The following is a 137,393-nucleotide window of genomic DNA, read 5'->3' as shown; positions in this document are numbered from 1 at the left end:
CTCCCTGACAGCAGATGGCAACAGTGCTATTAGAGGCAAAGAACAACTGATGGAGCTGAGTACACTAGCTTAGACAGAGTAAAAATATTGGAGATTTTTCTAGTTCAATACGTTCTGATTCTGGTCAATCTCTCTTTCAATTTTCTCCTCAGAGAAAATTGGATCTAAACATCATAGTGGGGAGATTACTATCAGGAACTTATAATATCTGTTCCGAATATATATACTTCATGGAAATGTAGACTTACAGATTAGCTTAGCACTTAATCACAGCCGATTTTAGACTTACAGATTAGAACAATAGTCTAGAACAGGGGCGTCCAAAGTCGGTCCTCGAGGGCCGGCATCCTACATGTTTTAGTTCTCTCCCTGGTGGTAGTAACAACCTTCTCAGCAAGTCAATGTTCTTCTTAGGCTTCTAACAAGCCATCATTTGATCCAGGTGCGTTAAACCAGGGAGAGAACTAAAACACGCAGGATGCCGGCCCTCCAGGACTGACTTTGGACACCCCTGGTCTAGAACTATCGCTTTAATAGTCAAGACTATTAAAGTGATGAAGAGAAAAAACTAAACTACACACTATGTCTACAGAGAATAAAAAAAGTTAAAGGCTCAAAATAAAAACTTTTTTTTTTAAATTACATGTGTTATTCTAGCAGCTCAGTTAGTTTACCTGAGTAAATAAAATGAAGTTTGGCATTGAGCGGTTTTGATTCTTACAGCTTAACAAAAGGCACTGTTGTCATTCATGTCATCATTTCAAACCACCCATGTGTCTCGTCGTCACAGTGTTCAGCAGCAGCTTTTCAACCACAGGGTTCCTAGTCTGGATGAAGCGCTGACAGGAGCTTCGCTGACAGGAGCTTCCTGAGCCCTTACAAGGTTTGTATTAACTTTCAACATAGTTCCTGGTTGTGACAGACAGATCCACAAGTCCCAGCACTTACAGTTTGATTTTGACATCATGCTGCAGCGCTTCCAACACTTTAAACACAGTATGGTGGAAAGAAAACATAAATAAATACAATAAGCTCTTAAATACGTTGCCTGAAAGAAAAAAAAATACTCAAAAGGAACTGAAAGCTATTTTCCTTCTGACAAGCAGCCTCCTTCACCTGAATATACATACAGGACAATCACAATCTAATAAAGTAAAGGTTTGGTTCAGCTTGGGCATCTTTAGCCCTCCTACTCACCAAACCTCACAGCTCACAGAAGTACAAAAAAAACAATAACAAAACATCTGCACCGCATTGGATCAGTTTGTGTTTTTCTACATCATTTGGTCGTAATCGGAGGAACAAACCCGACTTCTTAGCTGAACCTGCAGCTGATCAAAGGTAGGAGGAAGTAAGAGGGCTCAAGAGACACTTTTTGGGGAACAAAGCGAGTCATGTAACCGCTTGTTATCGTCCTTGCTCCCTTTAAATTTTCATATTTGTCAAAGGACAGCTAAACTGTTACTAAACGCAATAGTCACACATCCGCAAAACATCGTGGCGTACGGGGCGTAAAGTGCACCGAAGTAAAGTGGTAGAATGTGCGTGAGGGGAATGTGGGTTTCATCTCATCTTATGGTTCGCTCCCGGGCATGTTTGCAGAGAAAACGCTAAAGTTCCATTTTAAACAACATGAGCAGCAGGAGGCTGTTATGAGCTGCAAACGATGCAGAAAAATCCCAGGGTAATACTTCTTTTTTTTTTTACTACTGCGCAACAAACAATAGGCCATCGAGAAAAAACAACCAAGCAAAGGATAATTTGCTTAAAACAAAAAAGACCCTACGTCCCATCGTTGATGACCAAGACACACGCAGATGTACTCTTAACATCTCCCAGCTCGACACACACACGCACACACACTACAAATACAGCAGACTAGGCTCTATGGGCTTGGCGGTGATAAGCAGTGAGCTTCTTATGGGTGCAGTAAATAGGCACCGGCAGTCACACTGACCTTATTTTGTACGACTTCTTGTGTGCTTGTTTCTCATTGGTTAACAAAAAAAAAAAAAAAACGTCCTACTGGCGTTTCTTTCCAATTAAAGTCAGCTCAACTTTGATCCTTTATTATATTTGGTCTATGCATCCATTAACCCGAGTGTCACCGCTGTTTGTATGGAGAGTGTCAAAAGGTTCCAGCTCTGAAGTGAAGGCAGTTTGTTTCTTTTTTTTTTTTTCTGTGGCTGTTCTTGTTGTTCGCACCATATGAGGTGATGGTGGTTTCAAATGGGAGTAAAAAGGCGTGTGTGTGTGTGTCTGGAAGTGGTGAGTAGCACCAGAGGAGAAGGCAGAGACAAAGAGCAGTTTAAAGTGTCTCCTCAGTGCGTGTTGGAACCGTGGTGCTGCAAAGTGTAGGATGTTTAAATGAAGAATGAGAGAGAGGGAGAGAGAGACACACACAGAGGTTTAGGCTTTTGCCTCTGCGCAGGAGCTCCCGGTGAGGTGGCTGGCTTGGCAGGGCGTTTTCTGTTTCTCCCACTGGCACATGGCGTTGGCATAGCCCACGATCACTTTGTCCATCCAGGTGAGGGGCTGAGGGAAAAGCACGTCGCCCTCGAAGAAGCCCAGGTGGCCTCCGTGAAGCGTCAGGGCGAAGATCACGTTCGGCTTCTTTGCTAAAGGACGACACAGAGCAGACGTTAAGACCTCTACGTGTTTCATCACCGCCATCGGGGATGATTCTGTATCTGTGACTGAAAGCGCGGCCATGTTTTGCCCTGTGTTCAGCTTGAGTTGTATTCCAGAACAGCCAGCGCACGTTTTGTCTTGAAGCAATTTTTAAAATAAGCCAGCTAAGAAGGTTTGCCTTTGACTAACAGGTCTCGCAGGCTGTCAATTTCAGATGTTCGTTTGGTTTTCACAATACACCACTGGACACACCTCTACCTGTCCTCCATCTTCAACAAACAAATGGATCAAGTGTTGTGTTGTTGTGCAGACTTCTGTAGAAAAGTTTTTTGTTTTTTTTTAAACAAGAGCAGGGTGTTGTTTTTTGACATTACTAAATCAAGTTTATTGAAGTCATTTGATAGTAAATTAAAAAAAAATTACTAAGCAAATGAATACAAGTACACAGAAAGGTTAGGCTACTCTACAACTAAAAATTTAAAATAGAATAAATGATGTTTTACAGCCTTTTCTTTTTAACCATCTTAAAGTAATGAAGTTAAATCTGGAATTATGAACTCGGACTAGACTCTTTTCTCTAAACAACTGTGACGCCTTTCACAATGTCCATGGATATTAGTGCTTCACTGGTTTGAGCTGTTGGGAAATCTCTGCAGCTGAAATTAAGTACGTCTCGTTTTTTTATTCATTTTATTTAGTATTTTCGGCAAATTATTATAATTAGCTTATTATTTTTGCCAAATGTTATTTTCTTTTTTGTTTTATCATTTATCTGACTGCGATGTTGTGATTGCTGTAAAGCACTCTGGTCAGCTGAGGTTGCTGTAAAATGTGCTACATAAATAAACTTTGACTTGACTTGACAATTTCCACTGCATAATCGTAGAGAGTCGTGGAGTGGGTGTGCAAATCTTTTCTCCACATTTTACTCACGATTTTAAGGTCACTACAGTAATGAAGCAACCAAATATGAGGAAACATTTCAAGCCTCATTTAGGCTTTACAGTCTATGTCTTCTCACAACATGTTCTAAAAAAACACATCAACCTCACACTACAAAAAAAAAGCAGTAGGAAGAGAGGTTAAAATAACCTAATGGCATCCGCAGGAAAATGTCCTCTTCTGCATAAGGCTTAGACAGAAACTCTGTCATGAATAATCCCATTGTAAGACTAGTATTTTAAATGGAAGACATCTTAAAAGTACATGCTTCTTACATAGAAGTTTGTGTGTTTGTCTTCAGTGACTAAGACTGAATCCATCAGGGTTATTCTCGCTGTGTTCACAATTTGGGGTAAATGATGCAAATGTTAGTAGCAGGTTGCTCTACATAACGAGAGAGTTTCTCCTGAGGTGGTTATTTTGATTTTGTTACATTCTAGCCAAACAGTGTATTGATGCTGGCCTTATATGTTCAGACATAAGTATCCCTTATGCACACTCTGAAAGAAGCATTTATCTCCTCCTGCTAGTTGCAGAGTGATGCAGCTGTTGACAACCGGCCAGAGTGGTCTCATGAAAAGACCTGGCCCGGTTTTCTTTCACTCTCCTGTCCTTATCTGGGTTAGTGGGGTAGCGTGCTGTGGATGAATAGTGATTAAGATCCCACTGGGCTTTCACCACTCAACATGACAGCTGCTGAGCGACTCGTGGACAAACGCACGCTCTCGCCCAGACCTTCGACACACCAGGCGCCGCGTGACAGGTGGGAACAACATGCTGTGGAGGACAGCTCACAGTTTTAAAAAAAGAAGAACTGAACATGTGGGCATGTCGTTCCCGGCACAGCAGTCTGGTTTAGTTATTATTTCAGCAACACTTTGGAGGCATTCGGTACAAGCCTAAAATACGAACAGAACCTGACAAATGAAGGATTGAATTCAGCGAGTATTGCTTGACAGGCTGTAATCCTGTTTACTGCGACATGGACTAAACTGTTATTAAAGATTTCTAATCCAAGCTGGCTGTGGCGCCAGCAGAGCAGGAGTATTTCTGGCCAACCTCTTCCCGCTAGCTATGAGTCAGTGACACTTTCACATCTATGGGCAAACACCAGATATTCCACTCGCCTCGGAGTTTAAAGAGCAACTCCTCTCAGTATATGCAGGAGTCTACGTCAGGACTCCTGCATAGAGAATTTTCCATTTCTAACATTATCAAGAATTTGGTAATGGTAAATATAGAACAGACTAAACAAAAAGAAAGTTGATGGAAAGTACAGCCAGACAGAGACTGATGTGTAGTGAAGAATGACTACACATCAGAAACCATTACTTAGACTGGATGCTCCACCCCGGCCCTCCCAACAAATGTGGAGCTGCAAAGATGTTTCTCTAAAAACCTATTTAAGGAATCAACAGCAGCCATCAGTCAGACAGGTCCAACACGTCTTTGAATTTAAAATGGCTTGAGGACAAAATTATGTCACGCTTTGCGACTTCTCTGTTGTTCACCTTCATACTGCTGCGATTTGTTCGTCTGGAGCTACCAAATAAACCTCAGCACGCCGCTGCAAAACTAGAGGAGGGTCTAATTTATACTTGGAAATGAAAATAATTTGCAGATAATTAGTTATCTGCAAATTACATTGGCAATTTTCCACATTATCAATGTAATTGAGACCAATTATAGAAGATATATTTACTTGACTGGATGGTTTGAAGCAGTTTCAAACAATCAGTTTCATAATCTAAAGTACAAGTAAAACCAACAAGTTCTGAGCAGGTTTGAGTTCTCAGTCGACGCTTTACTGACGGAGAAACATTTTGAACGATTATTTAAAAAAAATGTTTTAAGCATCCATTATGTTTGTTGGTTTTAAAATACTTAAGAAAGCCTTTAACTGCACTATTTAGCCAAAAGTATTCACTTATCTGCATTTACACACACATGAACTTGAGTGATGTCCCATTTCTAATTCATATTGTGGAACATGATGTTGGCCAAACAACTCTTCTAAGGCGGCTTTTCACAAAGTTTAGTACCGAATTTAAGTGACAGTGATGTTGGATGAGAACGATTGTCTCAGTCTCTACTTTAATTCATCATAAAGGTGTTTTTAAAATCAGTTTAAGGTGTGGACTCAACCCAATAGATTCAGAACATCTGTGGTCGTTCATCCATGTCTTCATGGACTTTAGCATAAGTTATAGTAGACAATAGTTAGCTGAAAGTCACCTGCTAATGTGCGAGGGATGGCAAGCAGTGAGTCATGAACCAGGGGATCGTCTGCAGCGTTTACCAGCAGCAGTGGCACATCCACCTGTAGGTCATAGCACAAATTTCCACACATAAAACACAAATACAAAAACAGAAAGAAGGGGAAAAAAAACAGGGAATTACTGGAGCGGTTCTTACATTGTGGATATAATGTACACAGCTCTCCTTTTCATAGTACTCTTTGAGAGAGCTGTAGCCGTGGAACTTTCTGTTGAAACACGAAAAGAGACGAGCGTCACAACAAGACACCCAGTAACGTCCCTGAACAGGAAGTAAGCAAACGCTAAGCTGTTAGACGTACCTCATGATGTTGTCGTCAATCTGCGTGAGGGATGTTGCTATGTACAGTCGATTGAGATCTGCGTCAAACTTTTTCAGTAAGCTTTCCCCAAACAGACTGTGCCTGTAGTTTAAAAGGTGAAAAAAAATTTAATTGCGAGTCAAGACGGATATATTTTGTACTTCTACTTACTATCAAGTTTATAAATCACATCCACTAGGAATTGGCATTATTATAACAAGTTGTATCCAAAAGGTTTAACCAGAGTTTTAAAAAGGCACAAACCTTAAATAGTTAATGTCAAATCAACAACACATTTTGCCTAGATTACCAGCAAATAACTTTTCAGTACAGAGGAAAGTCAATATACTGCAGCTATCGCACCTGTGTGACAGGATAATTTTCTTCATGTTGTCTGCCATGAGGAAATTGTAGAACCGTCTGAACTGATCCCACTGTAGGAATGTTTCCTGAGCCCTAAGAGAAAAATGAGATATATGCAGCAATTAGGTCTGAAGAGGCATTGAAAAATAATAAACATAAACGTCCTAAGACATGAGCACACAAAGAACAAATACCCAGCGTCCTCAGTGCAAATTCACAGTGCATGTTTGATAACACTAAACTCATCCACACTAAAAGCAGCTGAAACTGCAGAGCATGAACCGTTCCGGTTCTCTGGTGAGCATGGTCGACCACAGAAACAGTTCTTCAAGTGAAGAAACGTGTCAGAGATGAACTTCAGAATGAAACAATGCACCAATTATGATGATGGTAGATCATCATCGTCATGATGATCTACCATCATCATGACGATGATGGTAGATCTGACAGATTAAACAGCTGACCACATGCCTGCACATGTGATTATATTATGCAAGCTTCTGTGTTATTCTTGAAATCATCCTGAACCCGGGAATGTGGAAGTTCTGGTGTTGCAAAATGGCTTTGATGAAACAACTCATTTAAATCAGCAGACAAGAGGACCGAAACCCACCTGAGAGCGCTGTAGCCCTGACAGACGCTCACGCAGCACAGCACTCGCTCCTGGTTCACCCTGTTCTCACCCAGGAACTTGCAAACGATGTTCCCACCCAGGCTGAAGCCCACGACGATCAGCTGGGTCTGAGGATATGCCCTCTTAATGTAGCCAACCATTGCTGCAAACTCCCAAGTGCACCCTGGAAGAGAGCGACTATAGAGTTACTGATCAATAAATGCAGCCGCGCTTCAGCGGCAAACCACATTATTTCCTGCTCAGCACTTCTAGCTCAAGGTGCCCTTAGCTCAAGGTACCACACTTGTATTCTTATAGGTTCTCTGAACAGATATATTTAATTTATATTCCTGCACTTGCAGGAAACCATTTATTTCTCCACATGCTGCTGTCGAGTTACACGTTTTAGCTTCAAATAATGATCCACTGATGGTATGAAGTGCAGCACATCTCTAAATCAGAACAATTATTTGATATTAAAAAGGACCAACAATAACAAAGCACTGTTATTGTTCTTCTGAATTTAATTTCTAGCCCAAAATAAGAGGAGTGATTCTGATTCCTCTCAGGGTTTAACGTCACAAATAAGCAGAACGCAAGAAGCTCTTCGTTCTCACCGTAAGTGAACATGCGTGGAGACGTGAGCTCGATGTTGGGAAGAGCACCCAGGTGGTTCAGCACGGCACACCTGTATCCGTCTTTCTGGGCGTAATCCACGAAGGTCCGGATGTAGTGCTTCTCGCTATGGTTACCGATACCAGGACATATCACCATGGTGATGTCATCTGGTGAAACGGGGTAGACGGGTCGAAGAAAGATATGTGCAAGTGAGAGAAATGCAAGCAATGGAAAGAAAGGAGAGCGTGCCGCTCTCCAAGCAAAAGGTCATCACTGTAAATCAGCAGAGCAAAACTCTGCAGCCAGTCCAAATGTATGGTTGGACTGTTGGTCTGTCAAATACAGCTTTTGTTTCAAATGACTACAACATTTAGACCAAATGAAGAAGAAGAAACTTTCACAAATACCAAGCAGTATCTGAGAAATCTCAGAAAATTGACGTGGTTCACGTGAATCCCTCAAAGAAACAAAGCCACCATCAACACGGCCTTCATCAAGGTGAGATTACGTTGGATCTAAAGATCAATAACACTCAAAACCCTGACGGAAAATCCAATCTGGATGAGTGGGTTCTGATAAGATAAGTTTATCTCGTTGTTCGTGGTATCACACGTCAAGATCGTTTTGTTTTCTTCTTCTTAAATGGAGTCTACAAGTTATCCACAACACAATACTTTATAACATTTCCTCAACCCAAGTCTTTGTCCCAGTTGGGCTGACCACTCTATTTGTAATTAAGGAGTAACTTTGAAAGGAACAACAAAACGGGGTAAACCTCAGGAAGATCAGTGCAGGAGCGCTCCTTCGTCCAGGATAGACAAACACTCAATAGGTGTGGCATGAAAAAACTAGACAGAAGTAGCAGCAGTAGAATTACAGTTTAAACAGATGTGATTACAGTTCATTGACATGAGGTAAAATTTCTGAGCTTTTCTCGCATCATTGTCATGTGCCATTATCAAATGAGCTTAAAATTAGGGGTGCACCGATAAATCTACCATGATTACATTAATGTTGGGTAATTGGTCGATATTTACAAGAGAAATCAATCTTATTTATCTTTGCACCCCACTGTTATCAACTTTGTGACTTTGTTGTTATGTTTAGTGACTTTTCAGACAAAAAAAAAAAAAAAAAGAGGATTGGCCAAAAGCAAAATTGGCAGTTCTGCCTTTTTAAAGACTGATTGGCCAGAAAACTGCAATCGGTGCACCCCAAATTATAATCAAGAGAAAGTAGATGATTCTGGCACTGTTTAATTTGAAATAAATCATTCATTCATGGAGCATGCAAGAAAATATGTTGGTAATATGTTGGAATCTGAGTCAGGAGATTTCTAAATCGCAATTTTCTAAATAATAAACAAAAAAGAGAAAGTAAAAGCTGCTGAAGTTTGACCTGAGGAGAGCTGTTCACGCTTTCCGTGACTGAACTAAGGCAATTTATATCAGGATTAGGGCTGTCGCAATGAACAATAAATCAATTAAATGCATGATGAATTAAAACAAGCTCAATAATTTCCATTGCTTTGGTCTCAACCAGCCCTTTTGTGAAGGACAGTCTTTGTAAATCTTTACAAAGATTTCAAGTATTGATTTGAACTGTTGTAGTTTTTGGATATTTAAAAGGTCTCCAGTGTCAAATGTTAATTAGAATTTAAAGTTTATTGATCTTTGAGAATCTGGTGTTCTTGCATTATTATGCCATTACCATTATATTACTTGAAAATGGTCTCAAAACAAACTTTTTTTAATCACAAAAAATAATCGTTTTCACAATAACTTCTTGCACAATTCATCGTCCAGAAAAAATGCGTTACCGTGACAGGCCTAATCAGGAACACCTCTGATCTGCAGCTGCAACGAGTGTTTGCTTGTGATAATCTTTGCTAAGGGAGGATAAACTATTTATTATATCCAAAGGTTGACTTGGTAGCATCAACCCTTTGGTTGTGTTCAGCACTTGAACGTCATAATCAGTATTTTTTATTAACACTGTATTTGTCTGTAATTGAGAAAAAAAATTAGGAAAAAAAATCATATTATATCTTGAATTATTATAGAAAATCCCACCCAAACTAATTCAAGAGTTCACCTAACTTTTCTTGCCAAATATCCAAAAATAATAATAATAATAATAAAAAAATAAATAAATAACAAAAATCCTATTTCCTAAAATCAGATCTTGATAATAATGCATCACCTCCTGTTTGATGGTCCCCCAGGGGCTCAAAGAGGTCAAAGGTTGCCGTGGCTCCATCCTGCATGGGCAAATACTTCCTGATTCCACAAGGGTGAGGCGAGCTCACCCGACCCAGTTTACCATACAGCGCCGTTTGGAGGTGACCGCTCTTACCCCACAGCAATGGCGGGATGTACCTGAAAAAAAAAACAACAGTGGAGAATTTAATCTGATACGGAAACATGAGCTCCCCTTAATGTGCTGCAAATGAAGCAAGAAGACAGCATGCTGGGTAATGACAGACATGAACCTCAAAAAAGATCCCAAGTCATTTTCCTATTGCAGAGTCTTACAGGCAGCTGTTGATGCCGATCATCCATGTTTCATGTTAGTTTGTTGCCATGTTATGCTATGTTGCGTTTGGCATGCTAAAGGGGAACTTTCATAGGCGTTACTGTGGCAGTGAAACACTTACATAATACTCCTTTTAGCATTTTGCGTATATTCATAAATCACCATTTTACTCAAACTTCAAAAATTATTTCAGTTTTCACATTCAGTCCTTAAAGATGCTTCTTTTAGCTACAAAATCCCTGTTCACTTTAGCATACAACTCAATAAATTTAAGTAAAATTTTAGGATTTATATCAGTATTTAAAGTTAAGATTTTAAAAAAATGGAACTCAGAGTATATATATTTATTATACACTTTATTTAGTGATATATTTCAAATGAATTTACCCCAAATTGTTGAATAGAACTTGCTTCAGTTTAATTTTCTACCACATTTTTGTTCTTCCACTCGACTTTCAGTCACTGACCACATGATGTATGTTTGTCGTCAGCCTTTTCCATGGTGGAGCAGACCGTTGCATAACCTAAGGTTTCCTCTAATGTTATTTTAAAGGACACACAATCCTGGTGTAATTAATTGGTTTTATGTGATGCTGTAGTTGAGAAATTGTATTTGGAGTTTCCATTAGCTATAAGCCAAAATTCATCAAATTAAGTAGGAAAAAAAACACTTGAACTATATCCCTGTGATGTTAGTGTAGCTATACATGTCACGTATTAATTATCTGATGTAAAACCATTCATCTAACAGTTCCTTAATGTCTCAAAAAGTTTAATCAAAGACAGATTAATTTCCGTTTGGAAACAATTACTTGCAGACAATCCGCTACAAGAGTCAAAAGCGCTCTGTTCTCATTTAATCTGTGAGAAAATGTCCATAACACATGCTCTGAATGTCACAGAGGCCAGTTAGCCACCTGAGAGGCGATGAGACGAGGCATAGAGTTACAGTACTGTGAAGGTAAAGCGGCGCTGCACTTTAGTCAAAATGCACACAGCATATCCACCATAACTCAGGTGGCTGCATGGCGTGAAGGGTTCGGTAAGATCAGCAGTTACACAAGCCCTTCCACCTTGTGCTTGTTCATCTCTGACTGTCACAATAACTCAGCCCAGAAAAGATGTTGCATAAGAGTGTTGTCAAAGACAGGACCACTCCCAGTCTGGTGATAACGTAATTACTGCCACTGATTCTCTCCAACTGCAGTTAAATATTATCTTCACTTTCCGGGAGATTCTGAGCTAGACTGTGGACGGATGGACGGATGACCTCGTTTGTCCTCCCGTAGACGGAGAGATGTGCAGTCAGATTAGCAGAGATTATCCGTAGAATACAATCTGTGTGGAATGTGGAAATAACACAGAATATGAACCCGTTGTGACTCGAGCTGCCCAGATTAAAATGTTATTTTTCAGTTCAGAGGCCATGGGAAGGACTGACTGAATCAGTCCGTTTCGATGTATGTGCCTCCTAGAACTGAACGAGTCACCTTCACATACAGCGAATGAGCCAGCGTCCTTCACAGCTGTTAGGTAACATATATGTCACTGCGGTTTTAGGAGACAAACATCTGAAGCTCTGAAGTAAGAGGCAAACTTCTCCAATTTAGTAAAAACAAAAGAAAAAGAGAAACATCAAAGAGGAAAGACTTGAATTACAGAAAAAAAAAAGGAAATTTACCTTCAATAACATTCAGGTAATATTAGGAAAAAAAGCAACTGCGATATTGTAGTATAAATCTACTACCATGATGTGTTTTGTGATTACGTGTGTTTTAATACCGCCTCTCTTACGTTTCCACTATGATTTCACAAACACTTTCCATGAGCTTAAGGAAATTCAATTCAGCTGTATATCAGGTATGGGCATCAAGGTCAGTGAGAGTCTATCCAGTTGGCCAAATATATTATTTATTTGCAAGGAGAGCGTTAATTAATGTTACTTGAAATATTATATCCCACTAAATATTGCATTTGTGCTCCTGTACACACTGATGTTGCAATGATGACTATATTGTGAAACTAGTAAACATGATTCCTCTATAAGGAACTGAGAAGTTTATTTCTTTTTTTTTTTTAATTCAACAACTTGTAGGTGCACTTTTAGCTGCATTAGAGTACATTTTTGCTTTAATGTCAAAGACAAAACCATCTGCAAAATTGCTGATATCCCCTAATTCAAATAAAGTATTCCTCACTGTGAGGCATAAGACAAAACAAATATTCCTTAAAGTTCTCAGGATAAGCTCATAGCAGTTAATAAGATAAATATTTATGTTGCGTGTCTGGATAAATACATTCTCAAACAGAGGCAAACAAAAATCCCGATGACTCTGTTAACCTTACATCACCCCTTCATTCCTTTCTCTCTGGGGAATCGATATGTTACACAACAACGCGGACAGGCATTATGAGACAGAAACGGGACTTTGTAAAATAAACCAGAAGGACAAGTTGCAGGATTTTCGCAAACTCTCTGTACACACGACCCACAGACTGCGTTTCAGGCAAAATATGGCCATTCAGGAGGCAATGATAACAGACTGGACTCAAGTGTAAACAATGCTGATGCCTTATGACTCACTGACCCTGCAGCAGAACAGCAAAGAGCTGAGCAACAGCCGGTTATATAAGCAGGTACTCCTCTGTGCTTAAAGAGGATCCCCTTGTTGATGCCAAAGTTCCCACCGAGCTTTACAAAAGCAGGGCAAATGCAGATGGAATAAGATAGGCGGAGAAATTTTGTTTTATTTCAACAATGGAAAGTTGAGCTTTTAATAAATTCCAGGTCTGCTGGAAGAGCAGAAACATTTCCTCCGACCAACATGTGGCATCAGATAAGCTTAGTTTGTCATAAAATGTAAATGTCTACACAGTGCGCTGAGCTGGTCTATTCATAAATCCAATATACTACCAGGATAAACCCAAAAACATGGCCTAATGTTTAAATAACCCTGGAGCAACATCTCTGGTGCAGTCGGGCAGCACAGACGGTCGGAACAGGCGCCACGCAAAGTGCTACCTACACCACACCGCCAGATGGCCGAAAAGCAGCACCGTTTCCCTGGAAACGCCCACATTGACCGACTCAAAACACTCACTCTTTGGACAGCTGAGAGCAGGACTTGAGCAGGAAGCGGTTGAGTGCCGTGTCCTGGTAGGTGAGGTCTGGCGCCGCGGTGGGACTCTTCAGATTCAAGCAGCGGACGATGATGTAGAGCACCGTGGCAACAGCCGCCATCTTCATGCCGTCAAACATGGCCGGCATCTCCGGGGAGATGGTGTGCAGGTCCGACTCGTGGGCGCTCATGATTACGCTGAAAAACCAAAACGGAGGCATGTATGACGTTTATCATTCTCTGTAGCATAAAATCCAGCAAGAAGATAATTTACGTAGATGGTAAATGATCTTCTAGTGAGGCTGGAGATTCTAGTGAATCAATTAGAGATAAGCAAAGAAATCAATGAAACATGTGTTAATTATCTCCGACTAACCTTGATTGAAGTGCTTGTGCCGGTCAGGAAAAGATCTACAAGAAAACACAGTGAGGGTATCTCAATAAAATAAGATTTATTAATCAACTATGATTACGTTAATCTCCAGCAAAATGTCAACTAGTCACCTAGAAGACAAAGGAGCTGGCTCTACTTGGGAAAAAAAAAACAAAACATGCAGCACAAAGACGGAAGACTGACACCAATGTCATGTGTGGTTTACCTTAATATATGTTCAAAGTACAAACAGTCATCTGGGCTATTTATACTAAAGAAAACAACAGGAACTGCAAAAGGTACAAAAGTACCACAGAAGAGAAGGAAGTTGTGGTACAGCACGCAAACCAGCGACAGGAACTGACAGTCACTATCATTGTTGCTCAAAATAATTTAGTAAGAGGACAAAAAAATTCAGTGCTGAAAAAAAATACGGTACTTTACTTACAGTTTACACTAAAATTTCTCTCTGGTGAAATTTGACTTGCAGGTTGAAAAAGTCTGAAGAGTCAACGTCCCTTCAACTCACAGTGATGCAGTCAAACCTAGGAAGCAAACTCATTTCAATTATGCTTTAATTACAAAAAAGAAATAAATAACTCCTATACAAAAGCAAGAAACGCCAATGCTCATTCTGATTTTTGATCCATTTAATGGTATTTAATTTGTGCCTTTTTGGGCAGCAACATCAGCTTAAACCTAATTTCTTACATACAAGACCTCACATAACCTTAGTCAGCCTCAGTCTCGTAGAGGTAATGGGTTTACACTCAGCTCTAAACACTGCTGGGGCCAGAATTATCCACAGGGATACAAAATTAGTTTCATTAAATAACCAAATGAAAACCTAAACTAAGAAACTGCTTTACAGTTTATTTCCATTTTTTTCTTTCAGTTGCAATAATTCAGGTACATTCAAATTCATTACCACAGTGATTTCCTTACTTGATACCTTTTTTTTATTTAAGGATAATATTATCTATAATATGATTTATCTGTAATATAGTGGCAACAGTAAGCACCTGAATGTTTTATTTTTAAATCTCGATTTTTGAAAGTATGTCTGTTCTGAATCAATTTCAATTACATTTAACGCAGCTACAATGCGTCAAAATGCAACAATCACTCAGACGCACTCTGATCGGTAATCAGCAGATTAAATACTGAAAAGATGTATAGATTTTTTATTCCTTAAAAGGGAATCTCAACTAGACCTCCCACTATTTCTGATCATTAAAGGCATTAACCCACTGAACTTTTTATTATTTATTTGAATTTGTTGAAACAGAAATGGGAAGGAGTTTGCGATTCCCTCACTGATTCCTTAATTTTCTGTTATACTGAAAACTACAACCTTTCTCTAAGGACCTGCAGAAAATATTTTTCACCCATTATAGATTATATTCCTTAAAATTTTAAGAACAAAAGTTAGACCTCAGGGAACACCAGAAACCAGTGCTGGCCAGTAAAGGTCAAACTGGAGCAAGCATTATCAGCTTGTTGTAATATTGCCGTAATTCTATATTGATAATAAATCAATCTTGATTTTCATGGCTTATTTGTTATTATGCTTTCTATTTGTATTATGCCATACACCATTTATGATTAGTTTGACATTCCAATTAATCAATAAATATTTAAGAATAGAGGAACAGCTAGATAAAAATTGAAGAAGTATTTGAATGGGTGAAGAGGGGGAGCAGCTTTCCAGGATAATAAAACACAAATAAATTAATAAAAAACAAGAACAAGTGGTGTGGGTTATAAAGTTTAATGAGTCGTAAATTGCAATTTGTATCAGCTTCAGAGAAGCTGCTCTTTGCTCAGCTCTTCCTCTTTTGTCACGACTCTGACAGGGGGATCACCCAGTAAGTTTCCCATTAATCATACACACACAACGGCAGATGTGTTAGAAACCTAACAAAACTGCAAACCAGTAATTTGTTGAAAACGAGTAAGTCTAGATGCACCTTCAAGCCATGCTGCTGGGGGAGAAAAAAATGGAAAGAACCGTGTTAGCTTCCCACCCACCCACACCAAGTATTTTTCCCGTAGCAACTTCACACCCTTAGTGACCGCGGCCCAATCCACTCTACATTTCCTTAAACCGTATTTTTAACGTGTGCACTGCCAGCAAGTAAGTAACGGTACGAGTCCCAACTATTATTAAGTTTTATAATGAAAGGTTAAACACAGCAGCCTCACTTAGCAGTCCACCAGGAGCAAAAGCATCCTCAGTTTCACTCACCTCCGCTGGGGAAAAATGGGTTAAATCCTCGCTGCTTATGGCGGCACGCTGTTAAACCGTTCTTGGCCTTCTTATATGCTTGTGGTGTCTGAAGCATAGGAGTCTGATGCGTACCATGCCCACTGGTGAAAGGAGGAAAAAAAAGGTAAAAGAAAAACGGGTCTAGACACACCAACTGAAGAAGTGTAACACCACAGCTCTGACAGCCCACTTCCTAGAACAATCCGGTCATTTGCATATCCGAGTTCTCATTGGTTCACACGTAGAGATGACGTAACACAACTGATTTTACGGGTTTTTAAATATACCTTATAAACACTGGAGATACCTTTGTCAGTTTGTCAGAGACTGGCAAGGAGTTCTTCTGTAAAAAATGTTGCTGCGAATGGTAAAATATCTAAATTTGTGTTTCGAGTATTTTTTCTTTGCGTTTGATAAACGTGCAATACAATTTGTAGCACGTGTGGGGAACGTGAGCTCTGACGCAGTTACATAAGTTTGCACCTCCTCCTAATTTGCATACGTAGCGTTTATCATCAGTTACTCTTGCTCATATAACATTAGGAGCGAGTCCTCAGTGAGTGTTTTGAGTAGGTTTCACTGCACATCTTACATGGCAACGTCAAATGTTACTTGGTTATTATTTTTCACTCACGGCTTTGCAATTGTGTAAGGTTTAACGCTGCTTTTTGTATTATTTAATTTAATTGTGGGGGTATTTTTTTTAGATCATATAACATCTTAATATTTATTTTGGGGAATAAGTCAATTTATTTGACAGAAGTCAGTGTTGCAACTTCGATATAACATCCACATGATGGCGACAGAGTTATACAAGTGGCTTACACTGAAGCTTAAGTTGCAGATTTAATTTTATTTTCATTTATTGAATCAACAACTTTTTTTCCTAAAAAAACATAACACACAAATTTCCCAACAAGGAGTATAGATTCTGAAAAATATGTTCTCACTGACATTATATATATATATATATATATAAAAACAACAACATCAACAATCAGTTGGAAAATCTTAATTGGCATTACAGCATGCCAAATTAATTGACATTCATATATATATATATATATAAAAACAACAACATCAACAATCAGTTGGAAAATCTTAATTGGCATTACAGCATGCCAAATTAATTGACATTCTAATGGACAATTTATTATTGATGGTCTGCTCCGAATCAGTTGGAATGCCGCATTGTCTATGATTCATATGACAGACCAAGCAGTAAATGACCTCATGTAGCTTAATGCTATACAGGCAGGCTAGAGGGGCCTCATGAGCACATAACATCCAAAATACAAACCTCAAAATGCATACAAACAGATGCAATTTGGGGGAAACATTTGATAGTTATTTAATTTAATGTAGATAATTTAGTGATTTCTTCTTATGTCATTGTTCCAGTCTCAGTCAATCCTCTCTTATCCTGCAAATAAACATAAATAAATGAGTTTGAGCTGGTGGGTGTGGTCTCAACTAAAATTGGGCCTCTAAATCAAATTCTGCTAAGGGCTCTGTTCATCTAGAATGTCAATCAGTAGTACTTGCACAGATTTGCTTAATTTTAAAATTATATTTACGTATTTTGTTTCCAGCTCATTTAAATACAAGTGCATTTTTGGGATGGATTTTAGCAGTCATTTAATTAGTGCTCCTCCTGACTAAAGAAAGAAGAGGCCTTAGAAATAATACAGGCTGGGTTCTGTTCTATTCCAGCTCTGTTGGCAGCACTCAGAGCTGAGTTTTCCCACAGGGATTAGGTGGAAGTACTTCACTGTTTCCCTTTTTCAAAAATTTCCACAAGTGTGGAGGTTGGTGGTGGGGATGGTGAACAATAATTTATTAGTACGCTTTCTGACGATTCGTCTGACTTTTTAATGCCTATGTGTGACGCGCTATGTGTTATGCAGGTCTATTCATGCACAGTTTTCAGAGGATTAGTCTTTGGGTCCTTCACCCCTCAGGGATACACACTAAAACCAAAACCTTACTGCTGTCATGACACAGAGGTACAGAGTGTACAGGTAGAGTGTGAGTGATATTGAAAAGTCATGAAACCATTTAGAAAAAAGTGATTTAGTTTCCCAATTCCTCCATGTCATATCCACTGTTTCCATAGACATAAACAAACAAGTCCTTACACATTTAACTATGGCATATGTTATTTTTTTAAAGTCTTTGTAGTTAAGTAATTTCACAAACCAAGAAGATATAGAGTCTTACATTTTTTAAAGTACAAGCAGTTTTATAGACCTCCATTTTAATTGAGATCCCTATTTGGGCAAGTCATTTTTTATAAATGTAAAAAAAAAAAAGAGAAAAAACTATGAGCCCTCAAAATTATTATGGGTCTATTTTTGGTTGCAAATTATATTTATCAAAGCATGTAACAGATCATGAGTGAATCGAGAAAACTTACTCTCCAGAGTGTCCCTAGGAAAAAAACTCACTCATATGACCCTTAGGATGCTCAAACAGATTTGTTTTATATTTACTTTGAAAGCTAAAATATATATTTTTAAATTAACAAATTAAATATGCATCATTTTAGAAGTACCACATTTTTTTCATTTTGATTTTTTTTTCGTTCTTACATTTCTTATGCCATTTTTGTAATAATTATACCAAGTACTCTGTGACGAGAACACAAAAAATAATTAATTTTCTAAATATGTGTAGATTAAACATTTTATGTTATGGCAGCAAATTTTATATCTAAGCAATAATGCAGTAAAAAAAATTGGCTCAGTTTTTAACTCTGTACTGATCTGTTGCTGAGTAGTGATTAATTTCATTTCAATGAAAGTTTTATCAAAATTCAAATTTTGAATTTGAAATTTGAATTGAAATTCAAACTTAACCTGATGCCACTTAACATCAGGTTAAGTAACCTTAACCTGATGTTAAGGTCACTTCGCCTCTGATGGTCACTTAACCTGATAAGGTTAACTGACCTTAACATCAGGTTAAGTGACCATCAGAGGCGATTGCTCTCTGCTGAGGATAAAGGATGAGAACAGAAGTGTCAGTTTTAATCCAGACGCTGCTCATATTGCCCTTTGATAGATCTAAATGAAAACCTGAAAGAAACAGTGGAAGGACCACCATTTTCATAAATAAATATATAAATAAATGTTACAATGCACTGAAGCCATATTCATCTTTAAATTCACATTCATTAAAAAAACATTAATATGTACCTGTAAAGGGGTCGGTAGAATAATGGTGGACCCTCCTGGTCCCTCCATGGTGGCGCCACTGGACTTGTAGTAGAAATGATATCCGTGATTGTAATTTATGATCACATGTTGCAGAGAAACGATTCTGGAGGATTCCCTTTTTTAAGAATGTCTTAAAGAGAAATAATGTTAGAAATAATAGGCAAAAAATCTGAGAAAATATTGAACTCTTTCCTCTTCCAAGCTCCCAGTACTATGTCGCATTGACGTAAACTCTACCGGGAATTAGCCAATCAGAAAAAAGATCCCAGCTCTCTCGCCGGAGTAGCTAGTCCGCCTGAATGCTGATATTTCCGACAGCACTTTAAAGCAGCGCTTGTTGAATTCAGGGTGACGCGCAGAGCTGCAACCCAACAAAACTCATCGGAACAAACTTAGTAAGGGGGGAAAAAACAATTATGAAACCTACAGGTAATATCACTACAGCGGCTTTAGGATCCTTCCTTCTGCTGCTTTGCGCGTGTTCAGCCAGAGGTAAGTCTTCTCTATAAATCTGAAACGACACGTCTCAAATCAGATTTACTGTCTTCAAAACTTCTCGTAAGATTTTATAGCTTTTGGGTGTTGGCTCATAGGAACCTTTCTGCAACTGAATCTAGACTCCATCAGAGCTCTTTTTCCCCCATCGTAACATGTTCTCCTTTTTCCGTCGAGATGTAATTTTTGTCAATAGAGTAAAAAATAATAATTAAAAAAAGCAGCTGATGAGTCTGTTTGCTTCCTGTTTTTGTAGCCTATAAGCCCAGGTATTAGTATATGAAATTAATGAATGAGAAACAATAGTTTTTTTCAGATGTTTTGCTGAATGAGGCTAAATTATAATTGATACGCAAGTTAAATCCTTCCTTTAGCTACCAGGTTATTATTGTCATGAACGAATGATCATTAAATGTGACTTAACTCTGTTATTACACGCACCACTGTTATTACTCAGGTCTATTTTGTGCAGAGGTTTTTGTTGTTTTTCTGCAAGAAACCGGTTGGTTAAATAAAGGCTTGCACTGGAGTTGTGTGGTTTGTATTATGCGCCATTGGCATTACACTGCAGGCTACACAATGCTGTGCAAACATTACGAGTCATCCCCCTATGTCTGTACAGTCTGCTTCTAAACTTGTGATCTTTCAAGAAAAGCCCACAATAAGTATTTCCTCTGTTTTTTTTTGTTGTTATTTTGACATTGACAGTTTTGTAAACTCTTTTTTTCCCGTCCCTACCTCTGAACATGACGATATATTGATCAGTGTAGTTTCAATAAATCATGAAAGAGAACAAGTAGAGAACAAATAGAGAAGACCAAACAAAAACAAAACTATCTGACAGTAAGGCAGATCTGAAAGTCATGTTGACAGCATAAAAATGGCACAAACACGTTAAAGGTTTCTGCTAATCAGCTTTATCTTGTCAAACTGTGTTGTTTTTGGTGTTAGGATGGGAACACGTTTCCCTTATGTGATAATAACAAAGCATTTAAAGGTCTAATTTAAATTGACCCATTGATAAGGTGTTGTGTAGGTTCAACACTGGTGTTGCTTGTATTCAGCAGCAAAAGAAGTTCAAGAAAAACCACAAAGAGCATTGCAGCATTAGAAAGAACATCTGACCGTTTGTATGCTAAATAGAAACAAATACAGAGTGACCCAGGACACTTTCCGTTGGCAAAGATATGCGCAAAGAGAAAATATATTTCCTGTTTTGCTGTTTTATTTTGTAGTGTTTACGTTTCCGTGACTGCTTTCTGGTGTTGGAGGTTGTGCAGATGGTGCAGGAAATAACACCATATGTGCTCCTGTCTGGAACAAGCAGGAGCCAGCTGTCCTCTCACCTAACTTCTGGCCAGCCTGCGGATGTGCCGCTGACCCGAAGGAATTACAATGTGCTGGTCAGCTTTGTGGCCACCAGGTGCTCTGGGTTACTCGAAGAATCGACCTCTTTCGCCGTCATGTTCTCATATGCGCCCTTGCTCATCTGCCACATGTTGGTCAGGTGTATCCTCAGCTTCTCCTCAGCCGCTGCACTGAAATGTTGTGTAACTGCTCAGAGTCCTGAAAGGACTGCATGCTTCTGTCCAACCCAGCTAATCCCACTCGATCCTAATCCTGAGGATAAACAGCGTCGGTTGTCTCTGACGGGTTCGCAGAGGCGAACTAAACTATTTTCAGATATTTAAATATCTAAAAGTTATGATTATTTATTCTTACCTGTCTACACATTTTTGTCTATTGTAATTTTTATGTTTCATTTCCAGTATTAAATTTTTTTTTTATATCAGTTGAAACTACTGGGTCTTTGTGGTGTCTTGTAGACTCAAAGTGTCGAGCTTTGAAATGTTTTTCTCGCCTTTTTAGTGCATATGTGCAATTTTTCCATAATTTTTGGCTTCATTTACAAAATAGATAACATATTTAAAAAATAAAGCACATCAGGCGTTTATCAGGATCAGGACAACCTTGTTTCTGTATCAGTTTTGTCTTTTCAAGGAAATATAAATGAAGTGACCAATCACTACAAGTCAAAAATTCCTTGTGTGTGTGTGTGTGTGTGTGTGTGTGTGTGTGTGTGTGTGTGTGTGTGTGTGTGCAAACTCTGTGACTAAATCTGTTTCTGACTGTTTGTATATTACTTAATCTGAACTTCAGATAAAAACAGGTAAAGTTCCTGATCACACAGGAACTTCACTTAACCTGTAATCTAAACACTTGCAGGTTAAAAAAGTGTAGAGATAACTTGAGAAAGTGCCTGCAGAAATCAGCTAAAGGTTTCATCTCTGTAATCTTTTGCTTTTAGTTGTGGAACAGCATAACCCTGTTTTGCAGTTACTGCTCTGTTGCACGTGGCATTGTGTTTCCTCTGCTTATAGCATTTAATTAAATACTCCCCACGACAGAAAGGTTGAAAATTATGCTATCAGTGATTTTTTTATTGTCTTCTTTTATTATGAGTTTCACAGAAATGAAGCACAATGGGCTGTGATCAGTAATGGCACATCAAAACTTTTACTAAATCCATCGTCATGGTAAAATCTTTTGGCCAATTTGAAATCAGGCGAGGTTGCTTAAAAAGTATTTCTAAGAATAGAAACACTTGTGGCTTATTTGAGATGTTTCCGTATTATTAAGCGAGTCAGACATCATTTCTTAACATTCGTAGTTCTGGTCCTGAGACTTTGTTGTTGTTGTTGTTATGCAGGCAAGTTACAAACCTAGAAGATAGCAACTTCAAAGCAAGAACATCATGCAAGCAGTAGGATTATAGTATTAAGTCGTAAAATGTCACATTTGTTTCTCTTTAATAAATGCACCAAAACTAGAGCAACCAGTAGCAGCAGCACATGTTGTAATTTTTTACTTTATGATCATCGTTTGCGAATTGTTTTCTCTGCCAGCGCTAATCCTCACATTGTCCAATCTCCTTCTCGTGTTTAAGGCGACTACTGCGAGGTGAACGCCTGCCACAATGGAGCGACGTGCGTGACGGGAGTGGGAGAGGATCCTTTTATCTGCATCTGTGCAGACGGCTTTGGTGGAGACACCTGTAACCTGACGGAGACAGGTAGAGTAGAGAAGGCGAGTTCTGCTCGTGAACACGTGTGGCAAAAGACTTAAGACATTTTACCTGTTCTTCTTCCTCCAGGACCGTGCAGTCCTAACCCGTGTAGGAATGACGGCACCTGCGAGGTCATCGCTCCGACCAGACGAGGGGATGTTTTCAATGAATACGTCTGCAAGTGCCAGCCCGGCTTTGAAGGAGCGCACTGCCAGATTAGTGAGTTGCAGCTGCCCTTCCTTTGCTTGCTACTTTAGATCGGCATTACAACTCCAGAGTTGGTTTTTGCTTTCCCTTGAGATATATGAAGGGCTTTTAAACTACCTAGTACTGGCATGGAACCTCTTTTTGTAGGAAGACACTGAAAAGCATTTGTAATAAAAAAAGAAAAGAAAAACTTGTTGTGCAAGTGAAGTGAATATTAACTTTTTTTGCAAAAAAAAAAAAAAGAAAAGAAAAATTGTGCAGTATGAAACGAAGGCGGCGTTCATTGAGATCTTCTCGGAGTGCTAGCACAACATCAGCAGTGAAAGAGATGTGCCTGCTCAGGAGATGCATGAAAGGGTCTCATTCAGTGGAATCTGTGGTGTTTTTGTTTGGCTAATCAGTGAAAGCCCACTCCAAGTCTCTTAGCATTCAGATTTCCTCCTCTCAGGGTCAACACTTCATCTATTTGTGCTGAAGCTTGACCCAAACTCATGAAGAATTTCAATTACCATCTTGGCATGCAATTACAGTAGAAACAGATGTTTTATTTGTGCAAAAAAAAAAAAGGGATACTTTGAAAACACACATGAAAGAAAAACTCAAGAAAATACTCAAAACTGTAGAACTATTTATACTTAATTTTTTCCAGAGGTTCTATTGCTTTACAGATGAGACACTTTAGTCAATGAGCCTCCCACAAAGTCCACTATATGACCAAAGAGATTGCAAAGCAACTTTGTTGTTTGAACTGGTCAAACCTGTCCCATCTAACCTGAATAGATAAAACCATAGCGTGGACTTGAAACTGAAGCATTTCTGGTCATTTTTAGTGTAATCTGCTTTATTCCAATATCCAGAAAAAGGTTGAATAATGATGAAAGCAGCTGCAAGGATCCACAGCTCAGTTGGTAGAGTCTGCAGAGGACAAGGGTTAGTCATGTTTTCCATGAATCTGGACTTTATGGCAGAGTGGGGCAAGACTGTCGAACTCCTAAAAGAAAATAAAAATAATAACCTTTTTCCCCTCATCCTTCAAAGCAGCACTCATTTTAAAGTTTTAAAGTAAACAAACAATCCAAACACATCATGCAACATGGCAAAGGCTTCAGCATGGTGTGTTTATTGGTTTTTGAGCAGCGTCAGGGAGGAAGGATGAAGCTAAATACAGAACAGTAATTTGTTAAAGGCTGCAAATGAGAGGAGGGGAGATTCAGTTTTGAGCACGAAAACAACCCTGGACATTCAGTCAGAGCTGCAATAGTATGGCTTATTGGAATAGCTTCCCATTCAGCCTAATTGAGCTAGGGATATTTTGGAAAGAACAACAGGCAGAAATGTCAGACATTAGATGTGCAAACCTGTTGGAAATACACCCTAAAAGACCTGCCAGTGTGCGTAGTCGTAATGAAACGTGAATAGGTTTAAAGGATAGAAATAGTTTTACAAGGCACCATACGCTAACCTATTTTGGTGTCTGTTTCTCACCCAGATCATTTGTAATGCATGTAAGCTGCTCTGAGCCAGTGATGTCGCAGCTAGTCACGCATTTGTTTCTAAATTTTGACCAATCCTCTTAGCATTTACAGGAATAAGACCAAAACAGTCACCTGGCATTACATCAACAATGTTGTCTGCTTTAGTTCAAAATCCTCTGGGTGTTAGGGCGAATGGGGGCAGTTACAGTTAATGTTAGGTTTTAATATTGGCAGCAACATGAATAAAATATGTTATTAGACGCTTATTTTATTGCATAACTAAGAGCATAGAAGAAACAGTTGTCATTTTCTGGTGTTGCTGTAACATTTGCCTTGCAGTGGTTCAGAAAGTCTGCAGACGGGGTGAGAGGAATGTCTGATGAGGTTTCTTTGAAATAGATCTAGATAGAGGGCAGGTACACTGTGATGACCTCAGCTCCCCTCACTATCCTCTGCAGGGCTCTCCCAGAATACCACACTGAGCTACAAAACACACAGACCAGGACTTTGCAGTTTTACATCCTGGTTAACATCCAACCCATTGGATCAAACGAACTGCCCCATGGTGATAAAAAGAAATGTCAAATGTCAGCATGCAGAAAGTATCACTGCCACATACTTTTCACTTTTTTAGCAAATGAATTTTATTTTAAAGATAACATCTGTCTTCTTACTGTTTAATTTGCCACATTAGCCCAATCTTGTGAGTTCCAGTCTTGATTCGTCTAGAAATTAAGACTCCTACAGAATGTAGGGTTTATTAATAACCAGTCAACTTTAAAGTAAGGGTTGGACGTTGTTGTAGAGAACAGACTGGTGTTGGCATTACAGCTTGAATTTTCCAGTTCCGGCTCTTTGTACTTCACGCATTGTTTATTGTTCCGTTGCCATCACTACTGTTACTAGGACATGATCAAAACAAAAACAATAGTTACCGTTATGTGCTTTTGGAAGATTCAAGTTCAATGATCCAATAACAACCATAGGTACTCACGTCTCTTTTTGTGAGAATTACTTGCCTGCCTTGGACATAGTCCCACATGCAAGGCATAAACAACCAATAGAAGAAGAGTTCAAGAAATGAAGCATAAGCAGAAGGTAATTTTACCTTCATAAAATATGCCTGCATGCATCAGTAGACTGTGATTCAGTGGGTCGTTTTAGTTTGGAGCAGATCCATTTGTGATCAACGAGAGGTACAACAACCTGGTTCGGTTGGAATGGGTTCTCAGTCCAGACGTTCAGGCTTCCAGGTCAGCATAATCTGTCTGTCACTCATGTGCCACTGACCCATCTGTCTCTAGCAAGGGTTATTTGGGTAGTTCTGACCTGTGAGCTGCTTTCCTGAAACATGTGACCAGAACACCTGTTTGTTTACTCACCGGGTAAGCAGCAAGAAGATGTAAACAACAGCCTCTAGCGCTACCATAATGAAGTGTCTACAGAGAGTTTCATGGCGTCATCGCGCCTCTAGTTGCCGTGTAACAGTGCCATCTTGTGGAGATTAGGGTGCACTGTGTCGAAATTTGGGCACAGGATGTCACTGCAGACATGTTGTGTTTCTACTAGGGATGAAGTGAACTCCTGTGTGATGATACAAAAACCCTAAACATCTCATGTACTAATTTACTTTCATGTTAGATTTGGAAATAACTCCCAACATCACTTATTCCAGTTGTAATTATGAGGGAGAATGATAATGAGTTGTCCTAACCACTCACTGCATCAGATGTCAGACAATTATAGTTTTTCTGTGCTGAATATTTTCTTGCTGTGTTTTTTTTTTTTTTTTTGGTTTCCAGATGTGAATGACTGTGCCAAAGATCCTTGTAGAAATGGAGGAACCTGCCGGGATCTCGACGGGGACTACACCTGCCAATGCCCGTCTCCGTATGTCGGGAAGCAGTGCCAGCTACGTAAGCTCACCAGTTACACTTTCTGCGTTAAAAAAAAAACTAAAAAACAATTAATCAAGCATAAGCTCTGAGGAAGAGAAATATAATTTGTGAAGCTAAGTTGATGTTTTCATCCTAGGTTGCATTACCCTGCTGGGTATGGAAGGAGGAGCCATTGCGGAGTCCCAGATCTCTGCGTCCTCTGTGCACTATGGTGTTCTGGGTTTGCAGCGTTGGGGCCCCGAGTTGGCCCGACTCAACAACCAAGGCATTGTCAACGCCTGGACGTCAGCCAGCCACGACAGGAATCCCTGGATTGAGGTGAGACAAGTGAAGATGAAGGCTTTCAGGCCTGGGACAATGAGCCTTCGATGTAATCACAGTTTGTCTTCAGATTAACATGCAGAAGAAGATGCGTCTGACGGGCATCATCACCCAGGGAGCCAGCCGCATGGGCGCGGCAGAATACATCAAGGCCTTCAAAGTGGCCAGCAGCCTGGATGGAATCAGCTACGTCACCTACAAAGGAGACGGCATACGAAGAGACAAGGTAGTTTTGTTTAGCAAAATCTTACCTTTCATTTCTCATTTCCTTCAGTGAACTCAATTCTTTCCATTCCTCCTTGTGTTTGTGGGCTGCAGGTTTTTGTGGGGAATGTTGACAACGACAGCACTAAGACCAACCTTTTTGACCCTCCCATCGTGGCGCAGTACATACGCATCATCCCCGTCGTTTGTCGCAAGGCCTGCACCCTGCGCATGGAGCTGGTGGGCTGTGAGCTAAATGGTAAACAAGCAGGAAACGGCTACATATTTCAAGCCGTTATCGATAATTTGATCCGCTTTCCTGTGACTGAAAATCTTTTCGGGAAAACAGAGTAAATGTTTCTTACTAAAACAGGTTTTAGTAATTTTGTTCTCTTTTTGATCTGCGTTTTGCTACTCTCTCTTTACCTCTTTCGATTCCTGCTTTCTTTTTTATAAGGACATGGTGTCAAATTGGTTGAAATCATCTGCGGCGGGTCCTTTAAAAGCTGGATAAAGTTGATTCTTCTTTTCTTCTGGGTGTATTCACTTTCTTTTCCCTCTCTTTTCTGCTCTTTCACTTTATTTCCCCAACCCCTCCCCTTGTCCATCCCCTATTTTTTTCTTTTTTTCGTTTTGCTTCGGATTCACAGTGTATTCAAACACGGCAGGTTGCTCCGAGCCCCTGGGAATGAAATCTCGACTCATCTCAGATGATCAGCTTTCAGCCTCTAGCACTTACCGCACATGGGGGATCGATACCTTCACCTGGCACCCTCAGTTCGCCCGGCTGGACAAGGCGGGGAAGACGAACGCCTGGTCTCCCACTCAAAACAATCGCTCCGAGTGGATCCAGGTTAATAAAAATAAATAAATCAGCGATCGATGTTGGTTTGATGATCGGTGCCTTTGAATCCAGTTTAATCGGAAAAAAATCGTACTGTGTTTCTTTCTTCTTCTGCTCGCGCCTTAGGTGGATCTCGGTAAAACAAAACAGCTCACAGGCATCATCACTCAGGGAGCGAAGGACTTCGGGGTGGTGCAGTTTGTTTCAGAGTTTAAAGTCGCGTACAGCAATAATGGAGAGTCTTGGAACGTCGTTAAAGATGGAAACACTGGCCGTGATCAGGTCAGACGTGCATAAATGTTTGAAATGTTTTTCCATAACGCATTTTTGTTCTGTAAATCTATCACTAATCGTGGCACCTTTGGCAAAGATGTGTAAAAATACAGAAAAGAAGCACCCTGTTTCAGCTGCTTTAAGCTTTTTAATTATTGCTGTAAACATAGTTACATTTATATAAATATTATAGGTGTTCTTTTCTGATTTCTGAATTTCAATCTTCTCTTCCGAAACACCTCTCTGGTCGTGCGCTTTTAGGCAGACGTTGCTGCTCAGTCTGATAAGTGTTTAACTTTTATGAAACTTATGTTTCAGCTTGATCATAATACTTCGGCTTCCTCAAGTGTTTACCTTAAAAACCTAAGCAGTTATTTTTGCTTGATGCTTAAAAGTTTGGTTTGAACTCTTATCTGCAGATTTTCCAGGGAAACACCGACAACAACTCCCACAAGAAGAACGTGTTCGAACCGCCGTTCTACGCTCAGTACGTCCGAGTCATTCCCTGGGAATGGCACGAGCGCATCACTCTACGCATGGAGCTGCTGGGCTGCGATGACTAAACCGCTGATCTTCCCTCGTCCGTTTCTTCCACGGAACGTGGATTTCATCTTGCTGACGCTCTGCGGAGACGACGTCTCCCGAGTAGTTTGGACATTAACACTCATAGCACTTTCTCGTTAGTGACTTTTTTTATGTTTACATGGCTACATTAATTGACATTCCAGCCTTTTGGTGAATTACAAAGCACTTATTTGATTAGTTCTAATTTTAATAGCTTTGGACCGTGTATATATATGTGTGTATATATATATATATATATAAATGTCTTTCATTTGGGTAATTTACAGCCTGAAAGGATTTGACATGGTTTTTAACAGTATGCAGAGAACAAATGCTAGGCTCCATTTTGGCGATCTCTGACTTATGCAAAACTTGCAAAAATATTTGAGGAGTTGTGAAACACAGTGCGAGTATTTTTTTTAGTATTTTTGCCCCAGATAAAGAGGATATCCAACATTAGATAGCTGAATTGGTTTCTCGATTGATGGTTTTTATGTCATTTACATAATTTTCTGTGTGTAACTGCTTTAATTTGATATGTACAACAAACACGAAATATATTGAAAATATTCAGAAACAAAAAAAGATTGTTCAGTTTTTTTTAACTCCTTGTTGATCTGGAACTAAGATTGTTAATAAATGTTAAACAAAATCTCTTCAGTGTGCTCTGTGCATGTGTTTTGAAATGTGTCACCCAACTGTCATTGCCTGGCGATTTGAATCCTATTCCTTCCTGGGGATAATGAATTGCGATGCGTCAAGAAGGACATCCAGGGTCAAACACCGTGGAGCGGTGGAGGCTGCTTCCTCAGGACCTCAGCAGTGTAAGGGGCTCATCACCAAAAAGCAACTCTGAAACCAAGGTAGTAGTCAAGTGAAACTTAGCAATTTATTTCAGGAGTCTCACTTTTATCTTCTTTCACCTCAAAAACTAACCTCAAACCTCAAAGTGAACTAATCTTAGCAGAAATTAAATCAGTCCTGTATGTGTTTAATGCATGTTTTCATTCTGCAGGAAATTAATCTCCCCTCTTGTATGTGTATAAGGTGTTAGACTTGATGTTCTGCAGATTTTTTCTAATTTTGTAAGGCAATTTAAAAAAAATCCATATATACAAATATAAAAAAAAAACATTAACATATTCACACATTTGGTGATCTGTATGAAATGAGTTTTAGAATTATGAATAAATCCATTGTTTAACCCTTTTTAAGTCAATACAATCTTTGACAAGCAGCAGCGCCGCAGAGAAACACCTAAGGTTACCGTTCAACATAAAAACACTGAACATGGTCTGAGTTGAGTCATGATAGAAAGTTACTTTGAATGAAAAACATTCAGGTTGGACGAACAGCTGCTTGACAATAACTGGTGCAGCAGTGTCAGATTTGTCCTGCAACTGAGTATGTGAGGGTCAGTCTTCATTATGGTGCACAAATATTCAATTAAGGACCATCTCTCTGCAGTGAACAGTACAGGTCTTATATCTCCTGTTATGACAGTTTTCACCTCTCACAAGTGTGACATTTTATGTTTGGGGGGGGGAACCACTTTGCTATGCAAAAAGGTGCTTAGTGTAAGAAAATTTCCCTCCACCCTTGATGCTGCCAGGTTTCAAAGCCCTTGTGTATTTTGAAGTTATTCGCATTCAAAGCATAACAATCTTGATGTTTTCATAAGTCTAAAGTGGCATGAAATTTGAAAAGGGTTGTGAAATTCAAATCTCACTTTGGCAGCATATGTAGTGCTGTAAAATGCTTGCATATGGAAGCAGTTAAGGTTTTTGCCTTGACTGCTGAGATTTTGCAGGTTTTGCTACCAAAATTAGCCTCAGCAAGTACTACAGTTATTACTGGATTTTTGACAGCAAAAAGTTTAGGAGGAAGCAGCCTGGCAATAAAAAAAAAAAAAAAAAAAACGCTGTTAGAAGTAAAATATTCCCGCACTAACCGATCCAATTACTCCAATCATGTGCAGCGATGAAGCTAACTCGCGTCTTCTTCTCGAAATCAACAAGAAATGTCAAACTTCTACACGAACTCTGCTTCAAACAGAACCCTCTCGATTTTCATCCTGACCTCGGTCTTCTTTGCGGGACTCAACTTTTTGAACATTTTCACCAGGTTCATGAAGTAGAACTCGTCACAGTCCTGAGGTTTCTCCAAGTTCACTTGCAACATTTTGTCCCGTTTGGTCACAGCCAGCTGACCAAACGTTCCCTCTTTCTCCGCAGTATCTTCACCGATCGCCATGCCCAACACGTTGCTGCGCCCTTCCTGCTCCGCTCTGCTCAGGGAATCCAGAGCCATGTCTTCACTCTCGCTATCATGGGTCTCCTGCAGAGACATTTACACCAAAATGAAAAGACTGTAACAATTTGAGTGATACTGACAAACATTGATTGCAACATCTTAGGAGTCCAACAGATCAATCAGAAGTTGCCAGAGCATTTGCTGACATCAGTTTTCTTACCATGAAAAATGAGGAAACCGCTTTCTCTCCATCAATCAGTATTTTGCCTCTTTTAACTAGTGAAGCTCCATCCTGTGGGTCGTCGTGGTTCTTTTGCATCTCTTGGCAGAACTCGATGTGTTTGTTGAAATCGTGCTTGCTTCCCAGCATGGCTATGCAGTACAGACAATGGTAGTGTGGTCGTTTGGCGCAGTCCAGTCCACATTTATGGATTGTGTACTCTGAAAAACAGACCAACAAAAGAGAGCGTTGATAAAGTACTGTAAAATCTGTTCATCTACTCCCTTGAAAAGAGAAAAGAAGATTACCTCCAACATGACAGGCTCTTTTCAGGTGATACTCTAAATGGAGCATGACTTTGGAGCGCTTCGCAGGCTTGAAGAAGGCCGGTGTGCAAAAGGGACAGTGATACAGACCTGGAAAGCAGCAGGTCATGCATTTCTCCACAATCGGGAAGGTCATTCCTCTTTGGATGGTTACATGAAGCTTTAAAAAAAAAAAAAAAGAAAAAGAAAAACGGAATCTTAATTCAAGATGGCACATTAGCTACATTACTACATTAGCAATTAGCAAAACTTGGTGACCACAAGCGCTTTGAATGAAATGCGAAATGCCTGGACGCCAAAAACAGAACCCCATACTCCACGCATGGAGGCATGTTATTTAGGATGCAGAAGTCTGCGCAAATTAATAGTGCGCCGCAGTAAAGCTTCAGAATGATACAAACAATCCACATTTACAGTAGTTAGGTAACACGTTGAGGAGCTAGCAGTACAATAAGCAACCACAACTTGGTGCAAATGCATCTTTATTGGAGTAATATTTATCTAGCTACTGATTGAAGCTAACTCGGGAGTGAAGCATGCTACTCTTGAAGTACAAATCTATATTAACTGCAAGTATATTTCATTACTTGTCGGGGTTGAGTGTCTTCCATCTTTTCCAAAAGTTGTTGTCCTCGCCTGCTTCTGTTCTTCTTCTTCCTCGTCCTTGTTTTATTCTATATTGGTCGGCGAGTAGCTGAGCGGCGCAGTAGCTCCACCTTCTGGCCAGGAGTGCAGGTTAGAAAACAAACAAATTACAAATGAAGTAAAGGCTTGACAAATTTAATTTTTATAACTAACTGGTCTTATGAACGGAATACAGTGTGTGCGCATGTTTGTTTGAATGTATTTAAGCTGTAAGTGTATATGTTAGGTTACTGTCAATAAAAAGTGTTATTGCCCGCAGGTGGTGCGTTCACGATCCAGTCCAACACGAAGCAGCAATTTACCATATAAGCGGAATGAACATTGTTTTAGAAGAAGAACCCCCTATGTTGTCTTTATCAGTAAATCTCCATGGAGTCCTGCTGCTTGTGCTTATTTTCTTAGTTGTTACAAAACCACAATTAATGTTACATGATCAATTTGTTCTCTGTATATATTAAGTCCGGTATGTTATTTCTACTGGATAGGTTTTGTTATTGTCCCTTCATGTGCACTGCAGGGGATTTCAGCATTTCTGAGTTCACTAGCTCTCCTTTGAATTCTGTCAATTGAACCTTTTGCTGACTGTGTTGCCAAATTGTTAATATTCCCTACCTAACTGATCTGTAAAATTGTGTTTGTATTTGCCAACATTTGATTAGTTTTATTGTCATTGTACAAAAGCTTTTGCTTAATACCTTTTGATTAAATATTCAATCAATACAGCTGTTTTCCAAGGTCCGTCCATTCTCTTATTTTGGTGAAAAATCCTTCCAAAACTCTCTCATTCTCCCTTTCAGTGAGTTACAAGATATTGACTGATTGCTGCTTAAAATTTGGGTTCCTTTGCTGTTTTACTGTTGCTCTCATGATGTTCTAACTATTCAATTTCCTTCCTACTTATGTGTAAAATAGACTTTAAGAGCAATTTTTTCCTTCAATTTTTATTTAGAAGACATCCAAACTTTTTATAACAATGTGTTCTCCGTTAGATTGGCATTGAGACTGATCATAAAAAGGAAAACCTCACACAGCAGCCAGCAGATGGCGGTCAGATGTTGGAGAAGAATTAGACACAAACAGAAGCTGAAAAACGTCTGAAGCAGGTAGAAAGCTTCAAGATGGCTTGCTCATTTTAAAACTCTACAGTCTTTGTAAGTGAAAGGTTACATTCATGTTTAATTAGTCAATGTCTCAGTGCAGTCGGCTGGATTTCCCTACATAGAAAACTTTTTACCACCAGGCATAATTAGTAAATTTGACTGCCAGGTTCCACCTGGAATAAATAGATTTTAATCTAACTACTGTATGTTATTAGATTGGATATTTCTATGTAGTGGATTTTTTTTCTTTCTTTTTTTTTTTTGTAAAAATGATTGCATTTATGTTTGTTGTGAATTAGCACCACTGAAATAAACTGAACTGAATTAAATTGACCTAAACAACAAATTAACTTTTTTTTTTCCTGCTAAATTTGGGGTATAACATGAAGTCATTTTACATAACAACCCTCAAGTTTATGAGACATTTATATCAGGGAGAGTAATTGAAGTAAAAAAAACAAAAAAAAAACAGTGTCCTTTCAAAACAAATCAAGGCTGATTACTCACAGAGTTGTACCACTCTCAAAAACAGCACTTACATCTTATATAACAGCGGCTGGAAAACACGGAGCTCTGTTGGCATAAAACAAGAAAGATTTGTTAAAGTTTCACATAAAGCCTTAACAAACCATTGAGAGAGGACTGAGGAAACGTCTTTGGAGAAATGTCTTGTGGCTTCACAGCGCCTGGAGTTCAAGTAAAAGATAGTGAAACTCTGAAACTATATAAGTGTGTCATCTCATTTATATGGACATTTGTCCATAACTCACACTTTAGTTGTATTCCATAAACTTGCACTGAGGCAATTGAAAATCCCCCCATTCCTCCATGTTTGAAACCGTCATTGGAAATCAGATGTGCTTAGATTTCTTATTGTTTTATATAATCAATGCAAAGCAAATTATGACCATTTTTTTAGGCAGAAATGGGAAACATATACACAATGTATGATTTCACTCTTACAAATCAATTAATAAAAGTGTCCGAAACAGATCAAAGGTGAAATAGCCTGTAATTACTTAATGAGTCCATATAAAAAAAATTTGTCTTACATGGTTATTGATGTTTATCCCGCATAATCATTTCCTTATCAAACACAAGCACAGCATTATTCATTTTGCTGAGATGCATTAGAGCCTGCAGCAGGATGCTTCACGTGTTTCAAGACAATTTGACATGGAGCTGGGGATTTTTGCACTGCAGTTTAGTTCGTGTCTGTCATTTAAAGTGAGCATGAATGTTTCTGCAAAGCTACATTTAACACTCCCTGCAGGGTAGGGCATATTGGAGATGGAGGCTGTTGCCTACCTTCTTGGGGGATGGTGTCCGTCCTGGACTGGTCACCAGTCCATCACAGTGACACAGAGACATGCCAATCTGAATGCAGAGAAGCAAATGTGTATCATCACGCTAATGTGAACAGGAATTATGTGACAAAACCAGCTGAAACAAGCCCCTGAATGCAGTATAACAATGCTCTCAAACATGCACTCTCATATTTCTACTTTTTCTTTCAGATTTAGTTCGAACAACGGCTAAGCGTTGCTTTGTTTGATAAAATTCAATTGTATCTCAGAAACTTTACATTCAAAAGGCTACCATATATCAACACAACACATCTTTTAGATACTGTACATATTTTTTTTTGGCAGTCTACCTCTAAAAAGAAAAACTTGATTTGTGCAAATTATTGCAGAGGAGTTGGTTGTCCAACTTTGTAGTCAGAGATGCAACACATTTTTAAACCTTTCTGGACAATTAAACCAATATATAAGCTCCAGACTCAGTCTGCTTCACATTGTCAGAATGAAAGTGTGCAAAAACTGTAAAAAGAAATCCTACAGGCTGAGCTGAATCCCACATTTGGCCCCTTTGTCTTCATAGTTGAGGGCTGCTGAGGGTGTAAACCCCAGCATATAGGTAGCATTTTGGTGTAACCTCAGGGAACTGTGTCATGAGTCTGGAAGTTTCCTTACAAACGAGAGAGCAGCAAGCTGCATGCTGGTGAAGCAAACGCGACAGCAACAGGAATGTGTTCAGAGACGCTTGTTTGTTTTGTGTCTGGGATCTTGTACGTGATGCTCATGAAGAGTTGCTGTGGTTTATTACACGTTATTTCCAAACCTTTGCCTGTTTGATCCAGACTACGATTTCAGCAATAAAATGATTGGTATTTTGTGTCATAAGCTCAAGGTTTTCTAGGAATGAAAACATTTGCGGTCCCAACTTACAGATGTTTTCTAGGGCAGGGCTATTATCATTGCTGCACACAACAACATTGACAGAAAATCAATAATGGTGAAAAACTCATGTAAAAGTGCGTCACCGTTTAGCCAGTTAGAGATCATGTCCTCACCGATTAGATTAGAGCAGCAACAACCGTGACGCTCAAAAGAAACGCGCTTTATGTTCCCAAACCGGTTTCTAAAACGTAGTTTCCGTCTTTTGAAGTTTCTAAAAGGTCTCCTTCCAGGATTTCCCTGCATTTAGTTTTATCCGTCTTCTTGTCGAGTGTGATTAGTCCACAGCGTGATGCTGCCACCTGCTTGAAGGACTTCTTGTTGGCTCTCCTTGCCATGTCTTGGTAGGTTTGCAGTTCTGCCAGCAGATGATTGATTGAACAGTACACAGCTACTGGACTGATACTGAGGTTATGTCACATACATGTGGAATCTGTTCCCTAATTAAGCAGCTTCTGAGAAGGTAATTGTTCGCACTGGGTTTTATTTAGGTGTGTCAGTGTAAATACAAGTGCACTGCCACACTTTTCAGATATTTGTGAGAATATTGCAACTATTTGAGTAGTTTTCTTCCTGCTTCACAAATGTTTACTACTTTGTGTGGATCTATTGCATAAAATCCCGAACAAAAACATGGAAGCTTGTGGCTACAATAAGACAAAGTAGGAAAAAGCTTGAAGCCTGAATGCTTTCGTGAGGCACTGTCGGCAAAATCTGGTTGGATACAGAAGTAGAATGTATGATGCACTGACTTTTTAATTTATTGTATTTACAAATTATATGATGTGATAAAAAAAAAAAAAACATCACAGTTTTCAAGCCTTGCAGTGGATTTCAATAATGATGCCCAGATAAATTTGGAATATGTAATATACACAGTTAACGTGTATTAAAAAGTGTTGGTAATGCTTAAAGGACAAAACTAACGTAAAGCATGTGAGACTTCCAGGAAGATAGTTGGATAAACTGTCAAATCAAGGTCAGCGTACAGTATGGTAAATTGCTTGCTGCAAGGAGTTGCGACTGGGAGCATGAGTGGCAAAGGCTCTATGCAAATTCATAGAAAGAGAAATACACAACCTTGCAAATATGTATCAGTTTTAACACATCGGTGCAAATCTGAATTAACCCCACTTGTTAACCTCTAACTACCAAGAATCACTCAGTCACGTTGGCAAATGTGACAATATTCATCCTGTCATGGTGGTTTGGAAAGGAGACGTGATTTGGAAGAAAAGGCTTCTTATGACTTACTGATGATGGCAACGTTTATGGCAGACTGATTCACTTATCTTTGGTCAGCTCATGTGATGCACCAGGTTTAGTTTGAGATTTGTCAGTCAGAACCGAATCCAACCATTCAGGAGCATGATAAGCACCATATAACAAGTCGTCTTGCTTAAACTCATTTTTGGGTAATCAAAACAATTTTCAGTCTGGGTTCTTGGTGAACTTTGTCTTTGTTTTGATAGCAAATTGTTAAGTGCAACCATTAAAATAAAAATAAAAATAAACTACTGTCTTCTGATAGGTGTTATTTAACCTGAATAAGAAATTAAGGAAAATATCATCACTTCTACTCTCCTTCTTACAAGTCATGCTCATTACAAGGATGTGATAAGAAAGCAATTAATAATAAATTTCACATGTTATTTCAATTCTAGGTTATGCCAGGATGAAATAAAAAGGATCTGGTCTTTCGCAGATTCTAAACTTATTTCAGTCGGTCCTCAATAGTATGAACTCACTAAACAGACACACCGTCATTACAAGATGAAGCTAAAATGGAGAATGGCGCTTTACATTAGATTAAGACGATGTACGATCTATAGTGGACTTATCTTGTCCTCTATAGGTTTAACTAAACCAGGTAAAATTTCCATTTGGGATTTCTATAGTATTTTTGAATTGAATTGAATCACATTTATTATGACTTGATGCAAGAACACTAGAAAATGAAAAAAGTAAAATTAAAATGTACTTCTTCCAATGACTGTATATGTTGATTTACTCTGTGACCACTCAATCACTTCTATTTAATTTATTTTAAGTAGCTAGACATATTAGGTTTCACCACTTTGAAGATGTCCGCTGACTTTTATCTATTCAAGTGTAACAAGAATTTGTCAACTTTGGGTAGCTGTTATTTGGCCTTCTTTCTAAAAACAGTGCAGATATTGTCTTTATAAATGTTTTTGCCTTATTGGAAAGACATTGCAGAAGCATTTAGTGAGTCAGGCTGGGTTCCTCTCTTTCAAAAACACTTAACTTATTTCCCAGCTCCTCAAGCCTCTTCTGCACCTACTAAACATAAATGAAAACTTCAGAAATAATTAAGATGTCAAAAAACACGAGCTTATTGTTTTTCCTTTTATTTTTTTTTAAGTATTCATCTATATTTGTGTTATTCCGTTTTTTTTCCTCCCTCAACCGAGCTGTGGTTTTTGGTGGGCGGAGCCAGTATGACCTACGAGAGCACTCGCTCGTGATTGGTTACTCGGCAAACCTCAAAGTGTTTAAATATCCAATCGCGAGACCTTTTTCAGTATGTGTGGAAGCAACGGAACAACGAGGTTCTCTCTCGGTGGAAGACCGCGGTCCGAGTGACAGCTCGTCTAAGCTCTTACCCTACTCTCTAAACTCAAGTACCATGGAGGAATCGAGTAGTTGACGTTTCCTGCTGCAGCCTTTCTCTTTTAAGCTTTCTTCCCGTCAAATCATTGTGCCTCTGACCCGGTTTTTATTGACTCTGAACGACTGACTCAAGCTTTTACCATCCCACATCATGAAGTACATCATCGGCATTGGCGGGTGAGTCGAGATGCTAAGCTAGGCTAGGCTAGGAAGGCCTTAAAAGGACGGTGCACGTGGGACTGCGGAGTCATTGCATCCGAAGAAATACTTAACTTATGTTTTATGTTGGATGTATTTTTTATGGAATATATTGCTAACCCAACAATTAAGCGTGATTGTTTTTTTTGTTCGCTTTTTATTTGTAAACAGAAGCTAGCTGTTATAACAAAGTAACAGATGGCTCATCCGCTTCATTGAGTCATCCATTTCCTGGGATGCTTTTGCTTACGAAGTTCTATGACACGGACACTTTATTTTACAACATACCGCAAATGATTCTCTTTTAAATAATTTTAAAAAAAATGCACTTTCGCTATATTTTATATAAATGTCTTATTTTCACCTCTTTATCGCACGCAGCGTGACCAACGGAGGGAAGACCACCCTCACCAAGCGGCTGATCCAGGCCCTTCCCAACTGCTGCGTGGTACACCAGGATGACTTCTTCAAGGTGAGCACCGTTCCCACAAATGCCTCTTGGATTTTTGTAGCGTCTAGTCAACGTAAGGGATCAGTCTGAGTAACGCAAGTCAATGGTTTGTCTTTCCTTGCCCACTTGCATTCGTAGATGCAGTATAAACTATTCAACTTCCATATAGCATAGCGTAGGCCTAGCAGAATGTACCTGGGTACATCTTATCAATGTATGTTTCAGCCCCAAGATCAGATTGAAGTTGGTGAAGATGGCTTTAAGCAGTATGATGGTAAGCTTGGGTTTTTATGAAAGGGTGTTTTTTTTTGTGGGCGCTTTCTGTGTGTTTTGCTTAAAACTGTAACGCTGTCTCATTTGTAACCTGCATGCAATTTAAAAAAGAACAAAAACTCAAATATCAGCTTTACTCACTCTGCTATTTTTCCCATACACCTCTCTTTTCCTTCCCACTTGCCTCTCTGTTTAGTCATCACTGCCCTGGACATGGACGCCATGATGAGCACCATCTACGCATGGCTGGACAATCCAGTGAAGTTTGAAAAGTCTCATGGCGTTAATAACACCCTGGACACTGAGATTATGCCGAAGTCTGATCACAGCAAGGACGAGGAGACTCACATCCTTATTGTGGAGGGCTTTCTGCTTTACACCTATCAGTAAGTCCTCAACTAAACTAAATGCGCCTAAAATAATAAGCTTGAACTTTGCTTAGAAATACTGATTGGCTTCTGTGTCTGCAGGCCTTTGATTGACGTGTTTAACCAGCGTTACTTTATGTCCATCCCCTATGAAGAATGCAAAAAGAGGAGGTGGTAAGTGCTCCACTATAGTGCTGAACTTGTGGTTTTGAAGTATGTCCTTTATCATTTTGAGCTTGTTTTGAAATGTATTTTTATTATTATCTATGCAGCTCAAGGAACTACAAGGTGCCTGACCCACCTGGCCTGTTCGACGGCCACGTCTGGCCCATGTATGAGAAACACACACAAATGATGGAAGAATCAGGTGTTGATGTCTGTAAGTATGGTTTTATTGAAAAGATTGGACGGCCTGTGGATGTGCCGGTATATAAAACTGTTGTGTTTTTTTTTACAGTGCAGCTAGATGGAACCCTGACTAAGGAGCAGCTGTTCAACTTCGTCTATGGTGACATCCTGAATAAAATCCAGAAATCTCTCTAAACAAAGGTACTAAAATCATTTGACTGTCTGACGTGAAGTCGCACAATCAACATGAGTTGCTGATTTGTTGTTCTGTTTCAGGTCAACTGATCGGCTAAGGAAATCATGTACTCAGCGCAACCAGAGGACCGTCTTGCCTTAATTATTTTATTCTTTTGCCTGGCAGTTTTTAATTGACTGTCAAGATTTTTTTTTTATTATTATTTTTTTTTATACACAAAGTTTTACATCATACAATGTTGGCATGACTTTTCATCTTTTCGTATTTATTGCTTTGTTACCGCCTACACTCCTAAGAGAGATAATGGAAATATTCAAGAGATGGTTGCACTATGCTGCATGTATCAATAAATGATTCTTCTGCCAAAACTCTGTAGTGTTTCTTCTTCTTTTACCTGAAACGGTTCATTCTCAAAGATCTGAAATTATGAAACCTCTCATCCTCAAAGTTGCCAACTCAGAGGTCAACAGGGTCACCGTGAGAACATGATGTATTTCTCTCTGTGCCGCAGCTGGTGCGAGTGATAAGTGACGTTATGAGTCAGCCTCGTGACTAGCAGTGGAGTACAGTACACTCAAATTCAGACGTGGGGGAAGATGGTGGGTGGGGCATATTTCCCTGGCTGCACTTATAGCAGATTACAAATGATGTAATTCTGTACAGAAATGAGTAAAGTGCTGCTGATATTGACTAGTCACATTCTCTACTGGGGATAAAGAACCGTAGTTATTTGGTTTTGAACTGATGCCCATCATGAGGCTTCACTTGCCAAAAGCACAACAATCCTATCGCAGATAATATTGACCAGTTTGAGGCTTTAGACTTCTTTTTTCTTTCTTTTTGCAAACTCATTTACTTGGACTTGAAATGCCACAGAATACGATTTCATTTATTTCAAAAGGGACAGTGCTGCACTTTACAAAACATGCCAGAGTTGTCCATAAAGGCTTGTTTTGTTCTGTAGTCCCTGAGGGTACCATCAAATAAATGACTCCTTTTAGTTCTGCAAAAGTTTCTCTCAATAAATTTGACTAGGTTGAAATTACTTTAATGGCCAGTGTAAGAATTTTTATTTTGGTTTTTGCTACAAAATGCTGTTTGAAGATTTTAGTTAAAACTTTAAGGATATTGCATTATCTTTGCCAGCTGCATCAGTTTTCTTGACTTGTGCGTATCGGTTTTTGCAGTTGTAGTAATCTAAGTGCAAATCTGAGTTGAACTTCCACAGAAATCTAGAAACTATGTGGACAGTGGGCGTGTCCCTCAGGGTCAAATTAACTTCACTTTTTCCTTCCCTGGTGCTGCCATGAAAACACATTATGTCATGCAGCCAGGCAGGCATGTATGGAAGTGGGTCAGAGGTCTGCATACTGTTTGTTGGAAAGCGTCCGCTGGCCTATGTTTGAGGTCATTTCCTCAGTGCATTGAAGGTTCTATTTATCCAAGCGCCATGCTGTTTAAGGCAAGCTGGTATTTTTAGAGCTTTCCGTCCGACACGTCTTTTGAGTCTTCAGATTTTTGCATGCATGTGTGGAAGTCTGACGAACAAGCACACATGCGCGTGTTGTGTTATTCACACACCACAGCGCAGTAGAAATGGTTTCTCATGACTTGAGACAGTAACAGCAAAAAAAAAAAAAACACACACACACTGGAAAAAAAAACAAAAAAAAAACACACACTGGACTTTTGTATTTAAACTAGTAGCTCCAACTCTTCAAACGGAAATGTAAAGGCATCAACAACCCTTCAACTATTTTTTATTAATTTATAACTTCTGGATAATACCACACAAAAAATTATGGGAACAGTAGGCTGATAAGTAAACATTCGAAATTTGTATTTGGCAACCCAGGGCCTTTTCTGAAAAACTTTTGTATTTGTGTTTTGTGTTTGTGTTTACCATATATTTCTGTCTGGTGTATTAATGTACGTATTCACTTCATACGTATGTTTTCCTAAGTTTATCCTGGCTGTTTTTTTTTTTTTTTTTTTTTTTTCTTCTGGTGTCCCACAGTTTTGGCAGTGACTCAAACGTTAGGTTTTGCAAACTTTGAGGCTTTAATTTTTACGGTTACAGTTCACATTGTTCTTTTTTTTTTATTGTCCACAAGCATCAGATTTATAGTACATTGTTGGAAAGAACTTGTTTATTTTTTTTAAAAAAGTGCTCTGGAATAAAAAAACACTTCTCATCGTAAAAAAAAATATAAAAAATAAAATAAAATACAAAGCCTTCTTGCAGCTTGTAAAATGAACTTAACTCTTGGAGTCAAAGTACCAAAGACTGGAATTTGCTTCCAGTATTTTCCAGCACATTTTGTATGTGCTGATTATGCATCTTCCGTGTTCTTACATGTTTTTTTATTAGATTTTATATGCTTTAATTTTATTCTGTTTTTGAGTGAGTCTTTTGTTCATTTCTGTTTTCTTTTCGCTGCGAAGCACACTTTGGGTACGGTGAACGCTTTATAAATAAATGTTGATTAAAGAGTGCCCTCAATGTCATCAGAAGATTAGAGGGTTACTGTATATACCCCAAAGAAAAAGCGTGTAGCCAAGTTTGCTTTGCATCAAAATGGCCTCACACGTAATGAATAGGTGAATCTTTCTCGGAAAGCTTACTTTGGTTTCAAGCTCAAAATATCTGTTTAAATTGCACTTTTGGAGCTCGAGCCAAAAAAAAAAAGTTTAAAGCGGCAAGTTTTAATTTGTGCTTCGAGCTAATATCTTGTTGTTTTCTTTGTTGCTCTGTTTTAGATTTCATTTGTACCCTCATACGAGTCAAAGATTAATAGCTACTTGTAAAGTGCCAACTCCTGAATTAACAGCAGCTCTGAACATTTATACGGAGGGGGTGTTAATTTTCCTCAAGCAGCAGCTAAGTCATTATGTCAACTTGAAGTGTGGAAGCTTAACAGTCTAGACTTGGGCACATGAGATTAGTAGTTATATAACAGCGACTGCTGCAGGGGAAAAGGAAATCTGATGATTCACTTTTGCTTTGTCTTACCTTTCTGATGACATTGCACAAGAATTATCGCCTGAAAATGTTTCTTTTTTTAAATTATGAAGTGGCTTGTTTACGGAAAGAATGAAACTCATTGGGCTCAGATTCAAATCTTAATAAGGAAACTTTTTTTTTTGCATGAGTGGACAGTGACAATCCCTGCATTTTTCTGGACCACACCAACCACCACACTGCGGGTGATGAATACTGGCCCTGACTGGATTTTGTTTGCTGCCTTTCCTCCTGCCTGTGTGTATGTGTGTCTGATTTGAGCCCATCTGCAATGCACTTCCCCTCGGTCTGTCCAAAAAGCAGAGGAAGCAACCGTCTGCGCTGCGGCTGACTCAAATAGAGCATCTAAACAACCCTATAAATCCTGGCCTCAGACCTCTAACTCCATACAGTTACGGTTTGGATTATCACATCTCCACCTCACGCAGGTCAGACAGGACACAGCCCTGCAACCGCTAACCATCCTGGCAGCAGAGGTGACTGCAACTCTGCGGCCGTCTGTCTCAAAACAATATCTCTGTCCTGCTAACAGAATCCCAGTGTACCCTTTAACATAATTCCAACCAGAGAAAACAACAGGGACAGAGCTCATTTATTCGGTCAAACCACCCTCACAGCCACAACTTCTCATTTGCAGCCTACCAGTTTTTCCTATATTTATCCCTTTTACAGCAGTCTTACAGGAGCCTTTTTTTTTTCCCGCCCATAAAAATGTTTCGTGACAAATAAACATTTCTGCAGGGACTTGTTTTGAAAGTGTGAGCCTCTGCGAACCTCCGTGGCAGTGAGCTGAGCAGGTCTCAACGCTTCACCTGTGCGAGGCCGGAGTAAAAACATCTGCTGCGGTTCACCCACTCCGTCTGTGTTTATTCTGAGCGGACACAGTCTGGGGAGATTTTGACCGCCGCGCAGACACAACAGCACGCTGCGTAGCCCCAATATGGCGGTAGATATTAAACTGGACACACTTGCAGTATGCAGTTGTTGCAGCCGTAGCGTTCTGAAAGAGGCATTCAGATTCAAAATAGCAATAATGGTATGAAGAACTGGCAGCAGAGGAACTGCGGCGCGACTTACAGTCACAGGGTTCACCTTTGCACTTTATGCTTTTCGGCTGCACGATATTTGCTGTTGCATCTCACAGAGCAACGACTGGTCAAAGTTGAAAGCAGATGTTTACATCTACTGCCTAAAAGGTCACACAACATTTTTGTTCTTGCACTGTCTGACATGACATCAGGCCAAACCGAGACGAAGATGCGATGGCTTTGAAAACCTGTCAATTCACAACACTTGAGATAATCGAAGACAACAACGGGGTGCAAGGGGAATCCCGTGCACGCCTCTCTAACACAGTATTCTGTGGCATTATAAAAAAATGTTTCAAAGAAATCAGGTAAGATTTAAAAAAAGGGGAAACGTGGGACTTCCACAGTCTGGGTTCACTTTGTTTCATGGGAACCGACCTAAAAAACATATTTAAAACAAACAAACAAAAAAAAAAAGAGGTAGAGACCTTGGCAGGATGCTGCCTGAACGCCGCCCATGGTGGTGGCAGCATGATGCTATGCGGATATCTTGCTGCACTTCTCAAAATCTGTTGCATCACGAGAAGATAGATTTTTATGAAAACATCGAAACAACGGCTCAACACTTCAGCCAGGAAGTTAAACCTTAGGACCTCCAAATGGGCAGTGGCCCATTCCTATGGCCAGTGGCATAAGAATGGGCCACTGTCCATTTGGAATATAAGACATTTTTTGGTGAATATGGCATAAATTCACCAAAACAAATTGTATTTAGAGTATGGCAAGTTCTGGACTTTAATGCCCCATTGCAATATTATTATTTTTTTTTTCCATTTAAATGTGTTGCATGTTAAAAACATGAAAAATGTGTCCTATGGTCTTACCTTTTTATTTTGGTCTAAATAAAAAACAAAAACACAGTTTTAATGTCTTGTGGTTAATTCACAACTAGTTTTCCAGAGCCTGGCATTGTTTTTACTGCAGAGTTTTTATTCTGGCACCTACCAGAAAAAGCCACGCTTGTTCTCAATTACACAATTGACTTTGGAGCCCAAAATGCGTGTCTTTGTTGTTCTTGTTCTTGTTTTCTTTTTGTTTTGTTTTGTTTTTTGCACGGTGCGGCATGATACTACTTGATCTAACTTTGGGATGATTATGCCAGGAAATCCACCCCTGGGAAGATGTGCAGCCATATCAAATGTTTTGTTTTGTTTTTTTCTTTTTGAGAATAATAATTTTTAAAATGATGGATTTCAAGTTGTTTGGAAATGCTCCTACAACCCTCCCAAGAATGTCAGAAAAAAGTTGCATGTCTGAGTTCATGGCGGCCTTTTCTCAATACCGTTATGTAATCAGCACTGGCGTGCTCTGAATCACCAAGTTTCCAAAACGTCTTGTTTTACAGACGTTTTGGTCTCATTTGCTGATTGGTCAGTACAGCAAATTGCTGCTACTTCCTTTATCAATATGGAAGTAGCAAGGTTTAGTTTTTCCCGATCACAGAAGGTTATTCGGTTATTCTGTAAGTGAGGGAGAAAATATTTTCCTGAATTCAAATGCAAAATCACTGCTTTGGAAAGTTGCTTTGGTTACGTGGTGAACTGTTTAAATAGCTGTTCTGCACCATCTGCTGCGTCACAGAAGCCTAATTACAAACGTCTTCATTGCCACACTACCCACTCATCCTGATCTGAATCTGAACCGTTACATAAGGCACGGCGCAGAAGGGAAAAATCATCTAATTCACCGTCGCTTTGGACAAAAAAACAACACCACAGCGATGTGTTTTCCAGCGCTGCAGGCCAAACCTTTCACTCTGTGACAGACCGTGCTCGACATCCACCATGCAAACCAAATGGTAAAACCTGGAGAGAATAATAATACCACGCATCTGTGCTTAGTGTGGGCCCTGGGGACCATATCCTGTTGTGGAGGGTCTGGGAGAGGCCTGGAGCTGCCAGTCTCCAGTAGACCACAGCCTCCCACTCCTCACCCATCTGAATCACTGTTTACTCAGACTGGAAGGCTACAGCATCATCTGTTTCTTCTGCTCCGTGTCTCTGTGACTCGCCTGCGGCTTTGCTGAGGGGAGGCTGTGTTTTCCGTGACGGGTAACTTTCTAAAAGTAGAGACAACTCTCCAACCAAACGGTCAGGGACAACACTGGCCTTGCCTCTGAAAACAATGTGTCTGTGAGCTGTCTCTCACCCCCCAAGAAGCTTTAATGCCTCCATCTGCTGGACCAACAGAGTCCATTTTTAATAGAATCTGATTAGCTTAACAGAACAGATTCTGTTTGACCATTATTGAGGTATTATTGGGTTGCAACTTGCATCATTAAGTGCAGAGATGACAGATGCATGAACATCCTGCTTTTGAAACAGCAGTTGCAGGCAAAGGCTTTGCCCATTTCATCTGGGTCATACAGCATTGTGTAAGTACAAGGGAAAGGTTGTGAAGTTGTTGTTCAGGTGGTTCAGTTATCTAAGTGTGGTGCCTACATGGCACATACTGAGAAAACATTTGGCACAAACTGAAACAAACTGCTTAGGAGTTGAAAGGCGTCTACCAAACAAGGTAAGTAAAACATCCTTCTGTTGCAAAACTACCACTATGAATCTCCTAAGCCTCCAAACATTTACAAAACCAGAGGAGGAGGAAGGTACACACGAGTCAAACAAGGTCACTGAAACATCTTGCTGGCTTTAAATCCAAACTGAGTAAATCTTTTGTCCAGCTGATTGTTTTTATTGTTCTTTTTTTATACAAATGTTGCATTATAACAATTCCAAATCACTGTTCTTTTAGTTTATTTTATTTTTTCATTGACTTTTATTTGAAAACTGTAAAGAGTAAAGAAAGTTTGAGGGAGACTCAAAATGTTTCTTTTGGTCTGATTATGAACCTTCTAATTTCGACTGAACCAAAAGTTATCAGAGCAACTCTACTGGTTCTGTATGGACTGATCATTCATTCCTATCTAGAGTAAAAGCTCCAGGAGGAAAAATCCGACCTCCATATCTAGCTCATCCTAGACGACCCCGAGGCATTCCCAGGCCAGAAGTGACCTGACCAAAGACCACAGTGACTTGTTCATGTTAGGGACCACAAGGCACTCTTCTAAAGCCATATCTAGGGTAATGCTGGTGGTCCCGGTGTTTGAACCTCCAGGGACTTCACCGGGTTTAGTGTAAAATATCAATAGGAACCTTCCTTCATAATAATCAAGGACCAGCAGTAAGGGTCAGGGAGGAAATGCCAGAATTTGGTGCAATGCAAGCTGGATGACTGGTGAGGGCTCATCTGGCTTCTGTCATGTTGAAATTGTATCATTTTTGTTATTTAGACAAAATGTTAAGAGTCCAGATTTAATTAACTAAATTAACTAATTAGTCTAAAAACACATCAGTCCTACTTGTAACATACTCTAGCTAAAGCTAACTTCCACTGATTGTTTTTGTCTCAAAATCTGACTTTTCCTAAAACACTGTAATGCTTTAGTTTCATCAACATAAACAAAAGGTTCGTAAAGTTACCCTCAAAACTGTGCTTTGTACTCATTCCTTTTGTCAGTGAGATGCCAAATTGCCCCGACCTCAGAATTCCCCATTAATGTCCACCCTGTGTTACAGTCCAAGACAAACCAAGCGGGGGCAGTTAGAGTCTTGTGGGCTTTGACTCAACTTCCTGCTGTAGTAGCTGAGGTTAAAATTGGAGGTTTATGTGAAATGGAAGTGGGTGTGGCAGACACGGGGTTGGTGTTTAGGACCGAGACTGAGAGGAATGTAACCTACTTTCTCTGTCAACAAACTCCAGTTTTGTGGCTGGTCAGTTTTTACATGTTAAAAAACCATCCAATAACAAAAAAATAAAGTTAGTTTGATAAAGCGCTACATGTTAAGGGAATACGGTCAGAGGTACGTTTGTGCGTTGCCTGGTCGTGCAAAATTGACTTCCGCTTAACGAGCACGCTTGCTCAATGAGAGGAGCGGTTCTCTGCTGCCATCTAGCGGGCCAAAATCATCATTACAGCTCCTTGTTTATATTTTTTTTTAAAAAATCAACTTCTCAGACACTTCAATATTCCCTGAGACCGGCAAAATTGATATTACCTAAATATTAGGTTCTGGTTGTGTTATGGCAAACACAACCATGGGGGAAACTGCCAAGTTGAACATGTGAATGGAAAATTGACTGCGGATGTTTGCTAGAAAAAATGCAAACATGTAATAAGGAACACCACAGTCGAAAAGGATGATGAAATAAATTCAGTTCAATGGACAGCAGCTGGAGTCAGAGATTCAAGAATCATCACAAATGCACATCCAGGAGGACACAGTAAAAAGTGTCTTACCTGGGTGGAGGAGAAAAAAGACCAGACTGTATTTAACACATGTTCTTTTCATATGAAGCATAATTTTCATTCTGCTTACAAGTAAAAGTCTCATTCTGAAGGAGCTGCTTGAGGTCCAGTGTTGACTTTCCATACAATGTGGTTATTCGGGGTCATCCGCTGGCGTTGGTCCACTAGGTCTATAAACTGCAGAGTTAGTGCAGCCAACTACTTTTCAGTTCTTTGGTCTAAAGTATGCAATATTGTCATTTTCTGCAAACTGAATTTTGGGTTTTCATTACATGCGGGCTTAAAATATATCAATATGTGCTTAATGAAACTATAACATACATTTCTTCTCTCAGAACGAATAACTGAAAAAAGATTTTTGATAATTTAATTTCTATTATTGACAAACACCGTAAATTATTCAACAAGCAGAGAAAAATCTCACCAAACCAGTGATTATGTTGCTTTTATTATTAACTCTACAAACCCTAGAATTTCAAATAAAACTAGTGCATAGAAGGGTTTTACAAAAAAGAAAAAAATATTTATATCAAGGAGATTTGCAAGTGACGTTTACAGTTTGGTACATTTTACCATCTGTTATCATAGTACACAAGCCTCAGTCAGATTTAGTGCAGAAGAAAAAAAAGATTTACACAACATATCTCTTTTGTAACATTCAACACTAATGGGGCTGACGGCCCACATTACAACGCGTATTAAACGACACATTGTCAAAGCACAGCAGATGCAGAAGTTCTCCCAGATTATTATCTGTCAAAGAGTCAGAGGATGATTCGTTCTGCTTTGCAAACATGCGCATCGTCAGAAGTCAAACAGCATTGGATGACGTAGTCCAGGTCTTTGGTTTATGGCGTCCTTGGCTAAATCAGACAGGAACAACCAAACTCAAGGTTCTGCAAGCTTTCTACTATTCCTATTTACTAAGCACCACATTAAGTGTTTTTATTAAGGAAACCATTTTCCAAAGTGCGCCGCAGATTTGAGGAGGTCTGAACTGAACGGAGGACAACTTTTCCAATCGCCTCGGTGAATACCGTTTTATATTTAAACTTTCTGGTCTGTTCAAAACTGCTTCTCCTGCTGGAGAAGAGGTAAAGTCAGAAGGGAGTGTAAATGTTTTTCACAAAATACCATAGAGACTAGGCTTTTTGGTAAATGCAAAAAGGCCAAAACATGAATTCATACTGATAAACGGCTGTAAAAAGTATTAACATAAACCTACCTTTCATTGCAGCGCAATGATGTAGTCTTTTATTTATTTTTTGGCAAATCCAACCTTTCAGTAATGCACAGATATATTAAGAAATAAAAAACACCATTCTCCTAAATGTTGGCACCCCAAACAAATTTTATAACAGAAATCTCCCTGAGGAATTTCCCTTCTATTTCTTTTTAGGTTTTTCAGAATATGAAGGGACTTTCGCTCAAAAATCCATAAATTTCTCTAAAGAAAAAAAAAGGGGAACATTTAGAGAACAGGCCATTCAAGCAAGGCATACGAGTGTTTATATCGATATGTCATACAACTAAAGCAAATAGATACACGGCTAAATCTGCCCGAACACTCAGAGTGAGTCTAAACGAACTGGAACTGTGACAAACGAGACCGAACAAGGAGGAAGTCGGCGGCAACGCGCTAAAAATTTAAATGACGAGGGAAGTAAAACCAAAAATCTCAAGAGCGCACTTTTAGAGAAGTGCAGCTTAAAGTGGCATGATGTTGTCACCAGGTTACCATGACAACTAGTTAATTTATGTACAGATATAGTGTGCAGATAGTGGAGATACGTTTGGAAATAAAAGCCCCTCCATTGCAAAACTGACTGTAAGCCGGAGATGGAGAGGAGATTTTCTAAGTTCCCCAACAGTTTCTCGCAAGATCTGTATTGAAACGTATTGAAGCCACGCGCCGCCTGTCCGATTACCCAATGAGCACTTTGGAAAATGGTTAAGGGTTTGTGTGATTGGTCGGAGATATGTAGTAAACAGAGTAAGACATGCAAACCCCTTAGAGCGGTTCTTTAAACACCGTCGGGATCTCTACGTTCTTTTAGCCGGCTTGGCGATAAGCTGCCTCTCCCTCTCCAGCTCCCGCTCCCGCTGCTGCTCCTTCTCCAGCAGCTCCTTCTGCTTCTGCTGCTGCAGCTTCAGAGCTCTTTTCTGAAATCCAACAACACCAGTCAGTTACCCAACATCATGCCATTAACGCACTTTTAGATCTCTTTTCGCCGCGACAGGTACCTTCAGTTTAGTTGTCTTCTCATGAAGCATGATCATCTCTTTTCTTATGTTCACCAGCTTGTTCTGGTAAATTTTGGCTTCTGTAAACTGAAGATAGACAGACCGGGTTAGTCCTCCGTTCTGAGAGCGACGCAGACTAGAATATGTTTTTTTGAAGTCTGAACACACCAGCGAGTTGAGGTCCAGCAAGGTGTTGCACTCTCTGAACTTGGTGATTTCTTGATCCAGTGTGTCCAACAGTATCAGCTGATTTTGTCTGGTCGGAAACAGAAAACAAACACAGGTTCGTTTAGAAACGTAGCCTTCAAGGGAGAAGCAAGAGAAGTTTGTCACTAAAGTTGTGTCGGAGGCATAAAAACGTGACCAGATGTGCCACATTTTGATGACTGGATGAGAGCTGGTGAGAGTGTTCAGTAGGGTGAGATTAAAATAGATGTATGCGACGATCAGAAAGTAGTTTGCTGCAACTTCTGTGTCTGCTAAGCAACTTAAAGAGGCCACAAAAAAAAAAAAAATTGAAATCAGCCGCACTGTGCGGAAATTAGGCTACGACAAAACAAGGACAAGTTCATTGAACCCAAACCATGAGGTTCTTTTAGAGGAAAATGTACCGGTCCGTCGTGGTGAAGAGAGAGCTGAGTCAAAAAGCGAAGCTCTCGATTTACCGGTTGATCTACATTCCCACCCTCATCTATGGTCATGAGCTTTGGGTCATGACCGAAAGAACGAGATCCCGGATACAAGCGGCCGAAATGGGTTTCCTCCGCAGGGTGGCTGGGCTCTCCCTTAGAGATAGGGTGAGAAGCTCGGCCATCCGGGAGGGACTCAGAGTAGAGCTGCTGCTCCTCTATGTCGAGAGGAGCCCGTTGAGGTGGCTCGGGCATCTGGTCAGGATGCCTCCTAGACGCCTCCCTGGTGAGGTGTTCCGGGCACGTCCCACCGGGACGAGGCCCCGGGGAAGACCCAGGACATACTGGAGGGACTATGTCTCTCGGCTGGCCTGGGAACGCCTTGGGGTTCCCCCGGAAGAGCTGGAGGAAGTGGCTGGGGAGAGGGAAGTCTGGGCCTCCCTTCAGAAGCTGCTGCCCCCGCGACCCGACCCCAGATAAGCGGAAGAAAATGGATGGATGGACGGACGGACGGACATCTATGCAAATTGTCAATCAGGACAACTGAATGCTGTGCACATCAAAACATGTTTTGCTTGTTAATTCTGCAGCATTAATATATATTTTTTTAGCTGTTCTTTCACATCTATTCCCCTTTTGACTCATCAGACTAGCTTCTGTTTGGCTTCAATGTCCAAACAGAAGGTCGTTCAACACATTACTGCAGCGCTTCGTTGCTTTAATTATCACTTTGGGTTTTTAATGGTAGTTTTCTCTTTTTTTTTTTACTAGTAACAATGCCATTTTTGCATGTAATCTGATCCATCCTTTCTCATTTCATCTGCGTGGACAGACCAGGCGAAATGAGACCGTCAGTCCATCTGACACCTGTTCAATTCGATTTCCTTCCAGGAATAAAAGCAGCAGAATCTTGCTGAGTCATGAAAATGGATTGTTTTTGCTCCTGATTTTGCTCACTTGCTTGCAATTTCTATTTAAAACAGACTGGATGAGCTCAAATGTATTGATGTATGAAGAAGCGACTACTGTGTCATGTGACAGGAAAAAGTTACAAAGCCAAAGACACAGCCATTTCTTTTTTGTTGTTGTTTTGGACAGCTTCAATCCCTGAATAAATGAAGTCAGAATTTGAAAAGCGTTGTTTTTAATTTACTCGGTTTATCTTTGCCCGTTAGCTAAAAATGTTGGATGAGTCAAACAAAACAAAACTAAAACTGTGAGGCGGCAAATACTTTTTCTCAGCACTACGAACAGGAGCGCATGCATCAAAACACAGAAAACGCAGAGACGTACGTGAGCTCCTGCAGGGCTCGTTTAGAGTTCTGTAGGTCTGGCAGGTAGTGGGAGAGGAAACCCTCGGTGAGTTTGTCCACTGCTCTCTGATTCACGCAGACGTTCTCTGCAGGCGTGGAGCTCTGCAGATCCGCTGGCAGCTGCTGCGTTGCCTGGAGATCTGACAAGCAAGTTCAAAGAGCTCAAACAACATAAAGACGTATACTCACACGTTATTATTGTGTTTTAGGCGGTAATAAAAGCACTGGCATTCTTACAACCTGAAAGGCAACCTTTTACTAATATTTTATTTTAACATGAGAATTTAACACATTTTTCATGAAATTAAATATTAGGCTATGCAGTTGATGCTAAAGCAATTTTAAGTCATTTATTTAGAGTTCTTCTTTTGGAGAAAAAAAAGTTCCAATAAGATTCTTTCTCCAATATCCACCACAATTAAAAAGTGTTCTACATGAGCGGCACATCTGTGACACAACAAGAGAGATGAATGCTACCAATTCACAAGTATTCTGAACGTGTGATCTGTTAAAGTTGTATTTGTCTGTTCTTTATCAGAAAGTGGAGAGGTGTTTTATTATCTGCAGCATCATGCATAAAATATTCCTGCATCACTTCCATATTTATAACCACGAACTCTATGACTTTGTTGTGACAGACCAACACAAAGTGGTGTATAACTAAAACGGAAGGAAAGGATACACAGCTTTCTATATTTTTTGACAAATGCACAACTGAAAAGCATTGTTATTATTGTTATTATTATTGAGAATTCTTTACTCTGAACACATTAAGTTATTTTCACCTGTGTGTGATTCAATTTCAGTATAAATCCAGTTGCCCCATGGTAACTCTGGGGGACTTTCGGAGATGTTGTTGACAGGACAACTATTGGTGGTGAACTCAATTGGTCTGCTTTTAATGGAAGGAAGGCAGAAAGATAGGTTTTTTGGTGACAGAAAGTCACAACAATCCTTGTTCACAGTTTGTCACAAGCTGCGAGGGCAGAGCAGTGAACATGTGAAAGGATGTGAACAAAACTGAGTACTTTAAAGAATACTTTTACAAAGCACTGCAAATATGTAGCCTCAATCAGATCAGTGCAACTCTATTAACTTCGAACTGCATCAGGGTTAACTTAATGTTTATTTGCAAATGTCTGACGGTGAAATACAGAGAACTCAAATCTGAGGAGGGATTTGGGCAACAGAGGCATTAGTTTGCTCCTAAGCAGTTCTCTTGTAGTTCTAATCTTCCTGGGAATGTAGCTCAGTGCTTGCTTTAAACAAACTAAACACATGGCAACCTGAAAAAAGAATACCTGCCGTCTTCCTGAAGCTTTCCTCTCTACTCGTGCAAGCAAACTGCTTTGTGCTTTTAAATGAAGCTGCGATTGTGTATCACTGTGTAGAGGCACGCAGGCTTGGACAATGAACAGCGACAGATTGTGCAGAGACATGTTTTCACCTGGAAGTTCACTCTGGGACGAAGGTCCTTCATCTTCCATCCCCTCTACCTCCATCTGGAGCTACTCGGTTGACCCAGTCTGTTTGGCGTCGAGCGGTCGGATCTAACACCTTTATCTGATGGAAATAACAAGTTAAACGCCTGCATTGCATATGAGTCACAAAGAAATGCAGTGTCTCCTGACTGTGCAGAGGAAGAGCAGCTAGCTCATTGAGCTTCTTTACATGGTAGGAACACGACAATTCTTGGTTATCACCTAACCAGAGGCTTCACTGAAAACTATCTTAGCTAGCGAGTTACCTGTTTAGTTTAGGCTGAACAGCAGCTGTCGGTTCGGTTGGACTGTGTGTTAGGCACTCAGAAAAAAGATAAACCCGGATATTTTCGATTTGTTGTTAGCATGAGACAACATCATGTGACATTTGCGTCATCACGTGATCACGTTCCGAAGGTGCCAATGCGACGGATCCGGCTCTCTTTGCCGACTCGTTTTCAGGAACGATTGGAACCGACTCAGGTGATGGGTCTTTCCTTTCTAACTCCTTTTTTTCTACTGAAAAGGTATAGCTAGTTTTGTATTTATTGCCTAAAATCAATGACACACAAAAAAATCCCTGCACTACAAAACATGTTCAAAATACCTAAGGAATCTTATTTGTGAATAATAATAATAATAATAATAATAATAATAATAATAATAATAATAGATGTAGTTTATCTATGCAATATGCAAGCAAGTTTGGCCTATATTGTTGCGGAAGTTGGAGAACTCTGAGCATCATACTTGAAGTTTAAAAACAGTTTCAGTGGTTGAAAAGACTATAAACGCCCTATGTTATAATTTTAAAAAAAGCACAATCGTGAGGAAACTAACCTTAAGAGGGGAATTCCTCTCAGCACGATTCTTTTCGGTGAACTTAGCCAATTGATATGGATCCCAGAAAAGAGCCGGAAATCCCATGACTATGATCAACCGAACAGAAGCAAAGTTCCCTGTGTTTCATTGCGGAGCTAAGGTGGTGCCAGGGCTGTGGCGTTGTTTACTCAATTACTATCATGACAGTGGAATGAGTTGGTCCCGCTGAAAACTCTTTTATCAGTAAGTCTTTCTCGAGTGTTTGTTAACAAACTGTCACATTACAAGAGCTGCCCTTCAGTCTGAAAGTGACAGGAAAGCTAACATCTGCTTGCTAGCTTGTTACTGTTTGCCTAGTGCTGCTTTTATGAGGGCAGGTGAACTTTCTCTGCTCACGTGAAGGCGTTAAAGGTACAAAGAAGGTTTTTTTTTAAAGTTTTTTATTGAAGTTTAGTAAACAGCGACTGCATTTTTTGTTGGTTGGTTGGTTTGTTTGTTTGTTGGAACTACTCAGTTGTACAAACGTGAAACGCCTATCTGTCTGTGTTTGACATCACTTTCCTTTTTGACAGGTCAGAATCGAAATGCAGCTTTACCATCGCGCTCCATTATAAAGATGTTAATGATTGCCCAAGAGGTCGGGGACTTAAAAACAGAGATATCGACACACTGAGCTCCGGTAATCACTTAACATGTCAGGAGGTAAGCTCTTCGGTAAGGTGCGGTCCGCCTTCAGGAGGGACCGCACCGACTGGAACCTGAGCGACTCGGCTCCCTTTGACTTCTCCGACGAGCTGGGGGAGGATGACGAGGCCCCCAAGTTCAACAAGCTGAAGGTGGTCGTCTCCGGAGAGATGTCCGACTACTCGGCCGGGGCTTCGTCCAACGGGGTGGCGGTGAGCACCGTGGTGGTCCCGCCTGGAGCTGGAGGAGATGAAGATGATGATGATGACTCCCTGCTGGACTCCTCGTCCACTCCGGGCAGCCCTGGTTTGAACATGGACCCATGTGACAACTGCAACAAGAAGAGGGAGAGGATCAGGCACAGGAGGGTGATGAAGAGGCTCATCATTGCAGCTATACTGTACTTCCTGTTCATGACGGGGGAAGTTATAGGTAAGAACCACAATGGAAACGAGGCTTTCAGTGTAAATGACAAAAATATTCAAACATTATAATTGTCTTTTTTTTTTCTTTTTATACTTTAACAGATTTCTATTTGCATGTTTAGCCACCTCCTTTTTGTATGCAAATCCTTCGAGTTTATCTCTGTAACTAAACAAACTCTAGATATGAAAATGCACCCAGTTGAAAGTGAACTGCCTTAAGAGTAGCAGCTGGCCCCACTGTGGGGATGAATCACATTCACCAGTGCTGCCCCAAGCCCTCCCCCTCCCACTCATCCCTTAGTAGTTAAAATATCCCACTGTGAAATGAGACACTCCCTCATGAAGCAGATGCATCATCTATTCTCACTGTTTCCATTTATATAGAAATAATATGACTTAATATGCCTGGACGTGTCATGTAAGCAGTCATCAACCCCTCAGCCGGCATCAAAAATATTATACCAAAAGGAAGGTAGTGGAAATACATGGACGTTTATGCACTTGTATCATTGACAGTACGCCAAAGGTTCATTTATGTGTGAGCTGTACATCATGATATGATGTTATCCCCTCATCAAAACACGCCTGGAATGTTGCCTTGATTCTTTCAGGCATGTTTGGTCGCCATGGAGATTAAAGGATTTCTCATTCAACTTTGCAATACGCCTGGGTGGGCCTAGCACCCCCTTCTTTGAGGTGTAGCTCCTCCTCTGAGCTGCAGTTTTCAAGCTTCTGAGCTTCTGCCTCGCAGAGCAGCCCTCCCCCGTGCCTCCACCACTCAGCTCCTTCAGACTAGCCAGTAGCAATTAGCAAACACCTGGTGATGAAGCTGAGCTCATTAGATGAGCTCATCTAAAGAGCTGAGCTCATCTAAAGAGCTGAGCTCAGCTCATCTTTAGATGAGCTCAGCTCATCTAATGAGCTCTTTAGATGAGCTGAGCTCTTCTAATGCACTGAGCTCATCTAATAAGCACTGGTAGAAAAGTTTTTAAAAGGACTAATAGAGGAGCCATGCTGTGATGGCTTCCTGAAGGCAGAGTTTCAGAAAGAGCAGGAGTTAAAAAGTACAAAATTTTTTAAAGTCTGAAATTCACATCGTTATTTGCTTGTGCTATAAAATGGCACTATGTGCCTGGAAAACACCTTTAAATAATTGTGCCAAAGTAGAAGAGTTTTTCATACATGCTGGAAATATTGTGACTTCAAAGTCCGTCAAGTTCATTTAATTTTTAACACTCAGTACTTCATTTTATTTTTGCCTAATGCTCCAGTATACAAGAAGAAGCTAGATATTTCAGTAGGTTTGCTCTTGCAATGATACTTTTTAAAGAGAGAAATAACGCTGTTATTCTTCCTATTTATTTATTTATTTAGTTATTTATTTATTTATTTTTGACTTCCTGGGAACTGGGTACGATTGCACAAGCTTTTAGTTGTAGCAGGAAAATGTTTGAAATGGAAAACGTTTGACTCTAGTGCATTTTCTAACACCTGAATAATAACCAATCCAAAAGAATTATACTGGAACCCTTCAATATTCACATCATGCTGGTTTCTGCGCTAAAAGAAATTAGAAATTATTACTTTGTGTCCAAGTGTGCCCTTAAAAAGTTTTAAATATCTAAAGAGTCCCTCATATTTTCCCCCCTACTTATAACCCACAGGGCTAAGGGCAGAGATGAGATGCAGCAATAAGAGAACAACATGGAAGGATTAATCTCTGTAACATTTATCCTTTTCTTCTTGCTCTCTGCTGAAATAATTTGTATCAATCTGTTATGCAGTATTTATGACGGGGCTGCCTGGAGTTACTGGAGTTTTTTATTTTTTTTTATTTTTATTTTTTTATTGCTGTCGGTCAAACAGTGATTTATTCCTGGATAACAAAACCCAGTGAACCACTTACTGGATAAATCTCCCGTAAGCAACCTTTGAAATTAATCCAGTGTGTGTTTACTTTTTCAACAACTAATAAACTAGCTGGCAAAGCCGCCTTCAGTATCTTCATCAAACATTAACCTTTATGAAAGACGAGCATACAGCTGTCCCATGCTGGAGTTTGAACTTTAATTTGTTGTTTAAATCAGATGTGAAATTGTCTCACCATGCAGTAGCGACAGTCTCGTTTTAGTGTGTATTTGACGGGTTCCCGGCTTCCCATGCAGGAACTCCCTCCCTGTCCTTCCTCCATTTCCATGCTTCCTTCAATTTTCCTTTTGTCCTGTTAGCTGTCCTTTGTTACTTTCCTTTCTGTCCTCAACACCTCAGTCCTAACCCCTTAGGACCTTGTTTCCTTTCTTCCTCATCTCCTTTTTTCTGTCCTTCTTTGCTCTTTCTTCCTTCTTCTTGACCTTACTTCTTTTGTCCATTCTCCCTCTCGTTCTTTATTTTTTCTCTCCTTTTTATTGTGTCTTGCCTCTGTGTCCGTTCTCTCTTCTGTCTGTCCTCAATTTTCTTCCTTCCTGTCTTTTTTTTTCTGTCTTTCTCTGTGTAAATCCTTTCTTTTATCCCCTACTGGCCATCACTTTCTTATTATCCTCCGGTGCTTCTTGCTGAATTCAACCCAACTAGCATTTAACAGTATCTCAAATGTTTCTCATTTGTTAGATTGAATCTTTTCAGCATTATTTTATTAATTTTTGCCCTATTTTCACTGTGAAAACCTTTAAAATAATTCCCATTATATTGAACAGGAACAAATCTCAGTTAGTTAGGATTTCCAAGTTTCAAGTTAGCATTTGCAAAAGATTTTTATACAGCCAGTCGTAAACATTTTTCACTGTAATTGCTCTCATTTTCCTCCATCTTTTTCCAGGTGGTTATGTGTCGAACAGTTTAGCAATAATGACTGATGCCGTGCACATGCTAGCAGATGTGGTTGGTATCTTGTTTTCTCTGCTGGCCCTGTGGCTCTCCAACAGGCCACCCACCAAGAGATTCACCTTTGGACTACATCGCCTTGGTGAGTTGCAGAGGCAGCTAAGCTGCTCTACTTTTTTTTTTTTTTTTTTTTCTCTGTCACTTTCCTTTTGTAGCTGCTCCCACTGTGGCATTTCATGTTGCTTTTCCTGCTGATTAATCATTTGGAGAAGTGTATTTTCAGCTGTGCTGAAAGCAAATAAGAATCCTATCTCTTTTATTGGATCTATAACAATGGAGGCCGACATGCTGGCTGAATGACTGGGGCTGTATAAACACTATAAAGACTTGTGTTAATGTCGGGAAAATAGTAATGAAAATTAATTTCTCACATGAACTCATAGTCACATCCTCCTAATTTCAGCAGTAAAATAAATTCTTAAAGGCACAAAAGCATTTTAAAATAATAGAAAACGCTTCAAAAACTTCTTTGAAAGAGTTGACTTCATCCTTTATGCCTTTGTCGACACAGTCAGTACGATTTAAACAAAACAGGAAAATAAAACCACAGCTTTGACACCGCAGCTACAAATGAAGAAGCTGCTGAAGACGAAAGAGTTCAACTTGATTTTCTGTCTGCTTCTCATTAAACTGGATCTTAATTTATTACATCACTTCCTCATTTTAAACTCGGTTCTCACTGAAGAAAAAATGTTAAAAAGTCATAAGACGCTTATTGTTTTTGCATCAGATATATCTTTTTAATGTTTCAGTAATTTCAAACGAGATTTTTTCTTTAGAAGTATTGTAAAGGTGATTTTTTTTAGAGATGTTTTTCGCGTTACTCCGTTATAATTAAGTTCTTCTTTTTTTGTGGTACAACAGCAGTTTTCTGTTTAATTTCCTTGAAGTAAAAAAATAAAATGATGAGAAATGTGAGAAATATGGAAAAATTAATTAAAAATGTATATATATATTTTTTTATAAAATTATTATTAAACACACAAGTTAAGCTGGATGGTACAGTTGCAGATCAAAAGCCATTGTGTGAGATTGAGTTTCAAGAGAAAGTTGAAAAGTTGCAACTGGATTTCTGCTTTTTCTTTTTTTTTTTTTTTTACCTGTTACTGTAACATTGTTCAAAGAGAAGTGTACTATGGTTAAGTCAGACTTTTTTTTCCCCATTCATCTTTTTTCCCCTTCAGCTGATGTCTGATTGTGTGTGTTTGTTGTAGAGGTGGTGTCGGCGGTCCTCAGTGTGCTGCTCATCTACATCCTGACGGGCGTCCTGCTGTACGAGGCCGTCTTGAGGACCGTGCATCAGGACTTTGACATAGACGGGGATATCATGCTCATCACTGCAGCTGTAGGGGTGGCGGTTAATCTTATGTAAGCATGGCCATTTTTACATTTTTAGAAAAAATGTGTAAGTTCAGTCCAAAGTGCTGCTGCCTTTACTGCCACGGACCCCAGGTGTTGATCTCTGAGTTAATGTTTACCTGAAGTCTACAGGATTGACTGCGGCGCTTTAGTGATTTAATGTCTCTTTGTCTTTCCAGAATGGGTTTTCTGTTAAACCAAGGCGGCCACCTCCACTCTCACGGTCATGGTCACAGTCACGGTCACGGTCATTCCCACGGCCCGGCTGCTGCCCCATCTGGTTCACACTCAGCCGGGTCGGGTCAGCAGAGGCCCACCGGCAGCCTCGCCGTTAGAGCGGCCTTCATCCACGCTTTGGGAGATCTCCTCCAGAGCGTCGGCGTGCTCATAGCTGCTTACGTCGTCCGCTTCAAGGTGAAATCACCGGTTCCGATATTCCTCCCAAAGTTCGGATAACGTCAAATCTTTTGCAGATTATTTTCACTTCTTTTCTTATAGCAAAGTTAACAGCTTTTCCAACAGCAGTGAGCACACAGAAATTAGCCTGTTTCCAACATTATGGTGCAATCCATCATTCATGAAGTAACGGCGTGTTGCCCTAATTTGTAGCCTCTCTGTTAATCCATCTGTCCTTGTTTACATATTGCTCAAACAGCATTCAAGCAGCGATGTGGCTGATAAACCCAAACAAGTCATAACATGCCTGCATGCATCTTCCTGCTTTTATTGTCAGCTAAAACTGGTTTTAGTGCATTAGTTTATTTAAGGATGATTCATGCACAGAGCTAAAAAAAAATGTTTTGAAAAACAAAAGCACATTCTTTCTTATTATTTCTCATGTGCAAACTCATCTTTTACCAATGCAAAATTTAGTTTCCCACAAAACAGGAATGCTATACAAGACCAATAGAAAATTTTAACACAGGAATGCGATGTTGGAGGCTGCAGAATCAGCAGACGGTCACTGATGCTCTCCTCCAGGAGAAGACCGTGCAAGAACTAGCAGAGATTGTGGCTTTATAGTGGTGGGATGTCATTTAAAAAAAGTATCAAGTATTTGAAGGCTTTGTTAGGGATTAGGATAGTTAGGAAGGATTGTGATTCATCTGGAGGTTTGACCCAACATGTCAACAATTTGTTCCTTGATTCAGTTGAAACTTTACTTAGAATTAGAAACCAAAAATAATTCTTCAAAACATTTTTGTATCTGATTATTAACTCCAATACTGACCATTTTAATCAATATTTGTGCACCTGTGTTTTTTTTTTTTTAATTTTTATTATTTCTCTCAGATAAAGGATCAATGACGACAATTTGCTCGTTTTTCCTAAAAAAAAAAAAAAAATAACATCTTTTATGCCCATTGAAAAAACCTACACAATTATGTCCTTATAGAAATAGAATTTTTTTTTTAACATATTCAATTTTGAATATTTTTCAAGGAGTGATCTATATAATTGAACTGGAGACACCTATTCTGTTCTGGGTCAGATTGACCCGCTGATTAAAAATCGAGACCAACGAGTCATGAAGATTTGTATTGAAAGTAAACTTTATTCAACCACTGTTTTTGAACCAGAAATGAACTAAACAACAAAATAAGATGTCAGGAACATAAACAACAACAGCGCACGTCTGTTTGTGAATATCCACAGCCCACAAATAATGTCACCGTGTTGTGATAGTAAACACCATGCAATGAATAAAATCAGAAATGAATAGATGAAAACGACCTAGATGCTTTAGTTGTGTCATCTCCATGGCACACGAGGGACATGTCATCACCGAGCGCTTTGTGCAAATTAACGTTACACATTTCAAACAACTCACGCTTGTTCTAACATCATCAGATGGCAAACCTAAAGAAGAATAAAATGGTTATGATTACTTGATGCTAATGTGTAAAACATTTTATATGTAGATTAAAAAGAAGTTTCATGCAGAAAAAATACTTTCAGCTATTTAAAAAAAATGTTTGTACTTTAAAATGGGTCAATTTGACCCGTAACTTAACATGAGGGTTGAAAAACAAAACAGAGATCTGTGGTGTTTTATACAATCATATTAAATTGTTTTATAGTCATATTTAATTATGACTCTATAAAACACAGTCCAATAAAACTGCTGTCATTACAAATGACTAAGGCTGAGTAACAAATGTTTCTCGGAACATTAATGATAAAACACACATTCAAGTCACAGGAGGCCTTTGCTCTTTTCCTGCTCAGATCTACATAATAGATAAAATAATTTAATATTTCTATTTGATAGAAATAATAATTTGATTATTGATGTCATGTTTTAAACTCAAGCAGTAAAAACTTTGTTCTGAATTAAAACATCTTTAAAACGTGTCTCTGTTTCTGAAAAACAAAATATTCTGTTTGACCGTCAGCCTAGGGATTTCTTTGTGTTGAACCCTTAATACATTTGAATTTGACATTCCTAGTAAATAAATAAATATAAAGTTTCTATAATGTCTTCTACCAGGTGTTTTTTTTTATTACAGAAAAGTTTACATCTGTTTACCATGAAAACAGATTTTCACACCGAGTAAAAGTTTCTTCAATAATCAGTATGAAGCCTGTTGTATTACTGGCAAGCTAAGTCCAAGAGTTTTATGGCACTTGTCAAAAAACATGTAACACATTTAGCTTTGAAGTTTTTAGACAACTTTATGGTAATTTTTGTAGGTCTTGAAGTTAAACCATAGCAGTCCTAAAAACCCTCTTAAAGTCCTAAATGCCAGTCATTCAAACTTGCAGAAATGTCTCAGAAAATTGAGTGAATTTCATTTGCTATTTGCCATAATCATCAAAATGAAGAGGGATATATCCCCAACCCCCTAATAAAGATATCAGCACTACAACTGTATCACTGTATGTTAAGGAAGTTTTTCTTAAATTAATAAATTACTTAAATTCAGTTTTTGATGACATTCTTGCTGAGCTTTACCTGCATGTAAACATTGCTAACAGTGAGTTGCAAAACGACTGATTTTACTCAATGCAAATGTCTGACTTCACAGCCGGAGCTGAAGCTGGCCGACCCCATCTGCACCTACATTTTCTCAGTTCTGGTCCTCTTCACCACAGTCCGCATCATTCGAGACACGATAGTCATAGTCCTGGAAGGTGAGTCCAGGTTCATTTTCCCCGAGCTTACTTTGGTTAGCTTTTATGAATCTGTTACAGCGGGCAGCTCTGGTGATCTTTTTCCCACCCTGCAGGTGTTCCCAGACATTTGGACACCCAGCGAATCAAAGAGGACCTCCTGAAGCTGGAGGACGTCCAGTCTGTCGACGAGCTGAATGTCTGGGCTCTGACGGCTGACAAGACCGCAGCGATGGTGCACTTGCAGCTCAGTGAGTACCTACAATAAAGACGGGATGAAATGGACAGATTTCAGGCAATTTAGCTCCAGTTTAACTTTTCAACATGAAAGATAAAGTCCTTTTGTTTAAATTGAAACTGTAATGGAAAGATCTTCTCAGATATCTGAATATAATCAGAATCTGATGCAAGTTTATCTACATTGTTCCTTGATGTAGATTGGTTGCTGATTTGGCAGTAGATGAAGTGTCAGTGTCCTGAAAGGACAAAAGGCTTTGTGTAAAGTTGCCATGTGTCAGTGTGGCCTCTGGAGTTTGTTCTTATCTTTGACCTTTGGTTTAACAATTATGTCAATTTTGATTTTTACAGCAGGAATGGTGCTTAGTGTGCTGATACATGCTGTAACACTTTAGAAAACTTCAGCTGTTAACAGACCATCTGATGTTCCTTATTTCATCCCATTAAAAAAGTCCCTCCACCGTCTCATCCAACAACGAGCAGGTTCATGGATGAAGGGGACACACTCTCCAACACTTAAAGCGCTTTACAATTTGCATCTGAATGTATTTTAGTTGAACACGTCTAAGTTTTCCATTAGCTGCAGATTGGACAGCAGAGGGCGCTGTTCCTTCATCTCTGCACCAACCGCACTGCAACTCACTGGCTGCCTTAGTCATGATTTTGTTTCTATTGACAAAACTTGACTGGTTTGACCAGTAATGGTGTGAAAACTTTTACTGTGCGCAGCTACAAGTGCACATGTATGTGTATGCAGTGGATATTAAAGTATACACAAAGTGGTGAAGAAAATATTTGAAGCATTAATGGCTTTGGCATATTTAGAGTAAATGAGTTGGCTGTACCAAAGCCAATCCTGTACGGCTGTGGACTGATTATTGGTCAGTTCCACTCTGGTTAAGATGTACAGTTTTGTGAATATATATTCCCAACCCCTCTTATAAATATGTTTGATGCTCTATTATATTCTCAAATTTTTAAGTGTGGCAACAATTTGAAAACACAATAAACCTGCTATTAGGAAACTTTTTCATGATACTGTATGAAAGGAAATTCATTTGGATTCACAACATTTCATACGTCTGGATTTGTCTGTGTTCACCATGTTCTCGGTTTAAGTGCAAGCTGTTTTCGACTTGGAAACACTCAGGTCTTTGTACATGAGGTATTTGGGAGCAAAACCATTCATAATCCTCTAGTCTTGCTTTGGTATTTAGCAGATCCTGATTCAACTTTAAAGTAATTTAGTTTTCCACTATTATCCTTTTAAAAAGAGGCGTTAGATGCTCCATTTCTCCCACCGTGCAGCAGAACGTTTTTAGAGCCCTGTCTTGCACACTCAAGTAGACGTCAGGAGTGGAAATGATTATTGTCGTACAGGGGCCACATGCTGGATCGACCAGAATGAAACTTTTAACAAGAACAGGCTTTTCTTTTGTTCCAGCTTATCTTTCTGTGCAACATTATTCTACAACAATTGAATCATCAGAATACCTCCAGCGGTAACAGTTGTTTTTGTTGCGAATGTTTTCTGTGGATTCAGCTATTGTTAGATATGTTGTTTAGGAGAGAAATTTTTTATATGTTAAAACAAACTGGCATGACTATTCTTGTCATTTGGTCTGGATGAGCTAAAAATAAAGTGAGGGAATGAGTCTGTGTGAGACTCCTTATACTCTGTTCTCACCAATGAAACTATAATTAGCTTGGAACGCAAAGCTGACTTATCTAACCTCTTGGTCTCAAGATTTTCACTTAACATGGTAATCTAGCATGAGATATTTTACACTGCAGAAGACTTGCAAAACATAAAATCCACGGCTGAGCCAGCTGTGATCATGTACACGCCTGTGTTCACAGCTCCCTCTAGTGCCAACAACTGGGAAGACGTCCAGGCCAAGGCGCGCCACCTGCTGCTCCACACCTACGGCCTCACCAGATGCACAGTGCAGGTCCAGACTCACAGACAGAGGACGGTACGTAGCTGTGCGCAGTGTCAGCAGCCCAGCGTCTGAGAGTCTCTGTTTCATTGACATGCGCGGTCCGTTCCAGCGGAGGCAGGGATGTCTCGGCGCTGATCGGTGCCTTTGCAAGTATAGAGACATGGATGGGGAAAAACGGCGGTGCCTAAGCACAGTCAGTGGAACGACAACAGACGCACATTTCTAATTGGAGGAGAACTGCAGCCTCTTGGGGACCTAATGCCCTGTGCTTGCATCGCTCTCATTGGGTGGAAAATTATCTCTTATGCTGAGAATAATCTGAAAACTTGACCTTAATTCACCATTAAAGCCTACTGCAACGGGTGATTTTTTTTTTCATTTGTATCAAAGAATTTTGCTTTGTTTCAAATTATGTTTGGTTATTAAAAAGGTATTACTTTATTGTAATGTGTTCAAGCTGGATGCTATGATCTTAATGTAATAGAGTGGAAATCAGCAATTTTGGTTTGATTTTGTAGCTGGCCTCAGTGCATGCAAGCTAAACCTTTTCATGGGTTACGAGACTCACTTTTTTATCATTTCTATTTTGTCAACATTACACCTTGTCAAATGTGTTCACCTGAAGTCTGTTACCAGGCAGATTTCTGTCTCTGTAAAGAAAATCAATGGTGAATATTTCAAATATTCCAAAAGTAACATCATGGTTGCTTCACTTGCATAATGTAATAATTTACTGACTATACTACTTTAAGAAACAGAGTGTTAATGATCAATAAGACTGATGATATCATTGACAGACAGCGTGAGGATATAATTATAAAGCTATGCAGATCAGTTTTAGTGCTCAGAGCACAAGGGATGACGTGAGCTGGATTTGCTATTTATGGTGTTTTCTGAAAAGTTGAGAGAATGTAAGGGGGGATGTCTAAATCTCCACTTCCCCCAAAAAAATAGTATTAAAAACTGGACCACAGTTTTGGCATAATAAAGTTTTCAGTTGTGTTTGTTGTACTGTGTTTTCTTATCATAAAGTATAAAGTGTTTCAGAATGTCAAATATATCAGAATCGGCTTCTTTGCTCAGGTTTGTGCACTCAAGCAAGTTGACTCTACACACAGTTAGCATACACACATCTGACTACCAGGAAAAAAAAATATTGTCCAATCACCATTTTTTTTTAAATCCCACATTCTTTGTAAGGTAATAAAAGGTTTTATGCACTTACATTGTCTCTTCCCATAAAATATGTTATTACTGATGAACGCCATTTTTATGAATTAGAAAAAGGTACGTACAAAAGTCCCACCCCTTCACATGTGGTATCATTGAAAAGCCCTAAATGTCCTCTCCAGATACCAAAAGGAATTAATTCAGTAGAATGCAGGGGGTGGGAGATATTCAAGTTTATCCATGTCCTTTACAGAGGACAAAAATGAACTACTGGTAGTCAGGAGGTTATTTATATACAGAGAGAAAGAGGACACAAAAAATTCAAAATGAAATGATCTATATATCCATCACTGACAGCCCGTTTATGCAAACGGTGTTGTGTGGCTGAAGTGTGAACAGATGGTGTCCTGTATGTGTGGGGTCTGCAGAGATGACGTCCAAGCCTGAGAACGGCCAGACCTGTAGGAATAATAAATTACTTGTATAGAACCTGTTTGAAACATTGACTACTCCTTCAGCATGTCGCATAAGAACCAAGAATAATGCTGACAGTACTGCAGCCCTGACTTTCCTCAGCTAAGGTCAGAATTCATAATTCAACAACAAAGAGAATGCAGAAAACAAGTTAAATGTGAAACCCACCTATCTAACGCTTCCTAAGAAAAAAAAAGGTGTTGATCTGTAAGACTTTCAGGGAAATAATAGACAATGAGAAATCTGCAATCTGCCTCTAGACGGCTCAAACAAAAAGAAAGCAAGATTTCAATGTAAGTCTGATGTAAGTCTGGACCTAATCTCACTGAGTCAATGACATTAAACCATTTCTCCTTGAAATCCTCCCATGTGGTTATCCATCCATTCATTCATCCATCCGTCCCTCCATCCATCCCTCTGCTTATCCGGTCGCGGGGGTAGCAGCCTAAGTAGGGAAGCCCAGGCTTTCTTCTCCCCAGCCACTTGTTTCAGCTCCTGGGGAATCCAAAGGTGTTCCCAGGCCAGCCGAGAAACATCGTCCCTCCAGCGTGTCCAGGACCTCCTCCTGCTGGGACGTGCCCAGAACCCCTCACCAGAGAGACGTCCAGGAGGCTTTCTGACCAGATGCCCAAGCCATCTCAACTGACTCCTCTCGAAGTGAAGGAGCTGTGGCTCTACTCTGAGTCCCTACTGCATGATTGAGCTTCTCTCTCTAAGGAAGAGCCCAGACACCCAGTGGAGAAAACCCATTTCGACCACTTGTATCAGTGACCTCGTTCTTTTGGTCATGACCCAAAGCTCATGACCATAGATGAGTAGGAACATAGATTGACCGGTAAATCGAGAGCTTTGTTTTTTGACTCAGCTCTCTCTTCACCACGACAGACTGGTACAGCGTCCACTTCCCTGCAGACGCTGCGCCAATCTGCCTCTCTCGCTCTGTTTTTCCTTCATTCGTGAACTAGATCCCAAGATACTTAAACTCCTCCACTTGGGGCAGGACACCCCCCCTCCCCCCCGACCTTGGGAAGTGGGTGGTTGTGGTTAATATCAAACAATTTTGTTAAGAAAAGTGGGCCAAAAGTGCTCTGCCTCAATGAAAGACTGATATCTCAAACTGTGAGGCTCAAATATGAAACTGTTTTTGTAAAGGATAGCACAACCATTTGTTGGTTGAGGAGACATTAACTGTTTTACATCCATAAAATAGTCCATAAAAAAGTCTATAAAATGTCTTACAAAACTGCATTTTGTATAAACTGTGGTTGTTTTTGTGTTCTACTCATATTCTACTCAAAAGTGACTACAGCAAATCTGATCAGGTTTGGATGAAAGCGTCTGATCTTTTTGTTTTAATGTGTGGTTAATTTTTCAAACACCAGGGGTCGCACATGTGCTGGTTTTATAAATGACAACGCTTGAAGCCGAAATGATTAAGTGCAGGAAGCAAAATCGGCTTTTAGCGAGTAACAAAATATACATTCACCGGTTCTTTATTAGGTACACCTGCTCAGTTGCTCATTAACATAGAAATCAGCCAATCAGATGGCAGGGAAACACGGAGTTCAATCTGGGCATCAGTGTGAAGTGGGGTAAGACATTCAATGACATGGTTGTTTCCAGCAGACGACCTGGTCTAAGTATTTGAGAAACTGGTGGATTATGTACATTTTCATGCCAAACCATCTCTCAGCAACAGTAGAAGATTACAGGATTTTCATCAGTAGAATGAGAATGGTTTGAGATGAGGCATCAACCAAGGTATGCAAAATATAATCTCTGAACGCATGTCAAGTTTGAAGCAGGTGGAGTTCAGCAGCAGGTGCCACACCTCTTTGTTTTTAACAGGAAGCTGAGACTACAATTGAAATTCCTACAATGGCATTTCAAGGTCAGCAGATCCTAGTTCTATTAAGCACCGTTGGGAAGTGGTACAAGACATTTGCATCATGGTTCTATGGCGGACAGATTTGAAGCACAACGGCATGATGTTCTCCTGTTAACGAGGCCCACGGTCTCCGAGGAAAGTTTCAGACACTTTCCTGATACTGTTCCATGGAAATGTAAGGCAGTTCTGGAGGAAAAAGTGTCTTCAGCCTCTACTTTTAAAGGTGTGTGGCCGGTCAGTGCAAGTGCAGGTAGTCAAGTATCGAGAGGCCTATGAATTAGTGAAATAATGATTTCTCTAAGCGATATGAATATACTTGAAGAGTACATTGGACTACATAAAAGAGTTATCCTTTGATAGCTGCAACATTCCCCACCAATCAAAGTTAATGTTCAAATGTCAAATGTATAAAAGAGTTTATAATTGACAAGACAGTGTCAGTTTCCAGGCAACATAAGTGCTATAAAATTTTCAGACAGCGGTTAACTTTGTTTTAGAAGGAAGCAGCTTCCCTCCGTCTCCCCTGCCTTTCTGCCTCATCTAACACACAACTTGCTTTTATTCTGTCTGACTAGGTTCCATCGCAAAGCATGGAAATCTGTCCAAAAAGCACAAAATAGCTTTTATTAATGTAATGTGAACAAAGAGGTGAGGTAAAGAAAGTTTCATGTTTGACATTCAATTACAACTAAAGTTAATGTTTTTCACTCGCTGGTCACATGATCTGCGGTGCCGTGTGTGTGTGTGTGTGTGTGTGTGTGTGTGTGTGTGTGTGTGTGTGCAATAATGTCACGTACATATATTTCAAGGCACACGACTGCAGCGCCGTGCCCTTCCTGTCTCATTGTTTCTGTAAGTAACTTATAAGTCGAACATAGTTTGACAGATGAAATTGTGACAGCTGTAAAGCTCTCTGTGTCTGAGGCTTGTTTTTGCATTGCAGCCATACAGATGCCTGTGCAAGTCTGAGCTTGTCTAGCAAAAGCCATTGAATTTCATTGCTTAAAAACTCATGAGGCAGAATGACAGTGCAAAAAAGGTGGAAAATCTGTGTGGGGGTGAAACACAAACAGCAGCACCTGTAATGCAAGTGGAACCAAAAAAAAAAAAAAAAGAAAAACACTTCCTGGTTGCAGAGCTGGAAATAAAAGCTCCACCTTTTTCTCTTTGTATTGTCTCATTTTGTTTAATAAGTCATGAGACACCCGTTCAGCGTCATGGATATCCAACTGAACTACAGGCTGTGGATGCCGGACACAGCCGAGGGCGGCTTTCTATCACAGACACTTTTTGATTATTCGCTCTCCGATATGAGCGATGGGAGGACTGCCTCTCTGAAACATAATGCCAGCTCTGTTTGCCCATCCAGCCATAAACTAAGCAGATTAGTTGCTTGGCTTTTTTACTGGGTGGCGTTTATTACTTTACAGCTAGCCTTACTGGCACCATTTCCTGCTGTAAATGCTGTCATCTGAATGAAATATGGAGATCTGTGACAGAAGAATTAAAGCAACAGTGAGCTTTTAGTTCTTTTATTTGATATTGATCTCGTAAACAAAACAATCAAAACAAATATTCACTCTCACTTTTTCGACATAATCGTTCAGACGCTTCAGAGAGTTGATACTTTTCCACCTTGTTGCTGTCACTAACTAAGCGGTACAGATATCGCTGGCAAAACTGGATTTTTTTTGCATTATTTTCTTTTAAAAATAGGAAAAAACTCAGATTTATCCACATATCATATATGTAATATACATTTTTAGAGAGGTCACAATAGACATAACATTGGTCCAGTGGTAAATTTCAATCTTCAATGGAGATTCATGCACAAACATGAAAATGAGAAGAAATTTGCTTTGTTAATTTTATATTATTTAAAAGGAGCTGTAAGATATCAGAATAAAATCTAAATGCACAGACTTATATTTGAAGTTGTTTTTTCTAAGCAGAACCAAACATAGCCCACCTATTTAGAGTTGCCTCTGATTAGTAGTAAATGAAACACTGATCAATATATTTGATGTGTATTAGTGATTTTGTTGATGGCATTTGACAAAATGTAATACTTATTGCTTATTGCACTGGGAATCGCCTTTTTGCTGAAATATGATGTACAAATAAACTTGGACTAAGGAAGGGGATAAACTTATACTTTATTTTTTTTCTTTAGAGTAATTTAAAATGTACTTTTCTACTGAAATTCCAATAATCTCCTTTTTGAATACTTAATACTAGAAACAATTCTGACGTACAACCCCAAAGAAAGATAAGTTAGAACAGAAAAATGTAAGATTTTCTCTTGTAGTGCAGAGTGGCTTTGCCAAATAAACTTCAAACTTGATAAATATTACTTTCAACAGCAATCCACAGTTGAAACTAATTTGTATATAGATCTAATTTTCCGTCGATTCTTATTCACTTTCAGCTTGATTTAACTTCAGTTTGTTCAATCTAAACAAACAAGAGCTCAAACACAAAGAGAGCACACATTTACCTGCATGTATGTTTGGAGGACGACAGAAAGAAGACGAAAAATGAATACTTTTTTTTTTTAAAGGACAGGTGAGTATTATATATTTTATCCACTAAATTAGAAAAAAATGCCCTGTCACATACAAATATGGTACATTTCTTGCAATGTGCTTTCTGCCAATATTACATTTTGCATTGAGTTTTTTTTTTTAGCATGATCCCTACCTTTATTTGCAAGGAAACTCACTGCCTAAATCCCAGTTATGTATGTAGGTCATTCCTGCAGAGGGCAGATCTGTGCCTCAGATGTGAACGAGATAAAAATAAGTTTCCATCAGTTAATCTGGGAGCAGCTTGACTTTTCCTAAAAAACAAGTGGGAGTGTTTTCTTGCTGCTTGTTGATGTTCTTGCTGAGAGATGCTGCAAAGTACACAACTCAATGCAATCTCTGTGGCCACATGCAAGCTCAGGTTATTTGAGGGATTGCTGCAAAGTCAATGACTTGTTGCAAAAGCAGGACTTCTTTAGAAAGAAAACATTTTGCAGACTTAATTTGATTGTAGTTTTGGATTAGATATTTATATAAATTAGTGTACACTCTATATGCCAGGGCAGAGTTTTTCTACATAAAGGATATCTCAAGATGACAGCATTGCAAAGTTGCTAGAATAATGAGAACAACAGAAAGCAACACTCGGCACCTAAGAACGCACCTCGTTGGGTCATGGCCCGACCAAACCACACAAAGAGCACCACACCAAGATCAGGGCCGCCGGACAACCCTCGAGCCACTGAACACACCTCCAGCACTTGCCAAACCAGCAAGGATGCAGGGACGAGAACATAAGAATGCGTACCACGCCCCCTGGTCAGCCCCCTGCTCCCAGCCCAGTCCCCCACACCCCACTCTACTGTGTTTGCCTGTGTTAATGTAAAATGTTCACAGATGTGTAGTGGATGTGGTAATGCTGAAACAACACTCTGACAGTGTTCTTTTTTTTTTCTTCTTTCCAGTCTCTTGTGTCAAATTTCCTGCTAACCCTATCCTTACCCTAAACCTAACCTAACCTAACCCTTTTAGGCCATGTTCTGCCCCTTTAAGAGTTTCTGTAATTGTCATTTATAATTTTGTTTCTCATATACTCCGTCAACCTGACATGTTCTTGCTATGTCAGGCGAAGCACGATTAAACTCCTTGAATGTATTTGTCCTTACACAAACCGAATAAAGAAAAGAAAAGGGTGAAAATTGCTAGTGCTTTTAGTCCCTTTCAGAGCAAACTGACTTCCAGGCTTGTGTGGCATCCAGTTTCAAAACCTATTTATGGCCACAAACTCTTGAAGGAAGAGTTGAATGTTATCACGTGTGCACCATCACTGTGAGGCTTTAACTGGCATACGGCTAGTTTAACCTCACAAAGCATCTATAAAAGGGAAAAGAATGTTGCTCTGAGGAAAAAACAGTTGGAATTACTCCAAAAAAAAAAAAAAGGGAAAATGAGTTTCCAGTTAATTATTCCTGAACACAGTGGGGATTTTTTTCTGCAGGACTGTATTGATCACGCCTCTTAAATGGCCACTGATAGATTTGGATCTTTCACACACCAGAGCCAGAAGTGTGAAAGCTGTTTGTTGTTGCTGCCACTTTAAGTAACAAATCTACCTCGAGTCACATTTCCCCTAAAAAACAAAAATAGGCATACTTGTTTTTTTTTTTTTTTTTTTGCTATTGTTTACGAGTAGCACACATCAGTTGAGGAATGCTTTCAGAAGTGTGCAAGTATTTACTATACCTTTGCAGGAGATGCATGACTGATTAAAAAAACATAACCAAGTGTTCACTTTGGATCATTTTCATTTTCAGTTTTGGACAACAGGTGTCCTTCACAAAGACACTTGTACATTCAACTGTTTAATTTAAAAACGTCTGTTTGAGGAAATGTATTTAGCTGTTTAAGTAAAAACGAGCTGTTGCTGTCGATTTCCATGTTTTATTAAGGAAAAACAATCCAGTTGTGGGTACCACCCATACGTTTTCCTGTTTTTGATGAGTCACTGTGACTGAAGTGGAAAAGGCTGCACCCCTTTTAACATTTCTGAACTAAGACAGAGCAGGAGGGTTTGTGTGTACTGTAACTACCACAGTTTACATGCAGTCATCATGACTATGGATATTAATCTGAGGCATTTGTTGAGAAGACATACAACCAAAAACCCAGGGTAAACAAGTTTGAATGCATCGACTGTCTGCAGAACCAGAACTAAACTGGCACCCGTGAATATATGTAGATCCATGCACCCTTGCTAAAATGTGGTTAAATGTCCCTAAAGATAATCAAATACTTCTTTTGGTAGCCACAAAAAACCCATTGCATAATTTTTGCTGGATATTTGACTTGTCTTTCTATCAAAAGTGCTAGAGTTAATTTAAAAAGGCTGGTTCGGGGTTTCAGGGATAAACCAGAAATTTTCAATAAAGCTGAGTGCAGGACAATCAACTGTCCTGAAGCTTAATGTTAGCCTGCGTCATACATTGCAAAACCAGTTTTGAGCACTGCTTGGGATCAATTTCCTGCTAGAACGGCCTACTGTGAGCAGGTTTCAACCCTAATATGAAAGAAAATTGGTCAAAGCCTGTGGCCAGGACAAGGACAATAACAACAAAGTTCTGTCTGTCCAGGACATTTCATGAACTGAAGTGCAGAACTCCCAGGAAGTCTTCAGTCGGGATAACAAATTTGGAAGACAATAAACTGTCTCATAAATTATCGCAATAAATGAAAAATATTGTCATTTTGACAACATTTTTATTGTACATAATAACAACAATGATAAGGGCTCATTAATGCAAGCATATTCAAAGATTAAGAAAAACCTTTCATTTCTAAAGAACATTTGACACTGGAACTAAAAAAAACATTTGAAATATCCAAAATAAGCTAATAAAACAATATAACAGTAATTAAAATGGATTGTGAGGTGTCTGTAACCAAAATTGCATTTGAAATAATCATTTAGCTTAGACAGTAAAAACAGGCAAAAGTGGCAGGTAGTGCAAAGTAACTACTTTGTTGTAGGTGTCAAATGTTTGGAGTGCTTCTCAAAATCCTGGCTTTTCAAGTTTATTAAAGGGGAGCATCTCCTAGCAACTGTTGTCCAAATGAAAATGATTATGCTCATTTTAATTTATCATGCGATTGATTTATTGTTTACTGTGTTAGACTTAGTCTTCAATCCCTCTGTCATTTGTGATTGTAGTTCCCGACTTCAAATTTATGACTAATCACATGATAGTTTCCTTCATCTTGTAGATCACGTAGAGGCAGCAGCCACCAGCATCAAGGTCAAGTGATGGTTTTATCCCTAAACACTGTAAAGTGAAGTAGTTGTAGTATTGTGCTGCAGGGTTGTTCCTCTGCCTTACAGCATAATGAGTGAAGTTATCTCCTTAATCATATTGAAAGTGTCGACTATAATTCAATTTAAATGAAATCGACCAATTCTGATAAGAATATTAAATATTCTGACATAATTCTGTTGATGGTTGCAAAGCTCACGTTTCTCTTCAACTTTCTAAGGGGCATTTCATTAAATATTAAATAGGTTGTATGCATTTGTTTGAAGCCGCAAATATAATGTTGACACCGAATCGCCAAGACTCTCTTCTAAGCCACATAAAAGCTCAGCTTTATTGACAATATACAGTACAGTACTCTGGGTTTGTGTCTTTTTATATTTAGACAGCAATGAACATTCCTACTGAAGGCATCTGACAGTTAAGACGAACCACAGCTGATAAAGTAAAAATTAATCTCTCCAGCTCTGGTTAGCCAATAAAACCAAAAACAAAAACAAATGACCCGTCCTAATCTCAGACGTTTCTTTTTCTGTCGTTGTGGATAGATGTCCTTGTGTTGCCGCTACAGAGCAGGGGTGAAGCCCCACCAGTTGAGCAGAAGCATTTCCGCACACTGAGTGTCAAAGCGTCCTAGTTTGTGCAGAAAGGATTCTGCTAGACTGATGAGGGGGCCTGGCAAGTAGTCAAGACTCTACATCTTCAGAGATGATACTGGCTCTTCTTTCTTTATTTGGTCATGGACTTCACCATTTCCAGAGTCTCCACTGGTTTCCACTGCTGATTGATGGTGATTAGCTGCAGCAAAATGTTACAGACAGAAAAAAAAGAGAGAGAGAAGACCCTTTGTTATAGGTATTGGCTATTACCAGGATTGGGTCTGATGTCACAGAAGACGGTTGGTACAAGTGATAGTGACTCAGCACTATCTATCAGCAGCAGGGTAGAAAGCAGCGCTTGTTTACGTGCCGCAATAAAGAGAACTGAAACCCTTATGAAAATGAATACAGCTGGTAGAATCCTATAAAGCATAAATAAAATTAAAACACACCTTTTGGGGCTTTGAGGGGTCCAGTCTTTCCCATGGTTCTGGGTTTTCAGACTTGTTCAAACTGTACAGCATAGTAAAACAACAGATTATACTCTCTCAGCTCTAATTGATGTAATTTAATCAATTGTGAGCTAAAAAAAAAAGAGGAAAACTCACATCACATCGGATTTGGTGAACAGAAAGTACAAGGAAGCAGATGTGGCTCCTGTAGCTGCGAACGCCATGAATCCCACCAGAGGGATCAGCTGAAACAGACACACAAGAAGCATAACAACCACATCTGATCTTCACTAGGAGCAGACTGACTGCACAAATAAAAACAGTAAAAAGCAAACGTCTTACCTCCTTCCTCTTCTTCAACAACTGGATGAATCCAGACATGTTTCCAAAATACTCAAAACACCTGCAGATAAAATAGTTTGGTTTTCACTTGTTGTTGTTTACATCCTCAGTCTGAGTCTCTGCCTTTCTAAAGGAAGAGGCAAGGTCCCCAAAGTAGTTCGGTGCGACATGTCTTACCTGCTGCTTCAGAGCTTCCTGAAAGTCTCTGAGTCCTGCACAGCAGGAGACAAACAGATGTAGGACGAGGCGGGAGGGTTTACGAGGTGACAAGCACGTAGACACAAGATGCTTCCTGTATTGTAATGTACAACTCAAGGGCAAAGCATCTATTTGGTCATGACGGGTACAAAATACCAGTGTGCAGGGCCCTCTAGTGGTCACACTTGAAAGCTGAAAGATAACTGTAACTGTTAATAAGAGCAAAAAATCATGTCATGGTAAATGCTGAGACAATAAAATGACACAATAAAAGTTACATAAAAATAACATTTATTTTAAAACTGATTTGTTTATAGCCTGACATAGGAGAACACTGTTGTTACTTAAATGCCCTTAATCATTAATTGTTGATCTCAGGGATGCACCAGTTAGTGAACATTAGCAGAAATATGAAAATCCCACCATGTAAGTTCATTAGTAGACTTCACCTTTCTACCGTTTTCGTTCCAAGTAACAATTTAAACTATAATCTATATCTGATATCAGATACAATAAATATAGAAAGTTGAGTTTTTTTCAAACTAGATTTTGACACATCAGAATGAAGAGGTGTAATGAGAAAATAAAAGACTTAAAGAACAACTTCTTTTTGAGTAATAACAACAATGTCTAACCAGCACATTCATTTAATATGTTTTTTTTAAGTCGGTAACTGGAAAACGTTTCAGAATCACTGACTTGATTGGTAATCACAGTAAAAATGAAAATGCTCCTACCTCCATGACCACCCTGTGGACCAACACGGGCTTTCCAACTCCAGGAGGTTCGACACCTCTGGCACAGGACACCACAAGCGAGTACATCTGTATTAAAATCCTTCAGGTTTGTTGCAAACTCCTCATGGATACAAACACTCCTCAGCATGTCTTTCACAAAGTCATGAACAACGGTAGCTTAAGAGATTCCTTTATCCATCAAAAACCAGGTGGCAGATCAACATAAAAATGGAAAAACAAAACAAAAAACAATGCAATTTCCCCCCAGGTTTTGTGTTTGAACAGAAAATCCAAAGAACGAACCATACTCTGGATTATGATGACTAACATATATAGAAACTTCTGACCAGTCGTAACTTTAGCTTTAGTCATGAGAGCATTTCATGAAGACAGAAACCATCCGCTCTTCTAAGCCACATAAAAGCTCAGCTTTATTGAAAATATATAGTGTAGTACTCTGGGTTTATGACTTTTTACATTCAGACAACAATACATATTTGTATCTGAGGCATCCGACAGTAAAATTAAACAGTTAAAATAAAAATTAAAAAAATCATCTCTCAAGCTGTGGTCAGCTAAAAGTAACAAAAACAACTTCAGAAATGATGCTTGCTCCTCATTTGTCTTTGGTCATGGACTTCACCATTTCCAGAGTTTCCACTGGTTTCCACTTCTGATTGATGGTGACAAACTGCATCAAAATGTTAGAAAAAAAAAAGAAGAAAGACTTCATTTAAGGTATTTGTCACTGTTACCATGAATATTTGGAGGACTGACTCTGATGTCACAGAAAGTCATAGTGAGATAGCACATATCAGAAGTTGGGTGAAAGGCAATGCTTGTTTTCAAAAATTAAAATATACCTTTTGGGGTTTTGATGGGTTCACTCGTTCCCATGGTTCTGGATTTGAAGTCTTGTTCAAACTACACAGCAAATTTAAACAATAGACTATAGTGATTCAGCTCTAATTGACAAAATTCCATCAAAAAGAGCAAAAAACAACAAACAAACAAACAAAAAATCTCACATCACATCATTCTTGTGGAACAGAAAGTAGATGGCAACTGATGATGATCCTGTTGCAGCAAGAGCCATGATTCCCACAATAGGAATCACCTGAAACAAGAAACATTCCAACCACACCTGATCAAGCAGTTGTAGCCTTGCCAAAAGTGTAAAAAGCAAACATCTTACCTCCTTCCTCTTCATCAACATCTGGAAGAATCCGGGCATTTTATCAAAATACTCAAAACACCTATCGAGAAAATAGCCTGGTTTTCACTTGCTGCTAGATTATGTACTTTCCTTACAACATGTGTAAGCTATAGAGTGCTGTTTGTAAAGTTACAAACATTAACAGCAATAATTTGCTGTATTTGGCCTGTCATAGAGGGAAAAAAAATGTGGGTGTTAATTTTTCAGACATATTTTCACTATGCCATTCCAAGATTTATAATTGTAAGAGTTCCAAACTAAATATTTAATTCACTAGCTATACATTTAGTTCCAAACTAAATACTTATTTTCCAAACTAACAACGTTTGTTTTCAAGCTAACAAATATTTTTGCTTGTTAACAACATATTTAGGTTGCTAGCTAAATACTTAGCTAATATGCAAATTGGCTTATCGGGAAGCGGAAATGGAATATCAAAATAAAAGCTCGGGTTTCCGTGTCTCTAAACTCCGGTGGTGGCGGCCTTGAACAGGCACATTGTTTTCGTTATGACTAGCTAGATAGAACAAATTATTACTGTTTTTCTTTTTTTCTTTTTTTTTTTTTTACTGTGTAATTTTACAAACAGCGCCCCATAGCTAACGGATAATAAGGTCTCCATAGACTTGGTTTTCTTAACTGCAAATATTTTATAAACGCTTTTTGTAACTGAAATACAGCAGATGGAAAAATGCGACTAGCTAATAACTTTAAGCTACTCAAAAATATGTACACTGTTGTACACATCATCAACCACAAAAAACAACACCTGCGTAAGTGCCACCCAAACAAGAAAATACTTACTAGAAGAAAGTCTTCCAAAGTATTCAGATAGAGCTCATGAGCGTTTACTTTCTCCTAACTGCCTAAATTCTCGTTGTTAAGGTTACCGTAGAACATTTCAAAGATAGTTTGCTGGTAACGGCGCTCACTCAGTCATATTTCTAGAAACACAATTTGACAAAGATCCGATACAAAGTAAATCATATACCGTAGGTTATCGCTGATACCGCTAAAACCGATTGTATTCAGAAGAAAACAGACTTTTTCAGTGCAAACAGTACAAATGTATGAAAACATATTTTCAAATTGAAAATGTAAGCCATTGATATTTGCCATTATAATTCTTGCATCTCTTGAGGAAATTCAAGTAATTTGCTGGACCTATGGAATAGGAACCAAACAAAAGTATGAAGCTCATCACAACGGCATTGATCTGATACAAATACTCACTTTGAAAATTATAATATTATTTAGATCATTACGGCCAGACATACCCAAAACAGAGGATTTAAGAGGTATATGGAAAGTAGATGGTTCTTTCTGTATTGTATTGTAGAGCTGAAGGATAAAGCATCTATTTGATAATAGCTACAAAAATCACAAAATATCAGAGTGTGGGCCCGCTAGTGGTCAGACTTTAAAGCTGAAAGACAGTTGAACTAATTGTTAAAAATAGCCTAATTAATTTCACTGAAAAGCTTATGAGATAAAAAAAAACAGACAATAAAAGTTATATGTCATAATATTTATTTTAAAACTGATATTTTGTATAAAAATACATCACTGGTGAGGTATTAAATATGAACTAATCTGCTGAGCAGTGAGAGAAGGACTCATTTTGGTGATGGAACGAAGGAAATGTGTCTGCTGGATGGATGACGCTTCCATGTTCTCCTCCAGCAATGCCAGCAGAGCAGCCTAAAAAGAAAAAAATAAATTAAATATATAAATATATCTTTTTTGGTGTGTTTTTTAATTGTAAAGAAAAAAGCCATTTCGGATACACTTACTTCTTTACACAGGTTTTCCAGGTCAGCTCCAGAGTAAAGCTTTGTCTTTGCAGCCAGCTCCTCCAGACAGACGTGTGAATCCACAGGCATAGACTTTGTGCAAACTTTTAGGATGGCGAGTCGAGCCTTAACATAGGTAACAAAAAACAATGCACCACGAGATTTAACATTAAAAGACTCAGTTGCTGTTATGCATTACTGTGTAAAAATTATTCTGTCTCTCTTTGCTGCTTTATGTTAAAACAGCCTCAGTCCACAGGGAGTTAAAAAAAAAAACTGCATAACTATGACTAAATTTAACAACGTAATGCAGATTAAGCACTCAATAAAGTAAAATCAAACCTGCAGATCAGGAGGTGGAACGTAAATGATGTGGTCCAGCCTGCCGGGTCTGAGCAGGGCGCTGTCGATACACCTGGGTCTGTTTGTAGCAGCTACAACCATCACATCTTTGTTACAAACCTCCTGACAGTACAGCTGTTAAAAGAAAAAAAAAAACTTGTTTATTATTAAAGTCACGGTGTGAAGATGAGAAATTGTGTAATGTCAGCAACATGTGACCTCGTCATCTGCGTGACTCTGCTCCACTCCCTCTGCCTGCAGGACCTTATCTGCTCCCCTCCTCTCCACCATCTTCAGGCCGATCCCGTCCATCTCATTCAGCAGCACAGACAGCAACCGGGTTTGCACGCTATTAGGAGTCCCGACGTCGGACCGTGACCCGATCAGTGAGTCGATCTCGTCGAGGAACAGAACACAAGGCGCGCAGGCGCGGGCCTGCCGGAACAGCTGCACGTGAAAAGACAGATGCAATGGTTTGAAAGACGCAACAAAGAAGAAATGAAAACGATCTGTTCTCTGCATATTTCAGGAAACTAATAGGAAGTACCTGAGCTAAGGCTTTCTCAGAGTCTCCGATGTACGGAGAGTACAGGTCAGCGCCGCTGACGGACAGGAAGGCACAGCGGGACGAGGTGGCAGCAGCTTTGACAAGCGTCGTTTTTGCGCATCCTGGAGGGCCGTACAGGAGGACGCCACGCGGCCGACACAACCCCAGACGGACAAACGCCTCAGGGTGTCTTATAGGCCACTCAATGCTCTGTGGCAGAGATTTAAAGAGAAAAATTACTTAACTATGAGTTGCATGGAAACATTTTATCATACTTTTCCTTTCTAGCTCTATAAATCCAGCCCCACTACTCAGTTAGTACGTGGTGGAAATTTATCATATTATTTATCATGTATCACAGTAAATTTCTTATCATAATAAGAATTTTGATTTACTCTTACCATAATAAACTGCAGTTATTGATGGTAAATAAACAAAAAACTGACAGGGTGATCGAGAATGTTATTTTTTCTATTTTCTCCACTGTTCCACAAGTGATGTGCATCAATAAATATCAATAAATTTGAAATTTAAATATGATTACATGCAGTTACTGTGGGCAATGTAGTGATGTAAATCACATTTATAGAAGTAAGTGGCATCCTGAACAAGCCTATTTCAAGAACAATATTTGTGTTTGTGGCACTACGATTGCTGAGCCCTGCAGGCACAGCCATAAACATAATAAAGTAATAAAGAAGTAATAAATACATTATGATGAAATAAAAGCTACTGTTATCACAATAGCACCACAAGATATTGCGATAAAATTCTAAGTCCATATCGCCCACCCCTAAATAGCCAACCTGTCTTAGTTTGGCTTTGACTTCCTCCAGGCCTCCAATTTGCTCCCAAAGCACCGGGGAGAGCTCCGTCCTGCCCAGGCTGCCTCTCAGGCAGGACGGCCCCACCAACTTCAGGGCCTCCTGGAAGTGCTTCATATCCACCACCTGCTCCCCTGAACCCTGCAGGCAACAATGTCAATGAATCACAGAACACTAAACTCATAAATTGGTCCTGATCCAAAACAAGTTGGATAAAAACAAAGATTTGACGTTTTGTCTGCACAGAACACGGTCCTACAAACTATGTCCCACGATTCAAGAGCTTTCACAGCAACAATTCTTAGTAGTCAGAGTCTGTCTGACTTCACTCTCTCAAAGTGTTTCAAAGTTGTTTTAGTTTCTTCAAAATATTCCTTCAGTTTAGTAAGTTTTACATGCATTTGTTTTTGCTTTGCTCTCTTACGGTTCCACTGTAAGATTTCAGCCACTGTTGAGGTCTGGACATTGACTGGACCGTTCCAGTAAATTGATTCTTTTCATTCTTTTCAAGCCATTCTGTTGTAGGTTTACTGCTGTGCTCAGTGTCACTAAAGCCACTACTGGTAAGCTGCATTTATTATATCTGGGCAAATAATTAATTTAAAAGTGATCACTTATTTTCTCTGCATTTACCTTTACGTTCTCCCTCAAAGCGTGCATGGCAGCCTCCCTGCACAGTGCACTCAGGTCTGCTCCGACATATCCTGTCGTTATCTGAGCAAGCTCTGCAATGTTCACAGTGGGGCGCACGGGCATTCTCTCACACAGAACAGACAGGATGGCTTTTCTCTGCAGAAGTGTAGGAGCACCGATGATCACCTTTTAAAAAGGACAAATGCAAAGTTTACTGGTTTTGCTTTGCACGTTGCAGCTGTCGTTCACTTTACATACAGGACTGTATCAAACTAAAACGCTGCACCTCTCTGTCAAACCTCCCAGGCCTACGCAGCGCCGGGTCTAAACTGTCTGGCCTGTTGGTGGCTCCGACGATGAGGAAGCGGTCGGACCGACTCATCCCATCCATCAGCGTGAGAAGCTGAGCCACCAGTCGGTTCTCCGGCGCGGAGGAGCCGGACCTTCTCGGAAACAGAGAGTCCAGCTCGTCCAAAAACAACACGCAGGGGCCCTCTTCCGCTGCAGACCGGGCACGCTCAAACACAGCCCGCAGCGTCTCCTCGCTCTCACCCGGCCGTGACCCGACAACCTGACAAAAGGAGACCACTGCTGTTACTCAGCTGCACTTATGCACCACATGTCGATCTCACGTCATTCTCACAGCCTAATAACTTTGAATGCCATTGATTCATGCTGCTATGGTGTTTGGACAAAAATACTACACATGATCTAAATTATTTTTTGCTGAAATTGAAACATTATAATTATTCCCACTGTTGGATAGTTATATTGATTATTATAGACATAAAAATGTTCTTTATAGACATTTAAAATGGTTCGGGACAAAAACATCAGAAGAAACATGAATATCTGACCAGTTACATTTATTTTTGGTCTTCTAGTGTTCATTTTAAAGAATGTTCACTTTTTTCCTGTTATCATTTCAAAAAGCACCACAAGTAAAGCTACAATCTATTTGATATCAGATAAAATGAATGTAGAAAGTGGAGTTTGACTCAAACTGAAGGGATGCAATGAAAAAATGAAAGAAGAGTTATTTTGTTCTTTTTTTAAATTTTTTTTTTACTTTCATAAAACATGAAAGAAACTCAAATATACCTGTACAGTGCAGTTGAGTTTATTCTGAAGACTCACTCAGGAATAATTATTCTTTGACAGCAAAATAATTTAGCCATTTACTTTGTCTTGAAACAGACAAACAGAAAATGCAGAATATTTGTTTTGTATCTCTTGAAACGTTTTTGAGAACAGAAATGACAACCAAGTCCTTTCCAATTAAAACGTTTCCAGTCACTGACTTCTCAAAATTACTCACTAAAAATGAAAATGTATATCAGCTCTTACCTCCGGTCCTCTGACCACCACCAGGCTGGCTCCCACCTCCATGACCACCCTGCGGACCAACACGGTCTTCCCAACTCCAGGAGGTCCCACCAGGAGCACACCTCTGGGGCAGGATACGCCCAGAGAGGTCAGGGTGTTGGGGTAAAGGAGGGGCAGCTGCAGCATCTCTCTCAGGGATGCACTCACCTGCAGTGGAAGAAAAACACACATGTTGGCGTCAACCCTGTAGATTAGTACAACAGGGGTCATAACAGTAAGTAGAGGCTGACCTCCTCCAGTCCTCCCAGCGGGGGTGTGTGCTGGTCCTGCATTTGACTCTTGTAACGCTGGACTGTCTGGATCTCAGTTATCTCCAAACCAATTTTAGAGGTGATGACTCCAGCAGCTGCAGACTCTGGACAGATGCCGTGCACAGCAACATATCTTATATCTGTATTAAACTCCTCCAGGTTTATTACAAACTCTTTATGGACATAAACACCCGTCAGCATGTCCTTCACAAGCTCGTGAACAAGGCTAAAATGTGTGTTTTTCTTAAAATCAAGACTCCGGACCACCACAGTTACTTTAACACTCTTCAGTTTGGTGCAGGGTGCGGGACTGAGCTGAGTCGTGTCCAAGCTCAGGTGTGCGGGAAGCCCAGAAATCAGGCTGGGAGTGAAACATTTCAGGTCCATCTGCAGGAAGCCCTCCGCCAGGTCGGGACGGGGCCAGGCGGTGCACAGACAGCTTCCCCCGGGAAGAGACACCAGCAGAGGGGAGCCCAGTCTTAGACCCAACGACGACATCAGACCCGGGCCCAGTCTGCATCTCTGAGACCCCCGGTCAGGGGGATCCACCGATAGCAGCCTAAGAGACTCCATTGTCCATTAAAATCCGATGATGACACACTGACAGCGCGATTTAAACAGAGCTAAAAGGCTCAGATGCGGCACGCACTTAGCATACATACTACAAAAACTTCATTTAATAGCTTCATTTAGAAGCTGAATTACACTGACATACTAGGTAACGCTGTACAGCAACCATCTGTGTTTTAAATAAGAAAATGGCAGCTACATTTAATAAGCTAAAGCGATTATTACATTAGCTGAGCCGTAATGTGTTTACAAAATTCGCGTGGTGCCTGTTAAAAAAAGATGGCCAACAAAAACCTTTTAATGTGTGTTACGTCGGTCGGTGTTTCACCGGTTAAAAACGCGCGTGCACTGCTCGCATTACAGGGATACTACGGCTACCGCACAAGCTCAAAAAAGATGACTGAAAATAAATATTGGTTTGAAAAATATAACTGTAACTGAAAACGTGAGCATTGACTCTGAAATAAATGTACAGAAAAATTTTGCATTGATTGAACGATAAACAAAAATTGATGGTGAAAAAAGATTCATTGAAACTCTAACTATATGCATTTAGTGAAACAATGTGGATCTTCTTAAGAGATCCTTATTGAAAAGACCTTAAATTATATGACTGCATATTGAGAAACTACACAAGCAAATCTAATATACTATTCTGTATTTTAAGTAAGTTTGCAAATGGATGGAAGGTGGAAACTAAAGCTAATGGAAAACGAAAAGTCATAGTAGTCCAACACATTCTGAGTACAAGTTTCTTTCTCTGGTACTCTGCTGCCATCTAGTGCACAAAAAATAAAATACACTGAATCTCGATAATTGTGTGCTGAACTTTGAAATGTAAAGCTAATATCACATTCTATATCAAATTTAGAGGAGGCATGTTAACTTTATAATTATTAATGACTTATGATGTTAACTGATGATGATTTTATTGGATTTCTAACCTGTTGAGTCATCTTTTAATTTGTAGCTGGATAAAACAAGGAGTTTTATACACTACATGAGTGGTCAGATGTAATATTGTTGCTTCTTATTTCTAAACATGTATCTTACATCTAAACAGAATAGTAGTGATACTGATAAAAGGTCATCAGGAGGAATTACGGGTCTTTCAAGCAAAGCTGCCGTTGAGGGACACTGGAGCCATTTGCCAGATCTAATAGGAGGCAAACCTGAGAAGATTGATCCACCTTCTCATTTCTCATTTTCAGAAACCAAATGATAGTTTAATTCAATGACTGACAAAGTGAAAACTTTGCATTGCTTTGTTGAGGAAAGCTGTTCTCAGAACAAGTTCAATCCCCACATTGAGTTACACATTGTTCTAAAATATCAGAACATCATTTTCCCATTTGAAATTGTGAATGGAGTCATGCGTTTTTACTCAACTGTCTCTGTGACCCCACTGAGCCTTTGCGTCTCTCTGTCGTCACAATTCCAGATCTCGCGAACTGGAACGTTGCATGTAATCAACCCTAGGCCTTGAGAGAGAGAGCGCGTGAGTGCGTGAATGTGTGTGTGTTGTGTCCTGCAGAGTTGAAATGTCACTCTGCTGTCTGTAGGCCTCGCAGCACAGACTGGCTGAGTGTGTAACTGGGGGAATCGGGACCTTCTGGAGGGAATCAAGATGTCCTCTGGTGTCTGACAGCAAATGAAGAAGCAGTCTTAACACAGAATAATCTATCTGCTTGCTTGTGTTCGAGGGAGCCATGTCAACTCTCCTGCGCTGCTTCTCCAGCTCCTGCCTGGTTTTGTCCCAGAGGAAGGGTCATCAGAAAATATTTGGGAGGAGGCATTTTAGGACTTTTCCTGTATTATGGGACCAAAAGGCTTCCAGAGGTAGGAACTATACTGCTTAGACACAGTCTCTCTTGATTTACATTTTTTTTCCCCATCTCCAGTTTAAGGCTTCAAAGATCAAAGTTGCCTATTTGTGGCCCAGAGAAGTGGAAAACTCCTTAGATCATAAAATGCTTTCAGAAGGTTAGCTGAGATGTTCCCAAAATAGGGAAAGCAGGCAGTTGTTTCACTCGCTGACTTGTGGGCCGCTGCTAACATGTAGGTCAGTTAAAGGTGACATGTTGAATCCTCACTGCTGCCTGACAGGTTTCCTGGAGGGATGCGTGTGTTTTGCTGTAACGTCACTGTGGAGACACCAGAGAGTGTTTGTGGTGGTTTTAGGGGTTACTGAAAGCTATAAAGTTGAAATTCTGAGTGTCTCTGTGGGAGCGGAGGCCTCTCTGCGAGCATAGTGGATCAGAGCCAATCACCTGCTACTTATGTCACCATGGCGGCGAGGTCACCAAGCCATGTATGGACAAAGAAATGTGCAACATGATATTGTTCCCCGGCCACACAATGTCAGCTGCAGGCTCACGCTCGCTCTCTAAAGCCAGAGCGTGCAAACTCGTAATATTAGGATCACAACTTTAAATATTCATCTGAAAATGCTCTCTGAGATCCTCTGAAGGAAGGCGGGCCTAACTGTCACTCGCTGTGTGTTCACTTAGGTGTGCTCTACAAAGATTTAGTGGTCGGTGTTCCTAAAGAAACTGTTTTGAATGAACGTCGGGTGGCGTTGTCGCCCGCCGGGGTTCAGGCTCTGGTCAAGCAGGGCTTCAAGGTGCAGGTGGAGAACGGAGCCGGAGATGAAGCCAAGTTCTCTGACCAGCAGTACAAGGACGCAGGAGCCACCATCACCGACGTCAAGGGAGCTCTTGGCTCAGATTTGGTCCTCAAGGTTTCGCACGTCCCTTCTGTTCCTCTCAACATCGTCCCTTAGCTGTCTGCAAGGCTATAATCTACACTGCCTCTCATTTATTCCCGTTCTTTCCCAGGTTCGAGCTCCCAGTTTAAGCGAAGCAGACCTCCTGAAACCCAAGTCCACCTTGGTGAGCTTCATTTATCCGGCACAGAATCCAGACCTGATGAAGAAGCTGTCAGAGAGGCAGAGCACCGTGCTGGCCATGGACCAGGTGCCCAGAGTTACCATCGCCCAGGGATACGACGCTCTCAGCTCCATGGCCAACATCGCTGGGTAAAGAAATATCTAGATAATCACGGAGATTCACGTATGTACAGACAAACACACAGATAAGAGGTAATAACACTGTTGCTAGACAGCTGGTATCGCTGCCTGATGATGTGTGTCATGTGCTCAGATGAGAGCATCCATTCATCCATCTGAACTTGATAAATATTCACTGACTGAGAGTAAATAAATGTAAAAATAAGAGCAACTTATTTTATACATTTCATCTTAACACCCTGAGATACAACTAACTAATCCCTTCAGCCAGCTGGACATGTGTTGTTATGAAATGACGACCAGTTTATTGCAAATGTTTTTATTTTCATTATAATGAGTTGTTAAAGTTTGGCACAGAAGTAGTTAAAAAGTGCTATGAACACCAATATATACAACCTTTATCTTAGTTGTAAGACCTGTGCTCAGCGGTGGCAGTGCAAATATAAATATAAACAGATATGGACACTCTGAAAGTTGCTTTTGTTTTCATAAAAACAGAAAGCATTCCAATTATAATCAGTTTACGTAAAGAGGCACCCTAATAAATGAAAACGGTGCACTTTTTTTTAAAATCAAGCCTAAAATAAACTGCCTAATTCTGAATACACAGAAGTCAATATTGTTATTACTTATTTTGGTGATGTTTTTATCTGATTAATGTCATTTACATGACTTTGATAACTTACCTAAGGCCAGGTTCAGATGTTTCCTTGCTCTTAGTTGGAAAACTCATGTCATTGGTTTTAATTAAGCTCATCAAATCTTTTCTGTAAATAAAAGATTTACAGAAAACCTAAAAAGCTTTAGGTTTTATGAATTTTGACAACAAATTTACATGACCTGCAAAACATAATTGCAAAAGCATTAAATTAGACACTGTGTCATATCATATTAGAAATCAATAGGAATAGACTCACACTTTCTGTCATATACTGTAAACATAAGAAAACAACAAAGAATGTGGGTTTTGTTAAATGTGTTATTTTGGCAGATACAAAGCTGTGGTTCTGGCTGCCAACCACTTTGGCCGGTTCTTCACTGGTCAAATCACAGCTGCAGGAAAAGTCCCTCCAGCTAAGGTAACCTTCAGCTGAACATTTATTTATTTATTTATTTTCTGAATTGAGAGGCTTCTGTCCACCTTTGGGCGTTTTCTTTTCACGTACACATTAAAAACTGCGAACTGATTCTTCTCTTGATGTTTCTGCTGCTCTCAGGTCCTGGTTATTGGAGGCGGGGTGGCTGGTTTAGCAGCAGCAGGGGCAGCCAAGTCGATGGGAGCCATAGTGAGAGGCTTTGACACCAGGTATGAGATGAAAGGAAAAGGACGCCTCGTGTTTCAGACCGCCAGACTCGGCGATGATGGTTCGTGATCTTGATGAAAAGCTGACTGTTTCCTGTCAGGCCAGCAGCACTTGAGCAGTTCAAGTCATTTGGGGCAGAGCCTTTGGAAGTAGACATCAAAGAGTCTGGCGAAGGGGTCGGAGGTTACGCCAAGGAGATGTCAAAGGAGTTCATTGAGGCTGAGATGGCCCTGTTCGCCAGGCAGTGTAAAGATGTCGACATCGTCATCAGCACTGCCCTGATTCCAGGTCGGAAACAATGAAACCTTCAACCATTTCTCTTTATGTTCGAGTGTTTAAAGTTAAGATAAATGGCCTACTGTTTCTTATTTGGAAGCGTGCATACATCTAGTGTGTTTTTTTTAAGTCGATTGTCGAAGAAGCAGAAGAAGAAGAAGAAGAAGAAGAAGAAGAAGAAGAAAAAAAAAAAGGAAATGAGTTGCAAGACAAGACTTTAAAACCTCAAGTCGTTGCTGATTTTGTTGATGGATTTCAAGGCTAACATGCTGATCTAAGGCTTTATTTCCACACGGTTTTATCCAAACATGTTAACTGACTTGAAGTTTATTCAGTCTTTGGAGGGTCCCCAACATCCGTGCAAAAGCTCCTGCCTGAGCAAAACTTTGCAAGATGGATTACAGGGCTCTGCACGTCAGGAAGATGGATGAACTAATTTGCTAATAAACAACTCGCAAGGCTCCACTCAGAGATAACACACTCAGCTCTGATGCTTACTGGTGAAAAGTATGTCGAAAGAGGTATTTACAGTACGCTGCAAAAGGATGTGTATCTCTTGAAAGAAAAAGGATACATATTTATTAAACTTTTCTGCAAATCAAAATCTAAAATATGTGGCCTGCATTTGTGTTTGACCACCCAAGTCAGTTCTTTGGAGAATTACCTTTCACCATATTTACAGCTGCAGGGTACAGTTTGTCTCCACTGGCTTTGCACATATTGGACTGAATATTTAGGCTTTTTCCTTTGGAGAATATCTCTAACGTCAGTCTTACTGGATAAAAAGCATTCACAGTCATATTCAAGGACTTACAAGAATTTCTTGGGTGGATTTAGTGCCTGGACTTTGACTTGGCCATTCCAACAGATGCCTTTATTTGTCAAAAGTCCTTATTTTGATATTCTTTTTTGGGGGGTTCTGCTTCAAAAATGGGAACTAACTGTGTCAGCCCATTTCATTTCAAGTCCAAAACTTTCAGTTTAGTCCAGATTAGCATAAAATAGTTTGGTTCAAATTCAGTTTAGTTTATCATTTTTCTTTTTGTCTCCGATCGTGCAGGAAAAAAGGCTCCTGTGTTAATTAAGAAGGAGTTTGTCGAGTCAATGCGGGATGGCTCTGTGGTAGTGGACCTGGCTGCAGAAACCGGAGGAAACATCGAGACCACCAAGCCAGGAGATCTGTACGTCTACAAGGTCAGCTTTCTGTCTGCGTCTTAAAGTACAGCAATAAAAATGTTCCCCTGCCTGTTCACCCCAGAGGAAAATTCACAGATCAAGAACGTTTTCTGTTCCAACCAGGGAGTCACTCACATAGGCTACACCGACCTGCCCAGCCGCATGCCCACACAGGCCAGCACTCTGTACTCCAACAACGTCCTGAAGCTGCTGAAAGCCATCAGTCCAGACAAGGATTACTTCCACTACGAGCCCCACGAGGAATTTGACTATGGAACAATCGACCATGTCATCCGTGGGACTCTTGTGATGAAGGTTGGTTTTGATTTGCTGTAAAAGTCTCTGCTGGCGTCCTCCACTCTCTCTCAGCATGAGCTATCACATCTTGTCAAGTCAAGCTCCAGGCCCCCCGCGCCCCCACAAAAAAAAAAAAGTTCCCAGTTCCAGCTGGGTAAGGCTCAAACTGGAAACATTTCCAGGAATTTTGGTTTGGACACAATGTCTACGGCAGTGAAATCATGCGAGCTCGGTAGGGCATATCGACTTACTGCTGGTGGACCGACTCAGGATTCAAGTCTTTCTAAAGTAAATTCATCTGCAAAACCCTTGCTAACTGGTCGATGAGTACTGTTTGCTTAGTGTAATCTCCTGCTGCAGGACTGCCAGCATCCAGTCCAGATGTTCCAAAATGCAAATTTCACAAATATTCAATTCTCTGTCTAACATGTAGACCTCATGGATCTTTTACTAGTGCTCACTAGGGTATATTTGTGTGTGTGTGTGTTTTTTTTTTCTCTGCCTGAACAGGAAGGTCACAACATGTTCCCGTCTCCACTGCCTAAAACGACCCCGCCGGCCCCCGTGAAACAGAAAACCGTGGCAGAATTGGAGGCCGAAAAAGCTGCAACAGTTTCCCCTTTTAACCGCACATTGACCTCTGCCGGCGTCTACACTGCAGGTCAGACACAAAGCATCAGATTCAGGGGGGAAATATTCATCTATAGATTTTGTTGTGGATGTCTTAGCTCCACTGCATTCTGAGGTACATTCTTCAGATTAGATCAAGCTCGAGGAAAGGTTGAACGCAGAAGAAAATTGTTCAAGTGTCTGTGAGTCTCTTCTTATTCCTTTATCTTCCACTGCTAGAGCAAACTGTAAGAAAAAAAACAAAACAAAACAAAAAAAAACATGCATTGTGTGTATTTTAGGTGCTTGAATGTGAAGCTGAGCTGCTTTTCCTTCCCAACATGCATTGCAAAGTGCCAATCGTTGACGATACAAATCTAGATCCCCACTCAAATGGATGTTTTTGTCAGTCTTTTTGTTGGAGGCGTGCAGAACTAGCCACTTGGCATGAGTACGACGGTATTTGTCCTTTTTGCATATTTTTTTCTGTTCTGCCACTGGAGTCATTGGAGTGAATCGCCAGTCAGACAGAAGAGATTCGTTCAGGACGTTATGCTCTAAACATAAATACAAAGGTTAATATTTTACATGTTTTCACATATGCTCAAGATATTTATCAGTGTATCATCAAGTGTTCCTTTTATGTCTCTAGTTTTGGTTTGAAATGTAGCATAGCTCTACATACAACATTTAAAAATGTAGCCATACTTTTTTTTTCTCACTTTAAGAGACAACGAAATACAAAGTTGCTCAGAAAACTGTGTTTTTCCTGCTCTATTTACTTAAAAAGTTAATTGGAAACATGGGATTATTTGTAGGATTATCCTCGTCCACACAAAAATACTATATGTGGTGCTGTAATAGTGTACCAGAATACACCACAAACAGAGAAGAAGGGGAAGGGTATGCAAATGTAATTTTTAAAAATGATTATATTGTACCTCCACCATGTCAGCACCACGTGCATGCTCCTAAGACAGTAACACACCTAGTGTAGCTACTGTAGTTCTTGCACTTTCAGAAATGACAGAGCATTGTGCTTTATAACTTAGTGAAATTTTGAAAATGATTTCTAATCAGTCTCTTCAGCAGCAGATTGTAAAGCGTGGAAACATGCCACAATTGTTCCTGTTGCAAATGCCATGAAGTCCTCAATGTCTTCAGACCAGTAGCCCTCACCTCCTTGGTGATGAAGGCTTTGTGAGGATAATGAAAAAGGGCGATCTGAAACAGGCTGCTGGCCACTTTAGGTCCTCCTCAGTCCGTTCCTCAGGCGGGAGTGTGCAGGACGCCACTCTGTTTTTAATAAACCTTTTAGTGGAACATCTGGACGTCCCTAAAACACATCCAAGGCTGTGGTTTGTTGATTTTCCATCTGCATTTAATACTACCCAGCCCTATCTTCTTGCGTATGAACTTTTGTCAGCGTTTCATCTGAATCCAAATCTTGTAGGTTGGTTGTTAGACTTTCTGTCAGATCGGTCACAATGTGTGAAAATTAATGGCGAGCTGTCACACTTATCCTTCCTGTTTGCAGGGTGGTGTACTTTCTTCGGTGCCGTTTATTCTTTGTGCAGTTCCTGCAGGAGCTCACATCAGAACAGACACACTTTGAAATTTGCTGATGACTGTTATAAGTCTTTTAAACGACAGTAAAACTGAGAAAGGTGCCGTTGTCGAGGTCTTTACAGCATGGTGCAATTAATGCATCCGAAACTAAAGACATGTTCACTGACCTTCATAAATCCCAGTCCAGCATCACTATGGTTCATAACCTGGAAGCTGAAATCGTAAGCGAGTATAAACTCTTATTGATAATAAGCTGGGCTTTTAATCAAAAACGGATGCAGGGTGTAAATAGGTCCAGCAGCACCTTTTTTCATTTTATTTTATTTTTTTTCTAAAGTAAACTGGGCTCTTTTAAAGTTTGTAATTTATTAGTGACTCTATTTTATCAGTGTTTTATTGATTCTGTTCTATTTTTATTGTTGCGTGGCTTTGTTTGGTTTCCTTACCTCGTCTAGTAAAAACTGGTTGATGAGGCTCACTAATGTGGCAAGCAAGGTAATTGGAGTAAAGCAAGCCTGGCTCCAGAATACACTCCAAGCGTGTGAGAACTGATCGTTAACAACGCACAACATCCACTTTAGAGCGAGTTTCATCTTCTTCCATCTGGCCGCCGCTGCAGGATCTCTAAGATCAGAACCTGGTGTGGTTCTGATCACACAGAACCAGGTTCTGTGTGATCAGAGGTTTCTTTCATTCCTGCTGCCATTGCTGACCTTAATCTCCCTGGTTTAGACTGCAATAGCCAGACGAGACCACTTTTTAGTTGTTGTTTTTTTTTTTAAATAAAACACATTTTATATTCTTGTTAATTTTGTCTATTATGTGCTATGATTTGAGATGATCCATTATTTCTCTTGATATTTGTAGTTGTCCTGTACCAGCAGTGGATGTTTTTTGTTGTTGTTGTTGCTTTTATATATGTTGCTTGTTGTAAACATATTTGCCCTTGGGATATCTATGAAAACTGAACAGAACATGCATGTTTTTTTTGTCTGGATGAGGCCTGATTCTTAATCTTGTGTATTGTTGTTTATTACAGGCACTTTATAAGTGCTTTAGAGCTGTTTATGTTTATAACCTCAGTGGCTCTATAGAATAGTATGATAATATATCAAAGAAAGATTGAAAATGAATGACATGGTAACTGAGCAGTTACACTTTCTTCTATTTTGGGTAATAAATCTATCTAAAGAGTGCAGTTTGAGGGATCCTAGCTTTAAAAAAATGCTGTGAAGATGCTAATATGTTAATGGTGCTTCTCTGCTGTTTGTCTTTACATCAGGTGTGTCCACCTGTCTGGCTCTGGGCATCATCTCCCCTAATGCAGCTTTCACTCAGATGGTCACAACGTTCGGTTTGGCTGGGATTGTGGGATACCACACCGTGTGGGGGGTGACCCCCGCTCTGCACTCGCCTCTCATGTCTGTCACCAACGCTATCTCAGGTCAGGGGGTCAGGGTACAGCCTGGCGCTTCGTGTGGCTCTCTGCTGCTGTTACTCATGCTGCCCGTTTCGCCTCTCAGGCCTGACCGCGGTAGGAGGTCTGGTGCTGATGGGTGGAGGTCTCGCACCCTCCAGCCTGCCCGAGACTCTCGCCCTGGCAGCCGCCTTCGTTTCATCCATCAACATTGCCGGTCTGACACTCATCACGGACACATCAGAGGAGAACGTGATTTATTAGCTGTGCAGCTAAGTGCGTGCTACTTTTTTTTTTTTTGCTTTGTTTTTGCTGTGCCTGTGCAGGTGGTTTCCTCATCACCCAGAGAATGCTGGACATGTTCAAGCGTCCCACTGACCCTCCTGAATACAACTACCTTTACTTGTTGCCGGGGGCTGCTTTTGTCGGAGGATACGGAGCTTCACTGGCTGCTGGGTACAGCATAGAGCAGGTGATGGAAGAGTCTCTAATCTACCAGTCTTGCACAGCTGCAGGGAAATAAATATACTTATTTTGGTTGTTGCTTTTTTTGTGTGACTTGACTGAGTTTTTTTTTCAGTTTCTTTAATTAATTCCCTCAGATGATGTACCTGGGCTCAGGCTTGTGTTGCGTCGGGGCTTTGGCAGGCCTCTCCGCCCAGCACACGTCTCGACTGGGGAACGCCCTGGGCATGATGGGAGTAGCAGGGGGCATTGCTGCCACCATCGGCGCCCTCAAGCCGTCGCCAGAGCTGCTGTCTCAGATGTCGTTAGCTATGGCCACTGGGGGGACCCTTGGTATGTGTTTTTAAAACTATCTCTGTGTTGTAGCTCTAACACAGCACTGCGACGCTGGAAAGTCCCTTCTCTGGCACTGATTATTCCCTTTTTAGCACAGTCTAATATTGTATTGTTCTCCACTATCTAGACCACATAGAAACATGCTGTGTGATCAGACTATTAACCTACAAAGAAAGAAAGCAATGGCTATTGGTTTCTGAATCACAGTTTGGATATTTATCAGTATATATCTTAATTTTGCAATTCTCTACTTGAGTCTTTATGAAAGATTTCATCTTTTAGTTTTAGTGTTGAGTAAGACAATTACTGATCCTCGAGGTGGCGCGGTTATGTAAAATTGGCTTTCTTTGAGCTTTACATTATGTTATAGTAAATAACATCAAAAGAAATTGTATCACGGTAGTCCCTTGATTTTCCAGGTAATGATATTCAATGCAATAATACCTGAAGTAACAAGGTATTATATGAGCTATTGATAATAGAAATTTTCAGTGTAAAGCTCGTGAAAAACATAATTAAAGGGTTAATAGAGGAGTGACGTTGTGATGACTTCCTCAAGGCGGAGTGTTGGAAAGAGCAGGAGTTTTTAAAGCGACAGAGGCCCAATTTCAATTACCAAGTCAAATTTGTTTTAAGTCATATTTGATATATGTAGCACTTTTATAGCAACTGAAGGTAATATAGTTATTTGATTATGCTTTAAAATGGCACCACATGCTGGAAAGCAATACCACCCCTTTAATTTACTGTACATGCATATGCATCAGTGCTGCAGCTGCATCTCTTTTCAGCAAGCCCAACCGACTACTTTGCTTGATTTGGCTTTGTAGCAGAAAACAGGTGTTGACTTGATAACATTTCGCTCTTTTTCGCTTTCAAATAATTTGAATAATAACAGTAATAACTTACTGATGTCACAACTCGACCGCAGGCCTCACCATCGCCAAGCGTATTGAAATCACGGACTTGCCACAGCTGGTGGCGGCCTTCCACAGCCTGGTGGGACTCGCGGCTGTCCTCACCTGCGTCGCCGAGTACATGATCGAGTTCCCTCACCTGGAAACACACCCTGCAGCCGGTGTCCTGAAGACCGTGGCCTACCTGGGTACCTACATTGGAGGCGTCACCTTCAGCGGATCTCTGGTGGCCTACGGAAAGCTGCAAGGTTGGAGCCGCTGACCAAAACTGCGTTCAGCTTTTCCAAGATTCAAATGCATCGGAGACCTTTTGGGTTGAGAAACACTTTGTGGGGGGTCCTGAGCTTGCCTTCAGACCTTAGGTTAAATTTAAACCGCACATTATTTAACCAGTAATTACATTAAAACCATTATAAATAATGTTTTTAGGGATGGTTTTTGCCATGATGACCTTTGTTATTGTGGGTCTCAAGCTTAGAAGTTTATGAAACACCAAAACCGAGGTTCTGGTCTACTAGCGAGATACAATGCCTTGCAAAAATAATTCAGTTATGTTCCACTTTGTATTGGTCTGTCACATTGTTCCCTCTAAACACCAGTTTGCAGCTGTAAACTAACAAAAGATGAAAAAGTTGAATCGAATACCTTTACAAGGCACCGAAACACACAGAGCTTCATGTATCCACTTGCACTGACTGTCTCCTGGTGGTTGAAGCCAAATCCTCTGTGGAGTCCAGGTCAGGGTTGGGGCTTTGCGTGCAGTTATCAGCAGTCTTTTATTTAAACTGTTGTGTGAATTGATCAAGGGATCAAGGGGAACACATGAGAAACATTCTGGTAAGATGTGATTTGTTGACCACAGGGCAGTGGCTCTGCTTGCAGGATTAGTTGTTGTCTTGTAACAGATTGTAATAGATTCCTCCGCAGAGACATCTGGACCTCCAAAGGGGCGCTTGAAACTAATTGCGCTCTGTGTTTTATGTTGTCAATTATCCCTACAAACGATTGACAATCATTTCTGGCTTTTGAAAATAACTGCTCTTTGCCTGTAGGCCTCCTGGACTCCGCACCCCTGCTGTTGCCTGGTCGACACATGTTGAACGCCAGTCTGATGGCGGCGTCCATGGGAGGCATGGTGCCCTTTATGCTCAGCTCCAGCTATGGCACCGGGATGGGCTGCCTGATGGGGGTGTCTGGGCTTTCAGCTGTCATGGTGAGATTTTACAGCAACATCTGAGCAGCAAACAGATGAGGCAGCAAAGATTCGGTTTTGAGGAAACACATTTTCAGAAAAAAGAAAAAAAAGTTCCAAAAACCGGTCTGGATACGGTTATATTTCAGCTGATGAAATTTGTTGTTTCACTTTGTTAGATGCCAAGTATGTTTAAGCTACAACGAGCCTTGTAGCGAAACTGAGTAGCACAGACGTTTTTGCACACCTTTCTTCCAGGGTGTAACACTCACAGCAGCTATCGGTGGGGCAGACATGCCGGTGGTCATCACTGTGCTGAACAGCTACTCAGGATGGGCGCTCTGTGCTGAGGGCTTTTTGCTAGACAACAACCTCATGACGATTGTGGGAGCCCTGATCGGCTCCTCTGGCGCCATCCTTTCGTACATCATGTGTGTGGTGAGTAGATGCGTTTCACTTGGGCCACGCTTGTGATAAGAATCTGAGATGGAGTTCCTCCTTCCCTCCCAGGCCATGAACCGCTCGTTGCCCAACGTGATCCTGGGAGGGTACGGCACCACCTCCACGTTAGGTGGGAAGCCCATGGAGATCGTCGGCACCCACACCGAGGTCAATGTGGAGCAAACTATAGACATAATCAAAGAAGCCAACACCGTCATCATCACTCCAGGTAGACTTTAAAAAGAAACATGCAGTATTTCTGAGTGTTGATTATCCAGTGTGTTATGATTACAGCCTCAGGTTTTTCTTTTTCTTTACATCTCTGATTCTACAAAGTTAACACATTCATATCCTCAAGTATTGGCACTACATGTGTAAAAACATTCAAATACTCCTGCTTTTTTTATTACTATTATTATCTCGCACTGAAAATCTTAAAAAACAAAAAAAGTTTTAGTGCATTGGAAAATTCCCGTGCTAAGAAATTATTGCTTTTAACGAAATAAGTGACTTCATAATTATTGCCTCCCTTCTGTTTTTGTACTCTCCGCTCCATTAGAGCAGCAATAAGTGTTCTCCGTTTCACAAAGTTGGATCAAACAGAGAGAAGGATTTTTCAACGATTCTCATTTCGCACATTCTGTCCAGAACATCCAGATTCCTGAATGATCTCATGATCTCCTCTCTCCTGCTCACACAGCAGGTGTTACAGGGTATTAAGAACTGAGGCGGCAGGCGAAGAAAGTTGATTTTGTGTCTGTTATATCACTTATACGTTGATTTGACCTTTTGTTTTGGATCATTGCACATTAAAAAAGCAAAGAAAAAACTGTCATTACCCATTCTCAGTCAACTTCACAGCCTCCCGGTATTGCACTCCAGCACGCTGGAGGATAACAAGGCCCACAGCATGACAGATCCTCCTCCGTACGTACTCGTGGGTGTTAGGCTGTCTTTCATATACTCGTCCTATGATTTGGAAAATCTCGATCACATCCTAACAAGACAAACAGCTCCCAATTTTTTCCTTTGTGATGGTAGGACAGAAAATATTTTTTCCTGCCAACTAGTTGGTGTGTAGAGATGCTGTCTAATGGTTGTCATGGAGACTTGGAGACCCCAGATGCCACTCTTTGCTGCAGTTCCCTTACAGTAAAATGTTTACATCTCACTGTCCCCTCACTCTTCATGGTGGCAGGATAAACATTAGTCTTTGCCCAGCAAGCTAAAGGCTAAAAGAAACATTACACCCCAGGGAAAACAATAACTCAATAAATATTAAGTAAAAGGTTTTATACATTCAAATTCAATTAAATATTTGAGGTCATAATTAAAAAATGCTTCAGTTAAAGTTATTTCACACTAATTATTATTGAGTGTGATATTGTTGTTTTTGTATTTTGCCGTTGTGCCCCCCCGTACTAGAATAAAATCAGTGGAAGATTACATCACTGCAATTAAGATTATGATTTCTTTTAAATCTCTGCACATCTTCAACAGGAGTGAGAGTAACTGTGGAGGGGATTGTATCTTTTCTCTGTATGCTAGTTTGTTTTTTGTTATGTACAGGTGAAGACCTACAATCGCGACCGGGACAAAACATTTTGTTCCAGTCGATCATACAGAAATTCGAAAGTTCCACTCATGGAACGATTTGGATACCAATAAATCTGCAAATAAAAAAAAGCTACACATGTTTTAATTAGGCAATTCTTGATGAGTAACCTGGGAATAACTCGCCATTTTATCCTGCTGTAACATTTTGTCTGTTTTCTAAACAGATTGTGGACACTCTGTTACACAAACTTTATGAACAAACATTAAAAATAATGCCAAAACTCAGCATCAAACACTGTCATAGCATGTGGCACAAAAACAAAAATATTCATAAAACTCTTTTTGAACGAGTTCAGAAGTATCGCATGTCGCGGTGTGGGAGTGTTTCTGCTTCTTTTGGACGTTTTTGTTGAAAAATTAGCTCAAAACAGATGTAACCACATTGCAACGTTCCCAAAAAAAAAGAGAGAGAGAGAGACTCCAAAAAAAAAGACAGACTTTTGGGAAACACCAACATCTAACTTTGATCTTGCTTCAGGTGGGGCACAGCTGCAGCGTGGGATGATATCATGACCAAACAGAGTGAATTCTCCGCTCTGCTCAGACAGTCTGGCTCTGTGATAACATCTGTCTTTTGTTCCATTTACCTGACAAAATAAAGGTTCAGACTGGCTGCTCTGCCAAAAGATGCATCCAAACGGGAGTGATGAAAAAACCTGCAATCCTCTGGAAATGTCAGCGACTGTGACTGATGGTGGTGATTAATTCATTTGAGACAACAAAAGAAAAGATCAGGCACCACAAGAGGGAGCAGTGCACTTAGCAGTCGATCCTGGAATCATCTGTCAACCAACATAAAAAAAATGATTGTTGAGATAATTACCAGATCATGTTTTTTTCTTCCTCTTCTTCTTCTTCTTCTTAACAAAAGAAAAACCAGATCTATCTGACAGATAAGTTGTTGTTTAAGCAGCCTGAGCTAGAGCAACCATTCTGAAAATCTTGGAAACACGTCTCGCTGTTGTTGCCTAATGGCCGCGGACCAACGCGAGGACAGATGTGTGGTCCAACACGCTGGTTTGATTACAGTAACAGGGAAAAGTCGAAGCAACTATTAGGTCCAGGCTCTAGACTTCTCCATGCGCTGTCAACAACAAAGGAGGGCAGTGAGAAAACAGAAGGCTCTGGCTGTCTGGGGAATTACCGTACAGGTCATGAGTGACTGCCTTCAGAACAACAACAACAGGGAAGAAAATCTTAACAAGAGGCTATGCTGAACTCTGTTAGGAACATGACCACCAGGGTTAAACAGTGGTGAGGCAAAACGGTTCTTTGCACGCAGGGGTCCCGTATCCATCATACATTACGGTGCAGTTTCTCAGAGAGATTGATCTCAGACTTATTGAACTGCTGGGATTTGAATAAGGACGAGGACACTGCAGAGAGGAGAGGAGAGCAAAATGAATAAAGAACACACGATTGATGATTTTGGACTGTTGTGTTTCTATTCAGCTATGAACAATGGTGCTGATGTGTATCAAGACCCCAGATCTAAGACATGTTGCTCTTGTAATATAGAGCGTAGGAGTGTGATTTCCTAACTTGTGTTTTAACCATTTTTTCCTGTTTAGGCTGGGGTTTGTGTGCAGCCAAAGCCCAGTACCCGATAGCAGACATGGTGAAGATGTTAAGAGAACAAGGCAAGACTGTCAGGTGAGTAATTTTGTACCGTTTTTTGTACTGTTGCCTCTCAACCCCAAGTTCTTGAATATTGTCTGGCTTATTTTGGGCCTTAAATAAGATACACACACTCTTTATAATTTATAAAGTCAGTAAGTTTTATAATTTAGAAATAAGTTTGTGTTATCCTGTATGAAAATTCTAGTTGCTTTCTCCCCCGCCCCCCCACAGTTTAGCTAATGGCTGCAAGGTAATTTTATGTCTACGCAATAACTGAGCTAGAGTAAAACCAGGGGACGGTAAAGAATGTGCAGTGTTTTCTGTTTAACCAACTTCTTGGCTATAGTTAGTATAAAAACGCTCTTTGATACTTTATTCTGTATATATCTATCATTCGCTCTCCAAGTGACCGTTTCATCAACAAAAGCTCTCAGAAATGTGTGTTCCTGGATCCTTTCAATGTTTACTTCATTTATCTGTATTTTATTTCTCTGTACTTGCTCTGGAGTTTCCAAATAACATTATTTTGGTTTTAATCAAAATTTAGTGACAGCTTGTTACTGCTTGTTCGAGGAGTCAAACTTTCCTCCAATCTTTCAAAGTGATCTTGGTGTCAGAGGTTTTCAAGGCTATTTAGATTTCACATACCAACATTTTATTGGGATTTGATGTGATAGATTAGTAAAAGCAGTGCATTAACTGTGACAGCGAAGGACAGCTATGTATGTTTTTTTTTCTTTTTTTTTTTTTTACAAAAAAGTGCAGCATGCAAATCTATTCAGTCTTCTAAAGTTAACAGCTTGTAGTAGGCACCTTTCCATCTGTACACATCTAGAAAAACAAAAAAAACACATCCGATTGGATTCTACGTGTTTACTCAAGTTTTTTTGACAACGATAGCAGGTTGCTATATTTGCACTAAAAATGGCAAACATAGATGACAAGATAATGGAAGAAGAAGAGAAAATATAAACAAATGATGCATGGCTTTGCATGTTTGCAAAATGCGTGTGACCGTATATTTCTTTAGGGGTACATGTACTCATTTGAAAGAGACGTGGGCTTTTTTAAAAATTATTCTTCTCAGAAAAAGCAAGAGGATGATTGATCAGAGCAAATCACTTTCGATCTGCGTGTCTCTGACAGGTTTGGTATCCACCCCGTGGCTGGTCGCATGCCCGGCCAGCTCAACGTTCTCCTGGCTGAAGCCGGCGTCCCCTATGACGTGGTCCTGGAGATGGATGAGATCAATGACGACTTTCCAGGCAAACTCTTTTAAAAATAAATTACAAATACAGAAACGTAGTATTTATTGAGGCACGGTTATCACTTTGGCAGGACAGTATAGGATAAAATTACAATATCAGCCTTTGTGTATTAAACACGTCCACATTTCCATTTACACTTGCAGCTGCCACGCATGTGTGTGTTAATATTCAGACATGCCATGTTATTCGGACAACCGTTGGTGTTTTCTTAGCAACCAGCACGCCGTCTAGTACACATGGTTCTTGTTTATGACAGAGTGAGGCGGGGAGTGGAGCGTTATCCTTTATCTTTTATCTGTCTCGTGGCTAAAAGTTTGAATGTCGGTGACCCGTAGAGACGGACTTGACGCTGGTCATCGGAGCAAACGACACGGTGAATTCTGCTGCACAAGAAGATCCCAATTCTATAATTGCCGGCATGCCTGTGCTGGAAGTGTGGAAGTCCAAACAGGTATGTTTGGGAATATTCTATAAACTCTAACTGGATGTATATATAGCGTCTTGCCTATATAACTGACTTGATGTATGCTTTCCCTACAGGTCATAGTGATGAAGCGTACACTGGGAGTGGGTTACGCGGCGGTGGACAACCCCATTTTCTACAAACCCAATACATCAATGTTGCTGGGAGATGCCAAGAAAACATGTGACGCACTGCAGGCAAAGATCAGAGAGGTCTACTACTAGCTACAACTCATCCCTTTTTTCCTGTAAAAATTAAATCCACATTCACAGGAAATGATTTAAGGATCTGGCTATTTTTAGAGATTTATTGGATCTGCAAAGAATGAAGCATAATACATTTCCACTGCCATGTCACGGTCATATTTAAAATCATGCAATCCCAGGAGGTTGCAAGCATCAACGACTGCACATACAAATGTGTGTGCTTGTAAAATATCGGTTTTCATGTCTGGATGGCTAGAATTTATATGTTTGATTAAAACATAAAGTGCATTAAACTCATGGACAAATGTGTTCTGAACTGTAAATAAAATATTCAAATATGTTCTAAAACGTTTTCCTTTCAAGTGTAAATGCCATCTGTGAAATTTAGTACCGTTACAACAAAACGAGATTCCACTTGTTGAGTAGGATCCAACAGTTTCTGGCGTAAATCTTGAAGACACAAATTTTTAGTGTAGTTTTTACGAATACGTAATTTACCAGAAGCATGAATAGTTTTGGTGTCGACTGTATATGTCACCAGCTGTTGTTGTTGTTGAGTCTGACTGCAGTAGATTGTCAGATCATCATGACAGATGATGGTACCGAAAATGCTAAAGATAAGCAACAAACCTGTCAGGATTTTCCTGCTATTACATCTGACCGATTCAGATCAATCTTTTCCGAGGATTACAGCGCCATAAAAGAGAGAGAAAAAAAAGTTTCGTAGATTTGAAAATGAAGGAATTACAATCATATCCTTCTAACTTTCATCTGATTGTAATTAAGCTCAGCAAAGGCCATAAACGTACATGTAGCTGGTCAACGCATTTTACAAGCCAAACATTGTGGGAGTTCCTAGTTTTGATGTAGTAATTGTACATAAAAAGAAAAACCTGTTTCTCAGTATTTCAGTGCTCAGTGCCGGCCAATCACAGATCAAAGGGAAAACTGGCCGACTTTGATGTTTGGCTGATTGATTTGCTCACCTCTACAAAAGGTTGGAAATGCAGTATTTCGGCATTTGCGTTGATATTGGCTGATGTCAATGATTGTTTAACCAAAACGTGTAACTGGGTCGACGATAAGTATTTCCATGCTAATGCCTTCTGTATATGCGTAGGGCAGGAGGGTGAGGTTTGTTTGGGCATGTGACAGTGACGCAGCGCAGGATAAAAGAGACGTTTAGATGAATCAGAGAAGCAATGCCAGCAGTGTGGTAGTCTTTTAGTCCAAAAGGTTCTTCACTGAGGTCACAGCCTGTACAAAGACTCGGGTACTGGAGCTTTCTACCTGGCACTCTCTTGAAAGGCTTTCTAAGTTTATGCTGTCAATTAGCTTAGCCTAAAACACTTAAAAGGTGACGATGCTTCTTCCATCACAGCTGAAAACGTTAGTTGAGAATTCAATGTAGAGATTTGCTTGAAAATTTCACTTCACATCTGTCAATAAAACTGNTTTTCTGAATTGAGAGGCTTCTGTCCACCTTTGGGCGTTTTCTTTTCACGTACACATTAAAAACTGCGAACTGATTCTTCTCTTGATGTTTCTGCTGCTCTCAGGTCCTGGTTATTGGAGGCGGGGTGGCTGGTTTAGCAGCAGCAGGGGCAGCCAAGTCGATGGGAGCCATAGTGAGAGGCTTTGACACCAGGTATGAGATGAAAGGAAAAGGACGCCTCGTGTTTCAGACCGCCAGACTCGGCGATGATGGTTCGTGATCTTGACGAAAAGCTGACTGTTTGTTTCCTGTCAGGCCAGCAGCACTTGAGCAGTTCAAGTCATTTGGGGCAGAGCCTTTGGAAGTAGACATCAAAGAGTCTGGCGAAGGGGTCGGAGGTTACGCCAAGGAGATGTCAAAGGAGTTCATTGAGGCTGAGATGGCCCTGTTCGCCAGGCAGTGTAAAGATGTCGACATCGTCATCAGCACTGCCCTGATTCCAGGTCAGAAACAATGAAACCTTCAACCATTTCTCTTTATGTTCGAGTGTTTAAGAAAAGATAAATGGCCTACTGTTTCTTATTTGGAAGCGTGCATACATCTAGTGTGTTTTTTTTAAGTCGATTGTCGAAGAAGCAGAAGAAGAAGAAGAAGAAGAAGAAGAAGAAGAAGAAAAAAAAAAAGGAAATGAGTTGCAAGACAAGACTTTAAAACCTCAAGTCGTTGCTGATTTTGTTGATGGATTTCAAGGCTAACATGCTGATCTAAGGCTTTATTTCCACACGGTTTTATCCAAACATGTTAACTGACTTGAAGTTTATTCAGTCTTTGGAGGGTCCCCAACATCCGTGCAAAAGCTCCTGCCTGAGCAAAACTTTGCAAGATGGATTACAGGACTCTGCATGTCAGAAAGATGGATGAACTAATTTGCTAATAAACAACTCGCAAGGCTCCACTCAGAGATAACACACTCAGCTCTGATGCTTACTGGTGAAAAGTATGTCGAAAGAGGTATTTACAGTACGCTGCAAAAGGATGTGTATCTCTTGAAAGAAAAAGGATACATATTTATTAAACTTTTCTGCAAATCAAAATCTAAAATATGTGGCCTGCATTTGTGTTTGACCACCCAAGTCAGTTCTTTGGAGATTTACCTTTCACCATATTTACAGCTGCAGGGTACAGTTTGTCTCCACTGGCTTTGCACATATTGGACTGAATATTTAGGCTTTTTCCTTTGGAGAATATCTCTAACGTCAGTCTTACTGGATAAAAAGCATTCACAGTCATATTCAAGGACTTACAAGAATTTCTTGGGTGGATTTAGTGCCTGGACTTTGACTTGGCCATTCCAACAGATGCCTTTATTTGTCAAAAGTCCTTATTTTGATATTCTTTTTTGGGGGGTTCTGCTTCAAAAATGGGAACTAACTGTGTCAGCCCATTTCATTTCAAGTCCAAAACTTTCAGTTTAGTCCAGATTAGCATAAAATAGTTTGGTTCAAATTCAGTTTAGTTTATCATTTTTCTTTTTGTCTCCGATCGTGCAGGAAAAAAGGCTCCTGTGTTAATTAAGAAGGAGTTTGTCGAGTCAATGCGGGACGGCTCTGTGGTAGTGGACCTGGCTGCAGAAACCGGAGGAAACATCGAGACCACCAAGCCAGGAGATCTGTACGTCTACAAGGTCAGCTTTCTGTCTGCGTCTTAAAGTACAGCAATAAAAATGTTCCCCTGCCTGTTCACCCCAGAGGAAAATTCACAGATCAAGAACGTTTTCTGTTCCAACCAGGGAGTCACTCACATAGGCTACACCGACCTGCCCAGCCGCATGCCCACACAGGCCAGCACTCTGTACTCCAACAACGTCCTGAAGCTGCTGAAAGCCATCAGTCCAGACAAGGATTACTTCCACTACGAGCCCCACGAGGAATTTGACTATGGAACAATCGACCATGTCATCCGTGGGACTCTTGTGATGAAGGTTGGTTTTGATTTGCTGTAAAAGTCTCTGCTGGCGTCCTCCACTCTCTCTCAGCATGAGCTATCACATCTTGTCAAGTCAAGCTCCAGGCCCCCCGCGCCCCCACAAAAAAAAAAAAGTTCCCAGTTCCAGCTGGGTAAGGCTCAAACTGGAAACATTTCCAGGAATTTTGGTTTGGACACAATGTCTACGGCAGTGAAATCATGCGAGCTCGGTAGGGCATATCGACTTACTGCTGGTGGACCGACTCAGGATTCAAGTCTTTCTAAAGTAAATTCATCTGCAAAACCCTTGCTAACTGGTCGATGAGTACTGTTTGCTTAGTGTAATCTCCTGCTGCAGGACTGCCAGCATCCAGTCCAGATGTTCCAAAATGCAAATTTCACAAATATTCAATTCTCTGTCTAACATGTAGACCTCATGGATCTTTTACTAGTGCTCACTAGGGTATATTTGTGTGTGTGTGTGTGTGTGTGTGTGTGTGTGTGTTTTTTTTTCTCTGCCTGAACAGGAAGGTCACAACATGTTCCCGTCTCCACTGCCTAAAACGACCCCGCCGGCCCCCGTGAAACAGAAAACCGTGGCAGAGTTGGAAGCCGAAAAAGCTGCAACAGTTTCCCCTTTTAACCGCACATTGACCTCTGCCGGCGTCTACACTGCAGGTCAGACACAAAGCATCAGATTCAGGGGGGAAATATTCATCTATAGATTTTGTTGTGGATGTCTTAGCTCCACTGCATTCTGAGGTACATTCTTCAGATTAGATCAAGCTCGAGGAAAGGTTGAACGCAGAAGAAAATTGTTCAAGTGTCTGTGAGTCTCTTCTTATTCCTTTATCTTCCACTGCTAGAGCAAACTGTAAGAAAAAAAACAAAACAAAACAAAAAAAAACATGCATTGTGTGTATTTTAGGTGCTTGAATGTGAAGCTGAGCTGCTTTTCCTTCCCAACATGCATTGCAAAGTGCCAATCGTTGACGATACAAATCTAGATCCCCACTCAAATGGATGTTTTTGTCAGTCTTTTTGTTGGAGGCGTGCAGAACTAGCCACTTGGCATGAGTACGACGGTATTTGTCCTTTTTGCATATTTTTTTCTGTTCTGCCACTGGAGTCATTGGAGTGAATCGCCAGTCAGACAGAAGAGATTCGTTCAGGACGTTATGCTCTAAACATAAATACAAAGGTTAATATTTTACATGTTTTCACATATGCTCAAGATATTTATCAGTGTATCATCAAGTGTTCCTTTTATGTCTCTAGTTTTGGTTTGAAATGTAGCATAGCTCTACATACAACATTTAAAAATGTAGCCATACTTTTTTTTTCTCACTTTAAGAGACAACGAAATACAAAGTTGCTCAGAAAACTGTGTTTTTCCTGCTCTATTTACTTAAAAAGTTAATTGGAAACATGGGATTATTTGTAGGATTATCCTCGTCCACACAAAAATACTATATGTGGTGCTGTAATAGTGTACCAGAATACACCACAAACAGAGAAGAAGGGGAAGGGTATGCAAATGTAATTTTTAAAAATGATTATATTGTACCTCCACCATGTCAGCACCACGTGCATGCTCCTAAGACAGTAACACACCTAGTGTAGCTACTGTAGTTCTTGCACTTTCAGAAATGACAGAGCATTGTGCTTTATAACTTAGTGAAATTTTGAAAATGATTTCTAATCAGTCTCTTCAGCAGCAGATTGTAAAGCGTGGAAACATGCCACAATTGTTCCTGTTGCAAATGCCATGAAGTCCTCAATGTCTTCAGACCAGTAGCCCTCACCTCCTTGGTGATGAAGGCTTTGTGAGGATAATGAAAAAGGGCGATCTGAAACAGGCTGCTGGCCACTTTAGGTCCTCCTCAGTCCGTTCCTCAGGCGGGAGTGTGCAGGACGCCACTCTGTTTTTAATAAACCTTTTAGTGGAACATCTGGACGTCCCTAAAACACATCCAAGGCTGTGGTTTGTTGATTTTCCATCTGCATTTAATACTACCCAGCCCTATCTTCTTGCGTATGAACTTTTGTCAGCGTTTCATCTGAATCCAAATCTTGTAGGTTGGTTGTTAGACTTTCTGTCAGATCGGTCACAATGTGTGAAAATTAATGGCGAGCTGTCACACTTATCCTTCCTGTTTGCAGGGTGGTGTACTTTCTTCGGTGCCGTTTATTCTTTGTGCAGTTCCTGCAGGAGCTCACATCAGAACAGACACACTTTGAAATTTGCTGATGACTGTTATAAGTCTTTTAAACGACAGTAAAACTGAGAAAGGTGCCGTTGTCGAGGTCTTTACAGCATGGTGCAATTAATGCATCCGAAACTAAAGACATGTTCACTGACCTTCATAAATCCCAGTCCAGCATCACTATGGTTCATAACCTGGAAGCTGAAATCGTAAGCGAGTATAAACTCTTATTGATAATAAGCTGGGCTTTTAATCAAAAACGGATGCAGGGTGTAAATAGGTCCAGCAGCACCTTTTTTCATTTTATTTTATTTTTTTTCTAAAGTAAACTGGGCTCTTTTAAAGTTTGTAATTTATTAGTGACTCTATTTTATCAGTGTTTTATTGATTCTGTTCTATTTTTATTGTTGCGTGGCTTTGTTTGGTTTCCTTACCTCGTCTAGTAAAAACTGGTTGATGAGGCTCACTAATGTGGCAAGCAAGGTAATTGGAGTAAAGCAAGCCTGGCTCCAGAATACACTCCAAGCGTGTGAGAACTGATCGTTAACAACGCACAACATCCACTTTAGAGCGAGTTTCATCTTCTTCCATCTGGCCGCCGCTGCAGGATCTCTAAGATCAGAACCTGGTGTGGTTCTGATCACACAGAACCAGGTTCTGTGTGATCAGAGGTTTCTTTCATTCCTGCTGCCATTGCTGACCTTAATCTCCCTGGTTTAGACTGCAATAGCCAGACGAGACCACTTTTTAGTTGTTGTTTTTTTTTTTAAATAAAACACATTTTATATTCTTGTTAATTTTGTCTATTATGTGCTATGATTTGAGATGATCCATTATTTCTCTTGATATTTGTAGTTGTCCTGTACCAGCAGTGGATGTTTTTTGTTGTTGTTGTTGCTTTTATATATGTTGCTTGTTGTAAACATATTTGCCCTTGGGATATCTATGAAAACTGAACAGAACATGCATGTTTTTTTTGTCTGGATGAGGCCTGATTCTTAATCTTGTGTATTGTTGTTTATTACAGGCACTTTATAAGTGCTTTAGAGCTGTTTATGTTTATAACCTCAGTGGCTCTATAGAATAGTATGATAATATATCAAAGAAAGATTGAAAATGAATGACATGGTAACTGAGCAGTTACACTTTCTTCTATTTTGGGTAATAAATCTATCTAAAGAGTGCAGTTTGAGGGATCCTAGCTTTAAAAAAATGCTGTGAAGATGCTAATATGTTAATGGTGCTTCTCTGCTGTTTGTCTTTACATCAGGTGTGTCCACCTGTCTGGCTCTGGGCATCATCTCCCCTAATGCAGCTTTCACTCAGATGGTCACAACGTTCGGTTTGGCTGGGATTGTGGGATACCACACCGTGTGGGGGGTGACCCCCGCTCTGCACTCGCCTCTCATGTCTGTCACCAACGCTATCTCAGGTCAGGGGGTCAGGGTACAGCCTGGCGCTTCGTGTGGCTCTCTGCTGCTGTTACTCATGCTGCCCGTTTCGCCTCTCAGGCCTGACCGCGGTAGGAGGTCTGGTGCTGATGGGTGGAGGTCTCGCACCCTCCAGCCTGCCCGAGACTCTCGCCCTGGCAGCCGCCTTCGTTTCATCCATCAACATTGCCGGTCTGACACTCATCACGGACACATCAGAGGAGAACGTGATTTATTAGCTGTGCAGCTAAGTGCGTGCTACTTTTTTTTTTTTTGCTTTGTTTTTGCTGTGCCTGTGCAGGTGGTTTCCTCATCACCCAGAGAATGCTGGACATGTTCAAGCGTCCCACTGACCCTCCTGAATACAACTACCTTTACTTGTTGCCGGGGGCTGCTTTTGTCGGAGGATACGGAGCTTCACTGGCTGCTGGGTACAGCATAGAGCAGGTGATGGAAGAGTCTCTAATCTACCAGTCTTGCACAGCTGCAGGGAAATAAATATACTTATTTTGGTTGTTGCTTTTTTTGTGTGACTTGACTGAGTTTTTTTTTCAGTTTCTTTAATTAATTCCCTCAGATGATGTACCTGGGCTCAGGCTTGTGTTGCGTCGGGGCTTTGGCAGGCCTCTCCGCCCAGCACACGTCTCGACTGGGGAACGCCCTGGGCATGATGGGAGTAGCAGGGGGCATTGCTGCCACCATCGGCGCCCTCAAGCCGTCGCCAGAGCTGCTGTCTCAGATGTCGTTAGCTATGGCCACTGGGGGGACCCTTGGTATGTGTTTTTAAAACTATCTCTGTGTTGTAGCTCTAACACAGCACTGCGACGCTGGAAAGTCCCTTCTCTGGCACTGATTATTCCCTTTTTAGCACAGTCTAATATTGTATTGTTCTCCACTATCTAGACCACATAGAAACATGCTGTGTGATCAGACTATTAACCTACAAAGAAAGAAAGCAATGGCTATTGGTTTCTGAATCACAGTTTGGATATTTATCAGTATATATCTTAATTTTGCAATTCTCTACTTGAGTCTTTATGAAAGATTTCATCTTTTAGTTTTAGTGTTGAGTAAGACAATTACTGATCCTCGAGGTGGCGCGGTTATGTAAAATTGGCTTTCTTTGAGCTTTACATTATGTTATAGTAAATAACATCAAAAGAAATTGTATCACGGTAGTCCCTTGATTTTCCAGGTAATGATATTCAATGCAATAATACCTGAAGTAACAAGGTATTATATGAGCTATTGATAATAGAAATTTTCAGTGTAAAGCTCGTGAAAAACATAATTAAAGGGTTAATAGAGGAGTGACGTTGTGATGACTTCCTCAAGGCGGAGTGTTGGAAAGAGCAGGAGTTTTTAAAGCGACAGAGGCCCAATTTCAATTACCAAGTCAAATTTGTTTTAAGTCATATTTGATATATGTAGCACTTTTATAGCAACTGAAGGTAATATAGTTATTTGATTATGCTTTAAAATGGCACCACATGCTGGAAAGCAATACCACCCCTTTAATTTACTGTACATGCATATGCATCAGTGCTGCAGCTGCATCTCTTTTCAGCAAGCCCAACCGACTACTTTGCTTGATTTGGCTTTGTAGCAGAAAACAGGTGTTGACTTGATAACATTTCGCTCTTTTTCGCTTTCAAATAATTTGAATAATAACAGTAATAACTTACTGATGTCACAACTCGACCGCAGGCCTCACCATCGCCAAGCGTATTGAAATCACGGACTTGCCACAGCTGGTGGCGGCCTTCCACAGCCTGGTGGGACTCGCGGCTGTCCTCACCTGCGTCGCCGAGTACATGATCGAGTTCCCTCACCTGGAAACACACCCTGCAGCCGGTGTCCTGAAGACCGTGGCCTACCTGGGTACCTACATTGGAGGCGTCACCTTCAGCGGATCTCTGGTGGCCTACGGAAAGCTGCAAGGTTGGAGCCGCTGACCAAAACTGCGTTCAGCTTTTCCAAGATTCAAATGCATCGGAGACCTTTTGGGTTGAGAAACACTTTGTGGGGGGTCCTGAGCTTGCCTTCAGACCTTAGGTTAAATTTAAACCGCACATTATTTAACCAGTAATTACATTAAAACCATTATAAATAATGTTTTTAGGGATGGTTTTTGCCATGATGACCTTTGTTATTGTGGGTCTCAAGCTTAGAAGTTTATGAAACACCAAAACCGAGGTTCTGGTCTACTAGCGAGATACAATGCCTTGCAAAAATAATTCAGTTATGTTCCACTTTGTATTGGTCTGTCACATTGTTCCCTCTAAACACCAGTTTGCAGCTGTAAACTAACAAAAGATGAAAAAGTTGAATCGAATACCTTTACAAGGCACCGAAACACACAGAGCTTCATGTATCCACTTGCACTGACTGTCTCCTGGTGGTTGAAGCCAAATCCTCTGTGGAGTCCAGGTCAGGGTTGGGGCTTTGCGTGCAGTTATCAGCAGTCTTTTATTTAAACTGTTGTGTGAATTGATCAAGGGATCAAGGGGAACACATGAGAAACATTCTGGTAAGATGTGATTTGTTGACCACAGGGCAGTGGCTCTGCTTGCAGGATTAGTTGTTGTCTTGTAACAGATTGTAATAGATTCCTCCGCAGAGACATCTGGACCTCCAAAGGGGCGCTTGAAACTAATTGCGCTCTGTGTTTTATGTTGTCAATTATCCCTACAAACGATTGACAATCATTTCTGGCTTTTGAAAATAACTGCTCTTTGCCTGTAGGCCTCCTGGACTCCGCACCCCTGCTGTTGCCTGGTCGACACATGTTGAACGCCAGTCTGATGGCGGCGTCCATGGGAGGCATGGTGCCCTTTATGCTCAGCTCCAGCTATGGCACCGGGATGGGCTGCCTGATGGGGGTGTCTGGGCTTTCAGCTGTCATGGTGAGATTTTACAGCAACATCTGAGCAGCAAACAGATGAGGCAGCAAAGATTCGGTTTTGAGGAAACACATTTTCAGAAAAAAGAAAAAAAAGTTCCAAAAACCGGTCTGGATACGGTTATATTTCAGCTGATGAAATTTGTTGTTTCACTTTGTTAGATGCCAAGTATGTTTAAGCTACAACGAGCCTTGTAGCGAAACTGAGTAGCACAGACGTTTTTGCACACCTTTCTTCCAGGGTGTAACACTCACAGCAGCTATCGGTGGGGCAGACATGCCGGTGGTCATCACTGTGCTGAACAGCTACTCAGGATGGGCGCTCTGTGCTGAGGGCTTTTTGCTAGACAACAACCTCATGACGATTGTGGGAGCCCTGATCGGCTCCTCTGGCGCCATCCTTTCGTACATCATGTGTGTGGTGAGTAGATGCGTTTCACTTGGGCCACGCTTGTGATAAGAATCTGAGATGGAGTTCCTCCTTCCCTCCCAGGCCATGAACCGCTCGTTGCCCAACGTGATCCTGGGAGGGTACGGCACCACCTCCACGTTAGGTGGGAAGCCCATGGAGATCGTCGGCACCCACACCGAGGTCAATGTGGAGCAAACTATAGACATAATCAAAGAAGCCAACACCGTCATCATCACTCCAGGTAGACTTTAAAAAGAAACATGCAGTATTTCTGAGTGTTGATTATCCAGTGTGTTATGATTACAGCCTCAGGTTTTTCTTTTTCTTTACATCTCTGATTCTACAAAGTTAACACATTCATATCCTCAAGTATTGGCACTACATGTGTAAAAACATTCAAATACTCCTGCTTTTTTTATTACTATTATTATCTCGCACTGAAAATCTTAAAAAACAAAAAAAGTTTTAGTGCATTGGAAAATTCCCGTGCTAAGAAATTATTGCTTTTAACGAAATAAGTGACTTCATAATTATTGCCTCCCTTCTGTTTTTGTACTCTCCGCTCCATTAGAGCAGCAATAAGTGTTCTCCGTTTCACAAAGTTGGATCAAACAGAGAGAAGGATTTTTCAACGATTCTCATTTCGCACATTCTGTCCAGAACATCCAGATTCCTGAATGATCTCATGATCTCCTCTCTCCTGCTCACACAGCAGGTGTTACAGGGTATTAAGAACTGAGGCGGCAGGCGAAGAAAGTTGATTTTGTGTCTGTTATATCACTTATACGTTGATTTGACCTTTTGTTTTGGATCATTGCACATTAAAAAAGCAAAGAAAAAACTGTCATTACCCATTCTCAGTCAACTTCACAGCCTCCCGGTATTGCACTCCAGCACGCTGGAGGATAACAAGGCCCACAGCATGACAGATCCTCCTCCGTACGTACTCGTGGGTGTTAGGCTGTCTTTCATATACTCGTCCTATGATTTGGAAAATCTCGATCACATCCTAACAAGACAAACAGCTCCCAATTTTTTCCTTTGTGATGGTAGGACAGAAAATATTTTTTCCTGCCAACTAGTTGGTGTGTAGAGATGCTGTCTAATGGTTGTCATGGAGACTTGGAGACCCCAGATGCCACTCTTTGCTGCAGTTCCCTTACAGTAAAATGTTTACATCTCACTGTCCCCTCACTCTTCATGGTGGCAGGATAAACATTAGTCTTTGCCCAGCAAGCTAAAGGCTAAAAGAAACATTACACCCCAGGGAAAACAATAACTCAATAAATATTAAGTAAAAGGTTTTATACATTCAAATTCAATTAAATATTTGAGGTCATAATTAAAAAATGCTTCAGTTAAAGTTATTTCACACTAATTATTATTGAGTGTGATATTGTTGTTTTTGTATTTTGCCGTTGTGCCCCCCCGTACTAGAATAAAATCAGTGGAAGATTACATCACTGCAATTAAGATTATGATTTCTTTTAAATCTCTGCACATCTTCAACAGGAGTGAGAGTAACTGTGGAGGGGATTGTATCTTTTCTCTGTATGCTAGTTTGTTTTTTGTTATGTACAGGTGAAGACCTACAATCGCGACCGGGACAAAACATTTTGTTCCAGTCGATCATACAGAAATTCGAAAGTTCCACTCATGGAACGATTTGGATACCAATAAATCTGCAAATAAAAAAAAGCTACACATGTTTTAATTAGGCAATTCTTGATGAGTAACCTGGGAATAACTCGCCATTTTATCCTGCTGTAACATTTTGTCTGTTTTCTAAACAGATTGTGGACACTCTGTTACACAAACTTTATGAACAAACATTAAAAATAATGCCAAAACTCAGCATCAAACACTGTCATAGCATGTGGCACAAAAACAAAAATATTCATAAAACTCTTTTTGAACGAGTTCAGAAGTATCGCATGTCGCGGTGTGGGAGTGTTTCTGCTTCTTTTGGACGTTTTTGTTGAAAAATTAGCTCAAAACAGATGTAACCACATTGCAACGTTCCCAAAAAAAAAGAGAGAGAGAGAGACTCCAAAAAAAAAGACAGACTTTTGGGAAACACCAACATCTAACTTTGATCTTGCTTCAGGTGGGGCACAGCTGCAGCGTGGGATGATATCATGACCAAACAGAGTGAATTCTCCGCTCTGCTCAGACAGTCTGGCTCTGTGATAACATCTGTCTTTTGTTCCATTTACCTGACAAAATAAAGGTTCAGACTGGCTGCTCTGCCAAAAGATGCATCCAAACGGGAGTGATGAAAAAACCTGCAATCCTCTGGAAATGTCAGCGACTGTGACTGATGGTGGTGATTAATTCATTTGAGACAACAAAAGAAAAGATCAGGCACCACAAGAGGGAGCAGTGCACTTAGCAGTCGATCCTGGAATCATCTGTCAACCAACATAAAAAAAATGATTGTTGAGATAATTACCAGATCATGTTTTTTTCTTCCTCTTCTTCTTCTTCTTCTTAACAAAAGAAAAACCAGATCTATCTGACAGATAAGTTGTTGTTTAAGCAGCCTGAGCTAGAGCAACCATTCTGAAAATCTTGGAAACACGTCTCGCTGTTGTTGCCTAATGGCCGCGGACCAACGCGAGGACAGATGTGTGGTCCAACACGCTGGTTTGATTACAGTAACAGGGAAAAGTCGAAGCAACTATTAGGTCCAGGCTCTAGACTTCTCCATGCGCTGTCAACAACAAAGGAGGGCAGTGAGAAAACAGAAGGCTCTGGCTGTCTGGGGAATTACCGTACAGGTCATGAGTGACTGCCTTCAGAACAACAACAACAGGGAAGAAAATCTTAACAAGAGGCTATGCTGAACTCTGTTAGGAACATGACCACCAGGGTTAAACAGTGGTGAGGCAAAACGGTTCTTTGCACGCAGGGGTCCCGTATCCATCATACATTACGGTGCAGTTTCTCAGAGAGATTGATCTCAGACTTATTGAACTGCTGGGATTTGAATAAGGACGAGGACACTGCAGAGAGGAGAGGAGAGCAAAATGAATAAAGAACACACGATTGATGATTTTGGACTGTTGTGTTTCTATTCAGCTATGAACAATGGTGCTGATGTGTATCAAGACCCCAGATCTAAGACATGTTGCTCTTGTAATATAGAGCGTAGGAGTGTGATTTCCTAACTTGTGTTTTAACCATTTTTTCCTGTTTAGGCTGGGGTTTGTGTGCAGCCAAAGCCCAGTACCCGATAGCAGACATGGTGAAGATGTTAAGAGAACAAGGCAAGACTGTCAGGTGAGTAATTTTGTACCGTTTTTTGTACTGTTGCCTCTCAACCCCAAGTTCTTGAATATTGTCTGGCTTATTTTGGGCCTTAAATAAGATACACACACTCTTTATAATTTATAAAGTCAGTAAGTTTTATAATTTAGAAATAAGTTTGTGTTATCCTGTATGAAAATTCTAGTTGCTTTCTCCCCCGCCCCCCCACAGTTTAGCTAATGGCTGCAAGGTAATTTTATGTCTACGCAATAACTGAGCTAGAGTAAAACCAGGGGACGGTAAAGAATGTGCAGTGTTTTCTGTTTAACCAACTTCTTGGCTATAGTTAGTATAAAAACGCTCTTTGATACTTTATTCTGTATATATCTATCATTCGCTCTCCAAGTGACCGTTTCATCAACAAAAGCTCTCAGAAATGTGTGTTCCTGGATCCTTTCAATGTTTACTTCATTTATCTGTATTTTATTTCTCTGTACTTGCTCTGGAGTTTCCAAATAACATTATTTTGGTTTTAATCAAAATTTAGTGACAGCTTGTTACTGCTTGTTCGAGGAGTCAAACTTTCCTCCAATCTTTCAAAGTGATCTTGGTGTCAGAGGTTTTCAAGGCTATTTAGATTTCACATACCAACATTTTATTGGGATTTGATGTGATAGATTAGTAAAAGCAGTGCATTAACTGTGACAGCGAAGGACAGCTATGTATGTTTTTTTTTCTTTTTTTTTTTTTTACAAAAAAGTGCAGCATGCAAATCTATTCAGTCTTCTAAAGTTAACAGCTTGTAGTAGGCACCTTTCCATCTGTACACATCTAGAAAAACAAAAAAAACACATCCGATTGGATTCTACGTGTTTACTCAAGTTTTTTTGACAACGATAGCAGGTTGCTATATTTGCACTAAAAATGGCAAACATAGATGACAAGATAATGGAAGAAGAAGAGAAAATATAAACAAATGATGCATGGCTTTGCATGTTTGCAAAATGCGTGTGACCGTATATTTCTTTAGGGGTACATGTACTCATTTGAAAGAGACGTGGGCTTTTTTAAAAATTATTCTTCTCAGAAAAAGCAAGAGGATGATTGATCAGAGCAAATCACTTTCGATCTGCGTGTCTCTGACAGGTTTGGTATCCACCCCGTGGCTGGTCGCATGCCCGGCCAGCTCAACGTTCTCCTGGCTGAAGCCGGCGTCCCCTATGACGTGGTCCTGGAGATGGATGAGATCAATGACGACTTTCCAGGCAAACTCTTTTAAAAATAAATTACAAATACAGAAACGTAGTATTTATTGAGGCACGGTTATCACTTTGGCAGGACAGTATAGGATAAAATTACAATATCAGCCTTTGTGTATTAAACACGTCCACATTTCCATTTACACTTGCAGCTGCCACGCATGTGTGTGTTAATATTCAGACATGCCATGTTATTCGGACAACCGTTGGTGTTTTCTTAGCAACCAGCACGCCGTCTAGTACACATGGTTCTTGTTTATGACAGAGTGAGGCGGGGAGTGGAGCGTTATCCTTTATCTTTTATCTGTCTCGTGGCTAAAAGTTTGAATGTCGGTGACCCGTAGAGACGGACTTGACGCTGGTCATCGGAGCAAACGACACGGTGAATTCTGCTGCACAAGAAGATCCCAATTCTATAATTGCCGGCATGCCTGTGCTGGAAGTGTGGAAGTCCAAACAGGTATGTTTGGGAATATTCTATAAACTCTAACTGGATGTATATATAGCGTCTTGCCTATATAACTGACTTGATGTATGCTTTCCCTACAGGTCATAGTGATGAAGCGTACACTGGGAGTGGGTTACGCGGCGGTGGACAACCCCATTTTCTACAAACCCAATACATCAATGTTGCTGGGAGATGCCAAGAAAACATGTGACGCACTGCAGGCAAAGATCAGAGAGGTCTACTACTAGCTACAACTCATCCCTTTTTTCCTGTAAAAATTAAATCCACATTCACAGGAAATGATTTAAGGATCTGGCTATTTTTAGAGATTTATTGGGTCTGCAAAGAATGAAGCATAATACATTTCCACTGCCATGTCACGGTCATATTTAAAATCATGCAATCCCAGGAGGTTGCAAGCATCAACGACTGCACATACAAGTGTGTGTGCTTGTAAAATATCGGTTTTCATGTCTGGATGGCTAGAATGCATATGTTTGATTAAAAAATAAAGTGCATTAACTCATGGACAAATGTGTTCTGAACTGTAAATAAAATATTCAAATATGTTCTAAAACGTTTTCCTTTCAAGTGTAAATGCCATCTGTGAAATTTAGTACCGTTACAACAAAACGAGATGCCATTTGTTGAGCAGGATCCAACAGTTTCTGGCGTAAATCTTGAAGACACAAATTTTTAGTGTAGTTTTTACGAATACGTAATTTACCAGAAGCATGAATAGTTTTGGTGTCGACTGTATATGTCACCAGCTGTTGTTGTTGTTGAGTCTGACTGCAGTAGATTGTCAGATCATCATGACAGATGATGGTACCGAAAATGCTAAAGATAAGCAACAAACCTGTCAGGATTTTCCTGCTATTACATCTGACCGATTCAGATCAATCTTTTCCGAGGATTACAGCGCCATAAAAGAGAGAGAAAAAAAAGTTTCGTAGATTTGAAAATGAAGGAATTACAATCATATCCTTCTAACTTTCATCTGATTGTAATTAAGCTCAGCAAAGGCCATAAACATACATGTAGCTGGTCAACGCATTTTACAAGCCAAACATTGTGGGAGTTCCTAGTTTTGATGTAGTAATTGTACATAAAAAGAAAAACCTGTTTCTCAGTATTTCAGTGCTCAGTGCCGGCCAATCACAGATCAAAGGGAAAACTGGCCGACTTTGATGTTTGGCTGATTGATTTGCTCACCTCTACAAAAGGTTGGAAATGCAGTATTTCGGCATTCGCGTTGATATTGGCTGATGTCAATGATTGTTTAACCAAAACGTGTAACTGGGTCGACGATAAGTATTTCCATGCTAATGCCTTCTGTGTATGCGTAGGGCAGGAGGGTGAGGTTTGTTTGGGCATGTGACAGTGACGCAGCGCAGGATAAGAGATGTTTAGATGAATCAGAGAAGCAATGCCAGCAGTGTGGTAGTCTTTTAGTCCAAAAGGTTCTTCACTGAGGTCACAGCCTGTACAAAGACTCGGGTACTGGAGCTTTCTACCTGGCACTCTCTTGAAAGGCTTTCTAAGTTTATGCTGTCAATTAGCTTAGCCTAAAACACTTAAAAGGTGACGATGCTTCTTCCATCACAGCTGAAAACGTTAGTTGAGAATTCAATGTAGAGATTTGCTTGAAAATTTCACTTCACATCTGTCAATAAAACTGACTGAACCAGTAAAGGGGGATCCATGTGCCTCTAAAAAATTACTAAAGATGGAAAGCAAGGTTTTTCTGTAGTCTGTCTGTCACTTGTCCAAAATCAAGTCACCGGGTTCACAGGTCCAGGATGAAACGCCGCTCCTTACAACACAAACTTTTTCCAAGGCACTCCAAAGGTCAAGAGGGATGCACAGTCCTTCTGTTGATTTCTGGGTCTGCCCTGGAAGGACACAACAGATCAAGTGCCCAGACTCCCAGTGGATAACTGAGCTCTTCATCCTCTCTCTAAGGCTGACCCCTGACCCCGCTAACTGGATAGCATATTTGAGCCACTTGTAGCCGTGGATCTGGTTTTTCTGTCACAGTCTTAATCTTATGATCTCAAAAAGAAAAACTTCTGAACTAGTAAGTATTTGATGAAGTCAAGTTCTTCTAAATCTGCTGAATCTTCAAAAAAAAAAACAAAAAAAAAACATGAAAGTTTGGTGATTGAGGTATTTGACATGGTTATCAGTAACTGAAAGTAAAGCAATAAACTTTTTAATCACTTAAGTTGCAGTGATTTTGATCTTGATTTTCAGAGCTTGGAATGATTGATGCTCAAATCTTGACGCAATATTTTTTTTGCAACTGTAAACTAAAGCAAAGCGTCATTAGTTTCTGTTCACATTAATAACAAATCCGTGAGTGTTTTTACATACTTTGTATGTTTTTCTCAAATCGCCACGACACTTTTTAAATGTACCAACTCAAAAACTCACATGCCTACAGTTTGAAATCTGGGTTTTATTGCATATTCTTCTGCAAAGTGATGTCAGCCTTCCATATGAAATAAAATGTTCCAGCAATGGAAAATTAGATCAAATAATACACAAAGGCTTTTAAATTAACTGTTAATAAGACTCCCACTCAGCTGACTTTGTTCTTTCCACACACCTTTCATCAGGACTTTCCAGCAGAAGTTTTGGCTTTGTTGATCAGCGAGTGCAGGTAGGAGTAGAAAAACAGCAGATTATCATATTCTCCAGAGTACTCTTGACCCAGGCAGTGCTGATGGAAGTCTTTGAGGAAATAATAGATAGCCTCAATGGTAGCGAGGTAAGTGTCCGGTTTGCCTTTCTGGCTCCGCCAGAAACAAGTTTTTCTTGTCTTCAGTTCCACCTTGAGCAAACCTAAAGAAGAAAAAAAATCAAAACATGAAAACGTGAACGTCACCTAAGATACTTCCCTGATGTCAGAGTACGACTTTGACGACTACCTTGAAGCCTTTCGTCTGTGCTGATCTTGTTGCTCTGGTTCCAGGTGCTGTCGATGAAGACCACCCTCTGTAACGGGTAGACCCTTGACTCTGAGCTCTGAGCTTCATCTGGGTTCCCCGTCTGTGCGTCCTTAGCTGAGTCTGTGGCAGCGTGACCTTCGCCTTTCATCCTCTTTAGACAGGGTTCCCCAAAGGGGTCTCCCGACCTGTTTTTACTCCCGTCACGTAAACACTGGATCATTTCTTGAACTGAAACAGCCCCCGGGCCTGGGAACACCAACACTACCTAGGAAAAAACAAAACAAAAGCAGAGACACCGAATGGAATAGCATAACTTCCATGTTGACAAAAGGAGTTTATAAAATCTGCCGATTCTGCAGTGCCTTGATTTATGCACAGCTAAACTTGAGAAGCAGCAAAAGAGAAAAAGGTAGAATGTGAGTACATCTCAGCTGAGAGGGAGGAGAGAATAAAACTCATACAATAAAGTTAAAAGCCTTTAAAACGGCAAATCTAAAACTAGCTGTTTGAAATTAGGTACAAGAGCGCAGAAAAAAAGTGAAAGGAATCAATAGAGAAAAACCAAAGTGACTGAAAAACAACTGTATGCATTTAAACTATTATGCACAGTAAATGTTACAGAAAATATGGAAAAGCCCTATGAAGCCACACCCATTTATAACCACTGACAGTACATGGCTTCTGCTGACACTCTCATGAACCACACAGGGCAGCAGCTCTGCAGTTTCCTGTAGATTACAGAGCAAGGTCTCTACCTCTCAGCCTAAACACCCAATGATTCCTAATAGCATCTTAAGAGCAAAACCAGTTCCAGGATTTACTGAAACCCATCTAACCTTGTCTTTTTCAAACTCAGGAACGCAGGGGTAGGTATGCATCGTGACGTCGTTTGGGGCGAGAATCTTGGCGTGGACCGCCGTGCTCTTCCCGTCCGTTTCATTCGGATGCTTGATGATGTCTATCTTCACAGGGAGCTGAGCAAAACACAGCAATATGAAAAAGTTAGGTCGACAGGAAAGTTCATCACTGATGATGCATCGAAAAATATCTGAATCACAAATCACATCGCGAAACATTTAAAATTAATTTTCCAGAGGGACTGTTGATACAACACTAAGTGGATTTTTTTAGGACCTCACTGACCTTGATTACGGGAATTTCTTGCATGTTGTCACCCACTAATGAGCAGCATGTGTAGCAGAAGAACATCCTCGACCCTCCGCATTTAGAGCACTTTAACCTGCCTCTTTGCTGGGCTGTGTCCAGCACTGCATGTGATGCCAATTTCAGGCCCTGGAGAGGCTCCTTGGCGAGCTCGTGGGCGTCTGATGAATCACCGGTGACGGTCGGTTTGTCACGGCAACCAGAATAAAATCGCTGGTATCCATCCAGGCTGCTCATGGTTGCTGTTTCAGATCTGGATGTATTTGTATTGGAGTAGAATGACTTTGCAATCACTAAATGTTAGGAGGAAAAAAAAAAAACACAACTGATTTAGTAGTTACATGATGTAAAAAAACAAAAAGAGTGACAGAATAATGTGAAAATTACATTTATCCAGCTGGGAGTTATTTGACGAAGTCCAAACAGAATTATTACTTTTTTAAGACAAATGAGTTGAATTGAGGAGGCCGTTAGTAGTTAAAGAAATATGATACAATTAGCAATGCTGTCAGCAAAATCTTCTTTCATTCCAAAAACGTTCCCTTGAGGCACATATGAGCTGCTTCTTGCCAAACTGTACTTTCTTCTATTAACTTCTGAGAACAAAGCCAGAACGTCGCATTTAAACACTTGAAACTGGCACTTACTGCTCGCAATAAATGTCACACAATATAATAAATACTAATCTAATAACGGCGTGTCATTACTAAAATAAAACTTACAATACAAGCTGTTTAATATTATTTAAATGAGTGAGTGATTAAATATAAAATTGAATTAAAATATTATGCCATTAGATGCTAACGCATTCAATTATTTTAAAATTTCCTTAATTATGTCGTGGTTTCTGTGTTACAGTTCACAATAGAATTATTTAGACTGCAAATGGATCATAGTATTTCACTAGTTAACTTATGAGTAGGGCTGGCAGATATATTCATGGGGGTGTTACAGTAACAATTAAAATAAAAGAAGTATCTAAAAAAATTGCAAATGCCTTTGATGAAATAAAAACAAATACAATTAAATACAAAATTAAACAACGCATTTAGTTAATTGCTTATTTAAATAAATTATTTGTGCACGCTTTTTAAATTCTTATTATTTAATTGTATACTTGCATTTTGATTATTAATTCAAGTGTGGCATTTTCGGAGCGCAAAAGAAAGGTTGTAAATTGTTTGTCTGGATGTAAAAATGTTCTCTTATGATTCCGAAATTACTAAAAGATTTCCAAACTAGAACTTACCACTATGTTTATATTTTAGAAGCATATGCAACATTCAGGAAGAAGTGAATAACGATGATTATCTCTTCGTCCTGACGTCTGTTGAGTCTGTCCTCTACATGGCTGTGTTAAGAGCTAGAGAAACTGATCTAAACAAGTCTAACGAGGGACACATGGTGATGCCTAAACTTTTGGATCAGAGCATTTCCAAAAGCATAGCTTTCGTGAGGGGTTCCCAGGCTGCAGTGATTGGGATCACAAGTGTTTTAAGCGAACCAACAGATGAAATGCACATCTGTTTGTTTTACAAACTGAAGCTACATCAGTCTGTGAAGCTAACTACTGTTAGCTTCCCCACACATCAGGCAGTAAACATTAGCAGACACAAAGGCTTAGTTATTCGAGGAAAGCTCTGAGCAAAACAAAAGCTGTCGCATAATGTTTGCTGGCATCCCCGGTAAGATAAAACCCCAAGCAAAACAGCTCAAGCATGCCTACCAGTAAGCAGCCCGCGTCTTTCCCACATGCCGGAAATTCTACGGCGCAAGACGGAAATAGATACAAGAACTCCGTTGCCAAGCAACAACTAAGCAATCCGATTAACCTAGCGCCCTCAATGGACTAAAAGGAGATATTGCATGCAAAAAGGAGTAAACACATTTTCTTTTTTCAATAGAAATGAATAACTCTTGGGCATTTAACCACATCTATTTTTGTTACAACAAAGTTAATTAACTTTAACTAGTAAACCTCACAATAGTTATACCAAGGCAGGAAGGCACCATTTGTCAAAGTTAGTAATAATAATGACAAATGGTATTAGGACCATTTGTCCATTACTTGTGGAAATAAACTACCACAAGTAGTTTATTTCTTTAACTAAGGTAATAACAACTCTGATGTCAGTTGGTTTGATAAACTGACAGATTTAGAGAGTGTAATTAGTTTGGAATGTTGGAATATTTTACTTTTCCTAAGTTATTTAACCACGCAGATTTTGGTAGGGATAGGTCAACAATCCCATCTATGTCATTGCTATCTTAACTAATATTTTTTTTTCTATCCAGCTCACTTGGTTTTTAATGCATTACCATTTCGCTTAAACACAAAACTACCATTGCAGTACTCACTTTACAGTTTCAAGAAATTGAGAAATATATCAATTGAAATTGTTCAATAACAATAATGTACCAATACTAATTATTAACAGCTTTGATGTGGATAAGAGAATATGAACATAAAACAATGTTTAGCAAAAAATATTTTGGATTTTAAGATTTTTTTGATATGATCATATTTTTATTATCCCAAAGATTTTTTTTTCACACACTGTAAAAATATAATGCAGATCACTTTTAGATTCACTTGCCAATTAAAAAGAACAACAACTTATTGCTTGTGTTGTTGGTAAAAAGGCTACATCAGAGAAATTCACAAAGGGCTATCAAAGCCGTTTGTGCTTGATAAAATGTACAGTTTTTTTCTTGTTGGATTTGTTTTGCTGGTAGATAATGGATGAATATATTTATGTTCATCTTACACTGAAATACCAAAGTAATAGCTGTGTTACATATCATATAGATGTGACAACTTTCTGAATCTGTAGAAATATAGTGAAGAAACTAGTAATTACAGTCACATTCAGTTAATTAGAATAATTTAAAAAAATAATTATTTCAGTAACTCATGATTAATCATTGAATTAATTATTTATTAATTACACTCAGACTGATGTTTTCAAGTCTTTAATTGTGCTGATATTCTACTTACAATTACAGTTAATGGAAGCATGACATTTAAAATATTACATATTAGACTAATTTAAAAACATGTTCTTTTAAAGGGACAGTATTGTGTATTTTTCAGGCATATTGTGCCTTCTTATAGCACAGTCAAGCAACTATGTTACATTCAGTTATTACAAAAATGTCCTATATACTAAATACGACTTTTAAAAAATTGACTTTGCAATTTAGCGCCTTGAAATTGGACCTCTGTCTCTTTAAAAACTCCTCGCCTTTCCGAAACTCCGCCTTCAAGATGTCATGACAACGTAACTCCTCCTTTAACAATGTTTTTGGCAGCGTTTCACTGAGAAGTAGCACTTTTAAGGAGCTCTGCTGATGCGCAGTTCCACCAGATGTTCCTGGCAATTAGCAAACACCTGAAGGAGCTGAGTGAGGAAGTCACGGAGGAGGGGAAGCTGCAGCTCCAACCAGGAACTTTGACCTCTAAGGCGGGGCTCTGACCCCACAAGCGTTTTGCACAGTTGAATGGTTCCCACGGGAGATTAAAAGATTTCTCACACGAATGGTTAGGGTTGTCCATAATTTTCGCGATTTTGTGATGTGAATTGTGAATTCCCATTATGATGTGAGAAAAAAAACACCCTTTTTATTTGTATCTCAACATTAATTATCCATTGTGTTTACCATTTGTCTTTATAGTATATAAATGGTTGTTTCACTCTGCCAGACATTTATGGATTTCCTGTGCTCAAAGTCTGTGGTCTGATGTCTTTGCCATAACAGCTTTGTAAAATAGTCTATAACTTTTTGAAGAGCTACTTGCCACGCACCAGACATTCTCTGATTTTCAGACCAAAAGCACGTTACCCTTTAGCTCTTACTTGAATTAAAAATAAATAAATAAATAAAAAGTAAGTGGAACACAATCTGAATCTAAATGGGACACAAATAATGACAGAAACATGTTTTCTACTTGCCAAGAGTAAGACTGCTTCAGTTGCTCCACTTTCACAGTGATGTCATTCCGACATTTACAAATTGCATCGGAAATATGTTTGGCATCTTCAGATAATTCAAGAATTTATTATCTTGAAGTCCACTCAGTTTGAATGCTAAACTCTTGAACAGTTCCAGCAATGATACTTTATATATTTCCACCTCTTAAGCAATATCCTTTGAGAGGATGTTGCTTGAATTAACTGTTTCCAAAAAAAGAGTTGCTGAAATTTACCATACATGTCATGCTCTCAGGCATGATGATAAAGTAATTTATCACAGCTGTTTCAGGGCATTATTTTAGCGAGCCTATGATTTTCCATACTGGGATAGGAAAAATAAATAAATACAGGCTGTTAACTTCTGTTTTGAAAATTGTAAAACATGATCTGACTCATTATTTTTTAAATAAAATGTGACCTTATTCCCATTTTACTGCTGCTTTATAAAAGCACCCTTTTTATATCCTTCCTTGTTCTGCAGTGTGTTGTTACATTTTTAACAATATCGTCCAGTTCTTTGCAATAATTACAGCAATTTACCTGCAGATATATTGAAAACAATTGCAACATGTGAGATCTAAAACCGATTCACTAACTTTTTTCACCTCACCAGCAATGGTTAAGATGTGTGCGCGCCGCTGGAACACGGAGTAAAGATGGCGTGACTCAATATCCCACACCATCTTCTCTGTTCCTTTGCACTGGAACAAAGACACTTAGTAATCCTTGGAAAAGCCATAAACATTGACGAGTCATTTAAAGCCAGACGGATTACTGACCAGTTTCGGTTATGGTAATTTTGCTAAGTACAAAGACATGTGTTACTCATTTGCCATGGACCTTTTCAACTTTTAAAGAAATGACCCATGAGAGACAGTCGACTGAATGTAATCAACCATTTCTAGGATTGTATGAGTCCATGAAAGACTGTACTGTACTTTAAAATGAACATTCGTTTTGTGCAACTGGTGACACATAATGACAAATGCAACCCACCAGGGTAACCTAAGGGTGTTTAAGCACCTTATTAATCACAAAGGTTCTTCTATGTTTTGTTCATTGCTTAATTCACTGCCTCTGCTTGCCCGGGTTTCTCCCGTTGAGATCCTAGATTTGTTTTGCAAGGCAAACCTGTTCAAGATATTAACAACACAGTTCAAATATAAAGATCAGAGTTTACACCATTTAATTTGTGGATAGTTTTGTAGATGACAGCCAGTGTTTTGTTTTTTTGGGGAGGCTTTGCAGGAGTATTGCTTACTTGGGTAGTTTTCAGGGCCAATCTGGTCCCTGCATGCCAAAACAAAAGCTGTCGCTGAATTGTTGGTCTTAATTCCAACACTCCCTGTTTTTGATACTAATTAGCAGGATTGGATGGCCTATGAAGGTTTCTGTGGGAAGGGCATTTTTCAGGCCATAAAATTCAATTCGCACTGAAGCCATTTACAGTGAGTGTGAAGTGCTGAGTGTGAACTCCTGGGGGGCATTTCAGCTCCTTTAAGTCTCAGGTCAACGTAACCTGATCTTAGATAAAAGGGAGAAAATACATGGATTGATGGGCAGATGGATCTTCAAAAGTTAGATCTGCTGCATAAATACAGACATAATTTAGTAGAAAGTACAAATATCTGATCCAGTTCTCTGTCCTCATCCTATCTTCTGTTATGAGAGTACAGCAGTGATACTATTTCCCTCTGGTCTAAAGTTTATTGGAGTCTCCTTGCAAAGGGGTGCAAACACAGAACACACTAGCAACAGATTTCCTTTGGGAAGGAAAGTTTTTATGTTTCCTGAGATGTATCAAGTTCAGTTGTGTGTTCTCAACCTCTCTCTCTGTTCGTCCTTATCCACCTTTTTTTTTTCTTTGTTTGTTTTTATGCTCCCCTCCTGTCGGGTGTTCCTGGCTCCGTTGTTAACAGCCAGACGCAGACCTCACTGTTTTTGTAGACATTGCCCCTGTCTGCGCATGTAGCCTTTAATACGGGACACATGTGGTTTTCTGTGTTTATGCTTATACAAAAAATGCAATCCTGCTGTTATGAAGCATCACAATTAAGAGTAAATCATTGTTATAGAACAGTTTTTCATCCTAAGAGGTTCATCAGATTGCACAGTAGCTTTTTTTTTTTTTTTTTTTACATGCACAAAAATAAAGAATCACTCGGATTTCTTCATGCTGGGTTTTGAAACAAGGTGACATCACCTACGTAGATTACGGAGAGATTTAGCCATTTTCACAGAGCTAATTGTTTGGTTTTGGTGTCAAAAATAAACAGCGTCTAATCATTAATGACGCAGAATGAAAACCGTGTAGACAAACTGTTAAACAATTCACGTTTATTCAGAGGTGGCTTCATGAAGCAATACGTTTCACTGTGCTGTCCATTTATCCACTGCAGATCCAAATATAAAAGAGAGTTGCTATTTCAGGAAGAAAATGTCCAAATGCAATCGGCGCCTTTATTTCACACATTGCAGGTTGTAACAGTTTGCATCTGGTGTGCCTGTGCTGCATCCTTTCTGTTGGAGGGTTCTCGCTGTCGTTGGTCGGCTCCAGCCTCACGTCCTTCCTACTGGGAATTCACGGCCTTGAGCCTGAAATGTGTTTACGTTTTGAGCATGTTACAAATTATCTGCTAAGACTAACTTTGCGTGACTTGGCAGAAGCCCTCACCTTGCTCAGATGTTGTTTGGGTCAATCGTATTTCATAGGCTTGCTCTCTCAATTTTACTGTCTCCGTCTGACAGGGGTTTTCCAAGCCAGATGTGAACCCTGGCAAAACGTGCTCTCTGTGTCGGTGAGCATTTTTATTTTGTGGGGGGTTAGGGGGGAATCCACTCTTGTGCTTAAATAACTAAATGCATGTGTTGGCAGCCTGCCGGTAAGTCTGCAATATTATCTTTTACACCGACAAGACTCTACTTTTACTGTACATGAAGTAAACTTTGATGCATCTTCCATCATAAATTCATAATCGCACCCCTTGTGGTGCATTTCGTGTAGGTCTCTCTTATCAGATTGGATTAATCTGAATTATTTTGTCAGGATTCTCTAGGGACACAAGCATTTTCCCCCAAATTTATTTACAACATCCAAATAATCATCCAAAGAACAAAGGAAGCATTTAAATTTGATACATTGAGTTTGTTTTTACTAGTAATAGGTTTTCTCAACAGGATAATGCAAAATCCAGAGTTAAAGAGTACATTAGGCTGCCAAACCGGGGTAATTTTACCATAACACTGAAATCACAGCAAATAATAGATCATCAGACCTCTTTGTTTATTAAGTATGACTATATCATAGTGGATATTACAGACATGCAAAAGCTGAGAATAAATACCACGTTTGTCTTTACTCTCTCATTAATAAACAGAATAAATAATGCTGAATGTCATCACAGTATATAACACACACCTCTGTCTTCAAGTTCCCCCAGAGCTTTCTAGTCTTAACGTCAGTTTAGTTTATGGCAGGATAAAGGCTCGGTTCATAAAGTTCACATGCAGTCTAACCCGAGCACAAGTGGCTGTGAAGACGTTCAAAGCAACATCTAACAGAGAGCTGAATGTTTCCATTTCAGTTTGATGTCTTGTTGACAAGTCGACTTAAGAAGTTTCATAAGCGAAGGGATGTGAGTTTATTTTGAGGTTTATTATACCCTCTAGTGGAGGGAGAGAAAAAAAATTATGCGCATGTCGGCTTTGTACTAAGGAGGGAATTTGGGGGGCCGTAGGTGAGGAAGTGCTGCAACGCCATAGACAAAACTCTGGTAATATTTATTACATTACAGTATCAAATATTGAATCTGTGGGTATTTTTCCAGCTGGCACTCAGTACAACAGGAAAGTCTGAAAAGGAACATAAAGAAAAACCCTTTCAAACAAATATCTTATCTTTTAGTGTAGGGATTATTTTCACTTACTAAGATATTTGCTCTGTATATATATCTGGATGTCTGTTCAGCAGCAGCAAAAACCTTTCAGCGTTTTAAGATGAAATATGAAAAGAGAGTCAGTGAGCAGCTACAGTGTACTTGACCAGAGTCCATGCAGAAAATTACACACACACGCACGCACGCACGCACGCACGCACGCACGCACGCACATCTATCACAATAAGCTTGACTTGCTGTTCATATTTTCATTAACTACAAGTGACCCCTACTACATGCACTATGTCAGCTCTGTATGAATGTATCTGGTGCAGTGGAAGGTAAAGACAAGCCCAGCTTGCTTCAGCACTTTTTGGTCAGACCAACTATCCCCTCTGAATAATTATTACATTTATTTTATTTTATTCTTTGATTAAATACATCCCCCTCATCCGGCAGCTTGGTGGCAAATCATTTGTAAAGAATACAGTCCGGACTGCATGTAGAAGTGTGTGTGTTTCTTTATGGTTTGGTAAGAAAATACTTCTGTTTTAATACAATTTATACTATTTACTTCAAAATAACTTCAGTCCATGTTTGCAGTTTCAGTATCTTGTATGATGGAGACTGTCGTAGCTTATGATACATTCGTTTCTCAGTTATTAATACGACTGAACGTTAGGAGAGCGGAGAGTGATGCTTGTAATGAGACTACATGTGTCTGTTATGATATAAATGTGACCTGAGTCACACAGTCTGGGACAAAGTCTTAAGTTTCTTCACTCCACTCTCCTCTCCTCCTCCCAGCATTTCATCGGGATGAAGTGAGAAGCTACGCTTGCCTTCCTGGTCCTCTTCCCCTTCATTGGCCGCCCCCTCTGATTTAGCGCTATGAACATTTCCTTTGCAGTCCACTTTGCAGAGGAGTAAGCGTTGTAGTGGTTCTCTAGGAAGCCCTCTTTGAAGTCGCAGTTTTTATTGTAGGTCTTCTGCAATGACAATATATCAAACCTTTATTGTGACGTTTCAGAACTCTTCCTCCGCGACACGTCAGTTCAACACCGAATGAAATGCAATACCTTGGCTTGCAGATTCCCACCCTTGTTCATGCAGATGTAATACTGGCTCTTTACAGCTTTGATGGCCAGTGTGGGCCCCTCGGACACCGTTCTGATCTCCAGGATACCTGTCAGACAGCCAGGCAGTAAAGAAATGAGACACACTGCAGAAAAGATAAGGAACTGTCAACATCCATCTTTCACTCCAGCTCCACGCTGACCTCAACATTCATCTTCATTAGCAAAACAACATGGAGGTTCCTGCGATTAATCAGTCTGTGGTCTTTCTGGCTTAGTTCAAGTCTTGTTAACTTGCCTGGGTGGCCATTAGACAAACCACAACCTATGCCATTGCACATATGGGAGACAGATTAAGCTTCTCTCCCGTGAGATTGAGAAAACTGCCTCCTTGCATGTGCTTTGCACGCTACAGTTTAGCTCTGCTCTTCAAATCTGTTGCAAGGCAGAACATTTGTGCTCCGTTTTATTGTTTGTTTTGAGAAAATACATGTTGCCAATAAAAAAGTGCTCCAAGTAAGTTGTTTTAAATGAAGGAAATGAATGAAAGTCCTACTACTTTATCTACAATATCATCAGAGGTGGGTAGTAACGAGTTATATTTACTTCAGTATTTTTTTTGGGGGGGCCGGGGGGAGTGCTTTTAGGAGTAGTTTTACTAGACTGTTATTTTTACTTTTACTTTGGTAATATTATCATGAAATATCTCTAGTCTTAATTGAGTAAAATCTCAAAATACTCTACCCACTGTGACTTGAAAACAAGCTTATTTTAACAAAAATATCCACTAGAAACACTCCTACAGTTTTGGTTAAAGTAGGACATTGTGTTTATACACAAACTTTGTCTGCTGTGCAATTTGGAGGTTGACAGATTATATAATACACTGCATGAATTGTCACTGGAAGTTTTTTTCTTTTCTTTTTACCCTGTCCTGTATTTGTGTTACCTGCTGTAAGTTTCAGTGCTCCAGGTTTTATATTGAAAGAAATTGAGCTAGGAAAGTGTTTGAAATCTTGTTAAAATCCAACTAAAGATCCAGCCAAAATTTCCACATAACTATATTTTTGTCAATCTGACATAATTCTTAAAAATGAAATAATTTACGTTTTGATCAGTCACTCAGTATTTGAATAGCCTTCTTGGACAGCTCCTTTTTGCTTTTACTTGAGTAAAAATATGTCAAAGTAGTTCTACTCTAACAATTTGAGTATCATGTAAAACAATATATAAGCAGATGAAAGTCTGGGTAATGAATCTGTTGAATTAGACTTAAAGCTTGTCTGAATGCAGCAATATGTAGGGCTTACTATGTTGTTCTTCTCATTGACTCCAGCGAATGAATAAACCGTGAAATGAAATTCTCATCTTTTACATAAACACAAATTAATTTCATGAACAACAACAAGGTCCTGATGACAGAGTTTTGGTTACGTTAAAGCCTCAGTGTCACTTTCATTATTCTATGTAAAAAATATTATTTCTTTTGACAAGCAGATAGAGGAAAAAAAAAAAAAAAGGAAAACTCTTCTGAGGTTCTCCAGATTGACATTAAGCATGCATGCGTCTTTGCCAGATCACAAACAGATGGTAGCGTCCCGATCTGGAGATGTTGTTTGTGCTCTGCTTGCCCTTTTAATTTGTCCTTCTAATTGTGAGCATTGACTACTTTGCTCAAATTATTCTAACCCAGCCTGTCTGATCTGCTGATTGAACTCGTGATGATTAAAGGTACAGCTGACGCTGAATTCGTGTTATGTTAAACATTCATTTGCTCTTTTACAGTCATTTCATTTGGGAGGAACGGATCGGGACATGTTGTTGCTTTTAATGTTTGGTAATGTAATCCGCTGGCCAGCTAATGCTCTTTATCAGTTCCAGTCATTTGGTGCATCATGAAAAGATGAAGCACATTTCCACAGACATGCATACACACACACATTTAAGACATTCTGGCTCTGAAGCAGAGAGCCTCTCAGGCAATCACCAGCTTAAACAGATTTGCCATCACTTGCTGACTCTGGCGAGGCAAACAATCTTGTGGGTAGAAACCCCAATCCTGATGTCTCTGAAGACTGCTGAAGCTCGGATTTGCCTTTGCCGCTAAGATTCCAGCAGACAGCCTTTCAAGAACAGGATATTGTAGAGGGGTTTTCTGAAATTATGTTGTTCTGTCACGCTGATACTGAAAGCACTTATATGTTCTAAAGCAAAAGGGAGCAAAATTTGTAACATTTTAACATCGGCTGCAATATTTTCTCGGTTAGTCCCATGTCTTTCAGGTCTTTCTACATTTCAGCTGGCAAATTTTGCATGTTTTTAATAGTATTGGTCAAACAAAAAGAAAAAAATGATAGCTGTGGCCATGCCTTAACACGGGCCTATTAGGGCAGTGACTTATTGCACATCTGAAAACACTAAATGCCTTCATTTCATGTCAAAATTTATAGAAGTAAATACATTTGTATGTACATTTCATCACAATTTATTTGCACATTTTCAGTAAAAAAAAAAAAAATTGTAGTAGTAGACATTTATCCTATAAAGAAATAGTTTTATAATTTGATGGCGGTATCACTTTCTGTACCACCATGAAAAGCTCTGAAGATAAGTAAAAATATATATTTTAAACAATATAAATGATAATATAAGTAAAAAAAAAACTTCAAAGAGTAAATGAGATAAAATATATTATATTATATTATATTATATTATATTATATTATATATATTTTATGCAGCATAAAAGATAAGTTCAGTGGAAGTGGTTGGTTTTCTGGTCGATGTAATGCACAATCCCATAACAAGGTTTTTGTCTTGTTTCAAGAAAAGAAGTCTAGCATTCTCTAAACTTAAAAAAAAAATTCCCAGCTAGTATCATCAAAAGACTGTTGATTAAAAATAAAAAAAAACAACATTTATTTGGCTCTTTGCGTGCAAGTCCCAGCCACATGTGGGTGTCTCAGATGTTCAGTCTTTCATTTCCAGTTGTTGTGCAATACATCTTTTCCATGAGGCATCTTCTTTTAAAGCCAACATTTTTCCCTCTGCCACACTGTCAGATAGGAGGAAACGATAACCACGCAAAACATCCTCACTGTGACTGCAAGTTTTAGTCGCATCCCTACATATAAACGTTGAAAAAAATGAATTTTCCACCGCAGTGACTTGAGCAGATAACCGTGTTAAACTGCTGCTGTCAAAGCTGGCAAATTAAATGTGTCGGTCTTTAGTTGTGCTGGCAAGAGCTGAGTGAATCGGCAAACATTTTTGTTTCAAGGTAGTTGAGTTTGAGATTTTAGTTGTAGTATGTTTTTACTTTTCTTCATTACAGCCAGAATTTGACTTTCACCTGCTTTCTGTCCTTTGTAATAACAACACTACACATTACATCTCCTTATTGTTTCTTTCAAACCGGCCAAGCAAAGTACTAAACCTTCAAAATATTAAATCTTAAGAGAAAAACATGCCTGAGATGATCTTCACTCGCATTCAAAACGACATTTTCTGCATGTAATAAAAAACAGAAAAACCTGTAATTAGCCCAAGCAATTAAAACAAGACCACATCCTTACTGTAGCAGTTGGTAGGATCTTGAGTTCCCGTAATGTTGCCCGAGTCATCAATCGTGAGGAACCACTGCGTGCCGCTGAACAGCTGTCGAATGCGCACATCTCCTCCCTCCATGTAATCATAGTTCCTGGTGTGGCGCTCGTGTTTAGAGCAGTTCATGATGGCAACACGTTGCTCGGGGGTGCAGTCACTGTAGACCACACACACGCTGCCAAGCAAAAAGATCGCGTGCAGGTAGAGTCCTGAGAGCAGACTTTGAAGGTTCCATGTCAGCATCCATTTGCGCATTATAATGCAATGCTGTGGGGATCAATGAGGAACATGCTGAGACGCGAGCTCAAGAGCTGAGCGCTGTTCCTCAACCCAGCGACCTCCTGACCCCTGCCTTGTATCTTTCAGGTCTGTGTTTCAGGGACTCCTAGAGGGATGGGAGGAAGACTTTGTGAGGTTGGGTTGAGTTCAAAGGTGAGAAGTCTTGTGAAAACCCCCCACCCCCAAAAAACAAAAAGATGGCAGAATGGGGACTTTATAGGTTTGCGAGTCCATATATAAGGAGTTCGTCAATCGCTTGATCCCCTTGAGATGATAGTCCAACAAACAATGGAATAATCCAGATTAGGGATGGCTGTACTGGTTGTCACTGTAAAAAAAAGATTGATTCGCAAGATGTCTTATCACATAGGTGTTGAATAATGCAAATAGATGAATAAATATTCAAACACTTGTGTTTTAAAGTGGTATATCTCTATACTATAGTACAAATAGCCTCTCACAAAAACGTCTTTTAAATAGTAAATCAGAATTTTGCCAGTGATTTTCTTCCTTTTCACGAGTCATGCCTCCAACAGAGTAAAATAATACTTCAGATTGCTTCACAACTATAAAGTCTCTCCTCTTTCGGCAAGAGGAGAGACTGAACAAACAATATCTGTGGATCGTCAACTTACATGTGCTCTGAAGCGATGACGGATGTTGTCAGACGCGTGCTGCTTTTCAGCACCAGTGATGAGACTCCTCAGGTCTGAAGCTGCAGTTAAACCCAGGTAAACCTGGTTCAGTGATGCAATAAAGCCAAGCAAGAGGTGAGAACCGCTGTCAGTCCTCATCTAGGCTTCCCTGCTTCTGGCAAAGCTGACTCTGTGCATCCTCCGTCGTGCACCCTGCTTAGATAAATGCCTGCTGCTGACCTCACTTGAGAGCAATTAGATCCCAACCAGTCAGCTGTCCATGGCTCAGATGCAGTGGAGAAACACCCTCTCTGGCGCACGCTGCCACTCGCCCACCAGACATGAGAGGGAGCTATAAACGCTCGAAAACACCACTCTCTGCTCTGCACAGAGCTCCAGAGTGCTGTAAAAACACGGCCACGCACACCCAGTCGTGGAGTGTTTTCCACAACTTCCCTTAGCAATGTTCTAAACGGCTTTTTGTGTTGCATATCATAAATCTGACTCACTTTCACTCAAAGGACAGGTTAGATATTTACTCAAGTTACAAAGCTTCACAGGATCTATCTCCTTTCATTTCAGATGTCATAATTAATTTGCGGTTTTTGACTTGGCTCACTGAGTCATGTGAGAGGATTTACTGGCTTGAGTGAAAACATCAAAGAGGTCTTTTAGCGCTCACTCGGATCCGGCATAATAGTGGGAAGCAACAAGTTATGCCTCACAGGTTTTCATCCAGAGAAAGAAAAGCAGAGGACATGGCTGCTAAGAGGAAGAAGTCATCTCCTTGTTAGAGGTCATGCATCCTTTCACTCTTTTTGTGTTTTGTATTTAAAGTCTCACTCTATTGCTCTGAATGCTTCTCTTAGACGTCCCACTTCAAAAGTTTATATGCGCCCTACAAAGATGCGCTTGCCACTGGGAAGGTCAGGACTCCGGCCGCGGCAGCTCCCCTGATCTGTCACGTCGCTCCGGCTTGTTCAGCTGTCCTTTATATCACCACAGAGACAGTTCATGTTCTGGTCTTGTGCATTAGCAAAGTAAAAACCCAGTTGAACAGAAATAACACAACATGACTTGTTGCACATGCACCATGTTTCAGACGGGTTTACTTTAAATCATGCGGGAGTGTTTTCTGAGAGGTTGTTTTCCACGTTGGAGGTGTCTCTGAAGCAGACCAGGGGCATGTAGCACCTGGTGAAGTCCCCCGAGGCAGATTATTTCAACGAGAAGGGCCAGACGCAGTCAGGATTCCCAGAACCACATGAAATGAGTGACCTTGCCTGGAATTTGAAACCTGGACCCCTCTTCTTGCAGACAGGCTTGCAGGAAGAGCTGCAGGTGACACCTTATGGTATTTGCACGGAACAATGCATTTGTCCCTGTTGGCTGTATTTTATTGGGGAATCTGTGTTTGGTTATGTTGGCATACCATTTGGCTGACTGCTTGAGATGAAAGGTCTAACCCTTGAGTTTGAAATGACCCCGAGTTGCTGGGAAACAAGTTAGAGCAGGTGGGAGACTGGCCTTGGCCTTACGACTTCACCATGGGGAGTAGCGGTCTGTCCTTTTGTAAAAAAAAAAAAAAAAAGCCTAAAAAGTGCTAAGAGAGGGGCTTCCACAAAACCACCCAGATCACGGCTGCCATTAGCTGTTTCTTTTTTCAAA

At 40.0% G+C, this 137,393-nt stretch overlaps 14 protein-coding genes across 19 annotated transcripts in view; 6 read left to right on the top strand and 8 right to left on the bottom strand.

Moving 5' to 3' along the window:
• Nucleotides 1–3,865, top strand: part of slc39a1 (solute carrier family 39 member 1) — a 23,399-nt gene extending 19,534 nt beyond the window's left edge. The window contains exon 7 of the transcript XR_001663606.1: nt 3,853–3,865. The gene's annotated coding sequence lies outside the window, so the exon portion shown is untranslated. The remainder of the gene's footprint in view (nt 1–3,852) is intronic.
• On the bottom strand, nt 1,692–16,259 carry LOC103146168 (abhydrolase domain-containing protein 2-A-like). 2 transcript variants are annotated; one of them, XM_007563955.2, is made up of 12 exons: nt 16,021–16,259; nt 14,221–14,317; nt 13,776–13,810; nt 13,382–13,597; nt 9,948–10,123; nt 7,745–7,912; nt 7,128–7,311; nt 6,515–6,607; nt 6,152–6,253; nt 5,989–6,058; nt 5,809–5,893; nt 1,692–2,618 (listed from the first exon to the last, which is right to left on the bottom strand). In XM_007563955.2, exons 4-12 carry the CDS (start codon nt 13,588–13,590, stop codon nt 2,410–2,412), a joined length of 1,296 nt encoding a protein of 431 aa, XP_007564017.1. In that variant the 5' UTR covers nt 13,591–13,597; nt 13,776–13,810; nt 14,221–14,317; nt 16,021–16,259; the 3' UTR covers nt 1,692–2,409. The 2 variants fall into 2 exon arrangements, with proteins under 2 accessions (XP_007564017.1, XP_016532797.1); XM_016677311.1 differs by lacking the exon at nt 14,221–14,317.
• Nucleotides 16,260–19,550: 3,291 nt separating this feature from the next.
• LOC103146166 (EGF-like repeat and discoidin I-like domain-containing protein 3) lies at nt 19,551–29,703 on the top strand. Its single transcript, XM_007563952.2, has 10 exons — nt 19,551–19,751; nt 22,702–22,827; nt 22,909–23,040; nt 26,306–26,419; nt 26,538–26,719; nt 26,793–26,948; nt 27,041–27,185; nt 27,577–27,779; nt 27,897–28,052; nt 28,463–29,703. Exons 1-10 carry the CDS (start codon nt 19,676–19,678, stop codon nt 28,604–28,606), a joined length of 1,434 nt encoding a protein of 477 aa, XP_007564014.1. The 5' UTR covers nt 19,551–19,675; the 3' UTR covers nt 28,607–29,703.
• LOC103146167 (uncharacterized) lies at nt 29,478–32,096 on the bottom strand. Its single transcript, XM_007563954.2, has 4 exons — nt 31,994–32,096; nt 31,389–31,566; nt 31,081–31,301; nt 29,478–30,944 (listed from the first exon to the last, which is right to left on the bottom strand). Exons 1-4 carry the CDS (start codon nt 32,015–32,017, stop codon nt 30,639–30,641), a joined length of 729 nt encoding a protein of 242 aa, XP_007564016.1. The 5' UTR covers nt 32,018–32,096; the 3' UTR covers nt 29,478–30,638.
• Nucleotides 32,097–37,933: 5,837 nt separating this feature from the next.
• On the top strand, nt 37,934–40,227 carry mibp2 (muscle-specific beta 1 integrin binding protein 2). Its single transcript, XM_007563951.2, has 8 exons — nt 37,934–38,202; nt 38,605–38,695; nt 38,900–38,948; nt 39,144–39,333; nt 39,418–39,489; nt 39,588–39,694; nt 39,773–39,864; nt 39,940–40,227. The coding sequence occupies exons 1-7, from the start codon at nt 38,177–38,179 to the stop codon at nt 39,856–39,858; spliced, it is 621 nt and encodes a 206-aa protein (XP_007564013.1). The 5' UTR covers nt 37,934–38,176; the 3' UTR covers nt 39,859–39,864; nt 39,940–40,227.
• An 8,406-nt stretch (nt 40,228–48,633) lies between these two features.
• On the bottom strand, nt 48,634–54,396 carry bloc1s6 (biogenesis of lysosomal organelles complex-1, subunit 6, pallidin). Of its 2 annotated transcripts, XM_007563950.2 has the most exons (7): nt 54,206–54,396; nt 53,906–54,021; nt 52,439–52,598; nt 50,685–50,772; nt 50,517–50,603; nt 50,281–50,435; nt 48,634–49,135 (listed from the first exon to the last, which is right to left on the bottom strand). In XM_007563950.2, the coding sequence occupies exons 2-6, from the start codon at nt 53,958–53,960 to the stop codon at nt 50,316–50,318; spliced, it is 510 nt and encodes a 169-aa protein (XP_007564012.1). In that variant the 5' UTR covers nt 53,961–54,021; nt 54,206–54,396; the 3' UTR covers nt 48,634–49,135; nt 50,281–50,315. The 2 variants fall into 2 exon arrangements, with proteins under 2 accessions (XP_007564012.1, XP_007564011.1); XM_007563949.2 differs by having other exon boundaries at nt 48,634–50,435; nt 54,206–54,395.
• A 457-nt stretch (nt 54,397–54,853) lies between these two features.
• On the top strand, nt 54,854–66,405 carry slc30a4 (solute carrier family 30 member 4). Its single transcript, XM_007563947.2, has 8 exons — nt 54,854–55,004; nt 55,334–55,877; nt 58,686–58,832; nt 59,965–60,118; nt 60,289–60,523; nt 63,139–63,244; nt 63,340–63,474; nt 65,321–66,405. The coding sequence occupies exons 2-8, from the start codon at nt 55,454–55,456 to the stop codon at nt 65,473–65,475; spliced, it is 1,356 nt and encodes a 451-aa protein (XP_007564009.1). The 5' UTR covers nt 54,854–55,004; nt 55,334–55,453; the 3' UTR covers nt 65,476–66,405.
• A 7,798-nt stretch (nt 66,406–74,203) lies between these two features.
• Nucleotides 74,204–76,548, bottom strand: LOC103146162 (normal mucosa of esophagus-specific gene 1 protein-like). Its single transcript, XM_016677317.1, has 5 exons — nt 76,336–76,548; nt 76,159–76,219; nt 75,973–76,061; nt 75,817–75,877; nt 74,204–75,563 (listed from the first exon to the last, which is right to left on the bottom strand). Exons 2-5 carry the CDS (start codon nt 76,195–76,197, stop codon nt 75,495–75,497), a joined length of 258 nt encoding a protein of 85 aa, XP_016532803.1. The 5' UTR covers nt 76,198–76,219; nt 76,336–76,548; the 3' UTR covers nt 74,204–75,494.
• Nucleotides 76,549–77,497: 949 nt separating this feature from the next.
• LOC103146161 (normal mucosa of esophagus-specific gene 1 protein) lies at nt 77,498–79,668 on the bottom strand. 2 transcript variants are annotated; one of them, XM_007563945.2, is made up of 5 exons: nt 79,114–79,668; nt 78,289–78,349; nt 78,122–78,210; nt 77,957–78,017; nt 77,498–77,784 (listed from the first exon to the last, which is right to left on the bottom strand). In XM_007563945.2, the coding sequence occupies exons 2-5, from the start codon at nt 78,325–78,327 to the stop codon at nt 77,710–77,712; spliced, it is 264 nt and encodes an 87-aa protein (XP_007564007.1). In that variant the 5' UTR covers nt 78,328–78,349; nt 79,114–79,668; the 3' UTR covers nt 77,498–77,709. The 2 variants fall into 2 exon arrangements, with proteins under 2 accessions (XP_007564007.1, XP_016532802.1); XM_016677316.1 differs by having other exon boundaries at nt 78,289–78,475; nt 79,114–79,146.
• A 154-nt stretch (nt 79,669–79,822) lies between these two features.
• afg2b (AFG2 AAA ATPase homolog B) lies at nt 79,823–84,989 on the bottom strand. Its single transcript, XM_007563944.2, has 10 exons — nt 84,065–84,989; nt 83,796–83,981; nt 82,735–83,019; nt 82,449–82,634; nt 81,798–81,956; nt 80,992–81,201; nt 80,664–80,891; nt 80,445–80,579; nt 80,103–80,228; nt 79,823–80,010 (listed from the first exon to the last, which is right to left on the bottom strand). The coding sequence occupies exons 1-10, from the start codon at nt 84,656–84,658 to the stop codon at nt 79,873–79,875; spliced, it is 2,247 nt and encodes a 748-aa protein (XP_007564006.1). The 5' UTR covers nt 84,659–84,989; the 3' UTR covers nt 79,823–79,872.
• Nucleotides 84,990–86,132: 1,143 nt separating this feature from the next.
• Nucleotides 86,133–102,995, top strand: LOC103146159 (NAD(P) transhydrogenase, mitochondrial-like). Its single transcript, XM_007563943.2, has 21 exons — nt 86,133–86,494; nt 87,166–87,395; nt 87,493–87,692; nt 88,675–88,762; nt 88,901–88,989; nt 89,088–89,275; nt 90,324–90,457; nt 90,563–90,754; nt 91,247–91,397; nt 94,197–94,358; nt 94,438–94,548; nt 94,658–94,803; nt 94,934–95,129; nt 96,064–96,297; nt 97,102–97,262; nt 97,500–97,679; nt 97,752–97,911; nt 100,871–100,952; nt 102,066–102,184; nt 102,523–102,638; nt 102,728–102,995. Exons 1-21 carry the CDS (start codon nt 86,365–86,367, stop codon nt 102,872–102,874), a joined length of 3,216 nt encoding a protein of 1,071 aa, XP_007564005.1. The 5' UTR covers nt 86,133–86,364; the 3' UTR covers nt 102,875–102,995.
• Nucleotides 102,996–104,408: 1,413 nt separating this feature from the next.
• Nucleotides 104,409–118,732, top strand: LOC103146190 (NAD(P) transhydrogenase, mitochondrial-like). The gene is made up of 17 exons (XM_016677330.1): nt 104,409–104,504; nt 104,607–104,794; nt 105,842–105,975; nt 106,081–106,272; nt 106,784–106,934; nt 109,734–109,895; nt 109,975–110,085; nt 110,195–110,340; nt 110,471–110,666; nt 111,601–111,834; nt 112,639–112,799; nt 113,037–113,216; nt 113,289–113,448; nt 116,408–116,489; nt 117,603–117,721; nt 118,060–118,175; nt 118,265–118,732. Exons 1-17 carry the CDS (start codon nt 104,473–104,475, stop codon nt 118,409–118,411), a joined length of 2,511 nt encoding a protein of 836 aa, XP_016532816.1. The 5' UTR covers nt 104,409–104,472; the 3' UTR covers nt 118,412–118,732.
• A 1,872-nt stretch (nt 118,733–120,604) lies between these two features.
• On the bottom strand, nt 120,605–124,090 carry dtwd1 (DTW domain containing 1). 2 transcript variants are annotated; one of them, XM_007563942.2, is made up of 5 exons: nt 124,008–124,090; nt 122,261–122,574; nt 121,954–122,091; nt 121,097–121,382; nt 120,605–121,010 (listed from the first exon to the last, which is right to left on the bottom strand). In XM_007563942.2, the coding sequence occupies exons 1-5, from the start codon at nt 124,033–124,035 to the stop codon at nt 120,781–120,783; spliced, it is 996 nt and encodes a 331-aa protein (XP_007564004.1). In that variant the 5' UTR covers nt 124,036–124,090; the 3' UTR covers nt 120,605–120,780. The 2 variants fall into 2 exon arrangements, with proteins under 2 accessions (XP_007564004.1, XP_007564002.1); XM_007563940.2 differs by lacking the exon at nt 124,008–124,090 and adding an exon at nt 123,531–123,632.
• A 4,991-nt stretch (nt 124,091–129,081) lies between these two features.
• Nucleotides 129,082–136,071, bottom strand: fgf7 (fibroblast growth factor 7). Of its 2 annotated transcripts, none has more exons than XM_007563937.2 (4): nt 135,726–136,071; nt 134,781–135,418; nt 131,210–131,316; nt 129,082–131,119 (listed from the first exon to the last, which is right to left on the bottom strand). In XM_007563937.2, the coding sequence occupies exons 2-4, from the start codon at nt 135,064–135,066 to the stop codon at nt 130,910–130,912; spliced, it is 603 nt and encodes a 200-aa protein (XP_007563999.1). In that variant the 5' UTR covers nt 135,067–135,418; nt 135,726–136,071; the 3' UTR covers nt 129,082–130,909. The 2 variants fall into 2 exon arrangements, with proteins under 2 accessions (XP_007563999.1, XP_007564000.1); XM_007563938.2 differs by having other exon boundaries at nt 134,781–135,196.
• Nucleotides 136,072–137,393: the final 1,322 nt, after the last annotated feature.

Source organism: Poecilia formosa, unplaced genomic scaffold (genome assembly GCF_000485575.1).
Source record: "Poecilia formosa unplaced genomic scaffold, Poecilia_formosa-5.1.2 Scaffold153, whole genome shotgun sequence".
Classification (NCBI taxonomy): domain Eukaryota; kingdom Metazoa; phylum Chordata; class Actinopteri; order Cyprinodontiformes; family Poeciliidae; genus Poecilia; species Poecilia formosa.
This window is presented reverse-complemented; position numbering and strand designations above follow the sequence as displayed.

What these genes read in the sequence shown, in the direction of transcription:
- LOC103146168 (XM_007563955.2), bottom strand. Translation starts at nt 13,590, where the DNA reads ATGAGCGCCCACGAGTCGGACCTGCACACCATCTCCCCGGAGATGCCG. An exon ending in CAGGGCTACAGCGCTCTCAG is followed by an intron (nt 6,608 to 7,127) that starts GTGGGTTTCGGT and finishes TTTTTCTCTTAG; the next exon opens with GGCTCAGGAAACATTCCTAC. An exon ending in AAAATTATCCTGTCACACAG is followed by an intron (nt 6,254 to 6,514) that starts GTGCGATAGCTG and finishes TTTAAACTACAG; the next exon opens with GCACAGTCTGTTTGGGGAAA.
- LOC103146167 (XM_007563954.2), bottom strand. Translation starts at nt 32,017, where the DNA reads ATGGAAGACACTCAACCCCGACAA. An exon ending in AAGACACTCAACCCCGACAA is followed by an intron (nt 31,567 to 31,993) that starts GTAATGAAATAT and finishes TTTTTTTTAAAG; the next exon opens with CTTCATGTAACCATCCAAAG. An exon ending in CGGTTTCCTCATTTTTCATG is followed by an intron (nt 30,945 to 31,080) that starts GTAAGAAAACTG and finishes ATGTCTCTGCAG; the next exon opens with GAGACCCATGATAGCGAGAG.
- LOC103146162 (XM_016677317.1), bottom strand. Translation starts at nt 76,197, where the DNA reads ATGTCTGGATTCATCCAGTTGTTGAAGAAGAGGAAGGAG. An exon ending in TGTTGAAGAAGAGGAAGGAG is followed by an intron (nt 76,062 to 76,158) that starts GTAAGACGTTTG and finishes TGTCTGTTTCAG; the next exon opens with CTGATCCCTCTGGTGGGATT. An exon ending in TTCACCAAATCCGATGTGAT is followed by an intron (nt 75,878 to 75,972) that starts GTGAGTTTTCCT and finishes TATGCTGTACAG; the next exon opens with TTTGAACAAGTCTGAAAACC.
- mibp2 (XM_007563951.2), top strand. Translation starts at nt 38,177, where the DNA reads ATGAAGTACATCATCGGCATTGGCGG. An exon ending in TTTCTGCTTTACACCTATCA is followed by an intron (nt 39,334 to 39,417) that starts GTAAGTCCTCAA and finishes CTGTGTCTGCAG; the next exon opens with GCCTTTGATTGACGTGTTTA. An exon ending in AGAATCAGGTGTTGATGTCT is followed by an intron (nt 39,695 to 39,772) that starts GTAAGTATGGTT and finishes TTTTTTTTACAG; the next exon opens with TGCAGCTAGATGGAACCCTG.
- dtwd1 (XM_007563940.2), bottom strand. Translation starts at nt 123,564, where the DNA reads ATGTTGCATATGCTTCTAAAATATAAACATAGTG. An exon ending in CTGAGTTTGAAAAAGACAAG is followed by an intron (nt 121,383 to 121,953) that starts GTTAGATGGGTT and finishes GTTTTTTCCTAG; the next exon opens with GTAGTGTTGGTGTTCCCAGG. An exon ending in CACAGACGAAAGGCTTCAAG is followed by an intron (nt 121,011 to 121,096) that starts GTAGTCGTCAAA and finishes TTTCTTCTTTAG; the next exon opens with GTTTGCTCAAGGTGGAACTG.
- LOC103146166 (XM_007563952.2), top strand. Translation starts at nt 19,676, where the DNA reads ATGAAACCTACAGGTAATATCACTACAGCGGCTTTAGGATCCTTCCTT. An exon ending in GGTGGGCTGTGAGCTAAATG is followed by an intron (nt 27,186 to 27,576) that starts GTAAACAAGCAG and finishes TCGGATTCACAG; the next exon opens with TGTATTCAAACACGGCAGGT. An exon ending in ATCGCTCCGAGTGGATCCAG is followed by an intron (nt 27,780 to 27,896) that starts GTTAATAAAAAT and finishes CTCGCGCCTTAG; the next exon opens with GTGGATCTCGGTAAAACAAA.
- LOC103146159 (XM_007563943.2), top strand. Translation starts at nt 86,365, where the DNA reads ATGTCAACTCTCCTGCGCTGCTTCTCCAGCTCCTGCCTGGTTTTGTCC. An exon ending in CACCGTCATCATCACTCCAG is followed by an intron (nt 97,912 to 100,870) that starts GTAGACTTTAAA and finishes TTTCCTGTTTAG; the next exon opens with GCTGGGGTTTGTGTGCAGCC. An exon ending in AAGTGTGGAAGTCCAAACAG is followed by an intron (nt 102,639 to 102,727) that starts GTATGTTTGGGA and finishes CTTTCCCTACAG; the next exon opens with GTCATAGTGATGAAGCGTAC.
- slc30a4 (XM_007563947.2), top strand. Translation starts at nt 55,454, where the DNA reads ATGTCAGGAGGTAAGCTCTTCGGTAAGGTGCGGTCCGCCTTCAGGAGG. An exon ending in GATAGTCATAGTCCTGGAAG is followed by an intron (nt 63,245 to 63,339) that starts GTGAGTCCAGGT and finishes CCCACCCTGCAG; the next exon opens with GTGTTCCCAGACATTTGGAC. An exon ending in GATGGTGCACTTGCAGCTCA is followed by an intron (nt 63,475 to 65,320) that starts GTGAGTACCTAC and finishes CTGTGTTCACAG; the next exon opens with CTCCCTCTAGTGCCAACAAC.
- afg2b (XM_007563944.2), bottom strand. Translation starts at nt 84,658, where the DNA reads ATGGAGTCTCTTAGGCTGCTATCGGTGGATCCCCCTGACCGGGGGTCT. An exon ending in CTTTGAGGGAGAACGTAAAG is followed by an intron (nt 81,957 to 82,448) that starts GTAAATGCAGAG and finishes TGTTGCCTGCAG; the next exon opens with GGTTCAGGGGAGCAGGTGGT. An exon ending in TCAAAGCCAAACTAAGACAG is followed by an intron (nt 81,202 to 81,797) that starts GTTGGCTATTTA and finishes TCTCTGCCACAG; the next exon opens with AGCATTGAGTGGCCTATAAG.
- LOC103146161 (XM_007563945.2), bottom strand. Translation starts at nt 78,327, where the DNA reads ATGCCCGGATTCTTCCAGATGTTGATGAAGAGGAAGGAG. An exon ending in TTCCACAAGAATGATGTGAT is followed by an intron (nt 78,018 to 78,121) that starts GTGAGATTTTTT and finishes TTTGCTGTGTAG; the next exon opens with TTTGAACAAGACTTCAAATC. An exon ending in ACCCATCAAAACCCCAAAAG is followed by an intron (nt 77,785 to 77,956) that starts GTATATTTTAAT and finishes ATTTTGATGCAG; the next exon opens with TTTGTCACCATCAATCAGAA.
- fgf7 (XM_007563937.2), bottom strand. Translation starts at nt 135,066, where the DNA reads ATGCGCAAATGGATGCTGACATGGAACCTTCAAAGTCTGCTCTCAGGA. An exon ending in AGATCCTACCAACTGCTACA is followed by an intron (nt 131,317 to 134,780) that starts GTAAGGATGTGG and finishes GCTGTCTGACAG; the next exon opens with GTATCCTGGAGATCAGAACG. An exon ending in GTGGGAATCTGCAAGCCAAG is followed by an intron (nt 131,120 to 131,209) that starts GTATTGCATTTC and finishes TTGTCATTGCAG; the next exon opens with AAGACCTACAATAAAAACTG.
- bloc1s6 (XM_007563950.2), bottom strand. Translation starts at nt 53,960, where the DNA reads ATGGAGGTAGAGGGGATGGAAGATGAAGGACCTTCGTCCCAGAGTGAA. An exon ending in CGAGCCCTGCAGGAGCTCAC is followed by an intron (nt 50,773 to 52,438) that starts GTACGTCTCTGC and finishes GTTTCCGACCAG; the next exon opens with ACAAAATCAGCTGATACTGT. An exon ending in AGAAGACAACTAAACTGAAG is followed by an intron (nt 50,436 to 50,516) that starts GTACCTGTCGCG and finishes GTTGGATTTCAG; the next exon opens with AAAAGAGCTCTGAAGCTGCA.
- LOC103146190 (XM_016677330.1), top strand. Translation starts at nt 104,473, where the DNA reads ATGGGAGCCATAGTGAGAGGCTTTGACACCAG. An exon ending in GTGAGAGGCTTTGACACCAG is followed by an intron (nt 104,505 to 104,606) that starts GTATGAGATGAA and finishes GTTTCCTGTCAG; the next exon opens with GCCAGCAGCACTTGAGCAGT. An exon ending in CTGGGTACAGCATAGAGCAG is followed by an intron (nt 110,341 to 110,470) that starts GTGATGGAAGAG and finishes TAATTCCCTCAG; the next exon opens with ATGATGTACCTGGGCTCAGG.